General features: G+C 34.9%; 2 protein-coding genes and 1 long non-coding RNA gene across 4 annotated transcripts; all 3 read right to left on the bottom strand.

The window, feature by feature from the left end:
* Nucleotides 1-4,093: 4,093 nt before the first annotated feature.
* LOC149958998 (uncharacterized) lies at nucleotides 4,094-4,484 on the bottom strand. Its single transcript, XR_016478358.1, has 3 exons — nucleotides 4,443-4,484; nucleotides 4,313-4,366; nucleotides 4,094-4,171 (listed from the first exon to the last, which is right to left on the bottom strand). It is a non-coding gene; the product is annotated as an uncharacterized LOC149958998 (long non-coding RNA).
* Nucleotides 4,485-83,363: 78,879 nt separating this feature from the next.
* On the bottom strand, nucleotides 83,364-99,233 carry LOC149958997 (uncharacterized). The gene is made up of 9 exons (XM_090166368.1): nucleotides 98,936-99,233; nucleotides 93,520-95,250; nucleotides 91,901-92,084; nucleotides 90,578-90,838; nucleotides 86,921-87,085; nucleotides 86,527-86,673; nucleotides 86,045-86,169; nucleotides 85,083-85,427; nucleotides 83,364-84,826 (listed from the first exon to the last, which is right to left on the bottom strand). Exons 1-9 carry the CDS (start codon nucleotides 99,131-99,133, stop codon nucleotides 83,642-83,644), a joined length of 4,341 nt encoding a protein of 1,446 aa, XP_090022494.1. The 5' UTR covers nucleotides 99,134-99,233; the 3' UTR covers nucleotides 83,364-83,641.
* A 14,157-nt stretch (nucleotides 99,234-113,390) lies between these two features.
* On the bottom strand, nucleotides 113,391-136,103 carry LOC149958996 (synaptotagmin-12-like). Of its 2 annotated transcripts, none has more exons than XM_090165115.1 (9): nucleotides 135,673-136,103; nucleotides 126,200-126,446; nucleotides 123,735-124,062; nucleotides 122,060-122,210; nucleotides 115,893-116,022; nucleotides 115,100-115,312; nucleotides 114,557-114,701; nucleotides 114,232-114,365; nucleotides 113,391-114,020 (listed from the first exon to the last, which is right to left on the bottom strand). In XM_090165115.1, exons 2-9 carry the CDS (start codon nucleotides 126,386-126,388, stop codon nucleotides 113,850-113,852), a joined length of 1,461 nt encoding a protein of 486 aa, XP_090021241.1. In that variant the 5' UTR covers nucleotides 126,389-126,446; nucleotides 135,673-136,103; the 3' UTR covers nucleotides 113,391-113,849. The 2 variants fall into 2 exon arrangements, with proteins under 2 accessions (XP_090021241.1, XP_090021242.1); XM_090165116.1 differs by having other exon boundaries at nucleotides 114,557-114,677.
* Nucleotides 136,104-144,179: the final 8,076 nt, after the last annotated feature.

Raw genomic sequence — 144,179 nt, 5'->3', positions numbered from 1 at the left:
TCCCGTAAAATAAATACACGCTTTATTTATTCTTATTCTGACAAATTTGTTCCGGCTCCACGAATTTGGCGAAGAAAATTATTCAAGCTTCATTTCTTTACTCAAGAGCAATATAAAACCGGGGTAGTGCGGCAGTTTAACCAAAGGCAATTAAGATGAGAAGTAGAACCATGGATTAAAAAGCCATTTCACGAGAAACCTTGCCAGGGGAAAAAATCTCGACTTAATCTGAGCTAAGCCTTTGCCAGGGAAACTGGTAATGCTTTCTATTTAATATTTCTCCTACTTCTTTCTTGTTCAAAATTAATTAGGGTTTCTTATTTCATATAACACTTCAGATTATAAATATGTAGGGTGGGCCACGACTTCAAAATATCTCCAAAACATCGTTACCATTATCACCAAGGTTTTAGAATTCCAGGAATAACAAAATTTGAAATTCGTCGTAAAAGAGCCGTGTTGTACGAATTTGCATACACGATTTACGCACTGCAGATGCCATAAAAACAATTTGTAGGCCTACATTTTAGAGGCACATTCACAAGATAGGTGACCCACTTTGGAAATCGGTGTTTGTATTCGCAAATATGCAAAACGAAAGAAGTAACACCGTTTATATTAACTGTCTCGAATGTAGCGTGAACTTTTTTTCAAGAATCATATTTGTAAGAAATGTACTGATTTTACCTTAAGTTTGTTTACTTTATCATTATCACAAACATGTTTCACCAAATTTCCGAAATTTGATAAAGATATTTAACAAAACATTTTGCATTAGTGTAAAATGATATAATAATCAGAATATTATAAACTTTATTTTTATACAAATAACTTTTTTCTGATTTTGTACATATTTAATAAGAATTTCCCAAAAGTCTAACTTATGCTTGATAAAATATAAATTTATAAAATATAGTTGAAAACCATGTTCTATAAAAAAAACACTCAGCTTAAAAACCCTAATGTAAAATTCATGGCTTGAATGTTCGAATAAACAAACTAGACCAAAAGAAAAAAGTCATATTGTTAAATGCTAATTTAATGCCCTGCTGTCTAGCGTATTCGTTTGGTGCCATATTGGAAAATGGACGCCAAAAGAACTCGCTTTACCATTTTACATATAATGGCAAAAATAGATCCGTTAGACTTAGAAACTTGGTTGTTTTAATTGGACAAACTAATAGTGTAGTTTATTTTCCGGAAAACGTTCTGGAAAAATAAAATATTGAAACACAAATTACTTTTTAAGGTTTTATCGATATAAAATGTCTAATATCAGTAAAAATACTACAAAACATTAATAGTGTTACATTGTTTATCAGTTTAAACTAGTGTAGAGGTTTAGTTTTACTTTTAGATTCGAAAAAATGAGGCGAAAATGCAGCTTTATTTAAATTTGCAAACAATATTAGACTAATCATGGAATGAAAACTTTTTTATTTGTTTCGGGAAAATACGGAACATTTTCCGACTTACAACACTACAAACTACTAATTATGTAGAAAGTTAGCTTTTTGAAAAAATGAATACGTTATTTTGGAAATGATAAGTGAGAACTTGATTTGGTTATCTTGGATCGTAATGTTAAATTTATTGAGCGCGCTTCAATATTCATTTCAGCGAAATCACCTGTGCAACCAAATCCATTATAGTCAGGAAGCTAATGAGAGCCAATCGGTTAATGGGATTTTTGAACATAAATATTTAAAATAAACTTCAATAACAACATTCAGCCTTGTCTTCTCATTTTAAAATGCAAATTTTATTTAGTTTTAATTGCTGTCTCCATAGAGTGTATTCGCCTGACGACGACGCCGGTTAGTGCGCCGAAACGGCCGTAGCGTTTTAATAAACAAAACTCTTTTACTGTGCAATAGTGGTTTTTATTCATTTCTTTAAAATTTTAAATGTACAGGACAGTTCCACAATATTTGATTTATTTGAGTGTAAAGTAAGGATTTATTTATTTCCAGCAAAGAGTGTAAACATTAAAAAAACCTTTTATTACCTAAGTGAATTAACATGTTCAGTTATCCAACAATTTTCACCAAAATAACTAATTTATTATTGCACTTTAGATAGGTTTATTAATATAATTCATAATTTAGTAGCAATTAGAGAGTAGTTTATTGAAAAAAAAAACAATGGAGAAAAGTTTTCTTTTTTTAATCAAAAGTAAATTATTGGTGGAAAGTGATTAAGTTAACAAAACGTTGAAATAAATTCCGTTTGATGTTGAAGGTGAAAAAGATAAAGGTTTACCATTCGTTAGTGAAACATGATAATAAAACTATAAAGTGGGCAATATACCAAAGAGAGACTATCGCCAAAATATTCAGAAATTTTCAATCTTCCCATAGTAGAAATACATATATAAATATAGATATAATAAAATCATTTAAAAATAAAATATAAACTTTCTCCGACGTCCCCATAAAATGTTAGATTAAATTTAAGGCGCATTTTATGAATATTGGATACCCGGGAACCCTTATAGACACGATTTTTAATAATCCCGAGATTATAAATACATGTAGTGGTACAAAAAACCGGACCCTGAAGTATTGTTATCCTATATGAAGGGAGTTTCATAAAAACAGAGACAGTTTTAAGAAAAAAATCCTAAAACATTTAAAACGGAATTAATTAAAAATAAGCCTACAGTGCACGAATTTGAAAAAAAAAGGGGGTGATATATGAGATAAAATGTATATGCGAAGAAAAGTATATAGGGCAAACGGAAAGACAGGTTATACAAGTTGGCCCAGCCGTTATATAAGATCCACATCGCATGTGTTAAGCAAGTCCAAAACACTATATTTAAATTTTTATATAGCGAAGGGGAAAAAAGTATCGTGTAAAACGCTTACAGATCCATTTAGTACCATACTTATATTATGTTACTAATGATTGTATGTTTCAAAGCGTTACTTATTATCATCCTTATGGATATTGTAACTTTTTATTGTTCGTTAAACACACGGCTTACAGTTTCATTTAGTGTCGTAAATATGTAAATTGGTACTTATGATTGTATGTACATGAAACACACCACTCACAGCTTCATTTAGTGGAATATTTATGGATATTGTTACTTATGATTGTACGTTACAGAGCTTCATTTAGTGTCATATTGTCACTTATAGGTTATTTTCGAGGCGTGATTAATAAGTTTAAGTACATAGATAAGATATTATAAAGAAAACTTCACTTCGCGACGCCCTACATCCATCTCTCAGGCTGTAAAAACTGTTCTATGCTAGAAGTTCTAACGCGTTTTAAGGGTTGCGTCGCCTTGAGCGATCAACGTTCGGTTTGCAAGTAGAGAGGCCAATGATCGAAATCCGCTGGATGTAGTTTTAAAAAAATTTAAATTCACTCGGCGTTAGCGCCATCTCTAAAGCTGTCACGGCACAAGACTACTACTACTACTACATACATCGATGTGGAACTTAAAACTAAGAAATGAGAAAAGAAGGGGGATCTAAAAAATGAATAAGCTGTACGTATAAATGAAAAAAAAACCTCTGAAATAGATTGGAATTCAACAAAGATTTAAGTTCCGAACGGGAGGACATGTTTTAAAGATGGAAATCAAATCTAACGGTAATTAAGGAATTGATAAACAATGATGGGTGGTTATTTAAAAAAAATTAAACTATTGACACCAGAAGTAACATTGTGTAATCTTGAAGAAGCAGTCTTTTTTTAAACCTTTAAAAATTTGAAAAGGACCAGGGGAAAAAACTTAAAATAATGCTTAACATTTTAGTTTAGGATAAGGTTTATCGTCTCTATATTTTTGCATCAAATTTCACCGAAACGACATGTGATTAAATTTTTCTCGAAGCAATCCAAAGCATTTGAACCGTCGCATATTCTTAGTGCCTAAACGGCTTCTGCCGCTGGGGAAAATTTAATATTTTAAAGCAAAAACAACATCTTTTTCCTCCCAAGTACATATAAGTTTGCTTAAGTACGCTTTCTCTAACACTCACGAAACTTTATTTACGAGGCTCCGTGAAGTGGATCTGCGCCTTTAGCATCAGCCTAAATAGATTAAGTAACTATATGTGATATTTAAGTCAGTTAATAATAACGGACATTATTATACAACTTTAAGGTATTTCTTCAATATTCAAATGAGGTCTTTTTTGTTAAATTTCATTAACTCAATATTGAAATATGTTTTTTAACTAACAAAAAGTGTTCAGTGTTAGGCCGGAATATCCAATAAACAAAAAAGCGCAACCCAATTAATAAATACCAATAAACATTGATATCATTAAGCGTTAAAAATTCCTCTACTCACGGTTGAAGTGTGCATCTTTCTATACTGTTATTGTTTTGGCTTCGGAGGCTCCCACTGATTTTAAAATTCGTTTTAAAAGAAACAATTTAGTTGGGGCGAAACACAACATATACCAATAGTATATGCATACACTTTGAATGCTTAAGAGTCCATTGCTATATCGACTATACAAACCACGCCCGTTTCGATCATAATTATCAGGGCCACCATAGTCTTCCTTCGGCATTCCAAGTAAATACACATAGAAACTCCTGATGTTACAGATTGAAATATGGTTTGTTAATAAGAATATATAGAATATTTAACACATTTTACATAAATAAATAAAGTAGTACAGGAAGTGATACGGTTTACACATCCGCGGTCTGGTGGGAAATTCGCGCTCATTGCAAAGTGCCTCAATCCTTCGAAAGTACGTGTTTAATTTTATTGACCTAGATAATAGAACGTATCTTTTAAGAATTATATTTCCTAATTGTGATATCTTTACAATTAAACTCTAAGGATTGGCGTTTCGTTGTTCGCTATAAGGTCACAGCTGCTAATGTTCCTTCTCCGCCAGTTTAAATCTTCCCCAATAAACGCTGTCGAAAGTTTCGTTGCCCCTTTCCTGCTTTTTCGAACCTATCTAAGGTCGCACTTACAAATTTCCTTTCTCTGTCGGTTTAACGCCGTGCCAAAATCTGTCGAAGCCTAAAGCTGGTTTTCTACTGGCGCGCAACGACGCTTTTCTCAACTTTTTACGCGCGTAAAGAAAATAACATTATGACGCGCGCTAGTGGAAAACAAGCTTAAAGGTGGATGCACACATAGCCTTCGCGCGCGAAATTTCGCAGGCCAATTGCGTCGCGTTGCGTTACTTATATAGAATGGAAGTCATGGCGCATGGGCGCGTGTGCGAAAATTCGCAGGTGAATCTCTTTGGTTTGGGCCTTTATACTATCGGGTCCGACGCGCGCAATGCTATTGGAATGCCAGTATTTACACGGAAATTAAAAGTGGGGCTCTAATCACGATATTCGGGAACCTCAACACTAGAATTGGTTTTTACAATGGGACCAGAATGGAAAATTAACGACGAGTCGCGGAGACATTAACTAGGCGATCAAAACGAAGAATTAGTTTGCAGAATAGATCAGTTTTTTGCATGATAAATTGTACGTTGCTTTTTCCATTAAAAATTTAAAAGTCAAACATTTTAGACACCTATGACTAAGGCAACCTTTTAAAACCTAACCAAAAGATATTCACTACGAATGTTGCGTAAAGAGATTTTAATATTTGCGGGGTCTTACTGTCATATTATTTTCAGAATTTTGTACCGCAACATTTACTTATTCAGATTTGATTAAATTATGCTACTAAATTATTTAGTTGAATTCATTTATTCCGTTTAATTTATTTAATGTAATTTGTCAATATTGTGGATACATTTCTATTAACGCATTGTATTTTGTTAAAGTTGGATTACAGGTAAACTCTTGAACTACTTTTCCTTACAATCAACTAGCTGGTGCCCCAGTTAGTCAAAAATAAAACTATAAATATTGTGGTGTAACTTAGGTTTTCGGGGCCGTCCGCGTCTGTAGTATCTACTTGTGTACACTATGTAGCAGTATTAAGTTCAGCCGGTAAGGAAACTACCTTTTTTTATTAAAATATACTAACGATTAAACCTGCTGTAAATTATTACCATACGAAAATTGCAAAATACACTAAGAAATTTCTAGATTTATTTCCTTATGCTTTGCTAAGTAACATATCGTTAGTAATAACCTGTCGTAGTAACTCTGCTGGCCCGTTGTTTGGTGAGCAACAAATTTAGTTATTTTTAATTTATGGTCATTTGGTATAGTGTTGCCTACAATTGTTTTTAATGTCACGAGTCCTACTTTAGCTCAAAAGTGTTTATTAAATGAGGAAGTCAGATTCGGTCAATTTTTTTTCAACTTCAGTAATTGTCAATAGAAAGCGTGTTAGGGAGGTATGATATTATAAATCTATTTGTAATCGGACTTTTTACTCGATTTTTACAGATTCTTCTAGTAATTGCCAATCACTTTTATTTGCTAAGCGAAATTTTCCGCAAAATTTCAGCTAACCAATTTTTTGCGGATTTCGTGTTCCTCTTAATTTTGCAGTTTTGAAAAGTTTCCCGGTTGTCAGGCTCTAGCACCCTAAAACAGTTCTTCTCCTGTAGATGCTAGTGCACAAACTTAAAAGAGTCTATTATCTTTAAAATCGCACATTTTAAACGTGTTATTTCACAACCACCAGGCTGAACTTTTTTCTAAAATTATATCATTTTCCACCTTAAGAAATGCATATTTATATTAAAGTACATATAAATATGTGTACTTAAGCTCAGTGAGATAGTTTGGTCTTTATCTAAGTAATTCAAAGTGTGGAATTACCCATACATGGTTGATTAAATACTGACGTTCCATATTAAATATTTGGATGATTTCGGTAATCGGTGTTGACCTACTCTAAATATTAGTTAGTTTTGGTTTTAATAGGCTTCGTTCATAAATAATCTAATTTTTGATAGTTCTAAAATACAGAATAATTGGGCAAACAATTTTCGATTTTACTGCTTAATTGGAAGTGTCAAAACTAATTAAACTGCCAATATGAAAGCTAGAAAACAAGGCTTGATACTGTTGATAAAATGTTTTTTAACCATTTAAATTGCAAATCAAATGTATCTTATTTTTTCAAGTAAATTGGCGTGGTACCCCTGACCTTTTAAAATCAGAAAAATCATCTATTTATGTTACTGTTATAGCATCTTTTCATGCTGTGAATATCATTATAATTCTTAATACGTAACTGCGCGTTTTCTCAATTTCTTGAAGCGTAGGTAACATATAGTAATAAAGAATAAATTTTACCAACACTGTACGCTATTTTTTAGCTCAAAATTACATTATCAGTTCTCAAATCTACCCTATTATCAAACAGTTTTAAACAATTTCGTCTCTAACGACTGAAATAGATTCGAAATATAGATATTAAAACTTTTAAAACTTTGGAAGAAATAAATCCGAATATTTTTTCCACTATCCAAGCTGAAAGTAATATCCTAAAGGTTTTACCTTGTTGAGTTTTTAAGTTATCAAAATTTAAAGGAACATTTTTTAGACGTTAAGCGGGTAATGAGGTGACCTTAAAATGTCTTGTGGTGCAAATTTAGGAAGATTTCATATATTTCCTTCGTTGGAGTTCGCAAAAGAAAAAAATGCGAAGGGAAACTGCGCTAGTAATGGCTGATAAGGAACAATTGATTTTGGCGAGGCGAACCGCGCGTGCCGTTTGACGCAGTCAACAATTTTTATTGAGATCAGCGATAAAACACTGGCTCTTTGTCATTCTCAGAACCGTAGCTGCTCATATGTTAAAACCTGGCAAATTAAATTATGGAGAAAACCGAATTCCTTTGTCTTCGTTGAAAAGACGAGTTAATTTATCTAATTTTTATAATTTTCATATTCTGTAACATTCTATTGCAGAAGATACTCAGTAACTTATATATACTTGCTTAGTCGTTTGTAAATCTGAACTTAACTTTACATTACATGCTTTACAGACTCAGTTGCAGGTTAAAGTCTACCTGCATCCAAAAATTAAAATGTAATATTTTATTAGATTATGTATAGTTGTCAACACTTTCAAAATTTCATATTAAAATATTAATTATTTTATAAGTTATTCCAAATAGAAAATGTGAATTTTAGCAGACAAACTTCCGCTTTCAATTGACCGAAAACATGAAATCCTGAATGTATGACGTAGAAGAAGCCAAACAAAATATATTTTACTCAAACCGCCAAATTGGCTAGATTATGATTACGTATGGCAAACTTTGGCTACACCCTAGAAATTAAAAAGCCAAATTTCCAGGACAAGTTATGTCGCGTTGTACGATGAAAACACACTAAACATTAAAAAATAGAGGGCTCTGATTACCGTATCATGGTTTTAAATACCAGTGGATGAAACTATCTTTACCCCATCTGTATGAAAGAAACATTTCTACCAGGGAATAATTATTTAACGGTTGGCGCTGCTGTAGTCTAAATGAGTACATTAGCGACACGAATTATATCTTATTTACATTCGAGCCCGCCAAATTAATTAGCATTTGTGACGTCAGTTATGCTATAAATTAAGTCACGCGCACTTTTAAAAACGGAATTAATTTCTATAGAAGGTGCTATAAGGAGATGCACCGAGAAAATAGGAGACAGTGCAGGTAGACTTTAAGAAAGGTAAAATATCTAGTACATTTGGCGGGGGAAAAAAACACGATTTCCCGGTAAATTATTGTAGCTGCAGTAAAGTACGCACTGTTCATTCCCATTCGACCGAAATCCCATTCGACCGAATCCCATTCGACCGAAAGAATTTTAAAATGTAGCCCAATTGGCGGGGTGGTTTGGTATTTTATTTATAAGGTATGTACTATCGAAGATCCATGTTTAGGTTAGGTTAGGTTAAGTTAGGTTAGGTTAGGTTAGAGTTGGTTAAGTTTACTATTTCAGTTTTGGTTCAGTTACTTTTCTTGACTAGGTTAAGATAAAAAATATAATTCATGCTCATTCCATGCTCCATTGCAAACGACTTCAGTAACTAAATTGAAAACATAGCAAAAGCCAATTTATATAGCAGCGTTCGGTCGAATGGACACATAAAAGCGTTCGGTCGAATGGGACACATAAAAACCGCACGTTTCGCGGAATTCGGTTGAATGGGACACCTCAAAAACCGCCTTCGGTCGAATGGGATTTCGGTCGAATGGGACTAAAGCGTATCAACATCAATTATAAGACTCCACACACAGAACGACTAAAAAAACTTGAAAAGGAGCTACCGGAAGTAAAATAATTAAAGGGAAATTAACACATTACGGTTTAATATTTGAAGTAATATGTATATGCCTTAGATCTGCGGTTACAATGATACTACGAATGTTCGCTTACAATTTAAGTCGTTTTATATCTCAAATATTAAAAGTTAATGCAAGATCTACAGATATTTAAGTCATTTCAAAAATATTTTAAACAAATTGAGATTTGCTCAATTATAGTATTTCCCAGAAACCTTTAACATTTATACATTAATGGAACTTGCCATGTAAGACACTTTCAGTAGTAAAGTTTCCATAATAACTTAATTACGCTTCAAAAACATTCCGTACTACAAAGAGTCATTCATTTTAAAATTAATATACATTTTGCACTGTATTTTTAATCAATCAGCACAACTCATTAAGGAAGAAAAACTTTATCTAACAGCCTAATTATTTTCCAAAATAAAATGTACAGCTTAAAAATGTTAAAAACCCTTTGTTTTCCTTGATTAGTCGTTGAGTTTGATTCAGAATTGGCAAATAAGACAAATTATTTTAAACTAAAGCCATGAAATTTGAGTTAAGCTTGCACTTATTTAATCATAAAGCTTAATATTTAACTTATATTTTGGTTAAAGCCTGTTCATTTAAATTAATTCATTGATCAATTGTTGTTAAATATAAATTCTTTTAAGTAAGCAGTTGGAAATTAATTTTCAAATAAATTAATTAACCTAAATGAATAATTTTAAACGTACACAAAACAGACTATTTTTTTTTTATTTATAAAAAAATTCATTTGCAAAATACATATGTATGTATACTAATCCTGTATAGAATAATGTTTTTGAATTATGGTCCAGTTAGCGTACCTTTGAAAAGTACAAAGTATCCACAAGGACGGCGACCCTTTAAGGAATGGAGGCCAATTACATTTTTATAGGTACTGCTCGATGATGGTTTGATTATTTGGGAATTTTTAGCGTCCTACGAAAAATCTCGAAGTGCTATTCAACTACTTGACCCAATAGCAGGGTTGGCACAATTTTGCCAAGGGTGGAAAAACCGGGTTTTTTTCTATGACAAAACCGGGTGGAAAAAACTAGATTTTTCCATGGTTTTTTCCACCTCTAGTGGCAAAATTCAATAAAAAATAAATAATAAAAGCAGTATATTCTTCTAGTTAGAAGAAACCACCTATGGACTGTGAGAAGGATGATAAAATACGCGAAAAAGTAGATTAGTCCATAATTAAAAGGGATAATATAGCTAAATCCTAAACAAATTTGAAGAAATTTAAAAACTTACTAATAACTCGTGCCAATAGGTCTTCGAGCACAAAACGCGAAACTCGGATCAAATAGATCTTCGAGTAATAAAATAAATTAAAATTAAATAAAATAGCCAGAAATTCCAACGGTAGACCGGTTTCGTTCTATTTGGAACTCATCAGTACCGTGCGGGAAATCTGGCTGGCGACTGTCAAATCTAAAGGAGAAACTAAGCCTAAACATTAAAAATTTCAAAACGCGTTGCATATAGCAACGGAAAGCCGAAAAGGGGGGAGTGTGGTGGAGAATAGAATATACGATAAGTTAAGTTGGAATTTCTGGCTATTTTATTTAATTTTAATTTATTTTATTACTCGAAGATCTATTTGATCCGAGTTTCGCGTTTTTTTCTCGAAGACCTATTGGTTCGAGTTATTAGTAAGTTTTTTAATTTCTTCAAATTTGTTTAGGATTTAGCTATATTATCCCTTTTAATTATGGACTAATCTACTTTTTCGCGTATTTTATCATCCTTCTCACAGTCCATAGGTGGTTTCTTCTAACTTAACTTATCGTATATTCTATTCTCCACCACACTCCCCCCTTTTCGGCTTTCCGTTGCTATATGCAACGCGTTTTGAAATTTTTAAAGTTTAGGCTTAGTTTCTCCTTTAGATTTGACAGTCGCCAGCCAGATTTCCCGCACGGTACTGATGAGTTCCAAATAGAACGAAACCGGTCTACCGTTGGAATTTCTGGCTATTTTATTTAATTTTAATTTATTTTATTACTCAAAGATCTATTTGATCCGAGTTTCGCGTTTTTCTCTCGAAGACCTATTGGTACGAGTTATTAGTAAGTTTTTTAATTTCTTCAAATTTGTTTAGGATTTAGCTATATTATCCCTTTTAATTATGGACTAATCTACTTTTTCGCGTATTTTATCATCAGTATATTCTTCTATTCTATTCACTCTACTTCTGAACTTTTTTCATCTCTCCTATTTGCAATGACCAAATTAGTCACTTCATAGATATATCAATGATTAATTTAGCATGAAAAGACAGGTTTTTGCCGGATTTTTGCCGGATTTTTGCCAACTCTGCCCAATAGATAAGTTTCCTTTACTAAAAACAATCGATTTAAGACCCAAAATCTCAAAAACATTCTTCCAATAATAAAAACTGGTTTAATTATTAAAACCTCATTATAGACCCTAAGTCTCTAAAAATTTAAATAATTTGCTAACTTAATGCATTTACAAAGTTTTCTTGATACGACCGTGCTTTCAATTATAGTGGATAAGCCTAGTTTTCCACGGGATCACGTCTCATCGTTTACTTTCAGTACACGACGAATTTCAAGATTCGACGACGGAGATCATGACGTCAAACAAGACGACGCGTATAGATTAGGAACTCGCCTCGAAACACGGTTAGGTAAAACCCAAGTATGTATATTTTTGATCGTATCAAGAATGCCAATATTCAGACGATTTGCTGCCACTGTGGTCAAATTTATCCCCGAAACGAAAGGAGGAAGGAAGACGTAGGATTTAGGAAAGCAATGAGACACGGGCCTGATTTGATTTGTTTTTAGACAGGGTTGCCACACGTCAGCGAAAACAGGGAAAAGTCAGGGAATTTAAGAATGGACCTAAAAAGTCAGGGAAATGTCAGGGAATTTTTAGAATTTGTAAAAAGTCAGGGAAATGTCAGGGAATTTTTAGAATTTGTAAAAAGTCAGGGAAATGTCAGGGAATTTTTAGAATTTGTAAAAAGTCAGGGAAATGTCAGGGAATTTTTAGAATTTGTAAAAAGTCAGGGAAAAGTCAGGTAATTAAATTTTATCTTGGCACTTTTTTAAGGTATTTCTACTCTAGATCTATGACAAAATCTATGATTATCATTTATTTCCTTGAAAGTTTGGCTAATTTTTTCAACATTGCAATAACTTTTTTACTGAAATATAAGCTCATTAATATTTATTAACTTCTGATAAAAGAAAATTATAAATTAAAAATTTGGCCTTAAAATGTCAGGGAAAATCTCTTAAAATGGTCAGGGAAAACTGGGAATAGTCAGGGAATTTGTATCTCAAAATGTCGTGACAACCCTGTTAGAGGAAAGTGCTTATTCTTCGAGTCATTCTCTCTAAGTATAAATAATTACATTCTTCTGTCTACCCACGAGGGCGTATGTTATACGCTATTTGAGGCACAAGACCGGTAGGGTAGAGAAACCTCCAGGCATTCAGAAATAACCTAAACTAGACACAAAAACAGTGAAATCTGCTTCCAACATGTTTCTTGGCTAAATCTTGATTCATAAATGTCATAGCAATAAGTGGACGTGTAGTAAGTCATGCTATAACCCTCTGGACCTTATTTACTAGACCACATTAATCATTTATTATGTTACATGTTATATTTTTAGTATAACTAATCCGACTTTAGACGATATTATCACTGATGAATACCTAATAATCTAGGTATGATACTTGTAGCTATTATAAAAACTAATAACTATAAAGTTATTAGCTTTAGGAAGAATTTTTTTTCCTATATGCTGCTAAAATGCTTAATATTGACAACTCCTTAGAACCGCGTTGAGTTTGGAGGTGGTGACTTCGGTATTAGTCTAGCTGGGTAGCATTATTATTAATAGTAGTAGAACGTATTTAGGTTTGCTCATTACTAGTGATATTTTAAAGGGAGATTTATTAACTAGAATATATGAAAACTCAATTGGACAGCAAAGTAAATTTATGCTTTTTTCCAGTTAAAAGTGTTAAAAAAAATAAAATAGATGTAAAGATGAAAACGTGGGGATTTCGTCAAACGTCAAATAATCCAGAATTTATATCGACACGAGATATTGAGCAAGTATTCTTTTTCACGCGTAGGCTAGAAACATTCGAAGCTCTGGGAAGTCTAAGGTGTTAGAATTCCGGAAGAGACGCTCTAGTGAAAATGAAATTGCTTTTCCAATCGCTCCAGTTTCTCTTCTTGTATTATATTTTCTTAATCGAATCCGATGCGAAGGAAACAGGTGCCCGAGATGGAAAGATTACTTGGATCCCCTTCTCGATTTGAGCAGAGCGCAATTTTCTTCTGAGTCCCGAGATGACATATGGTGGGAAATGTTACGGATAAATACCTGTAGTGATAATTTATTTAATTCAGTACGCTTTGGTAAATTGATATAGTTTCGAGACTATTTCGTTTTGCCGTCTACATACCAACGTTCTTGTGGGAATTGATGTTTGGAAAACCGCTTTAAGCTAAAAACATTTCGGTTATTTATGATATAAGATAAAAAAATACCCTTTTACATCTTACAGCCGTTTCGCCAGAGAGTTTAAATATATTACAACATAGTTTTGAAAAATATGTTAGAGCAGCAAGCAACATTTTGAATGCCGCTGTAATAATTGATGAAATCGTTTTGACGGCGAATTAAGGTTTCTAAACGTTTTTTGAATTTCATCTTTTGACACTTTGACACGCCCGCTTTCTAAAATTAAATTTCCTTAAGATAAAATGAACTTATTTGTACGTTACATCTTCAGATTTACTTGTTTAAAAGAAGTCTCCGTAATGACGCTACAATCCAGGCGAAGCGAGATTCTTCGAGCTAGACACGTATCTTTTTGCTTAACAGTCTCTTCAAATGAAAGGGAAATTTCTTATCCAAACCTCGAGCTCTAGACATAAGTAACCAGCTAGCATGTATTTTTGCATTTGCTAAGTTTTCCTTAATGACAATTATAGCGGAATCATAATCCACCAGAATAACGAGCTAAGAAAAGAATTATGTGAACTTAAATAATGCATTCATTTTGGTACAAAACTGTTCTCACAGCTCATTTTTAAAGAATTTTCATGAAGTTTAACATTATGAAACGAAATTAGAAAAGATTAAAGTCGTAGAAACTAATTGCGCATTCCGAGTTAGGAAGAACGAAAGCTTTACAATTAGGAATTTGGTATTTCATTGTTACCAAAAGCGACATAAGAGCCAAAAGTGTGTCAGAACCGTATAATGTTTAATGAGAGCTTGTCGCGAAGTAAAATGAGGGAGTGGAAGAGGGGGTTGAAAATACGTCATCAAAATTTGAAATTTCCTCCACTTCAGCGCCGCCGAGTGGGGCGTTTTAGAACGTATGTCTACGGGTGAGAAAATCGAAGAGATAAAATCGCGCCAGACCATAGACTAAATATAAAGTTGCTAGTACTATTCCAACTAGTAGGTTATGAAGTCTATAGTGAGACTAGCTCTCAGTAAATATTTAAACGGGCGCAAAGGTAGAGATGACAACACGTTTGGGTCTTATGTCACTTTTGTTGTTACCTTTGGCTATTCAAACGCAGGAAAGGCTGGTAAATTTTTTTAGGTTTCTGAAATATTCTTATTTCTACCTATGATATTATAATGCCTCAAGTCATAAACCTTTTTAAATTGAACTCCATTTTATTAATAAAAATATGATAAAAAGTTTGTTCCTATTATATTTTCAAAGGCCAATACTGTCTGTATCTATAAATATGCAAATATAGAAAAAAGGCTTTCGCAAACTAATATCACCTTGGTCTCGGTAAATATCCGGAGGGACTTAACTTAAAGCTTTACAATCCCGATATATCAAATCTTTTATTGAGAAAAGCATTCTCCTTGACTAATGAAATTAAAATATTTATTTTTGGCGAAATCAAAACTTTTTTATTCTGAGAAGCATATCGCATTAAATATTTCAAACTTGTTTGTATTTTTTGATAATTGGAAAATTGATTTATTTACGTAAGTTGTACGATTTAAGAAAAACGTCAGCAGATAAAATATAGAGAAAAACTAAACCAACTCAATATTCAATAGTTTATTTATTTGACAATCTACTTGTTACATATACTTTTAATTTATTATTTAAGTGGGGCTAATTCAGCTTGCAATCACCAATTCCGTAGAAAACTGAATTCTACTTTATGGTCAGCTTTTTCTTCACATTTCTTTTCGGGTTCAAGCGATTTGTAAGTTTTTAAATTTGTTCAATTTTTTTAGGGTTTAGCTTTTTTATCCCTTTTCATAATGGACTAATCTACTTATTCGCTAATCTTATCATCCTTTGCAATGCAGTCCATAGGTGGTTCCTTTTAACGTTACATTTTGTATATACTATTCTCCACCACTCTCTTCTATTCGGCTTTCCGTTGCTACGCAACTCGTTTTGAAATTTTAAAGGGTTTAGGCTTAGTTTCGCTTTTCAGTTTAATAGTCGCAAGCCAAATTCCCCGCACGGTACTGACGAGTCCCGAATAAGACGAAACCGGTCTACCGTTGGAATTTCTGGCTAATTTAGTTTTTCCCTCGAAGATCTATTTGGTCCGAGTTTCGCGTCTTTTTGTTAGCTCGAAGACCTATCGGTACGAGCTATTTGTAAGTCTTTAAATTTCTTCAAATTTGTTTAGGGTTTAGCTTTTTTATCCCTTTTCATAATGGACTTATCTACATATTCGATAATCTTATCATCCTTTAGAATGAGTCTATTTGGTCGGATTTTTCCATGATTTTAGATAAAAGTTCGAAAACATCACAAAATTTCACAGAGCACCAAAATTATAAATATATTTCAACGTAAAGAGACAATAATATATTATATATACTGATTTAGCACTCCAAGAACATTCGAAGGACTTGAATCCTTTGAGAACTTTGGTTGTAGACGTTGATCGAAGATTTTTTAACGATTTCGAGTCAAAAGAAGATATTTTGTCTTTCGCGATACACTTTGGTCACAGTTGATAACCAGCAAGCACTGATAGTAACTTTTTAATTTATTGGATTTCACAAGGCATATAAATAACGATTCTGCATCTGTAAAACGCGTAGCTAACTGTATTGTTATAGTTTGACTATCACTAGGTGGTTTTTTTCACCTGTTCTGGGTTTTTTGAGCAGGTTAAAAAGGGTAGCCATATGACGTCATTTTACTTCAATATGTCTTGACGAAAAAAACGAGTTGGAGTAAGAAGGGAGTAGTTAAAGGTTAAAGGTTATTTACAAAAAGCTTGTCTCATGTGAAGAGGTCTAAACGAGTCATGTTTTCGTTTAAGCAGACGAGAAAGCTAGATTACTCTCTCTACACCTCCTTTCGAGGATGAGTAAAAAGTGTAACCTTAGAGCTCTGGTACAAGTGAACAAAATTCGGGACAGGGTAAATCTTACCCCGAGAATAGGCAAATAAAACGTTTTAGGGTAAAAAGTTTACACTTTTTGTACTCGGACAAGCGGAAAAAAACCACCTACTACGTATGGATGTAGGAAACATGGAATTCGGAAAATCCCGATTTTGGTTTCCACGGAGAGCCTTTGCGGGAACACGTTCTAAGCCGTTTTCATGACGTCCACTTTCAACCTTGACACGGGTTTAGCCCGAAAAAAAACCACTGTTCAGAATTTTGATACTAGCTTCGATCTCTGCAAAATCTATTGGGCTCTGATGTCCGGTTTTCTTTGTGCAGAAAGACCAAAAATCGATTCGAGTTTCGCGTTTAAAACGGCTCTAGCTCATCGCAATGTAGTCGAAAGGTTGAAAAAAATATTGTTACCGAAAACCCCTTTATAGTGTATTCCGAGAAGTTTTTGGGAAATTCCGTTAAGGAACGGATCAAAACGAAACGTTTTCGTTCAATAAACAACCCCACATTTCCAACTAAAAAAAACCTCATCATAGCAAGTGTTCATGCTTTTTCATTCTTAGAAAATTCTGATTTTCTGAGTTCTTAAGAAAAAACGTCTTAACTCTAACATTTAATGTAGCACGGATTTCCAAATTCAGTTTACACCGAACACGAATTTACTACATCCATGAAAACGTAGTGTATATTCAAATTATTTATACTAAGGGAAAATGTAAAAACGATTTTGAGTGTTGCTCCCAAAACCTTTCCTGCCCGAAAAGTAAGCTTCTCACAAAAAGACACGAATCAGTCTGGCATCTCGTTGGTTTCCTAAAACTGTCGTCTTCCGACACGTTTGAAACACACGACGGTTTCGGATGGTCTCAAAATCGTCATTCTCCCCAAGTAATAATAAATCCCTTCTTGTTGCACGAAAGTGTGATAAAAAACAACAGTTCTTTGATAAAAATATAATACAGCTTCCCAAAATTAATCTCTTGCCGAGAAATCTTTTTTTGTTGAGTTAGAGAAATTGAAACACTCCAATGGCGCACAGAACAGTCTTTGTTTACAGATGGACCTGTGTGGGAAGTAAGATGAAAAAGAAGTTGCCAAAACCTTTCCAAAATTGATATTTTAGCGTTTTATTCATTCGCAAAGCGCTCTTCTTAAAAAAAGAGGGGCTTAAATGAAAAGTGCTTCAGCCTTTTTTCGGTTGTCCGGAAATTAATTTTAGGCGATTACTGGGGGGATTTACGTAAATTCTCGGTATTGAAAATAATTACTATTGGAATTCTTTTGGGTATCCTCATCGGTATTCTGTTACGGTTCACGTACTGTGAAATGTGATTAGTGCAGTAAGTGGTACAGTTGCCATTAATATTTTTTGCTGGTCGCAAAAGTTTCAACGGCCATTCGTTTTGCCATGGCAACTAAAAATTTTTTTCACAACTCAAATTTAAACTTTCTGTACGTAAAACAGCATGCCAAAATCACAGTTTGTTCAAAAAATTAAAATATTAAAATTTAAGCAAACATTTGGGTAAAAACGATAAAACTGGATAAAATCGATAAAATACCGACCGTGATTTTCCCATTCTATTTTACGTAGATAAATTTGAGTTGTGAAAAACATTTTTGCCATGGCAAAACGAATGGCCATTGAAACGTTTCCCTTTAGGAGCTTTCAAAGTAGATGAAGGTCTACTTAAACCCCGAGTTTGAATAAAATCGTTGAGAAACACCTCCGGATGTCTACTTTTTAGTATCTCATTGATTTTCTTAAACGTCACTCTTGTGACGTCTTTAATTCCTAAATGATTTATGTTAAACATTGATATAAATGTGTAATCGTTTGACTGAAGATAAAATTGATTTCTTTATTGGAACCCGAATTAAAATATACACCTCAAAAATTGCGATATTAATTAATAATAACAAAAATCAGCTATGCTAAAACCCTAGGCCCCACTTTAGACCCAAGTCATTTTTAATGCCATATTTAGGTAGCCGGGTTATACTGCGTAGAACAACTCTGTGAGAGATGGGGTCTTAGCTAAAAGGTTGTGATTTCGTTATTTAGACAGAAGCCTAGTATCCAGAGAAATTATATTTCAATTTAGATCCGTACTATTTAAAGTTTTGTAAAGTATTTTATATAAACTTAAAAATGGTACGGTTAAGCCATCTTTTTTGGCGCCTAAATTATATAGTTCTTTCATAATCTCCGTATTGTTTTCACCATTACGATGTTTTTCTGTTCAAATCATTTTTAGTTTACTGTCTTAACGATGGAGATATAAATGTTTAAAAGTTGAAGCTTTTGAAGCGCAAAGGTTCTTATTCGCTTCGGGTCGGACATTTTATAATTGATCGTAAGAAGGGAATACAGCACGAGGCTGTGGAAGATTTTACACCATCTTGTGTCAGACTGCAGAACGAATGATTCCTAATTGGATTTATATATTCCTCGCGGGGATATGGAAACTGGTTTGCAAGAGTGGTAAAAGATTTTGGTTAAATAAAATTGAGATTGATTAAGCACAGATACATAAACACCTATAGAAGCTTTACAAGGTTAAATATTAAATCCTAAATAAAATTGTTAAAGCAACAGTCGGCTCTATCATTGCCACCTGTATTATGATAAGACCCTTGTTATTAGAGATGGCAATGAATCTATCTAACGACTTTACTGGAGATCGTGGTGCCATCTATTAATGGAAAAGGAAGCGAAATTAAAAATGGTGAAACGATAACGTCGTCAGAGTACTATTGTAGAGTATTATAATTAGACAACTTATACTCTGTTTTGTGGACTTATCCAATATAAAATATATTTTTAAAAATTACTATAATTTAAATTATCGTTTAATTTAGGAACGTGTCAAATGCCAGCGAGGGGTACATTTATGTCCCGCCTTTTGGGTCAAAATGTAGCGTAAGCATCTTGTTTTGATTTTGACGCTAGCGACATCTGTTGAAAATGGGCTACTTCACGTCCAGCTGACACTTGCTTTAAATGTTAAATAATTGAAGAATGATCTGGGACAAATAATAAATACGAAACCAATTACTTTTGGCGTAACTCCGAGTCCTAATTCCCCTCATGCTCGAAGAGTAATATCCTTACCCTAAAAAATTAGTATAGAAACGGTATTTTGAAAGGTAGGACGGTGACGTTTTTTCTTTCCCCTCTCAGGCCGGTCGAAAATTCTATTAAGATACCCGAGGATTCTCGCAACATGATCAATCTCTCTAACGAGGAGTCTACCCGAGGTGGTAATCACCGATTTGGTTGAAACTAGGGACAATATACAGACTGTGTTGTCAAAACATTTTCGGTTGCCATAGAAAAACTAATGCCCATTGCAACTTTTCCCTTGGTGAAATTTCATGTTACCATAAGGTCTACATACCCACCTAGTTTCAACAAAATCGGTGATTATCACTTCGGGTAGTCTCCTCGTAAGTATAAATAAATATATTTTTATACAAACTTTATTACGAGGGAGGAAATTAGTATCGCTCGTTATAAGGATTAATATCTGGTGAAACTTTTAATGATATAATTCCCGGATACTGAGTTTGCCCCGGGCTTTTTCATTTTGCTCCACGAAAGCGGACGGCGTAACGCATCTATAGAGCGAGAAAGAGAGGCTGAGACTATTTTTACGATCACCAATCATTAGAAGTTTTTAAATCGCCTAACAACTTTGTGGAACCGATAACGACTCTCTGACTTAGAGCCTGGGATAAGCGCGGCCCTGGTATCCAATTCGGGGTCAAATCAGGCTGTTTTACCAGGGCACAAGAGTTTTTAGAGTAAGAGATCCAATTAAGCATTTGTTTAAAATCTTGTTGCAAAGCATAAACAATTTACTGAGTTTTACAGAATTGAATTTGGCAAACTAACGGTGTTACCTATCCTTCCCCCAAGTGTCTTATATGCCTGCTTGAAGTGTCTGTTTATCAAATTACCTACTCATATTTTCCCAATTCGGGCAAATAACGTCAGCTGCGAATTGGTGAAAAGTTATGTCTTTAACCATCTTATCCCTTTCAAAGCAACAGCGTATATCTGAACAGAGAACCCAATACAATATTTAAGAACTAAACCTTAAAATTAAACAACGGAATTGAAATCGATTGCCATTTTCAAGGGTAAAACCGAAAATATTTCACTGTATTATAATTCATTTACAGATAAATAGAAACCCAAAATTATTTAACTTACCAATAATTTTCGTTATATGTTTATACTTGGTATGTCAAATTTTAGGGGGTGTTCTTTTGGTCCTAATGAGTCAAGAGTGTCCGATGAATATGGGTCCTAAAATGCTTTGTCTCAGAGTTTTAGGCCCACAAAAACCGGGCCCCAAAACAACGAAATAACCAGTAATTTTAGGTTCGGTATTCTGCTTTGAACTCAGTTGCTTCCATTTATTAAACAAAATAGCAAAAGCCAAAAGTTCATTATTGAACTAGCAGTTCTAATGTGCTAAATCCTGCAATTATTTCAAAGAATCGAGTTTTATCGACTCTGTTAAACATGGTCAGAAAATTTGGAAATAAGCAACTTGTAAGAGGCGAATGACATTTCAAATTTTTTCCCTGATGGATGCTGGGATAGTGCTTCTTATTTTGGATAGCACAAAAGCGAAATACAAGTGTTCAGGAATTGTCTACTGACTTTGTCGCAGAATAGTTCAGGATTGTAGCGTCATTGAATTATGAGAGCACAATGGTTAAAATAAAACGACTTTATTTACATTTAAAAGCTTAGTCAATAATCAACATTTCTCGAAAAGGTCAGACATACAACTGGTAGATTCTGTATTTTCATTACAAGGAAAACTTCAGTCACAGCATGACAAAAGTCTAATCTCTTATTAAGGTTCATAAAAAATATAATATTTACCAAAATATTAGACCTAAGTTTAACTCAATTTATATACATTTTTTTTATCCTTATCCTTTTTTTTTAAATCGATCAAACGAAAGTTGCGACAGACTTCGTCAAAACGCCGAAACAACTACCTCCATAAATATAATGGATACCGCAGGACTGGTGGCGGGAACTAAAAAGCTACACGAAATGGTTAAACTGTACTAAATATACTAAAGTATAATAAATTCATTTACTGAACAACAAAATAAAAATAATGAACTAAATATAATATAAACAACAATATTTTTGAAAAAATCGCATTTTTTTTGTGGCAGGAACTTAATGTAAATAGTAATATTTTGGAAATTGTACCATTTTTGTGGCAGGAACTAAATTTAATTGGTAATATTTTGGAAGTTAAATTTCATTTTAGAATTGTTTTTGTTTCCAGGGGTCTGAGACCTTCAATTTCTAGAGGTGTCTTAAATTACATAGTATATATTTGTACTTCTGAGATAATATCGACTTTTCAGAGGTTTAAAATAATTTATTTCATATTGCTTGTTAGTTCCTGCCACAAAAAAATGCTACCTTTTCCAAAATATTATTATTTAAATTTAGTTCCTGCCACAAAAAATAGCACCTTTTCAGAAATATTGTTATTTATATTTAGTTCCTTCTTTTTATTTTGTTGTTGAGTAAATGCATTTATTATACTTTAGTATTAGTAGAGCCTAACCATTTCGTGTAGCCATTAGTTATTTGCTTCTGCCAACAGTCTTGGCTCCCATTTTTTAGAAATGTAATATTAATACATTAAACGATTTTATAGTGGACATGCTGGTTATTTCTTAGATACTAAGCAATTTAGAGAATAAGGTTAATATTTGAAATATGTAACAGAGAAGTATTATTACAGTTTATTGAATCATGTAAAGCAAATGAAACTACAGTAAATACCACTTTCCATAAAAAAGTGTTTAAAATTACTTTACCGTAAATACTTAATTAACGGTTCAATCAGTGGACGATTTACCAAGAGGCTTAACTGACTCGAAACGCTGACATATAAAGGTAAGGAAGGTAATTATCCCAAACTTATGGGCGAAGGTGGAAACTAATCCGCAACTGCTGTTTGATTAAAAATTGTTTCGTAAAAACCAAATTAATGGATTGATAGTTTTTATTTAAGTGGTTTGACTGGGAATTGAATGCATAATGGATGTGAAATCTACGATTTGATTGGAAATTGAATGCATTATGAATGCGAAATCTACGGTTTGTTTGTAAATTTAATTCATAATGAATGGGAAATCTACGATTTGATTGGAAATTGAATGCATAATGAATGGGAAATTACGGTCTGATTGGAAATTGAATGCATAATGTGAAATCTACGGTTTGATTGGAAATTGAATGCATAATGAATGGGAAATCTATGGTTTGATTGGAAATTGAATGCGTAATGAATGGGAAATAACGGGCTGATTGGAAATTGAATGCATAATGTGAAATCTACGGTTTGATTGGAAATTGAATGCATAATGAATGGGAAATCTACGGTCTGATTGGAAATTGAATGCTTAATGTGAAATCTACGGTTTGATTGGAAATTGAATACGTTTTAAATGTGAAATCTATGGTTTGATTGGAAATTGAATACGTTTTAAATGTGAAATCTACGATTTGATTGGAAATTGAATGCATAATGAATGGGAAATTACGGTCTGATTGGAAATTGAATGCATAATGTGAAATCTACGGTTTGATTGGAAATTGAATGCATAATGAATGGGAAATCTATGGTTTGATTGGAAATTGAATGCGTAATGAATGGGAAATAACGGTCTGATTGGAAATTGAATGCATAATGTGAAATCTACGGTTTGATTGGAAATTGAATGCATAATGAATGGGAAATCTACGGTCTGATTGGAAATTGAATGCTTAATGTGAAATCTACGGTTTGATTGGAAATTGAATACGTTTTAAATGTGAAATCTATGGTTTGATTGGAAATGGAATACGTTTTAAATGTGAAATCTACGGTTTGATTGGAAATGTTGTGCAATACAAATAAAAAATTAAATGTCTCTATACATTTCATTTTAAGGGCTGATTGGAAAATTTTGGTTTAAGAAATTTAAAATATACGGTTTGACTACAAAACATTTTACCGGTGAATGTAAAATTGGATATACCACAAATGTAATATTAAACATTTCTTAACCGTTACTTTTACTGCAAATTCCATTTTAAATCAATTGTCATGTCACCGTTAAATAAACTTTTAAACTACTGTTAGTTTCACACTCTTTACGCAATAATATAAATCTCATTGTTACCGTATTATTTACTATAATATAGCTTTAAATTTTAATGATCAATTTGACATTTAAACGGACAGTGAAATTAACAGTAATTTCTTAGAGTGTGGTCTAAGAAACAAATAATTTCTAACTGAAAACTATTGTTAGCATTCGCAAGAACCATTTCACGGATTCAACACTAAAAAGTACCATTCGGTGTCTTCAAGAGTAAAATTACAATTCCGTTTCCTTAGCACTCGTATTTCACGCTTGTGCGCTTTCCAAAATAAAAAAACACTATCCCAGCATCCATCGGGGAAAATACTTTGAATTGGCTTTCGCCTCGTACAAGTTGCTTAGTACCATAATTTCTAACAGTGTCGATTGAACTCGTTTCTTCGAAATAACTGAACTTGCCATTAATAAAATCATTGTAGGATTAATTACACTTCTGCTATATGTAGATCAATAATTACCTTTAGGAATTTTCTATTGGGCTCATCGCTTCACCATTAATAAACAATTGAATAATAAATGGGAACAATTGGGTTCAACGCAAAATACCGAACTTCACATAACTAGCTATTTCGATGTTTTGGGGCCCAGTTCATGGGACAGTTTTGACTCGTTAGGACCGAAAGAACACGTCCTAAAATTGATGACCCTGTAGATGTATTTTTCGAATTACCTAATGCCAGGCCCAAAATTCTAGTTAGGGAAACATTTTTATTTGTATACGAATTGGGTTGGAAACATGGTAAGGCAACTAATATTTATATAAAAAAAATTGTGTTTATATGAGATAAGAAAAGATAACGCATTATTTCATTGAATTTCAGTGCGACGTGGCTTAACTAAGTTTAAATACTACTTACGGAGAACCGACTTTATTTCGAAGAATGTATTTATTAATTTTTAGGAAGAATGACTTGGTTAAGACGATCTTTGAGCATCATGCTCTTGTTTTTCCCTAGCACTAGAAATAGAGAAAAAGAGCATACTCTTCGATTATAAGAGGAACGCATTAGGAACAATGCTTAAAATCGACTTAACATAGTCATTTTACCTTGTCATGACTTTCGTTGGGCCCCCACGAAGTCCAAAAGGAAGGTCTATAACGAATGTGCGAAGGAAAAAGTTTTTTAGGTACTTTCGTAGTACGCCATGCCATGATGACTGTTCACAAGCCCTACGTAGTCCAAAGGTAATTTCTTTACGGTATGTGCTGGAGCAAAATACAGGGTCTTTTTTTTTGCTCGGAAAAGTGTTTTTTTTCAAAAACTATTTATAGTACCGATTTCAAATTTGGAAGGTCAATTCTCTATACCGGGGGACATCAGTTTGAGAAATTTGAGCGTTTTCGGTAATGTTTTTCACCAATTTTGAAAAATTATTTTTCGACCACTAGGTGCGAGATAAAAAATTTCTATTATAAAGTTGTAGGCCGTCATCGAAAACCCTTAAAAATTGTTCACTCGACGAAAAACAATTTATGTATCAGTGAAAATTCGAGCTTGAAAAATTTACAAGTTGGTGAAGCCAAATTACGATAATTGAAACCGAATTACCTAATCCAGTTGAAACTTTGGTTAAAAAAACGACCGGATTTAAAAAACACGAGGCTATAGGTCAATCCTAAACATGCATTGGGTATTTAAAGGAAAACTTTGGGAGATTATTATCAGTGTTTGATAATATTTCGAACAATGCCTCGTTATTCAGTAGCTGAGCGTACCGAGATAGTTGCCATTTACTATGGAGAAGCAGCGCAAAACCTTAGAAGAGTGACTGAAATCTTCGCAGAAAGACATCCAAATGGAGCACCATCTGTAAATACAGTAAGACGAGCAATTCACCATTTCAATCAATTTGGTAACTTGCAACCTAGGTTTCGCGGATTGGGTCAACCGGATTTAGACTTCGAGAACAATGTACTCGCGTACTTTGTGGCATATCCTCGTCACAGTTGCGCTAACGCCGCTGCTGATTTGGGTTGTTCTGCAAATCGTGTGTGGAAAATTCTTCGTAAGAATCGCTATCACCCATACAGAGCTACGCTCCACCAAGGACTAATTGACGGAGACCATCAAAGACGTTATGAATTTAGCAACTGGTTACTAAATGCTGTCCAAGAAGATAGACAATTTTTGCGCCATGTTTTGTTCTCCGACGAAGCGTCATTTTCTAGAGATGGGCCCTTTAATCATCAAAACAGCCATCTTTGGTCTGACATCAACCCACATTGGGGTTTTGAATATCATCACCAGGTTCAATATGAACGGGTCAATGTTTGGGTTGGACTTGTTGGAAACCGTTTGATTGGTCCCTTTTTCCTGCCGACGAACCTCAACGGCCAAAGGTATTTACATTTTCTACAGAACGAACTGAGTGACGCAATCGACGACCTTCCATTGGCTGAAAGACGTCAGTTGTGGTTTCAGCAAGATGGCGCCCCTCCGCATTTTTCCCGGCAAGTAACTGAGCACCTCAACAACGAGTTTCCTGAAAGGTGGATAGGGAGAAATGGTCCAGTGCATTGGCCAGCAAGGTCACCTGACCTAACACCGCTGGATTATTTTCTCTGGGGATTCGTTAAAGCAAAGGTATACGCCACGCCCATTGAAACTAGGGAGGAACTCATTAGACGAATAATCAGTGCTTGCCGAGACGTCACACCAGAAATGGTAGAGAAAGCGTTTGAGAACTTAATTGTCCGCGCACAAACCTGTGTTGCAGCCAATGGTGATATTATAGAAAATGTTTTGTAAAAATTTATGTGAATAAAATATCTGCATTTAAAAACCAAACGTGTAAATTTTTTCAAGTGTGAAAACTCTACTACGTTTGTATTAGACTTGTTCCCTTTTCAATTATCGTTTCAAACAATCGTAATTTGGCTTCACCAACTTGTAAATTTTTCAAGCTCGAATTTTCACTGATAAATAAGTTGTTTTTCATCGAGTGAACAATTTTTAAGGGTTTTCGATGACGGCCTACAACTTTATAATAGAAATTTTTTATCTCGAACCTAGTGGTCGAAAAATAATTTTTCAAAATTGGTGAAAAACATTACCGAAAACGCTCAAATTTCTCAAACTGATGTCCCCCGGTATAGAAAATTGACCTTCCAAATTTGAAATCGGTACTATAAATAGTTTTTGAAAAAAAAACACTTTTCCGAGCAAAAAAAAAGACCCTGTATATCTCAAGTTCTTCTGTGGTAAGAAGTGTGGCCCTAAATGGGTTAAAGTGTGCAATAACTGGTGGCTTTACCGGGGAGTCAGGGTCCGGCTCTTGTAACCCATAAGGGCGGTGGCGCACTGGGAGATGTTAGCTCTGATCAAATGGTCCTATCTCCACCTCCGACCTCGGTCAGGTTTGGGCTGGATGCTGAGCTTCGGCTCAGGCTAACGGAGAGGGTCCGTGCAAACCGGCCGCCTCGGCGGATTGCGTAGCCTGCTGTGGGGCGGCGGGCCTCCGTATGAGGGCACGGCGGTCCTGTTTCCCGGTCTTTTGGAGCCACACCGGGTTCTCCGGTGCCAGCTGTGCCAGGTTACTTGGGCTGTTGTGTGCTCGTCGTTCCCTTTTAGGAGCTCTCTCGAAAGGGCTTGACTCTTTACCTCCGTAGGTAGGGTGTCGGCTGGAGTTGCTACAGCATCCACTCTTTATCCCACTTCTGTGTGCGAAGTGGGAATTGGTCCACCTATTGCTGCACCTTCTGCTGGGTTGAGTGGCTTGCGTCAAAGGTGCGACCATCAGTAGTAGGGTACTACTACCCATGCTGGATTTGTCATCTGTCCGGGCCAGGTGGACGCTGGCGTAGGGCACTATGATGATAGGCCTCCGGTGGTATGGCCTCTGTTACTAGGTTCTCCGGGCTATATATTCTGACACACTGTGATAAGAAGTGGCATGATGACTTTTCACAACCCCTACGTAGTCCAAATGTAATTTCTTTACGAAATGTGCAGGAAAAAAATATTTCTTAAGTTCTTCTGTGGTAAGAAGTGGTATGATAACTGTTTACAAGCTCTACGTAGTTCAAATAAATTGATCTATAATGAATGTGCCAAAAAAAAACATTTTTCTTGGATAATTCTGCGGTAGGCAGTTGCAAAATGACTTTCGTCAAGGCCCAACGTAGTCAAAAAAAGTTTCTGAGAAAGGGGCGATACCAATCTCTCATGACTGTGAAAACGAAAACGAAATAAAACACAAGCGTTTTAAGAAAAGGGGGATAAAGATCCACGTTTATTCAAAGGCTGAATTTCAATCTCTGCGTGCAATATAAAAACTTCTCGTGGGAAATCAACTGATTCCGAAATAAACTCCAACTTCTCATTTTATTGAAAAGGACCTTCTTTTAAATAAGCTTTTCAAATCCAATGCTTATTCTCATTCTCGTCGAAATCTTTCTTTTTTTTTCCTGTGGAAGAAGCGGAACTACTTCCCAAAGAAAAGGCTTTGCCAAATTAATTTCGGCAAATGACTTTTGGTTTAATATTTTTCTTTTTAAAATAGAAATAGTTCTTTATTGTATTATTTTTTTCGCTCAGTTTCACTCACCAGCTAAAATTTAAATCCAGATTGTTTTGACATTTAAAATTTCAGTACCTTAAAAGAGAGTCGTATTTTAAAAACCAAACTATGATTCAATAATACCTTTTTCAGGCTAGGTTGATATATCCTGGTTTATTTTTCATATACATTTCAGTATAATGTAGGAAATTAAACTCGGTTTCATTTTTGAATTTATAGAAAGATGTTTTGTTTTTAAGAAGGACTCACTATACAGGGTGTTTTAATTTGATCGTCTCAAGGTCCCAGGCATTTTGCTAAAAAACTATATTTACTAGAAATCGGGAAGGCCCGTGTTATTTGTAAATTTGGAATTATTATTTTTTTAACGCTAGGTGGTTGATGGAAATTGTCAATAAAAAAGTTGGAGAGGGATTTTGCTGAAATTAACAAATAATAAAATCCTGAAAATTTCACATTTCTAGGTAATTAAGTTTTTGAGCAAAATTCCTTAGGTTATCAAATTGAAATACCCTGTATATAAAACGACGTTCACACTTTGCTTTGTTATCGATTCTCATCAATTCGAAACATTTCGAAGGAATTGTGTGAACCCGGGTAAATCGTTTTAAACCGATTCAACTCGTTTTCTAGCACTTAGGTGGTAACGTAGCTAATGTGAAACCAAAAATACTACTGGTCAGAGAAGGCCTTGTGGAAAGGTTATTTCTTATAGCTTGCAGATTTTTGATAACTTATGCAGGGTGGCGAAGTGGTTGACACTTTCACCTCGCAAAAAGAGGAGCCCGGGTTCGTTCCCAGCGGTTTTCTGTGGCAGTGCGAGCCACCACCCTCTGATCAAAGCAAATCTGGTTACCAAATCTGAACCTCTTCACTCGTCTGCTTTTAAGTTGAAAAATCAATTGCTCAGTTAATATGATACGATACAGATTTTACAAAATAAAATATGTTGTTTTATGATTAAATATCAAAAGCATTTATTTCTGATTAAAGAAACCTTTTTTTAAAAACCTTACCTCTCGTAAAGCTTTTTAAACATTTACTTTATCATGTAATATGGAACTGACTATAAATTTGCTAAAATGTTTTTTTTTTATTTATTTATTCAGATTACTGTAAACTAGTCAACTGTTATCTGAAAGGTTTAAAAAAGCGTTACTCTGTTTTTGATACGGTAAAAAAAAGTTGGTTTTATCTTACAAAATAAGAGATTTTGGGTGGGTCAAAATGTGGCTTTTAACCTGGAGGGAAAGAGTTCAATGGTGTTTACGTGTGCTTATGAGACTATATGTTTAATCGCAATTGGTAGTACGTGCATATTAAAAACTTTCTAAATAGAAAATTTGTAAGGCTTTAAATGTCGCGATCTCTACACAGCTTTTTATAATTATGTAAATATTACACTGAACAACAAAAAAATTTTTTGGAATGTTTCCTAACCCAATTGAACTATTTCTGACTATTTTGGGGTCAAGAAAAACGAATATGGCAATTAATTTTTATTATCTACCGTTTCCAAGATACATAATACATAGACATTAATACATAATACATAGATATTAATACATAATACATAGACATTAATACATAATACATAGACATTAATACATAATACATAGACATTAATACATAATACATAGACATTAATACATAATACATAGACATTAATACATAAAACATAGACATTAATACATAATACATAGACATTAATACATAATACATAGACATTAATACATAATACATAGACATTAATACATAATACATAGACATTAATACATAATACATAGACATTAATACATAATACTTAGACATTAATACATAATTCATAGACATTAATATATTATGGGCTGTTTCAAATGTTTCGAAGTAAAATAAAAATCGGTATGAAACGAAGCAGCCGCACGCAAGGGGAAATAGGTCAGTAGTGGAGCATTCGACTGCATATAAAGGGTTCCTTAGCTCTTAACTGAAATCCCCCTTGCTGGTTTCGCTTACTTTTAACAATCTTGATTAAAGTAATTAAATCAATTCACTGAACATTAAAGAAAATGTTTCGGGCTCAAAATTAGCTGCTATTAATGTATTTTTGTCTGCTGAACACGAATTAGACAAAAAAATGTTGGTTAGCTCTAGTTTTTGAGATACAGTCATAATGACTGTTCAAGTCATTATAATATAATTATCATATTCGTGTTCAGCAGACAAAAATACATTAATATCAGCTAATTTTGAGCCCGAAACATTTTCTTTGTTGTTCAGTGTTATCAATGAAAGAGTTCAGAACTTTTCCATTTGACGTTAAATTTGTTCTAGCCTTTCATCCTAAATATATCAAGCACTGCTCAATTTTGAGAAATCTGGCTTTAAAGAGAAATAGTAATTAGTCAGTTGAGCGATGTTTCATTTAAACATGTTGGAATTATCTCATGGACTCAAAATTGTGTTTTTAAAAGTTACCTCAATTCAACTTTCGGGAAAATTAAGTTTAAATTTTAAACATGTATATACGGATATGGAAACCATAGCTTATATTTAGAAATCTACTTTATCGAAGAATTTAAAATTTTCATGTCACATTGCACGCGCGAGGGGTCATTGTATGATGGAAAATTCAATCACCTCGAACCATGTCTTCAAGGTCATTCAATATTTATCTCGAGAGCCGTTAGGTTTATAGGGTTGATTCCAAATAAAAACGTGTGTTCCAACACATTTTATGCCCAGTAAGCTTCGAACCGAAAACCAGGTGGTCGATAAATCTATAAAAACAATCAGTTGAAATAATAATTAGCTAAAGACTACTTAGGCTACGGTTTTGAAATTTTCAACCTAGTATATGGTTAGTCCTATCTGTGTACATAATTTCCTTTCGCAATTCCTATAAATTACTTGACCTGGCAGATTAATTGATCGATCCAAGCGTTTTTCTCAAAAACGACGTGACGGAAAATTGGGCATTTTTGTGCGATTTAGAAAATTCATATTTTCACCGGTAGGTTGCAGACAACAAGTGTCAAAGAGAAACTTGAAGAGCATATTGAAAACAGTAAAGAATACAATTGGTTCGGTCAAAAAACGGTTATTTTACCCCAGTTTTGAGGACTTGAAAGAAGACAAGTTAGCCATAGGAGGCAATAGCTTCTTTTGAAACCAAAATAAGCAAATCAAAAAAAATGTACGTTTGTTGGAATCGAAGCTTCAGCTTTTCGATTAAAAAAAGTTTAAAGTTTATTGTTTAAACTTTACAAAATTGGTTCAAAGATATCGCCGTCCTTTGCGGTACATATTTAGGTACGGTGAAGCATATTTCTAAACGAGCTTTGTATCATTTCTGGCGTTACAAGACGAAAAGCTTCGAGCATTCTCTCCCGGAATCTTCGATGGTCGAAACGAGTGTACGGTAAACGTAGTCTTTAATAAAGCCCCACAATAAGAAGTCCAGCGGTGTTAAGTCCGGAGATCTAGCATGCCAACGCACAGGTCCCTTCCTCCCAATCCATCTATTTGGAAATTTATTGTTGAGGTAGTTCACAACGTCTCGGTGCTGTTGAGCAAAGGAAAGTCACCCAATTCATCGGCTACATCGTTTTGCAGAAAGCCAGGTAATTGAGTCAATTGGGTCGAGGAGGAAGGAAAAATGGACCAACATTACTATATCCTACGAGACCTGCCCGTACATTGACTCGGAATTGTTCTTGATGTTGATTAGGAAATCCCCAATGGGGGTTCACGTCATTCTACATATGGGTGTTCTGGTGGTTGTATGGCCCATCTCTCGCTAACGAGCACTCAGCGGACACTAGTAGATGACACAGAAAATCCTGGTCGCCATCTGAGATGATAGTGAACCAATTTCAATACTCGTCCCCATCGCGTAGTGCTTATTGGAGGGTCGCTCGGTAAGGATGGTATCAATGACAGTTGAGAACTACCCAGATGTAGTTCTTTGATATGCCAATGTCGATGCTCACATTTCTGGTACTTCATAGGGGATAAGCATTGAAGTACGCCAAGACCACATCTTCCATGTAGATGTTGTTTCGACCTTGTCCACGGAACCTCAGTTTGAGGTTACCGGTATTATTTAAGAAGTTAATCACTCGGAGAATAGTGGTACGATTAGAACGACTGTTAGGATACTGATTTCAAAACAACTGACTTACTAAATGGGTGTTCCGATTCCCTATACCATGATAAAGTTCAGGCATATGGACACGCGGTTGTAAAGAATAACGAGGCATACATAATTTGATGAAGTAACTTCGAAGAATGGTTTTATTAGGCAGTGGTATCACTTTAAATACTTAATGGCTAACCAACCTTTGTACGTTTAACAAAAAACATATGCCAAGGTCTTTATTTTATTAAATAAATTTTAAAAGTTTGTTTATCGAAAAAACGAAGCTTTAATTCCATAAAGAGCCAATTTTTGTTATTTGCTTATTTTGGTTTCAAAATAAGCTACTCCCTCCTACGGCCAAGTTGTCCTCTTTCAAGGCCTTAAAGCAAGTGCAGGCTCGACGTCAAGAAGCTCTTTTTTCAACAGATGTCGCTATGCGATAATTATAGCTACCCCCACGTGGATTGGATCGTTTTTAAATTGGTCAATAACATACTTTACAGCAATTATAAGCAATATTTTTACATGGGATATATAATTTACGTTAATGTCCTCAAAATAGTGTATAAGTTATTTAAATATAATACTCTACAATGGCTCTCTGGCGACTTTATCATTTGGTTATTTTGTATTTAACTTCCTTGGCCATTAATAGATGGCACCACGCTCTCCATTAAAGTCGCTTTTTTCCGAATAATCGGATAGATTCATTGTCATCTCTAATAACAGGGGCCTTTCCATAATACAGGTGGCAATGATAGAGCCGACAGTTGCTTTAAAACTCGGGGGGGAAATAATCGTATTTTTACGGAACCAATTTTATTAATTTTTTTTCAATATGCTCTTCTCATTGACACTTTTGGTCAGCGACCTACCGGTGAAAAAATACATTTTCTAAATCGCACCAAAATACTTTTATTTTTAATTTAAAAATTCAATTGACTACTATGCGTTGTATATACCCTGAAAAACGCTTGGATCGATCAATTTAAAAGACCCTGTATTGAGTTTCAGATTTAGAGTGGACGCCAAAATTCCATTAAAATGTTTTCGAGAGAGCCCTAATTATTTTTTTTTAAATATGTTTGAGATAAATGTAATTAAAAATCATATTTCCGTTTTAAACACTTTTCCACCGGGTTCCTCGTTAGAGGACGTTTTATATCGTCTACCTTAAATTGTTATCCAGTTTTGTATCTTATGAATTCAAGCAATAAATTAAATAAAACTCTAATAATCAATAAGAAAAAACTATACCCTTTAATAAACTACGTTACCAAACATAAGTTCAAGAACTTTTCTGTTTTTAAATGAATAAATATTCATATTATAATCGGAATTAAAATAGTTTAAATTTAAAGCCTTAATTTGGAAACAGTAGAAAAACATCCATTAAAATTAATAAAATATTTTTAGTTTATTAACAAGATCTTTTGCGATTTCAGATGCATAGATAACCAAAAATGAGTTGTAACATACACAAGCGATTGTGCTATTAGTGTTGGTGTTTAAAATATAAATTAAGCTAGACTTGTACAGAGAAGATGATAAATAAAAATAACCTTCTGGTAATACTGAAATTCATTGCAGTGCACGCGAGGGGCAGGTCACTTCCATTTTGGGTGCGTCTTAATCATAGTAAAATTATTAAATCAGGGTAATCGTGATTAAATCGGGGTAATCAAGATTAAAAAATCTAATCAAGATTAGAAAATCTAATCACGATTTAAACGAGATTTAATCATTCTAATCATGATCTAATCTTTTTAATTAGATTTAATCATTGTAATTAGATTTAATCATTGTAATTAGATTTAATCATTTTAATTAGATTTAATCATTTTAATCACGATTTAATCATTTTAATCACGATTTAATCATTTTAATCACGATTTAATCATTTTAATCACGATTTAATCATTTTAATCACGATTTAATCATTTTAATCACGATTTAATTAATATAATCGGTCGAATCGAGAATTTATCATTAAAATCAAAACTAATGTACGATTTAACCATACTCATCACGATATAATTTTTTTATCAGGATTTAATCATTATAAACAGGTTCAATCATTTTAATCAGATTTAATCATTTAATCATGATTAAATCAGATTTAAACATTCTAATCCTGATTAAACGTGATTTTATCAACTTAATCGTGATTAAATTGAATTAAACAAAATAATCACGATTAAATCGGATTTAATCTTTTGAGGGGTGCGTCGTTCATCAAGGAAGTGACCTGCCCCTCGTGTGCACGTCATTTACATTCAAAAGAACTCATTAGGAACGCGGGAATTTTTATAAAAAGGAATGATGGGTTATTTTTTTATTTTTCATCACGTAGATCTGACATCAACCGACACGGATAACGCTATTAATAGTAGCAAATTTGGATATTGTGGTATTGCTAGTCCCTTTGGGTGTAAGTAGTCCGAGTTTGTTGTAATTCGAGCAGTTCAAATCCCGAAGTAACGTTGTTCTATCATCGTAAAACTTCATCCTTGGACCAGTGACCACGTAGGCACACCCTCATTTGGAGTCTGGCCTGCCTAAGCTCCGGACGTGACACGCTGGCTTCTTTTGAGGCGCTCTACAGGCTCACTTGGCATCCATCGGATCGATTACGTCCACCATGTTTATACGGAATTCTCTTTAAAATTGTTCTTTCGAAAATAAAGGCTATTCATCAACTTAAGTGTGCTTCAGCTGTGTGTTCACCGTGACGTTATACAATCTTTTCAACGAAGAACGTGATCTAGATAATGTTTTGCCAACAGCTTTTGAGAATATCTCTCCTCACCCTTACTTCATTTGCCCTTCGCAAAACGGATGAGTGGAAATTGGTTTTCGTAAATAACGAATGGATTTTGGTATCGATCGTTTAGAGCTTGTAGTTTTGATCGTAAAATCCTTCCATTCGCCTAAAAATAAATAATACTTTACATCTGTCTGTTTTTAGTATTGGTTTTAGCTTTTCAGAAAACATTTGGAACTCATCCTTTCTACTAGGAATGTTTATCCGCGTTAAGAAACTACTGGATCAATCAATGGCGGAAATTGTAGAGAAAAAATATTGTAATCGATTCAAAATAGTTGTATCTCAAATTACTCATGATTCCAAAAGTAAAAGGACGTAAATTGTACCTAAAACTGAATTTCATTAAACCAATTTAAGATCATATCGAAACCAGAAAAGATTTCACGATACCTAATTAATATTTATTTAGCTTATTATGAATGAAATATTGTTATATTTTCCATTGGATGCTCCGTGCCACAATTTGCGTCGAATAATAAGAGCAGAAACATTTTCTATTGGATTCAAGAAGTAAATCAATTTCCCAAATTAATTTATTATATCTCCTTTCAATAACTTATATAGTTAATTTAAAGGACTGTTGAGTGGGATAACTACGTTATTTCAATGTAATTTGATTTTCCAACTATACCAATGAAATTTACAATGTAAACCTACAATACCGCCCTCTTTAGGTTGAGTGGGTGAGCTACTGACGAGCGAATGAATAACGTTCGTTGCCACCTCCGTTTACAACTATTATATTGACGTGGCACTTTATAAAAGGAAAATCATAAAGTACATGGCGCCATCTAACAAAATTTAAAGTTACGAAACTAGGTACGAAACGGGATTTTGTAGCGGTCATAAGTGCGCGAAGTGGGGAATGGTCGTCTCATTGCTGCTCATTTCAGAAGGGTGGATGACTCGCGTCTAAGGTGTGACTGTCAGCAGTAGGATTCTCTCGCGGTACTTGGCTTTTGTTCATCCTCCGACTGTGGACGCTTGCGCGGGGCATTATGATGATATGGGATGATACGATATCCTAGCTGCAGCGGTATATCAATTTCTGACTCAATATAATAATTTGCAAAGAAAACATTCAGCCTGCCTATAAACAACCTTTGACATTCTGGCCAACATAAAAAATTATATATTAAAGTCATTACGAAAACCTAAATTGGACGTATTTTCTTATAGAAAAATCTGTGAAAGAAAAAACGTGATTTTATTCTACCATTCTATGTTACTTGTGTGCTACTAAAATCAATACGTAGTATATTAAATATTTTACGAATTATTGGGAATATGAGATTTGAAGTATCAGACGTGATATAACTATTTGTTATAGAAGATCTACGGGAAATAAATTTAACGATTTTAGATTTTGTGCAAAATTTCAAGTGAATTTGGTATATCCTTTTCTTTGGGTAAAAGGCTTAAATATATCCATTTAACTGTAAATTTAACGACATGAACGCGATGGAAAGAAGTTAACATATGTTTATCAAAAACTAAAATATTGACATTATTAAACGTAAAATTATAGAAACTAGTTTTACTTAATTATTTATAAATTAAATAAATGGCTTATGTGTAAGAAAAATATTTTATTTTTATTTCACAATTTAAATCAAAATTATATAAAATAACAAACACTTTATAAAATGAATATCAATATAAATTTTAATTAATTGAATTAGAACGTCGAATATAAGGAGTTCCGTTCATTTAAAGATCAGAAAGTTCAGATCCAAAAGGTGTGATTAAAACCAATTTTGATCCAATTTATTTGGATCAAATTCAAATCAAATTCGAATAAGTAAAAGCAGGACTTTTTAGATAGCACACCTGAAACCAAATTTATATCAAATTGGACCCTAAAACGACTCCCTTCGCAGTTAGCTTTTATTATTATCTTTCTCTAGATAGGAAATCGACTTTTGGAAATCGATCCCAACCACGAAACAACAATTGCGATACAGCTGGGATCGAGGCCCTTGGATGGAATTATACACTTACATTGTTAGATGGAGCCACTGAAACGTATAAATTCTAGAACAGCTAAGACGGGATATCAGGTTAACCGTCTAGCGGAATTTACGGCCGCTTTTCGGTTCTATTTAAACGTGTTTTAGCGCCCGTAATATAAATCCTGTTAAATATATTACTTAATTTCAAAATAAAAATAAATAAATTTATCATAGTTATTATACTAAAGACTTCTTAAAGTGAAAACGTAATTATAATTAGATTGAAGGTTAAAATATTTTTGGTCCATGGTTCGTTATAATAAAAGATTTTATATTAAATATATAGAAGATTTACACATGGAGTTTTGTATAAAAAAAACTTCAATCAATTATTGACTATAAAAAATGGGGTAGCGTGCTTAATTAATTGGGAAAAAAAAGGAAAAAAAAATGATGATGATTTGTAAAAAGGCTCCCCCTACACAGAAATTGTTGCAATAACATTAATAAATTTACGTTAGTTGAAAAAGAGCCATGAGCTCGAAAGCTACTGACCTTTAAATTAAAGTTATTTTTGTATACAAAACTCCAAGTGTAAATCTTTTATATTTTTAAAATAAAATATTTTATAAATAGATTAATAATAATAATTATTATTATTATAATTATAATTTATTTTTCATAAATTTGATAAATAATCAATTAAAAAATTTAAATATTATAATTAATTAAAAGGTTTTTATGTTTATAAGCAATATCCAGACCAACAAGAGAGGGGGGGGGGATACGGTACAAAATACCAGGGCCCCGTGCAGCCTAGAGCCCCATGCAGCCTAGGTGCCCCATGCCGCCTAGTGGCCCGGGTTTGAAAAAACGAATTATACTTCTTCCGGGTTACTATAACTACCAATAGAATTAATGGCTCTATTTTTTAGTCCCGGGCCAGCTCTCGTCGTCCCTAGAAAAATCTACCTGGCCTAAATTCCATTTCGAGGGTTAAGAGTGGGTTACTGTCCAAAAGTAAAACTTATTTTTAATAGTAAATTGAATTAGATATGAGAATTTTACACCTACTGCAAAATTTAATTCATCGCAAACACTGCTAGGTGAGGTATCACTTACATTACCTTAATAAATAATGTTTATTTAAATAAAAAACTGAAATGAATCAAATTTAAAAGTGGCGTTTACACTGTTTTGTATACTACTATAAATTGGTTAATGAGATTATTCATAATAATTCAAAGAATTAACGGCCTGACTGTCACTTTGAAATTTAACGTATCGGATGCCAATATTCAGATAAATATTTCTTGGGCTTTGATAAAAAAAGCTAAAAATATTAATTCGAAATTTTCATTGACGGCTTAAAGGGAATATAACCTGCAAAGCAATCTTTATGCAAGACCCCTTCAATTTTTTAAATTACCCTGTACAGGGGCGCCAAACATTTCTAAAGCCAAAGGAAAGAGCGGCTAGAGCTGCAAACGTTGGTGTTCCACACCAAATACCTGAGGTTATATTCCCTTTAAGTAAAATCGTAAAATTACTTTTGTGAAGTGAGTAGATGGATACGAGCCACTCACCATTTTTTTCCCAGCCAGAAACTTAAATTCCTTTTAGAAATAATAGGATTATATTTTTAAGTTTATAGGATTGTAAAGGATACACCATTTTATTATACAGAGTGTCTTTTTAGCTCAAAAACTACTAACGAATTTTTTTGGGTATTATGTTGTGAATGGGAACGCTTAAAATTTAAATTTTGTCCTATAGCGGACAAACATATATATATATATAAGGGATGCAACGGTTCCACTTTTTTGGACTATCTCGGTTCCGGATCCGGTTCCGATTCCTAAATTTTTGCTTTATCGGTTCCGGTTCCGGTTCTTAAAATTTTAATTTAACGTTTCCGGTTCTCAAAATTAAGAACCGATCGGTTCCGGTTCCTAAACGGTCCTATACGGTTCCAGTGTGTTTAGTATTAATTAAAGTTAAATACACAAGCAATTCAAATGAAGTTAAAGATAAATAAAATCCACCACATTTATTTATTTAGAATATAAAATTTGTTTTTGATCAATTATATTTTAAAAATAGTAGCTTTCTCAGTGACGTAGCTATGGGTTCGGGGTCCCCCGCGAAACTATTTTTGGGGTCCCTTATAATCATTAAGGCCGAGTCGCGATTATCGCCATCTAGAGTTAGGGCTAACATGTATCGCCTTCTACAATTAGCGTCTGGAGCATTAAAAACAAAGGTTCTGGTAGAACTCGGAAGTCTGGAGTTCAGACTCCCAAGTCCGACCAGAATCACGATCTAAATGACTTAATGTATAATAATTAAAAAAATTATTGCTACTATTCTCTCGTAGGGAACTCATGTAAGCGCGTTATTTGTTTATTCAATAAAGTAAGGTAAAAATGAAATCTTCTGTTTGAAAATTCTCACGGATTGATCATTTCAAGATGGAGGGGGGGGGGAAATGATGTACTTTCAAGTTTTTTGGGAGACATTGCTTTCCGCTCCTCATTTCAGGGGCGTAGGAACGTTTTAAAAGTTGGAGGGGGCAAAGAGAAATGAAACGGGGGTCTAGGAGCTTAGCCCCCGATGTAGAGTGAGTAATCGGTCGCGAATGTCATTAAGGCATTAACAGTAACAACAGTTATCATGCGAAGTGAATTTAAGTCTTTAGAGTCGTTTATGAATTTAAGATACACAAATCCACAATAATAAAATTAGAATGGTTTTGGATTTTTAAAGGAGTGTAGCTTCACCGAATGCATGTGTTACTATTTGACTAATATGTAAATTGGCGGGAAAAGACAAAGTTGAGCTTCTATAAGCTTTATATGCTTTTAAATTGAGAATTTATTTTTTATTATTACGCAGGAATTATTCTAATTAGAAGTTTCATTTAAATCAAGGAATACCTCTGCGTATTGTTCCATACCAGAGTGACTGAGAAAAATCATATCACCTCGGGCAGGAATCGAACCTACGACCTTTGGTTACCGTCCCAACGCCACTACCATTGGATGTCCGAGGCCTGATTATTCGTGGCCTCGGTAGTCCAATGGTAGTGGCGTTGGGACGGTAACCCAAAGGCCGTAGATTCGATTCCTGCCCGAGGTGATATGATTTTTCTCAGTCACTCTGGTATGGAACAATACGCAGAGGTATTCCTTGATTTAAATAGAGAAATTGAGCTTTTGAAAATTTCAACTGACCAAAAAGTTGAAGGGGCAATAACATTAGTTGCCCCTCAAAGCAAAATTCAAGGGAGGGGCATTGCCCCCCTGGTTCCTACGCCCCTGCCTCATTTCATTGAAAAATATGAAGACGGGATTTCTATGACTCGTTTTGATTTCGGTTGAGTATATCGTTCTAAATGAAGTCCATATTATTTCGTTCAATAAGCATTGTCATTTGTGAAATGTATGTAAATCCATAAGTTGACATTTTAGATTTTCTAGACAAAAACTACCTAAGCCAGCGATTATATTATGCAAACGAATTAGCCTTACCTTAAAAACTTTAGATTCAGAAACACAACTTAGTTCTTAATTTACAAGGTTTAACGATCTGCTTTAAAACAAGTGTCTCGATACTTTTCAAACTTCAGTATGTTACTTTCATTATGTACGTTGTTTGGATATTTATGCGATGGTTATTGTGGCTGTATTTATAAAGTTTGGGGCGCGCCTGTTGAAACATAAAGAAATATTTCAAGCAAGTAAAACATTAACTTGAGCTGACAACAGTCCCATAGGCAATTTGGGGGCCCTTGGTGGAAGCCCCCCCCCCACATTGCGGAGTCTTCCGGGGCTTTATTTACGCTACTGGCTTTTCTGCTGTTTCTCCTTTAAGTCGGTCGCGAAGGGGATCAACAATTATGCTTGCCCATTGCCCCACTAAATAAATGCACACTAGTAGCAGTAGATATTGTGGTCTTTGCTACATTTGTGAAATTGTGTCGAGTTTTCCGACTGAAGAAAATAAAGCAAACATTTGGAGGACGAGCCCATTTTCAATTGAGAATACGTAAGGGTGTGACAGTTGACAGTTACGTAGACACCCACATAGAGTTATCTGAGATAGGATAAAGATGAGCTTATATACTTTTTAAGAAACGTTTACTGGGCGCCGCCATTATCGTGCAGACAACCAACGAGCCAGCCTTCTTCCGCAGAAATTTCAACCCCCCAAAACCGGTTTTTCCATAACCCTCCCCGAAGACTGTAAGGTAATGGCGGTCGATTGGGAAGGCGCGTTTAAGAGTCTATATGAAAAACTAATAGTAAATTAGGAAGTTTAACTACTAAATTTCAACATGCGCTAAATGTTGATAAATTAAGTTATAGAACCGTTTAAAAACCGTTTAAAACAATGAAAAACTCGGTTCCGGTTCCGGTTTCGGTTACCATTTTTTTACAAATATCGGTTCCGGTTCCGGATACGGTTATAAAATTTTTATATTATCGGTTCCGCTTTCGGTTTCGGTTCCTAGAATTTACTCGGTTCTTCTCGGTTCCGGTTCCGGTTATCCGTTGCATCTCTAATATTATATATATATATATATATATATATTTATATATGTTTGTCCGCTATAGTAATCTACAGTTTTCAACTTACAAGGAGACGACCCGAGGTGTAACGCACCGATTTTGTTCAAACTCGGGGGTTGGGTAGACCTTCGTGTAACTTGAAAAACCCTAAAGCGAATTTATTCAATTGGCAACCGTTTTCCCATGGCAACCAAAAAATATTTTTGACAAAACAAAAGTGAAATTTTCCCATGGAAAAACACACACATAACGATATATATATATATATATATATATATATATATATATATATATATATATATATATATATATAACGCCGAAAACTAAACTTTATATTATAAAGGATGACAAAATTAGCGAATAAGTAGATTAGTGCATTATGAAAAGGGATAAAAAAGCTTAACCCTCAACAAATTTGAAGAAATTTAAAAACTTACTAATAGCTAGTACCGATAGGTCTTCGAGCAAACAAGCCTAAGCATTACAAATTTCAAAACAAGTTGCGTAGCAACGGAAAGCCGAATAGGGGGAGGGTGGTAAGTTTCAGCCTAAAACCGCGGAAATGGATTCAAAAAATTAAGAACATTTTATTTATTCGGATGCGACTATTAGTTATGACCGAAAGGGTTTAGGAGACGACGATTATTGAGGTTTTCATAAATATCGTTAAGCATAGAGTATGCTACAGGTACAAATGCCCTTGAAGTTTATTACTCGAATAATTCCCCATCATTTTTGATATCACCTAGACTTCCTCAAAATTAGGACCACCACCAGCACCATATGGGTCGAAAACGCCTCTAGCTTTCTGTTCAGCTTGCAATTTCTTGTACCATGCTTTTGATTTTCTATGTAGTCATGGTTCATACCAGGCCTTTGGAAGCGGGCTCTGGTAAAGTTTTTAAGAGAGCTATCGCTAGGTAACTTCAAGATGTTACACGATTTTAGCGTTGAAAATGCCGCTGGGCTACGAACATAAACAGCTATTGCCAAACGGTACTTGATCATAGACCATTAATTTCCTTTGAAATCATTAAGTGTAAATTTAATAATTATAACAAATTATCTTTTACTGATAATTGTTTTGTTTCTTTAAAATACACCAAAAGCTACGTCGCGTATTTCCTAATTTATAAAAATCAAATTTCGCGCTACAAAATTTAAATTTTCTGCTAAACTGTCGCCATCTAACGAGCACATTTGGAACCTTTAGGCCACTAAAAATTAAATAAACAAATTGATTTACTGATCTATTTGTCCCCAACTGTGCGCTAGACTTTTTATCCCCAAATAAAGTTAAAAGCGAGCACATCGTTGGTTTTAAAGCGACGAGCAGGAGATACAATCATTCAATCTAAGCTAGGATGAAGTAGCTTGGTGTGGTAAGGGAGGCGCTTGCGGGAAATTAAATTATTAACTTTTGATCCATCAAAGGTGAATCGTCGTTATAAAATTTTATCATAATCAAATTCATATCGATTTATGTAATAGGCAACTAGTGTTACATAAAATGTACTTACGATTATTATATGGATCATTAAAATCGTCTTCTGGTTCGTTATACCAAATTTGTCTGAGTGTTGTAACCGATGTATCTTCCCCAGTTACAACCTAGTTCAATTGTTCCCTAACCACGTTAGTGCGTTAGAGTGAGAGAGCATTACAATTTAAAAAGCACTAAAGAAGTTCCAATCATTATTTATTTGAGGTGATTTAGGTAGATGTAGCAATATCAATAATCAAAACATTAGAAAGTAACATTTCTTCAATTAAGTACAATAATAATTTAAGATGAAAGAGTAAAAAAACACAAAACATCATACCCCTAGTTACCATTGTGCAGCAGATATAGCACAGCACTAATATTAAGTAATAATTACTAACTTCCTGCGTAAGAGTGAAGAATGGCGAGGTTATGACAAGTCAAAAACACACTAACTCTTTCTAACATATAATAATTTAACCTATCATTACAAAATACACTTATATTTACAACTTAATAATAATATACTACCTAATCAACCTACTCCAACAGCATCATCACTCTCAATCTCCCTCAATCCTAGCTAACCTCCCTTTATATACAGCCACTATGGGCACACAGCCAAAACGAGTAAAAAAGATAATTTAACGACGTCATGAGAGACGTGTTCTAAGTGACGTCTACCCAAAACATGCCGTCCATGACGTCACTAACGTCAACTGCTAAGCTCGGTTCATTTTAAGCCTATGCCAATAAGTAATAAGTAGGAACATTAAAAGAATAATAGATAAATAAGAATGTGTATAAAGAGATTGTTCTGGTCTCATAGGATATAGGAATGTCAAGCTGTCAATGGTAAGGAACAATAAGAACCTTCCCATTTGCTTAGGCCTAGGCTGATGGAAACTAGGGTGAAAATCCCGGCGGCTACATTGTTATTGATACTTGAATATGGACACTCTTTTATGACGTCATTCAGCATAATACAAAGTTCCGAAGTGTTGCTAATTTACTTCACCAACTCTATCATTTCATCATTTTGATTTTCAAACAAAGTAATTTAATATTTTCTTATTTGATTTCAAGGTATGAAACTTCCTTCGCAAGATTGTTTCCACCGTTAATTATGTTTGATATCCTAATTTTAGCTTTTCTTGGACTCAAAAATGAAATAGCATTTTTTTACCTTTCCTCAGTAATAAGTAGTTTAATTGATTAACGAGTACCGGGAAGTTCAGGCCATATTATATTACTCTAATCAATATAAAAGTGTCACCAGAGAAATGGGCTTAGAGTAATTTGGCGTAATAAGAAATAGTTCGGCTTCAGTAAATCCCTCGCAAAAACGAAAACATCCACCTACAGAAATCTTGTCAAAAAATTCCAATAACTGGGCAAAATTATCCTATAAAACGTTGTATGACCAATGTTTTCTTGAGTAAGCACACTTGAAGTTATCACAGGCTCTATATAATCTCTTTCATTACCGATTACCTGAAGACTGGCTCTAAAACCGATAAATATAATTACAATGCGTATTGGATTTATGTAACAGTTCAATTGGCTCCATAAGGAATCTTTACCCAAATATTCATTATTGGATCGTGGCTTTGGGTTTGGAGGAAATAAATAATGATCTTTACGCGTAATATAAAGTAACTCTATTTGAAAATGTCGGGTCACGAATGGCTTTCGAGTCCAGTTCGCCACTGAAGTCGATTGCTTATTTAATTTTGGCTTCAAATATGCAAAAGGCCTCGGAAGTCGCAATTGACGCCATCAAAACGATAGATAAATAGGTGAACTTGAAGAGCAGACGACAACAAACTACAGTTGTAAGAACGGGGGGTTGCGCGGGGTTAAAACTCCTAAAGAAGCGAGACGGGCGCAAGGAGGGGAAATTCTTCTCATACACGTCACCGAAAACGGTCCCCGAGATCTTACTATAGGGAATACGGTAGGATAACCATCCTTAGTTTGAGGTATTTAATTCTGCTCAAACTAAAAGGACTTGTTAGGATTTATCAGAAATATATAGGATAAATTTAAAAATTAAGCCAGACGGTGATATTAGATCAGCGCGTGTTAAACGAGTAAAAGCTCTTTGTGCTTAAATAAATAAGTTAGAAAAGAGTTTTTGAAATTAATTTAAAATGTAACTATCTAACGTTATTTATATTAATAATGTTTTTAGAAATTTAAATGCTTGAAATTCCTTACTATACTTTAAATTCAACAGTGAAAATAATTTGAATTTAGGTGTGCTAATTTTAAAGGGTCATAGCTGCATCGTTTGATTTTTGAGAGTGAGGCTACAGAATCACGTGTTATGGACGCAGGGAGTTGTACCCAAGTCACGTGGTTGAAGGATAGGATATACTAGAAATAAAGAACGAATTATTCAAATGATTCTGTGGAGTTTATAATTTCATTGTAAAGTGATTAACCAGGGCAGATAAATGCATTTGTGTGAGGTTTTTGGAGTATAGGGCCGTTATAAGGCATTGTGTATATGCACTTAATGCAGAGCAGTGGCGCACCACACCGGTGCGATTGCCAAGCAGCAAGAGGAGCTTGGTTAGATCATAGCTTGTTTGCAAGTTATCTGTAAACCGGTCAAAGGGGTTTTGCCCCCAAATTTCGGTTTTCCCTTTTCTTAAACACTCGAGGTTAACGGTAATAGTGAGTGTATGGAGCTGTTGGCTCCCGTTGCTTAAAGGGCTTGCTATCACTCTACCTACGACGTATAACCCACCCACCTGAGTTAATGATATTACCCTTAACTCGATGACTTGGGCCTAGGGTAGTGCCTTGGGTATTATCCTAGCTGTTTGTTCTTATTTTATAAATTTTATTTTTTTTTGTCTTATAATTAAATCCTGCTACCTCCACTGATTGCTCGATCTGTTTCCAAACCTCAGTTGCAGAGGGAATCGAGATCAATAGAAATACATTTTGAAAAATCCTTTTACAGGCAAAAACTTACACTAGATGGGGCTTATACGGACATGAGATATCCGTGAGACAGTTATCGGTATTCTTTCGGTATCTACTCTATGACAAGAGTAGACGACGAACAAACACTGCATCAAACTAAAGGTTGGATAAACTGCAAAGCTTATGATGTAGAGTTGCGGAATTTTACCGTATTTACACTAGGAATTCTGGTGGCCGAGACCAATCCATTCCAAAGAGCCTTCGAGTTTTCTAGGGCTAACTCAACCTGTCTATATTGATGTGTCGAGCCGAAGAAGAGCCTCAACAAAATAACAATAAAGCTTTGATTCAAAGCCTTTGAGCCCACGTCGAGGCACTCGAAAATGCTCAAAAGTTTTCGTTGAAACTGAGAGCACTTAGAAATGGACTTGTTTTTTTAATCCGAGTAAGGCTATTTATTTTCATCGTTTCAATATCTATACCTACTCTGGAAAATAAACACGATAAAAAAGCGTACTTAAAACTATGAAGCAGTCTATACTTTTCGCGCAGGATATCTTTATCGTGACTTCCCATCGAACCATTGTAATTAATATTACAATATCTTATTCTAAAAATATAATTGCTGATTTTATAAAATGTCTTAACGCTTGCCCAACTTGTTCGAATGTTGCCCTGGAATAGTTCAGCCAATGCCTAATAATGAGTTCATAAACTCTTTAGTGGGAGAGAAAACAGATCCACAGCTGAAAGGGGGAGGCAACATTTCAACAAGATGGCCAAGGTTATTTTATAAAAAGAACTTTTGTATGCTTTGTAAAGTTTGTGTTTCTTAGGCTTCAAATTATTTGCTTCAATTTTGACATTGTTGTAACTTGTTAGCGTAGTTTTTAGCTTCATTTATCATGCTTATTCATCATTTAAACGTTGTCTTATTTACGTAAAAAAAAGCTATTCAGTCTAAGCCGATCCTACCCTAGGTTAATCAACCTGCTGTAAATTCGCCATCTATAGATTCGTTGCAGAACCAGAGTTTAGAAGACGATAAATTATAGTTCAGCAATATATAAGCGATGATGCGATGTCTGCGGCTGTCACGCGCTAATCTCTATGACAGGGTGGGATCAGCTAATTAAATGATTTATGTATGCAAGCTTTTCAAACAATGAAATGAAGGAAACATTCGAATTAAAACCGTTGAAAGCAGAAATATTCATTCTGACTAAAGCCGTTTGATTTAAAATACAAGTATACGGATTTAAAGATAAATATCAAGATTTGGAACGTTACACCGAAGAAGAGAGTTTTTTTTAAATAATAATAATAATAATCAGCTAGGCTAATACCCAAGGCACCAACTTAGGCCTAAGTCATCAAGCGACTTTTGAAGCCTTTTAATTCAGGTGGCCAGGTTACAATGCGTAAGAAGGTGATGGCAAACCTAGCATGCCACGTGAGCCAACAGCTCCCTACACTAACTATTACCGTTAAACTCAAATGAAAGGGAAACCGAAGAGCTCGGAGGAAAACCCCTTAAGCCAGTGGGGAAAGAAATAGTTGTTCCAAGTTTTCACCCAGTGCCACAAGCTGGGATCGAACCCGGCTTCTCTTGCTGCGAGGTGAAAGTGCTAACCACTCCGCCACCCCAACGATTAGTTGCGATATGTGTGATCTCTAAAAAAAAACTTAACTATAGCTCGTAGCGCAAAATTTAAAAAATAAAAAGACATACCAGGAATTTGAAAATAGAAGAGGGCTATTTATGATTATATATAGATCAACGCAGAGGCCATCGCGAGAGGTTCCTCAAGTGCTGGATTTTTGTCTACTAAGCACATGATTTGCCACACAAGGCGTTTGTTTAGCAGTCGAAAGTCCAGCAATTAAATGTACTTCTCACGCTGATCAATCACTGTCGGACCCGATCCTCATTCGTGCGTAATTTGAAACATCCGTGAGTCGTGGCCAACTATTTCGGCGTACTTGTACTTATCCAAGGGCCGTATCAACTTTCAAAAGTCCAATCCAAGACGCTTCTTTCCTTTCACTGAGAAAATATTCCATCATACATAATGGCTGTCACAGTGATTGGGAACTCTCCCAAACCAAATAACGTCAACACATTGCCTAATGCTGTCCACCATTCTTTCGGTATTTTTCCTGGAGCACTAGCTCCACCTTTATGGGATTCACCTCCTATAACAGTTTCCCGTTACCCACCACCTAATTTCTTCCCATCATTACAACTCTTCACCAAGAACTAGGCGTCAACATGAGTTACCAGCCTTGCGCGAACTGTCAACAACCGACCGCGCAATCATTTGACTAACCACTCGTTGCGGGTGACTTAACATTTCAGGAATGTATTGACTTTTGAAAAAAAAAAGAATAAGGAGCTGCAAAATCCAAGGAAAAAGTCTCCAGTAGCGTGACCGTTTCGTTGTGTCAATAACGAAAAAATATTTATATTTAACTTCAATTTTAAAGGTACACTGAAATAAAATCTAAATTTTAGTAACCTTCTAATTTTATAATTCCATTAAAGTTCCTTTTGTCGGGTACGGAATTAAGTTAGATATTAGGTTAAATTTGATATACATATGATTTTAGAACTTTGTCATATCGCCAGATGGCGCTATCTCTTGCGTATTCTAAAAGATCGATAACTGTGATCGATAGAAGTCTCCCCACACTTTAGCTCGAGTAATCTTAAGGTGTAACCATGTTTTCAATTAAATCGTACGTTTATTCAACATGCATCGTGGTAAATAATAACACAGGCTAGAGTTTTTTATACCAGGGATATGTTTGTTAAATTCTACTTACCAACTGAGTAACGCTTTCACTTCTCCCAATGAGCAGGAAATATTATTTGAAAAAATGATGATCAATCGTATTTATATTTGACTGCTATAATTTTTGAAACAAATAGAGTTAAATTTCTATCGGCAATCATTGATTTCAAAAAGTATGAAAGGTGACGACCATTTTCTAAAATGGCGACAATCCAAAATAAAAATTTTCTTGCAACATACTGTAGCGGTTATTACAGCACAACAACCACGATAAAAAAAATTTCAGTTGGAAATTTGGCACAATTGATTCATAAAATAATAACTGATACAATCCGGTTGAGGATTTAAATTTTAAGAATTGTTAATTTATTAGAAATGTACCTATAACAATATCTATAAATATAAAATTAAAGTATAATTTTTTTCTTTAGCAATTTTACCGATTTTTTTATATTTTGTAAATTTTTAATAAACTATTCCTATAAACTTTGTTTTACGGGCAAGCATTGCCTTGGAAAATAACCTACAGTCTTGCTTACCTAGCAATTATTGTAGTTGCGGATTTGGCAATTTTCTCCCATGGTTACTGAAATCATCTAACAAAGTGGTTTCTTCATATTGAGTAGGAAGCTAGGTAGATACAAGCTCAAAACCTGATTAGTTTATTCGCAAACGTTTCTGCAACAGAACATTGCATATAGTGAAATAACGATATCTCAATTTTTTATTATTACTCCAATTATTAAATACTTTTATTTTAAAAATATTCTATTGGCGTAGGTTACCTAACGGGTGGGTAGTTGGAAAACAGCAATTTAGATGATACATTTCTTACTGTATTATCTATATTGTATATTTAATAACCACTATGCTAGTAGTGTGACGTTCATAGTCTGTGAAAAACTGAGACTATATTCCACCTACTCTTTAAAAGAGAAGATTGAGGACTTCGATTTTGGTCCTGGCTTGATCGAGCATCCCGTGTCTTTAATATTCAACTAGGCTAATAGCCAATGCACCGCCTTAGTTTCACGGGAAGTAGTTGGCGAAAATGTTGAAGTAGGAATCTAAAGTCCAATAGGTGCAACCATAAGTGCATAATATTAATACATAAGTGTGGCACTTCCTATTCTTCACATGCAAAGTTTTACTAAGAACTATTCACAAGACAGACTGCATTAAGGGCTTCGTCGCCGTTTTGCGTCCGCTTGCTAACGCGTCACAGGTAGCCTTTGCCATCACCTCGCTAGGGGGAGATTTTCTTCTTGTGATGACGTCACTCCGTTACTTGCTCTCAGTAAAATATTCCCCATAGTGAAAAACTTATGGAACAATATTATAGACTTATAGTGCACCTATTGTGACAGCATTCGTCTGCCACTCCAGTTTATCTCATGGAAGACCCGGCATTTGCGGTAGCTATTTTCCAAATTTCTCCATCGTGAATTCTTTTACCTTCGTCGCCAATATCCGGTGTCATCTCTGTGGATATCATTTAATAAAAGTGAAACGTTGCGAATGTTTAGCTATGGCGTTTGACCCTAGATGGCGTAAGAGCCCCCACAGATTTGCGCTGTATTAAATAAAATACTAGCAGAATTGTTTTAGAGTTAAATATTAAATTGAATAAGATAAATTTTCTAGTCCACTTGCAAACTGGTACCAGTGGGCATAATAATATAATGATAGACAGATTTAAAAAATAATGTAAGTATTTACAAATAATACCCATCACGTCGGTTAACTGTCCAGTAATAGAAAATATAAATCGAAACGTAAAAAAAACTAAATAAATCCATTCTGTGCCTGATGGAAACTATAAAGTATAACTTAGCAGTTTGAGAAACATGACGCACGCGGAAAGATAGATTTTACCGATGTGACCGACGCGCAAACAAGCATTTAAAGAGACGCTTCAACTAGAGAGGTGAAAAGAGTGATTCCATAGCTCTGGCTTATGTAAGCTGGTACAGGGTTGGAAAAAGCCGGCTTTTTTGATAAAATCCAGACCAGTGGTTTTAATTGGCTATAACCGTTTTTTATCGGTTATAACCGGCTAAAATATAAACAGTACCTTTTACTTATGTAAGTAGAAATTGTCTGCAGTTATTGTCGTAAATAAGAAACTAAACAAATAAAGCGAAATAACTATATAAAATAACTGAATTCTTTTGATTTCCTCGGGAAATTCCCCCTAGTTTTTGTGACAGAAGCGAGGCAGCGAACTTTCGAACTTTAAACCGACCGAAAAACTGGCCAAAGTAAACCGGTTTCTAAATATGAAACAAAAAATAAACTAAATTTCTAAATAAAAACTATTAATTTACTAAAATATTAATATTGTAATTTTTCATTAAAAAAGCCAAAAAAATCCGGATTTTTTCAAGTGGCTATACCCGGTTTTAACCAGGTGGCTAAAACCGGTATGGCTGGTTATATGCCAACCCTGAGCTGGTAGTGTAAGGGATACGGGAAAATTAAGTTGTTTAATCAGAAAATAAAAAGGTTTCTTAAAAATCATCCTTCAGTTATGTCGATGATAAATCCGAATTAGGCTGAAATCGGGTGAAAATTGAAGATGTGCATCAAGAACAAACACGGACTTTACTATAAGGGACGGTTTTACATAAAAATGGCCAGTCTGACTTGGAAAGGAGTAGTGGACAAACATGTTGGGACTCTTGGAAGTTTGGGGTAGTAGATATTGAAGTCGATAAAACGAGTGAAATAATGAACTTATGGTATCTTACGGTGTCAGAATGACGTAAAACGGTGGTCCCCAACAAAGAGACGGAAAGTGGGCGGGATGAGGTTTCCAAGTTCGCTCTACGTATTCATACTAACCACAATGACGCTCTTGGATAAAAGGTAGCCCTTCACAAAACAAAGGTAGAAGCAGACGACTCCCCTAAAATTGTCTGCTATAAGCGGGGGCGGCACTTTTAATATCATCTCCTAGACTCCTAACTAATTTATCTTAAAATCCAAACATCTAAAAGTTCATGTTTATCTAGCTGACAGACTATTTGAGGAGAATAGGCCGATAAAAATATTATCCTACGAGGAGACTTCCCATCAGTACTTCCCTCGCGTAAACCTGCGAAAAAGAGGATTTCTCTGATTGGTCGTAATATACGGCCAACTTCGACGATTTTTTTTGCAGTCTAATGAATTCGCAATTCGCAAATCGGCAAGTTTGGAGCGATGGATTCTTCAAAAAAAAGGTTGGTTAATGTTTTTGATAAATGTAAATTAAATAACATTTAAATATAACAGCACACAGATCCTCCAATTCCAATTAGACGATTAATTTTATATTTTTAACTTACAATTTACGTGTTCATCATAAGAAACGTTCGCGTACGGCCACGATTCTTGCTAAGGCTTATGTTTCCCACCAAAATACTGCAGCAGACGAAATTGGTTTTTAACGTTTTTTATAGTTTTGATATCTGTACATAGATGGCGCTGCTGTTGAACATACGTCACAGACTTACTTCCCCTTTCCGAAATCATCTAGTAGTGAGGAAAAGAGAACAACTTAGGCGAAATATTTTTATTGGCCTATTGCGTGCTTATACTCTGGGTTTTTTATATACAAATATTCTAACATTTTTCACTAAGGTTAACAATTTAAAAACAAAAAGAGTTTTTCGTTATCGTCTAAATTATATATATAAATATTATATTGTTAAGGCTTAGGCAAAAAATTGGTCTGATTCGGGTTACGCTTTTCACCACGAAATATTATCGGGTTGGGTTGGGTCGGCCTTTCAACACCACCTGACCCGACAGGGCTGAAAACGAACCCAACTCGATAACATTTTGGGTTGGAAATCATAACTCTAACCTGACCGGAAACCCGATGACAAGCCTGAATCCCATTTTGATTTGTAGGTAGTTTTATCACTGTACTTAAAATAAATCTTCAACCGTTAAGAATTAAAATGGTCAATAGTGCGTCAATCGATAAATCATATCTGACAACTCAATAGGCCACTTTTGATTTAGATGACATGGGTCCGGAACTTTGGCAATGCCCATATTTGTGATTTATTGGCTAATCAATCGACAGAAATTATCCCCACTCTTCCTGTCCTTATATTCATGTACCCGATAGGGACCTTAAAATGTGTACAGTACCTGTGAAGTCTTAGACGAGTGAATAATAACACAATATCTTGAGCTAGCTTTGAAGCAACTTTATACTTTTATTATCTGCAACATCATCTATATATCACGTGACAGTACCCATGTTCTTTTTTGCACCATGGCCCTTTTAACTTCTCGCCGATGTCATGACTCTCCAACCGATGGACTTGATGAAGGCTAAATGATATATCAATCGATTGGGAATTTCATGGCCTCGAAATCCCAATGTTTCGGTCGTGGGCTTAGAAGTACAGCAGCGTCAGTTTTTAGTTCCACATCGAGATATATATATATATATATATCGAAGTGGGACTATTGCTATGGATGGATTGTCGTTAAGTGTTGTAGTTTGTTAGGCGTGGAAAAGCGACGACACGGTAGATGGAGCTGCGAAAAATAATTTTTTGTATAATTTATAATATTGGCGGCGGTGTGACTCGAACCCAGAACTGGCCGCGTTATCACTAATACCGACGAATTTACCAACCGAGCCATGCCCCTCCGTTCAAAACTCACTCGGAACTTCTAGTAGCTTTTAGCGACGCGGGGAGATTGGTCTAGTTAAGTTGTCGCAATTCTCGTTCCTTTTTCCGCGTTATTTTACGTATATTTACGGCGTTTTAGGGTCAAGTTAACCTCAAACTTCGCCTCCCCCCGCCCCCAACCCAGTGGAATTTCACGCAGGGTGACACGGGCGTGGCGGGAAGTTTGAATTACAGTGTGGGGCTACACAACTTTTCCCGATGACCAGTTTAAGGTCTGTCAGGTAAACAGGGGGCACAATTTCGACCCCCCTTATCGAAACCGTGTATGGTCAGAAGTAATAAATAAGTGTGGCACTTTCTTATCGAATCCGTGTGTGGTCAGAAGTAACAAATAAGTGTGGCCTTTTCTTATCGAATCCGTGTGTGGTCAGAAGTAACAAATAAGTGTGGCACTTTCTTATCGAAACCGTGTATGGTCAGACGTAATAAGTAAGTGTGGCACTTTCTTATCGAAACCGTGTATGGTCAGAAGTAATAAGTAAGTGTGGCACTTTCTTATCGAAACCGTGTATGGTCAGAAGTAATAAGTAAGTGTGGCACTTTCTTATCGAAACCGTGTATGGTCAGAAGTAATAAGTAAGTGTGGCACTTTCTTATCGAAACTGTGTATGGTCAGAAGTAACAAATAAGTGTGGCACTTTCTTATCGAAACCGTGTATGGTCAGAAGTAATAAATAAGTGGGGCACTTTCTTATCGAAGTCGTTTATGTGTGGCACAAAATAATATTATCGCCTTCTTGGCGAACTTGTATAGTTTGTATAGTTGGTCCAGAGATTTGGTCTCATTCGATAGAACTCTTTGACGCGCACGCAGTGCCGTTAATTTCCGCCCCCTCCGAACAACCCCCTTAAAGGGAAAGTGACCGAAAAAAACAAGTTGGTCTCATTCTATAGAGCTCTTTGACGCGCACGTAGTGCCGTTAATTTCCGCCCCCTCCGACCAACCCCCTTAAAGGGAGAGTGATCGAAAAAAACAATTTGGTCTCATAGAACAATAAAAGTAAAAGATAGGAATCGTCTACGCTCGCGTCTACTTGAAAGAGTGAGACCAAAAAATCCAAAGCAGTCGAACTAAGGGTGTGTTGCAAAAGTCTGCTTTGCTAGAATAAAACATGTTAAATTCAATGGGCTAGCACTTTGGCTAGGGCTTTGGCAACAGGCCCTTAAGCTAAAAAGTATGCGACCATGGGGACAGAATCTCCGTCTTGCCATATTCTTAGTACATAAATACATTCTTGCAATAATATGATTTATGCAGTTGTTAATAATCCATATTAAATATCTGCTCTAAGAAAATACTAAGTTAATCACCGACATAATATAAAATCACATGGCCTGAACAGCTTTTGTATTGGTTTGCCCACCCGGGTATCCTGAGGGTGGGAGGCGCCCAAGTTTTAATTCTTCAACTTAGGATGGAATTTTATATATCTAACGATAGCAAATCACATGGCCTCAACAGCTTTTGTATTGGTTTGCCCACCCGGGTATCCTGAGGGTGGGCGGTGGCCACTCTTTAACATAGGATGGTAAATTATATATCAAATGATAGGAAATCACATGGCCTCAACAGCTTTTCTATTGGTTTGCCACCCGGGTATCCTGAGGGTGGGCGGTGGCCACTCTTTAACATAGGGTGGTAAATTATTTATCAAATGATAGGAAATCACATGGCCTCAACAGCTTTTAAATTGTTTGGCCACCTGGGTATCCTGAGGGTGGGCGGCACCCACTCTAAATTTAAATATCAAACGATAAGAAATCACGTAGCCTCAACAGTTTTTGTATTAGATTGCCTACCTGTGTCTACTATGGGTGTATGTGTTTGCCCACTCGCATACACTGATGTGGAACTAATATTACGGCCTGGGCCGACTTGTTATTAGTTATCTGTATAACTCCATTATTATGTAATTCCTTTATGAAAAATTTTGAATTACTTGCCCTCAGTTCTGCCCCCAAAAAACCTAAATGTTTTTTCCGATTTTATGACGATACCATTTGTGTTTGGCCCCATAGCTTAGCTTGTCTTTCTGAATTCCACAATCATTTAAACTCAATCAATCCAGCCATTCAATTTACCATAGAAACTGAACAAGACAGCAAACTGCCCTTCCTTGACATTCTTATACATAACAACCAGGCCACTCTCCGATTTGAAACATCAGTTTATCGTTAGAGGTGGAAACTCGCATACCAAAAAGGTACCATTACCCACCCGCAATATCAAAAAACCCGTTAAAAATACCCACCCGACCCGTCAAAAAATACCTTACCCAAACCCGACTGGGTATACCCGCTAAAACAACACCCAGCAGCGGGTTACCTCTTGGGTACCCACGAGTAATTTTTTCTATGTTATTGTATAGAGTAGTTCTACACCCCCCCCCCCCCACGCGATTAATGTAATTTTTACAAATTGGTGACTATGAACAAAAGCTATTTAATAATAGGTCGTTGCATAGGTAAGTATGACAAAGAACTTTATCAGTAAGTGAAAGTCCGTCGGAGATAATTGGAGGATTCGGAACCAGAAAGTCACCACCGTTTTTCTCTTTGTGGAATTATATACAAGACTAAAGATGTCTATGTCTCAAATTCTAAAATAGGTACCGATTTAACCAGCGCAGAGTTAGCCACATATCAATATATAGTCGTTGGCGATACAGATTATCAAAACACAATAGCGTTTGGAGAATAGGAAGTCCCATACTGCCATACTTATTTATTATGTTATTTATGATCGTTGTATATTGGAAACCAACGAAATAAGAAATGTAAACAATTTTATGAAATTAATTTATTTTTAAACCTTTGGGTAATTAGCGATGTTTTTATGTACACATGTTAAATCGGACAATGTCGAGCCGTTGAGCTCGGTTCGTCTAGGGTTCAAAGTGTTTCCAGTACACGAAAATGTTCTCTCATCAGTGGCCTCAGAAGCTGGAATGGCTAAAACCCATGAAGCCACCTTTCTTAAGCCCAATTCACACTATACAATTAATTGGGCCACTTAATTGAAACCAACTAATTGTAAGCAAGAAAATTGTACAGTGTGAACAGAAAAATTGTAACCATTGTTCCAACTTTTTCTGTTCACACTGTACAATTTTCTTGCTTACAATTTGTTGGTTTCAATTAAGTGGCCCAATTAATTGTATAGTGTGAACTGGGCTTCAGTTTCGGGAATTGTATCGATTTCTTCCAAAATTCCAGGAGATCAAAGTCTGTACCATCTACAAAAAAAGGAAATTTTAGATTTACCGAATGTACACGGTAAATCATTGTTATTCTCAAACCGGATCGTGGTAATGAATGTCCAATGTACCTAGTAAGCTCGTCAACTTCTTCTTCGGGATCTTCGAATTTTTCCAGTACAGATCGTGACAATTTTTTGGGTGAACCATCCTCCACGTCTTCTTTCGTAAGCATTACCTCACCAACGTCTTTAGTAGTTGTTTCCATTAAATGACTTAGATGCTTTTTGGCTCGCTCCCGTCTGTCGTCGCTGGTAAATTGTAGTTTTTTATATCTAACAAAGAAATAATTTTCTTACTAACATATGTATTATGAGGACCTAAGACATTGGATTTTAACTGTAAATATCATAACGTCAAAATATATGTTTTAAAGATGACCTTGGGTGCAACATACACGCAGAATAGTAGATGTCATCTAATTCGCGGTACTTTTCGAACCAAACCTGAACTTATCTCTTAAAATTTGTCATCAAGGTTGAATCTGTGTCTTTGGGAACCAATTCTTCTCATAACACCTCGTACCAAATCGCTTCAATATTAATTGTCGGACTTTTCTCGGCGCTCAATTTCTCCGAACAGGTTCGAAAGGGACTTAGAAGTTTAATTAATTCATCAACCAGATTATCATTGATATCGGTAATTCTTTGTAGTTGGTTCATTTTCAATAGAGTTTCCTTTACCGGTTGCGAATTTTTCTGAGAAGACTCGAGCGTAATTAACTTGCTGTTCCAGCGGGTAGTGAGGTTTTGTTTCAAGGTATAAGGAAGCTTGGAATTTAAACCCGATTTATTAAAATAGGTAACTAGTGACTTTAGACTGTCGATAGTACTTTTAATAGTTGGAAACTTTTCAGCGAGTAACTTATCCTTAAATGAATGTTCCAGGACCAAATTAAGTTTGTGGCATTGACAGGGTAAACGTCGTGGGAAAACACTGATCATATTTGAACCACCGTCGGTGACTGCTACGGATTGACTCATTACTTCAGACACGTCATCCGACGGAAAATAACTTTGCAAAATCTTCGTACATTGAGCTCTAATATTAACCATTGTTTTTTTTTCTCATCAGGAAACTCTTCCACTGCTAGAAGATTGTTATTAACCGAAAAATCGTTACCAATAAAGTTACTATTTAATGATAAAAAATGGCGTTGTTTATATTTTTCAGTCCACATGTCCGTTGTAAACGCAAATCTCGGGTAAGATAGCAGCCCCTCTAACGATTCCACGAGTTGACTCTTAATACCCTTAACCACATCACAAAGATGTTTCTCCTTTAAAGTCTTATGATGTTGCAAAACGTCTTTTATGTCTATGGTTCCATAGTGAGCCCCAAAATTCGTAAAAGCCTGCGCAATACGTCGAAATACTTTTACTTGGACACTGTATAATGGTCGTAAGTCTTCCGCCCACCCGATCAGAATGGTCTTATTCAACTCATCAACGGCACTTTCCGATACGGATTTCTGCGGTACATCAATTCCGATTGCACGGGTTGAATTGGACTCGGCTATAGCTGTAGCGCGATTTTTTCCGCATGAATCTAAATGGTTCAACAAGGAATCCGTGCCATTCTTTTTCTCCCACGATAAAATATTCAAACACGTCTTACACTGAACGTAGCTTGTTTCTTTTCCATCGACGGAAATAATTAGGAAGCTTCGCCAAACTAGAGATTTTCCACTTACGTTAGAATGAAACGAAACGCGATTAGTTACGGAGTTATGCCTGATTAATTCCCTAAGTCCCTTCTTGGCCCAATTGAAAACGTCCAAAGAACTAGCTGTAGCCATAAATAATAACAAGCGATAATAAATATATTATATAATCAGTCTTGTACCGTACATATAGAATCAAGTGTCCTCGCACAGCGATAAACTGCTGGAAATAATATTAAGTTTCTCGCTCGTACGTGACTTAACATTAAAAAAGCAATCCTAAAAATATTAAAACATGACTGCAAAAATTCAATACGTTTTAATTTAGGAAAAAAATTGTAGATCAAATATCGGGTTTCGACGGGCACCCGCGATACCCACCCACCCTACCCGTACCCGCAATACAAATTGGTCTAAAAAAACCCGTAATACCTACCCTAAATTTTTCCTACCCACCCACACCCACCCGCGAACGGGTGGGTTTTTTTTGGGGGTACCCAGTATTCGGACTACGGGTTCCCACTTCTATTTATCGTAAGCCTTGCAATGCCTTATCTTATTTAAACGCGAAATCATGCATCCATCCTTCCCAAAAAATAAGTGCTCTATCAACATTAATTAACCGCGCGTTCACCATTTCCTCCAATTCCTCCTTCCTCTCCTCCGAATTAAAATTGGTTAAATCCACAGCTTTAAATCATTATTTTTCAGAATCCCAAATAGATCACATAATAATAAAAATATCAAAGAAATTCTCTAATACCGTCAGTTTCCACACAACTCTAGCTCCTGTAGTTTCAGAACGTAAAAAATCTTTCATCCCAACATGTATCCCCTTTTATCCTGGCTTCACTCCAAAAATAGCCAAAAATCTTAAATCAGTAGGTCTCGATCCTATTTATCTCCCACCACCCAAATTGTCAGCAAGGCCATCATTTACAAAATCTCCTGTGAATGTGGTGATTATTACATTGGGCAATTCCGTCGCCCATTTCATCAAAGGCTTAAAGAACACCAAAATATAAACAACCCGTACAATAATTATCCCCTTAGCGAACACCTTCGTGTTTTTGGCCATAATGCTTGGTGGGACTCAATAGACATACTAGCTAGTAGAAGGAAAGTGAGGTCGACACTCCGAACCCGGGTTCGGGTTTGGGTTCGGGATCGAAATCCGGGATTTAAGGGATGAAATGGGGGTAAAATCATCGAAAAGTCAATGTATTTAGGGTATTTCTCGCGACGATTTGTTTTCCCGTATATCAACATATTATGTCCAGGCCAACTTGTTCATTTATCTACGCTTATCTCGAAAGATACTTGAACGTATATCTTATCAAGTTTTATCGTACGGAATAAGTTGAAATGATGTAAAAATTGATAACCTAGGCGACGCGTGCGCAGATTACCCCGGGGGACGCGGTTAATTTGAATTGAAGTGTTTTGACGTCATGGAATATTCGTTGTTAAAGTAGAATGGAAATATTTTTAAACTTCATTTTAATATCATTGTAGTATGCTTGACACTTGAACCAATCTCACGAGTATTTCTTAAAACGAATATCTCGATCGCGTTTTATCGTACGAAATAAGTAGAAATTATGTAAGTTGTATGATACTTGATAACCTAGGCAGGAAGATAGCGCGCGCGTGCGTGGATTACCTGGGAGGCGCGGATTGCCCGGGCGCGTGGTTAATTTGAATTTAAAACATGGATTCCCTCTCCGAAATAATTCATGTACCCAAAATTGGACCGCAAGTTTTTTTCTTTTAGGGGAATCTCTATGGGAGTTTAACATTACAATAATGCTAATAGGTCCAGTTTGGGGTACTTTTGGTCCGAAATGGGGTACATAGGGCCGAAAATGGTGACTTTGGTCGTTTTAAGGGTACTTTTGTTCTATTTTGGTCCATTTTTGGGTACATCAGAAAAGCAGTTGGAAAAACGAAGAGCCTTATTTTTTTTCCCACCCATCTCCAAACTCCAAATATTTATTGCTTTAATTTATTTATCGCTTCCGTAGGTATAAAATAAGATAAAAACCACTTACCTATATTTTAATTACGGTAAATTAAAAATACTTAATTAGTGTACTAAGTTACGTTTAAAAGAACCTTTTGTAACAATTCCAATATGTAAATATAGGTATAAGGATTGAAAAAATACTTAAAGTGGTTTTACTGATAAACTCTAAAGGAATTTAACTTTAAAGGGTATCTTAGATTATTGTTTTTAATTTTATTCAAGTTGAAAACGTATTAAGAGTCCTTCAAAGTACTATAAAAGGATTTTATTTACGAACTTAATTCATATTTTCTTCAAACTTTCAATTCGCTTTTATTACTATTTAAATACGGTAAAATATAATTCTTATACATAAATATAGTCAGAAAGATACTATAAAACACTAAAATTAAAATTAAATTAAATTTGTGTGGATAAGATTTGTAAATATCATTTTGAAACTAATAACTTTCACGCTTTATTTAAGTCAAGCCAATAAAAACAATTACCTATATTTTAAATACGGTAAAATATAAATACATTTCCGATATGTAAATAGGTAGAATAACACTATGAAAAGTTCCTTTTTCTTCTTTTAATACGACAACACACAACTCTGATACGCAAATATATAAAGAAAATATAAAAAAAAATTACTCAACGTTCGATACGTTAAAATACATTTCCGATACACAAATATAGATAAAGAAATACTATAAAATGTAAAAAGGTAGAAAAATACTACACATTAACCATTATGAATTTAAGCTTACAACATCCTTCACGTATAGAGCATAACATATATGTTCAGAGTTAACTTGTTTCCTCGTTATCTTTATCGCATGTGTTTTAAATAGCGTATGGAATAAGTTAAGAATGTACTGAAATGGTGTATGTTTAAACCTCGTAGAATAAAGAGTAAAACATATGTTCAGAGTCGGCTTGATTACTAAAGCGAATAACACAGAGACGTTTCCGGTGTAGTCACGTAGGAAGAAAAATACTACAACACTCTCTATATTCTACATTCAACACGTTAAAATATACTTCCGAAATGCCAATAAAGGTAGTAAAATACTACAAAATCTCTATACTTTACCTTCAATACGTTAAATTACATTCCAATATGTAAATATAGGAGGAAAAATACTACAAAAGCCTCTTTTCTTGGCGTTCAATATGTTAAAATAGATTTCTGAAATGCAAATGTAGGTAGTAAATACTACAAAATCTCTATACTCTACCTTCAATACGTTAAATTACATTCCAATATGTAAATATAGGTAGTAAATACTACAAAAGCCTCTTTTCTTGGCGTTCAATATGTTAAAATAGATTTCTGAAATGCAAATATAGGTAGTAAATACTACAAAAGCCTCTTTTCTTGGCGTTCAATATGTTAAAATAGATTTCTGAAATGCAAATATAGGTAGTAATTACTACAATTTAAAAAAAGTTGGTAAAAAGAATATCATTTTAACTTATTTAATTGTGTTTTTTACCCAACCAAGCATTTATTTGAATAAAAGTGGTATTTATTTAAATAACCAATAGTTAAATAAAAATTGTTAAATGTTTAAATAATCGAAAGTGAACAAGCCTATTTTTTAAATAAAACAAACAGACTTTAGAGTTGATAAGATTTGTAAATATCATTTGAAACTAATAATTTTCACGCTTTATTTAAGTCAAGCAATTACATTTTTAAAAATGAAAGAAGTTAAACAATATAAAAATTTGTAAATATTGTAAATATTTTTAGGTAATAAAGAAATTAAGAAATGTTTTAATTAAAATATCTTTCATTTTCTACTACATTTTTAAAAATGAAAGAAGTTTAACAATATAATTATTCTAATATAATTTCAAAATCAGGTATTATTTAAAGTACAAATGCATAATTTAGTGAAGCAATTCTTATTTAAATACTTTTATTTAATTAATTTGTGTATCTGAAATGTATTTATTGAAAAATAAGTGGGTTTTACTATTTATCACGGTTTTTTATATATATATATATATTGGAATTGTTACAAAAGGTTCTTTTAAACGTAACTTAGTACATTAATTTATTTTGGAAGTTCAAAACGTATTAAGAGCCCTTCAGAGTACTATAAAAGGATTTCATTTACAAACTAAATTAATATTTTCTTCAAACTTTCAATTCGTTATAATTCGAATTTAAATAAAAACATCATGGATTATAGGTGCGTAATCTACTATTAGACCGAACGGATTAAAAAATACTTAAAGTAAGTGGTTTTACTGATAAACTAAAGGAATTTAACTTTAAAGGGTATCTTAGATTATTGTTTTTAATATTATTCAAATTCAAAACGTATAAAGAGTCCTTCAAAGTAATTTAAAAGAATTTTATTTACGAACTAAATCCATATTTTAGAAGTTAGTTTGTATGAAATACTTACTAATACCTGAAAAATGGACTTTAGAGTTGATAAGATTTGTAAATATCATTTGAAACTAATAATTTTCACGCTTTATTTAAGTCAAGCAATTACATTTTTAAAAATGAAAGAAGTTAAACAATATAAAAATTTGTAAATATTGTAAATATTTTTAGGTAATAAAGAAATTAAGAAATGTTTTAATTAAAATATCTTTCATTTTCTACTACATTTTTTAAAAATGAAAGAAGTTTAACAATATAATTATTCTAATATAATTTCAAAATCAGGTATTATTTAAAGTACAAATGCATAATTTAGTGAAGCAATTCTTATTTAAATACTTTTATTTAATTAATTTGTGTATCTGAAATGTATTAATTGAAAAATAAGTGGGTTTTACTATTTATCACGGTTTTTTATGTATATACATATATATTGGAATTGTTACAAAAGGTTCTTTTAAACGTAACTTAGTACATTAATTTATTTTGGAAGTTCAAAACGTATTAAGAGCCCTTCAGAGTACTATAAAAGGATTTCATTTACAAACTAAATTAATATTTTCTTCAAACTTTCAATTCGTTATAATTCGAATTTAAATGAAAACATCATGGATTATAGGTGCGTAATCTACTATTAGACCGAACTAATTAAAAAAAATACTTAAAGTAAGTGGTTTTACTGATAAACTCTAAAGGAATTTTGGAATTTTCTAGAATAGCAAAGTAAAACTAAAACGTAAACCAAGTTTAAAACGAAACTAATAACTGGGAGAAAGGTTGAAGTAAGTAATTTTTTTGATTTTTCGTTTTTTAATTTTTGAGTTCCCTATATTATTATAAACTAAATAAAATATAATTTATGAAAATTTGTGATAAAAGATCTGCTCCTTCGTGTTTTACATATATTTAAAAACTCGAGATTTTAATGAATTGTTTTCAAAGCATGAAAAATATAGCAGATCCTTTGATTTTAATTGTAGTTAGTAGTTACTTAAAAAAAAAGTCGCTAGCTGACTTGGAGCTGGTGTAGTTGAATTTTAAAAATGTGTATTTTAAATTTTGTTTGTTAAAGTTTTTTTGAAAAAGTTTAGTATTATAGTTTAAATTTATTAAATAAAATAAAATATAAATTATACATTTGGTTTAGTATTTTACTATTGCAAGTAAAATTAATAGTAATTTCAATTACTTTTTTAGTTTTTTTTTTGACAAATATGCAAACTATTTAGTTATTTCAAAAACAAATACGTCGAATTATTTGGTATTCGAAATACTATTGGTTAGTTTTTATATCTTTAATTTTATTTTTCAGAACAATTTCTCTTTGTCTAGCTTCTTCTAACTTTAATTTAGATGGCCTTAAAGCCAAGTATTTAACAAATTTTGTAACCAAGTAGATGGAGCTTTAAACAATTTTTCTGTCATGTAGTCAAGGAAATGTTCAAATATACGTGTATTTGGTCATTTTGATGGTCAAATAGCCCAGTATGGAACTGCGAGATGATAGTCAGACATTGAGACGCGGGTGGCGCCCGTGCCCCAGCGTCCGCGCCCTCGCCCTGATGGTGCCCCGAGCCTCCGTCGACGTCTGAAATGTGAAATGGGGCACCGACGGGGCTGGCGCGGACTTTAAATAAAAGTATTTAAATAAGAATTGCTTCACTAAATTATGCATTTGTACTTTAAATAATACCTGATTTTGAAATTATATTAGAATAATTATATTGTTAAACTTCTTTCATTTTTAAAAATGTAGTAGAAAATGAAAGATATTTTAATTAAAACATTTCTTAATTTCTTTATTACCTAAAAATATTTACAATATTTACAAATTTTTATATTGTTTAACTTCTTTCATTTTTAAAAATGTAATTGCTTGACTTAAATAAAGCGTGAAAATTATTAGTTTCAAATGATATTTACAAATCTTATCAACTCTAAAGTCCATTTTTCAGGTATTAGTAAGTATTTCATACAAACTAACTTTTAAAATATGGATTTAGTTCGTAAATAAAATTCTTTTAAATTACTTTGAAGGACTCTTTATACGTTTTGAATTTGAATAATATTAAAAACAATAATCTAAGATACCCTTTAAAGTTAAATTCCTTTAGTTTATCAGTAAAACCACTTACTTTAAGTATTTTTTAATCCGTTCGGTCTAATAGTAGATTACGCACCTATAATCCATGATGTTTTCATTTAAATTCGAATTATAACGAATTGAAAGTTTGAAGAAAATATTAATTTAGTTTGTAAATGAAATCCTTTTATAGTACTCTGAAGGGCTCTTAATACGTTTTGAACTTCCAAAATAAATTAATGTACTAAGTTACGTTTAAAAGAACCTTTTGTAACAATTCCAATGTATACAGGGTCTTTTTTTTTGCTCGGAAAAGTGTTTTTTTTCAAAAACTATTTATAGTACCGATTTCAAATTTGGAAGGTCAATTCTCTATACCGGGGGACATCAGTTTGAGAAATTTGAGCGTTTTCGGTAATGTTTTTCACCAATTTTGAAAAATTATTTTTCGACCACTAGGTGCGAGATAAAAAATTTCTATTATAAAGTTGTAGGCCGTCATCGAAAACCCTTAAAAATTGTTCACTCGACGAAAAACAACTTATTTATCAGTGAAAATTCGAGCTTGAAAAATTTACAAGTTGGTGAAGCCAAATTACGATTGTTTTAAACGATAATTGAAAAGGGAACAAGTCTAATACAAACGTAGTAGAGTTTTCACACTTGAAAAAATGTACACGTTTGGTTTTTAAATGCAGATATTTTATTCACATAAATTTTTACAAAACATTTTCAATAATATCACCATTGGCTGCAACACAGGTTTGTGCGCGGACAATTAAGTTCTCAAACGCTTTCTCTACCATTTCTGGTGTGACGTCTCGGCAAGCACTGATTATTCGTCTAATGAGTTCCTCCCTAGTTTCAATGGGCGTGGCGTATACCTTTGCTTTAACGAATCCCCAGAGAAAATAATCCAGCGGTGTTAGGTCAGGTGACCTTGCTGGCCAATGCACTGGACCATTTCTCCCTATCCACCTTTCAGGAAACTCGTTGTTGAGGTGCTCAGTTACTTGCCGGGAAAAATGCGGAGGGGCGCCATCTTGCTGAAACCACAACTGACGTCTTTCAGCCAATGGAAGGTCGTCGATTGCGTCACTCAGTTCGTTCTGTAGAAAATGTAAATACCTTTGGCCGTTGAGGTTCGTCGGCAGGAAAAAGGGACCAATCAAACGGTTTCCAACAAGTCCAACCCAAACATTGACCCGTTCAAATTGAACCTGGTGATGATATTCAAAACCCCAATGTGGGTTGATGTCAGACCAAAGATGGCTGTTTTGATGATTAAAGGGCCCATCTCTAGAAGATGACGCTTCGTCGGAGAACAAAACATGGCGCAAAAATTGTCTATCTTCTTGGACAGCATTTAGTAACCAGTTGCTAAATTCATAACGTCTTTGATGGTCTCCGTCAATTAGTCCTTGGTGGAGCGTAGCTCTGTATGGGTGATAGCGATTCTTACGAAGAATTTTCCACACACGATTTGCAGAACAACCCAAATCAGCAGCGGCGTTAGCGCAACTGTGACGAGGATATGCCACAAAGTACGCGAGTACATTGTTCTCGAAGTCTAAATCCGGTTGACCCAATCCGCGAAACCTAGGTTGCAAGTTACCAAATTGATTGAAATCGTGAATTGCTCGTCTTACTGTATTTACAGATGGTGCTCCATTTGGATGTCTTCCTGCGAAGATTTCAGTCACTCTTCTAAGGTTTTGCGCTGCTTCTCCATAGTAAATGGCAACTATCTCGGTACGCTCAGCTACTGAATAACGAGGCATTGTTCGAAATATTATCAAACACTGATAATAATCTCCCAAAGTTTTCCTTTAAATACCCAATGCATGTTTAGGATTGACCTATAGCCTCGTGTTTTTTAAATCCGGTCGTTTTTTTAACCAAAGTTTCAACTGGATTAGGTAATTCGGTTTCAATTATCGTTTCAAACAATCGTAATTTGGCTTCACCAACTTGTAAATTTTTCAAGCTCGAATTTTCACTGATAAATAAATTGTTTTTCGTCGAGTGAACAATTTTTAAGGGTTTTCGATGACGGCCTACAACTTTATAATAGAAATTTTTTATCTCGCACCTAGTGGTCGAAAAATAATTTTTCAAAATTGGTGAAAAACATTACCGAAAACGCTCAAATTTCTCAAACTGATGTCCCCCGGTATAGAGAATTGACCTTCCAAATTTGAAATCGGTACTATAAATAGTTTTTGAAAAAAAACACTTTTCCGAGCAAAAAAAAAAGACCCTGTATGTATATATATAAAAAACCGTGATAAATAGTAAAACCCACTTATTTTTCAATTAATACATTTCAGATACACAAATTAATTAAATAAAAGTATTTAAATAAGAATTGCTTCACTAAATTATGCATTTGTACTTTAAATAATACCTGATTTTGAAATTATATTAGAATAATTATATTGTTAAACTTCTTTCATTTTTAAAAATGTAGTATAAAATGAAAGATATTATAATTAAAACATTTCTTAATTTCTTTATTACCTAAAAATATTTACAATATTTACAAATTTTTATATTGTTTAACTTCTTTCATTTTTAAAAATGTAATTGCTTGACTTAAATAAAGCGTGAAAATTATTAGTTTCAAATGATATTTACAAATCTTATCAACTCTAAAGTCCATTTTTCAGGTATTAGTAAGTATTTCATACAAACTAACTTTTAAAATATGGATTTAGTTCGTAAATAAAATTCTTTTAAATTACTTTGAAGGACTCTTTATACGTTTTGAATTTGAATAATATTAAAAACAATAATCTAAGATACCCTTTAAAGTTAAATTCCTTTAGTTTATCAGTAAAACCACTTACTTTAAGTATTTTTTTAATCCGTTCGGTCTAATAGTAGATTACGCACCTATAATCCATGATGTTTTCATTTAAATTCGAATTATAACGAATTGAAAGTTTGAAGAAAATATTAATTTAGTTTGTAAATGAAATCCTTTTATAGTACTCTGAAGGGCTCTTAATACGTTTTGAACTTACAAAATAAATTAATGTACTAAGTTACGTTTAAAAGAACCTTTTGTAACAATTCCAATATATATGTATATATATAAAAAACCGTGATAAATAGTAAAACCCACTTATTTTTCAATTAATACATTTCAGATACACAAATTAATTAAATAAAAGTATTTAAATAAGAATTGCTTCACTAAATTATGCATTTGTACTTTAAATAATACCTGATTTTGAAATTATATTAGAATAATTATATTGTTGAACTTCTTTCATTTTTAAAAATGTAGTATAAAATGAAAGATATTATAATTAAAACATTTCTTAATTTCTTTATTACCTAAAAATATTTACAATATTTACAAATTTTTATATTGTTTAACTTCTTTCATTTTTAAAAATGTAATTGCTTGACTTAAATAAAGCGTGAAAATTATTAGTTTCAAATGATATTTACAAATCTTATCAACTCTAAAGTCCATTTTTCAGGTATTAGTAAGTATTTCATACAAACTAACTTTTAAAATATGGATTTAGTTCGTAAATAAAATTCTTTTAAATTACTTTGAAGGACTCTTTATACGTTTTGAATTTGAATAATATTAAAAACAATAATCTAAGATACCCTTTAAAGTTAAATTCCTTTAGTTTATCAGTAAAACCACTTACTTTAAGTATTTTTTAATCCGTTCGGTCTAATAGTAGATTACGCACCTATAATCCATGATGTTTTCATTTAAATTCGAATTATAACGAATTGAAAGTTTGAAGAAAATATTAATTTAGTTTGTAAATGAAATCCTTTTATAGTACTCTGAAGGGCTCTTAATACGTTTTGAACTTCCAAAATAAATTAATGTACTAAGTTACGTTTAAAAGAACCTTTTGTAACAATTCCAATATATATATATATATATAAAAAACCGTGATAAATAGTAAAACCCAATTATTTTTCAATAAATACATTTCAGATACACAAATTAATTAAATAAAAGTATTTAAATAAGAATTGCTTCACTAAATTATGCATTTGTACTTTAAATAATACCTGATTTTGAAATTATATTAGAATAATTATATTGTTAAACTTCTTTCATTTTTAAAAATGTAGTAGAAAATGAAAGATATTTTAATTAAAACATTTCTTAATTTCTTTATTACCTAAAAATATTTACAATATTTACAAATTTTTATATTGTTTAACTTCTTTCATTTTTAAAAATGTAATTGCTTGACTTAAATAAAGCGTGAAAATTATTAGTTTCAAATGATATTTACAAATCTTATCAACTCTAAAGTCTGTTTGTTTTATTTAAAAAATAGGCTTGTTCACTTTCGATTATTTAAACATTTAACAATTTTTATTTAACTATTGGTTATTTAAATAAATACCACTTTTATTCAAATAAATGCTTGGTTGGGTAAAAAACACAATTAAATAAGTTAAAATGATATTCTTTTTACCAACGTTTTTTAAATTGTAGTAATTACTACCTATATTTGCATTTCAGAAATCTATTTTAACATATTGAACGCCAAGAAAAGAGGCTTTTGTAGTATTTACTACCTATATTTGCATTTCAGAAATCTATTTTAACATATTGAACGCCAAGAAAAGAGGCTTTTGTAGTATTTACTACCTATATTTACATATTGGAATGTAATTTAACGTATTGAAGGTAGAGTATAGAGATTTTGCAGTATTTACTACCTACATTTGCATTTCAGAAATCTATTTTAACATATTGAACGCCAAGAAAAGAGGCTTTTGTAGTATTTTTCCTCCTATATTTACATATTGGAATGTAATTTAACGTATTGAAGGTAAAGTATAGAGATTTTGTAGTATTTTACTACCTATATTGGCATTTCGGAATAATATTTTAACGTGTTGAATGTAGAGTATAGAGAGTGTTGTAGTATTTTTCTTCCTACGTGACTACACCGGAAACGTCTCTGTGTTATTCGCTTTAGTAATCAAGCCGACTCTGAACATATGTTTTACTCTTTATTCTACGAGGTTTAAACATACACCATTTCAGTACATTCTTAACTTATTCCATACGCTATTTAAAACACATGCGATAAAGATAACGAGGAAACAAGTTAACTCTGAACATATATGTTATGCTCTATACGTGAAGGATGTTGTAAGCTTAAATTCATAATGGTTAATGTGTAGTATTTTTCTACCTTTTTACATTTTATAGTATTTCTTTATCTATATTTGTGTATCGGAAATGTATTTTAACGTATCGAACGTAGAGTAAATTTTTTTTTATATTTTCTTTATATATTTGCGTATCAGAGTTGTGTGTTGTCGTATTAAAAGAAGAAAAAGGAACTTTTCATAGTGTTATTCTACCTATTTACATATCGGAAATGTATTTATATTTTACCGTATTTAAAATATAGGTAATTGTTTTTATTGGCTTGACTTAAATAAAGCGTGAAAGTTATTAGTTTCAAAATGATATTTACAAATCTTATCCACACAAATTTAATTTAATTTTAATTTTAGTGTTTTATACACTCTTAAAACAGTTGGGTTAAAATCGACCCAAAATGGGTTATTTTTGTAACCCAACGCTGGGTCAGTATTTACCCTACCCTTTTCTGGGTTATTTAAATTTCAACCCAGAAATGGTTAGAACTTGCAACCCAAAGTTGGGTTGTTACGTTTTAACCCACAGTTGGGTTACAAGAATAACATAAACTGGGTTATTTTTCGCAACACAAAACTGTGTTAATATCTAAAACAACCCATTTTGGGTTGCAATAATAACCCAATTTGGGCTCTTTTTTAAACTGAAACAACCCATTTTTGGTTGCAATAAAAACCCATTTTGGGCTCTTTTTTAAACTGAAACACCCCATTTTTGGTTGCAATAATAACCCAATTTGGGCTCTTTTTTAAACTGAAACACCCCATTTTTGGTTGCAATAATAACCCAATTTGGGCTCTTTTTTAAACTGAAACACCCCATTTTTAGTTGCAATTATAACCCATTTTCGGCTTTTATTTACCCAAACCACCCATTATTGGTTACAATTATAGTCCTATTTGAGGTCTTTTTAAAATTTTAATCCATAACTGGGTTAATATCCCATCAATAACAGCCCAATTTTGGTTGCCTTACAAAACAAAACTCTGAAGGAATCCATATTTGGGTTACAAAGGGACACAAATATAGTTGGTTTCCAGACTATATATAAAATAGTCATAATTCTGGACCTGTATTTACTTACATTTAGCTTAAAAATACACTCATTTAGTTTATATATACCGAAACTTCGTAACATTCTTAGTAAAAGAATCAAAACTATCTCTGATTCACCTAAAAGAATCCTTTCTAGCCTAAGCAGGTATAACCTAGCCCGTTCATCTACCCTTTGTGAATACAATCAATAAATACCAAACTCAATCACTTAAGAAATTTTTTTATTTTCAAAATGTTGTTGTAAATAGTTAAATTATGACATTATTGTATTTTAAAAATTATATTGTTCTTTGGTTTTTTTAAGTTAAAATTTTAACTCAACAGAACTATTATGTTACAAATTTTTAAGATACCTGCATTTTACCACAACTGTCAGCAAAATACTAATATTAAACTGTGGTAAAACCAATTAAAAATTGTTTATTACAAAACTTAAAAAACATATAAACCATATGAAAAGGAATTTGACTTAAAACTGCTTTTTTCTTCACAAATTATAAAAAGTTCAGCCTCGCTATATAAAAGTATATTATCTTAAAAAATAACAATGAAAGACTAGATTTAAAAGTTCAGTGAAATTAGGATTAAAAAAATGTAACTATAATTACGAAAAATTTTAACAAGTTGTTCAACTTATGTGAAAAATATAATTATTACACATTTTGGCTGAATACATCTTAGATTCACGAAAGTTCAGTCTCACAAATTTAGTAATTTTCGTTAATTTAATTACTTGAAAGTTAAATCTCAAAAATAAACTGATGTTCACAATGGGCAACAAGTACCAAAACCTCAGTTACTTTTACAAAGGAAATAAACCAAAAATCCTAATTTTTGAGAGCAAGATTTGACTAATTATTTTAAAAATAGCAACAATGAGTCTGAATTAGGTCAGAAATAGAGGTATGATATAGAAATTATTTTTCAAAAACATTTATAAAAGTGTTAGTGTGGGAAATATCCATAAAAGTACCAAAACCTCAGTTACTTTTACAAGGGAAAGTAACCAAACATTCTCATTTTTAAGAGCAGGATTTAACTAATTATTTTATAAATAGCAACAATGAGTCTGAAATAGGTCAGAAATAGAGCTATGGTACTGAGTTGATTTAAAAAACAATTATAAAAGTGTTAGTGTGGGCAATAACCATAAAAGTACCAAAACCTCAGTTACTTTTACAATAGAAAGTAACCAAAAATCCTAATTTTTAAGAGCAGGATTTAACTAATAATTTTACAAATAGTAAAAATAAGTTTGAAATAGGTCAGAAATATCGGTATGATAAAAATATGATTTTTCAAAAACATTTATAGAAGTGCTAGTCTGTGAAAGTTTCATAAATGTTTCGTATCACTCGTTGTATAACAAGGGATGAAGACCAAAAATCCTCATATTTAAGAGCAGGATTTAACTAATTATTTTATAAATAGCAACAATGAGACTGAAACCATACCTCTATTTCTGACCTATCTCAGACTCATTGTGGCTATTAAATAAATTATTAGATAAATCCTGCTCTTAAAAATGACAATTTTTGATTTCTTACCCTTGTTGAAAGTAACAGAGGTTTTGGTACTTTTATGGATATTGTCCACATTAACACTTTTATAATTTTTTAAAAAATAAATTCAGTACCATACCTCTATTTCTGACCTATTTCAGACTCATTGTGGGTATTTATAAAATAATTAGTCAAATCCTGCTTATAAAAAGGAGGTTTTTGGTCTTCCTCCCTTGTTAAATCAACGGGATTTACGAAACATTTATGACACTTTCACAGACTAGCACTTTTATGGATATTTCTGACAATAAAACTTTTATAAATTTTTAAAAATCAATTCAGTACCATACTATGGTACTGATTTGATTTTTAAAAAATTATAAAAGTGTTAGCGTGGGAATTACCCATAAAATGTGTTTCATGATTCGGGCAGTTTCATCGCAAAGAGGCCATTAACCAACTGAAATATTACAATCAGATTATTTTTCTATTAAGCTATGTAGTAGAAATTACATCTTTGAATGTTCCCACTTAAAAGGTACAACTGGTAAAATGACTTGGAGTTAGTAATATATTTTAAATTCGGTTATGCGAAAGTGAATTTTTTTTTCACTAAACTTCATATTCTAAGAGACCTATTCAATTTGAAAATTAATTTATATATACAAAGTATCAGGTTTAATAGATAAAAATTTTGATACGTATGAGTAAATAAATTAAAGAGACTTAAACGGTTTTAAATTCACAATATTTTTATTTATAAATATATTACTAACTCTTCAGGGATTTTTACAAGTCTGACGATATAATGGTAAAACTTTGGGACGAAAAACATTTGTGAGCTTAATAGTTAGAAGTTTTACCATTATATCGTCAGACTTGTAAAAATCCCTGAAGAAGGTGGAAGAGTTCCTCCGAAACGTTGGATGTTATAAATAAATATATTGTGAATTTAAAACTGTTTAAGTCTCTTTTAATTAAGTTTTTTCTCTTTACTTCTATGAGTAATTAGATTGGATATAAATCTCTTTGTGTTTGACCACTTGGGCAGTTTATCGCAAAGAGGTTATAAACAAAGAGATATTGTATGAAATATTTTTGTATTTACCAAGTAGTGTTTTTTGTTCGATATAGTGTACTTTACAGCGTACTTCCAACTTTCTTCAAAACCATCAGATATTCAGCCCCGTTCGCTATTGAGCTTACAAAAATTAAATTTTTCCCAATGGTTGGATAATATATTTCATCTATGATTTTTAAGTTAATTTGGTTATGGTAGATTATCATATTCAATAATTTTAAGAAGACACATCTAATTCCACGATCTAGGCGCATTTGGTATATGTAATAGTTTACTTAAACATATATTATAGAACGCAATCTGCTTTTGCAATTGTGCAAAGGTCTATTTATTATTATTATTACTTTTGGTTATTCTGGCAACACTTAAGCCTAACACTTTGAAGCATGCATGTTTAGGCTTATTGGGGAAATAACCTTGAATGGACCTGTTCATGGATGACTTTTACCCTAAATATTTATTATGAAGATGCTGCACAATAAAGTCGTTAAACTAATTATCTTCACCGTATAATTGAAAAGGTAAAAAGAATAAAATCAACATTCACTCACTCGAAAAAACGCTGCTTACGCGCGAAAAATATGGCGTCGCGCGACTTACTGACGCATCGTTACGATAGTGACGTCATAATTAATTTTCCCGCGAATTTTGTAACTCAATTTTGGGTTGTAAGAACATGTGACCCAAAATTGGTTAATAACAACCCAGAATGGGTTTAAAAAATAACCAAAATTTTGGGTTAGACATTTCGACCCAGTTTTTTGACCCAGAACAAAATGTAAGAAAAACCATAACCCAAAACTAGTCAATTTTAGCCATTTTTGGGTTAAAACTAAAACAACCCAAAATATTTAACCCAACTGTTTTAAGAGTGTAGTATCTTTCTGACTATATTTGTGTATAAGAATTATATTTTACCGTATTTAAATAGTAATAAAAGCGAATTGAAAGTTTGAAGAAAATATGAATTAAGTTCGTAAATAAAATCCTTTTATAGTACTTTGAAGGACTCTTAATACGTTTTCAACTTGAATAAAATTAAAAACAATAATCTAAGATACCCTTTAAAGTTAAATTCCTTTAGAGTTTATCAGTAAAACCACTTTAAGTATTTTTTCAATCCTTATACCTATATTTACATATTGGAATTGTTACAAAAGGTTCTTTTAAACGTAACTTAGTACACTAATTAAGTATTTTTAATTTACCGTAATTAAAATATAGGTAAGTGGTTTTTATCTTATTTTATACCTACGGAAGCGATAAATAAATTAAAGCAATAAATTTTTGGAGTTTGGAGATGGGTGGGAAAAAAAAATAAGGCTCTTCGTTTTTCCAACTGCTTTTCTGATGTACCCAAAAATGGACCAAAATAGAACAAAAGTACCCTTAAAACGACCAAAGTCACCATTTTCGGCCCTATGTACCCCATTTCGGACCAAAAGTACCCCAAACTGGACCTATTAGCTTTATTGTAATGTTAAACTCCCATAGAGATTCCCCTAAAAGAAAAAAACTTGCGGTCCAATTTTGGGTACATGAATTATTTCGGAGAGGGAATCCATGTTTTAAATTCAAATTAACCGCGCGCCCGGGCAATCCGCGCCTCCCAGGTAATCCACGCACGCGCGCGCTATCTTCCTGCCTAGGTTATCAAGTATCATACAACTTACATAATTTCTACTTATTTCGTACGATAAAACGCGATCGAGATATTCGTTTTAAGAAATACTCGTGAGATTGGTTCAAGTGTCAAGCATACTACAATGATATTAAAATGAAGTTTAAAAATATTTCCATTCTACTTTAACAACGAATATTCCATGACGTCAAAACACTTCAATTCAAATTAACCGCGTCCCCCGGGGTAATCTGCGCACGCGTCGCCTAGGTTATCAATTTTTACATCATTTCAACTTATTCCGTACGATAAAACTTGATAAGATATACGTTCAAGTATCTTTCGAGATAAGCGTAGATAAATGAACAAGTTGGCCTGGACATAATATGTTGATATACGGGAAAACAAATCGTCGCGAGAAATACCCTAAATACATTGACTTTTCGATGATTTTACCCCCATTTCATCCCTTAAATCCCGGATTTCGATCCCGAACCCAAACCCGAACCCGGGTTCGGAGTGTCGACCTCACTTTCCTTCTACTCTAGCTCAACCAAAATTACATAAAACTCATTTTAATGTACGCGAATCCATCGAGATTTAAAAAAATAAATCTGCGCAATTTTTAAACCGTGACGATGGTCCCTTTAACTTATCCACGTTTTCTCCACTTTTTAAATGTTTTTATGGTCCTCACCCTCTCCCACACAACAAACCAATTCCTCCTCTCGCAGAATCCCCCATTCCGACAATAGTAGCCTCGCGCGCGAACGAGGATATCGAGCCCGTTGCTCCTATAACCCTTCGACGGTCGACTCGCCTTCGGGAAAAAACGCTCGCGGCTATAGAACAGTAGCCACTATATGTATAAAGCGCATCAATATTTTGTCGTCCCAAATTTTTACCATTATACTGTCAGACTTGTAAAAATCCCTGAAGAAGGAGGAGGAACAGTTCCTCCGAAACGTTGGATTTTTTAAATAAATAAATTGTGAATTTTAAAACCGTTTTAAGTCTCTTTTCATTTAGTTTTTCACAATGTGCTTCTCTTCACTTCTGTATATAACTCGTGAAACCTAATATTTTAGCGATCAGGGTGCAAAATCCCGGCCAGCTAGGGCAGATCAAGTTGCGAGTGTAAATACGGCTACTGCATTTTTCACTTTGCCAGTTGGTGTTAGAAATTTTCTATCGCAACCAAAGTCTCACGCCGCATATCCTTTTATTATTACTAATACCTCGGAATGTTATTAAATTTCATTTTGCACGTATTGGCCGTGTCCGAAGGTAAAGTAGTCTTACTCGCCACTCATATCAGTTATGTATAGGGTGATTGAAATAGTGTTTATAATTACGGCTGGACAGGGTGAATAATAAAGCGTTGTTATTAACTTTTCTTTGAGGTAAAATTTCACTTGGATTTTAAATATACATGGTGGTTGAAAAAACGCTCATTTTCCACCCAATTCCTTTTAGGTTATAAAAGTGTGTTAACTAAATTTATGTACAAGGCGATTGAAGATTTACTCAAATTTAAATTCCTTTATTAATATTTCTCAAAAACTATTTATAATAGAACACTGAAATTTTCAGGATTTACGTTTTACGTAAAGAAAATATAATTTTTTTTACCGATAGGTGCTAGTTGAAAAGTTTCAACAAGACACTTGTAAAATACACTCGAAAAGCTAATAGTAACGTTGGTCATAAAGGGTCAATTGTCGCTAAGGTATGAGGTTTTGAAAAAAAAACAAGTTGTTAGTTGGAGGCAATAACTATTTTTTTCAGAAAGCTGTTCTTAAGAATGTTTTCCTCAATTGAATTTTTTCAAACAATCAATGTTTTTCATTTCTAAGCTTGAATTAATTTAATAGTTGTAACAAATAAATAATGTTTAAAATTAAAAACTAATCACAAAACTTGTTCAATTATTCCGCCGTCATGGTAAGAAATCTTCTTTGGATCGTATCGGGAGTAACCCATGTCAATTATATTTGTAATTGCTTTCAAAATGTATATTGTTTGAATATTCAATTCGGCACAAAATAATACGTAAGATCCGATAGTATGGTTGGTACTAGCCAAATCGTTGATATACCTTTTCAACATATAGTGAAATTTCGAAAAAAAAAACTTTTTTAGCGTACTTTTGGTCTCATTCGACTCGGCGTCCAAACATACTACAGAAACGATACCCAGCTTGACCCGATTGTTAAAGTTAACATTTGGGGATTTTGTTTTCATATTAGAGAAAAAACCACGTGATTCAGTACAAATTCGGCTATAACTCGGAAACAGTTCATCCTACGGCACAATTCGGTGAGAGCCTCCATTTGCCCCCCCAAACTGTATTGGCCACCCCGCATCGCTGCGGACTCATCGGATCCTCAAAGTAGACACCAAACGAGAATTTTTAGGCCATATTGCAAGTTGGGACGAATTTTGCCGATGGAGAGCCCTTTTTGGTAAATTGGAACAATAGCCCCGCCACTCCCTTTGCCCCCCTTTCTAGACCCCCCTTATAGTACTTTTTAAGGAGATTCCTATGGTGCAAAATAATTTCCCCGCAAAGCATTATTTTAAAAGGTAATTAAAAGTTTCCCAAAGACTATACATTGGCGGCTGACGGCGCGGCGGCGCGCACTCGATTACTCGAGCGCTGGGTGGCCGGACCGGTACCCCCCCCCCCCCAGCCCCGTTCTTATAATCATCATGGGTGCATATATAAACCCCAGGGCAGTAGCTAGAGAAAATGACGTAATTTTGGCGCCCCCTAATATAATAATATGGAACAATTTCGGCGCCCCTATATCCAATTGCGCCCAGTCCTAGCTACGGCCCTGATAAACTACATAAAATATATCTACTTAAGTATTAATTCCCTAAAAATAATGTTTCGCATTAAAAACAAAAACTTTTAACCGCAATTTATTATTTAGAAAGATATGATAAATGTAACATTGTTACTTTCCATCAATTTTTACCACGGAAAATACGACATATTTCGAGATTTTGTACGTGTAAACTAAAAGTAACACTGGACTCGTAATCGAAGTATTGGCGCCATAGCTGCACGCCCGTGTTGGACTCGGGCTCGTCTCAAATTTTTACAGAAATGTGTTAAGCTCGTGTTAAGCTTTATTTTTTTCTGTGGACTCACCTCAGTCTCATTTGATTTACATTTTTTCGCTCGTCTCGTCTCGCGCTCAATTTTCTTAAGTTAATGAATTTGGACTCATCTCGGGCTCTTCTCACCTAAACAATTCGTTTTGGACTCGTCTCGTACTAGGTCTCTGAATAAATATTAGAAGGCTCACTCGTTTTGAGTCCGCGGCTCAACACAAATTTAGCTATACTTTACTTATAGAAAACCATACTTTTTTCTCTAGAGATAAAAATTATATTTTTATTAAAAAGAAAACGGTAGAAAGCAGAGCCAATCTGAGGACCGTGGCGAAAGTTACTCGCGAGCCCTTTAGTTAAAATGGAAGCTGGAGGGGGGGGAGGGCTAACATGATTTGGCACCCCCACGCCTTGTACACATTGTCCAAGTTATCCCCCTTGAGCCTTTTTAATCCTTCTGATTTTAACCCACCCCCCTGTTGTCTCTTTGATGGGCCCCTATCAGTCCTTCGTGGGCGATTTACAGCACTACCCCGGGGATTTTGCCCCCTCCTCCACGGTCTTGAGGAGTTCACAAGATTTTTAGTGACAAATAAATTATAAGCTTTAAGTCATTGTCTTGTGCCCTACGGAATTTTAACCATTGCTATAGTATAGTATCCTCCAATCCAGGGACGGCGATCCCGTGGGGGCTCCGGGGCCAGTGTCCCCAAAGAGAAAAAAGTAGGCGCAGCCGCGCAGAGCCCCCACTGAAAAATATTTGTTCGGAAAGCCCCAAGACCAATTTTAAATTATTGTTTTTAATTTATTAAAATGTATTTATTTGCTGTTACTAAAGAAGGGTACATAAAAATAAATAAGCATAAGTTTTAGTCCTATAAAATGTTTAACCCAAAATATATCCGTCGCGTACACAGCTTTATCAAAATATTTTAATTATCCGAAGACAACGACTTTGAATTAATTATAAATGAATTCAAATATCAGAAAAACACTTTTATAGAAATATTAATATTACCTATTTTAGTTTGATGTAAATAAATTTAATATGAAAAAAAAATCCCCCACCATAATTTTTGCGATCGCCGCCGCTGCTCCAATCGCTTTTGGTTCCCCTTAATTTGTGTACCCTGGTTTATGTAATAAATAGCAATACTTAATCCGATCAGTGGCGGCGCCAGGAATTTTCGCGAGGGTAGGCAAACCAAATAAATGGGCCCCCGATCCGGGACCCCCTTTTCTCAACGAAATGCTTCAATAAAATAAAGTAGTGATGTACATGACGAACAAAAAAGTTCTAACAACAGTAAAACGAGTCCAAATATAACAGAACTGGCTTTATTTACTAGGAGATATATCAAAAATTTATAATTACATTATCGACAATTGTTTCATTGTTATTTGAGTAAATTCGGGTTTAGAAAACGGGAACCAAATGCACTTTACTGCTCCGGCCGGGCTTCTCAGCTAGTTGAGTAAATTAGGGTTTTGAAAACGGGAACAAAATGCACTTTACTTTAAATATGCATATTAAATATTTTTTTAAATTGCAAACGTTTAATAGTGCAGAATATCATATCTTGTAATATTAACATATATTTGATTTCTTTGATTAGTTTAAGATGTAATTATGATAAAACGTTTTTGTACACAATATTTTTATTTTCTCCGTTTGGAGTAAGTATGTACAGGTTATTTGCAGCTCCAACTCTTGAGCACGCCACATAAAGCATGGGTTTCCCGCAGTTTTAAGTGACTGTCCTAGCGCTTTATTAATTGTCATTGCGAAGCTAAGATTGATTGGAAATTGCAGGCGTTTAAAATCAAATGGCATATCGGTTGGTATTATGGGTATGCGTGGAATGAATACGGCCCGGGCAAAGGTGTCTGCGTCAGGGGCGTAGGAACGTTCTAGAAGTTGGAGGGGGCAAAGATACACGAAAAGGGGTCTGGAGAATGGTTTTTAATTTTTAATGGAGTGTAGCTTCTCCAAATGCATGTGTACTTGTTACTACTATGTAAATTGGCGGGAAAAGACTGAAATTTAAACACAGTTGAGGTTCTATAAACTGTATATGCTTTTAAAATGATAATTTGAGCCTATTGAAGATTTCAACTGACCAAAGGTTGGAGGGGGCAATAACAATAGTAGCCCCTCCCAGCAAAATTCTAGGGAGGGGCATTGCCCCCCCCTGCCCCTCCCGGTTCCTACGCCCCTGGTCTGCGTGACACAGATAGAGAGGGGAGGGGTGGGCTGAGAAAAGAGAACGAACGCAAGCGAAAAGGGTCGAAGGTCATGCCATGCAGCAGCTAAGTGTGTCTCTTAATACCCGCATCTCTTGACAGCGTGAGGTCAGGGGTTTCGGTCTTGCGGTCACCGGTTATTGGTCCCGTGGTCAAAAACTACGAAGGTTAGCAATCTCAAGACGCCCCTAAAACCTGACGGCAGGGGCCACAATACCACTGGCCAAATTTCGTGGGAATCGGACAATTATCTTGGGCGTGCATAGAAGGTAACAAACCAATATATATATATATATATATATATACAAACATCAGATTTTATTTATATAGATTTTATCTCTTGGGACAATTTTGAGACCCTTTCTAGATCAATTTGAGGCCCCTTATAGGGTGATTTTGGGGCCCCTCAAAAATTTAAGGTAGGCAGTGGCCTACCTGGCCTACCCCCTAGCGCCGCCACTGAATCCGATCATATGAAAACTGCCATGTCTAACACTTCTCCTACAAATTAAGAGACTAACTAAATCTACTTTATGCGTTATAACATAAAATAACATTTGCCACTAACATTATAAGGTTAAAATATAGAAAGTACAGTTGTAGAGTTTGCTTAGAAAAATAAATGCACCTCCAAAAACCACAGGCCTCTGCTGCCGCTAAGGTTACAAAATAAACACGGCGAAAGCGTACATAATTTTGACCGTCGAATGAACGAAAGCTCGGAACAATCGTGAAATGCGCGGTTAAAAACGAACTTTTCAAAAATAAACGTGGGTCACGTGGGTGCAAAGGTCCCATGACTCGCATCATCGACTTAACAGCCAATAGAATTCGGTTCACTCAATTATTTTTCAGGGGTGGACTTCTATTGAAGAGTTCGTCCTCCGAACGAATATTTAAGGACTCGGTCTCAAACTCACAAATTGGCTCAAAATTGAGACGAGCCCGTGCAGCTATGATTGGCGCCTCACGGCGCCGCGCACTCACTTCGCTCGAGCGCCACCCCAGCCCCATTCTTGCTAATCAAGCTGTACCATCTATAACGCGACCTAGAGGACAGTACCTAGTGCGAATTAAACAAGGGAGAGCGAATGAGAGATGAATCGATCCCACACGAAGGAGTTTTCCCTCCTCCTGGATGCATATATTAACCCCACCTACGGATATTGTTTCCAGTGATATCGTACCTAGTATCTAGCGAATTGAATTCGCCGTAAAAAAAAAAAACATTTTCGGTTTGGACACTTTTTAAAAATTTAGTAATGTCTTGCCGTTAAATGTAATTCGTCATCAGTCCTACCTTATCCAACACGTACAAAAATCTCGTATTTCCCGAGAAAATCTCAAAATATGTCGTATTTTCCGAGGTAAAAATTGCTGGCAAGTAACAATTTTATATTGATCATATCTTTTTAAATAATAAATAGCGGTTAAAACTTTTTGGATTACTGTAATCCTTGACAAATAATACACCTTAAAAATAATCAAAAACCAGAAGTACCTATTGTTAAAAATAGCCTTAGAATCGTCCGAACTTGAGGAACTACGCGAAGAGCCGGTATCGGACATGGTTAGCGGAAAATGAATACGGTTTGTGAAATTCTTTCCTATCTGTATAGTAGCCCACCGTCATTTTAATCCTTTAATAAAAGCTTTGTTTCGGGCACTGTCATTTTAATCCTTAGACCCCACGTCTACTACAGAAGCATATTTCGCGTATATTGTGGTCCTACTGGCGCCATTACCACTCCCAACAAATAAAGAAACGCTGATTTTCGAAAGGGCAGAAACGGCGTGACGGAGCTCTCTTTTGCCGCGGAGTGAATTCTACGCCCCGAACCGTTCGGTTCGTACATGTACATCTTTAAAATTAGTATAACTTTAAAATTAATTATTTGCGGCTAATAATTTTTGCACCATTAGGTTCCCCGTAATAAGTACGTTGGTAAGGTGCAACTAAAAAGTGGAAAACATGTGGCGAGGCTAATGTTCCAAATAGCCCCCCTTTTGGGCCTCTTTTACCCGTACTAATTGTTTTTCTGAGACTTGCACTGTGAAACATTACTTTTCATTGAAATACTTAAATATTTATTAATCTTCACCTATATACGCTTCTTTTGTAGTCTTATCTACAACAGATTTTTAAGTCTAAGGTTTGAAAGCAAAATTATATCGATACAACAACTCAACGTTTCAGTCTAAACATATTTGAATAGAAATTCTTAGAATAATTCCTAAAGTTTTAAACTTTAATTCTTTTTATTCGGACGACCTTAAGAATCATTTTGCACGTGAAAATATGGCGCCATTTTAGGATATATAAAACTGTAAATAAGCCAACTAAACCTCAATGTATTAATCGCGTTAAGACTTTAAATCGGTTAATTGAACAAGGACAACAATAAACTGAGCTATAGTAATGCTGCACATATGAAATCGATATTTATTCATAGAACTTTTATGATATATAGAACAAAAATGAAAAATAACAGCAGCAAATTTTAGTTACAACAAATAACTTTAATATTTTAAATGCGATTTCCAATTTTAGTTAACTCCCAAAAGCTTCGACCGGAATTTTAAAATACCGGTACATAAAACTTCTCTAGTTTATAATATAAAAGCAATAAGGAGTAAAAACAGAAAAGCATTTAAAATGTTAAAATTTATATAAATTAAATACAACAAAAAGAAGTGGTCATTCGTTTTCAGCAATTTTCAGCATAAACTTTTCAATGATTCTCAAGGAACTGTTGGTTCCAGACGCGCTGATCAAACAAAATCGTCCGATTTCTCGGATGTTCACGTCGACGATTCCGTTTATGGCCAACAGTGTATCCTTCAACATTTCGTAGCCGTTGTACTGGTAGTAGTTTCTTAGGAAGTCCTTTTCGATTTTAATGGGCTCCATTTCATTGTCGTGAGTACGGTAGTAATCTAGTCCATTGTGTTCTAGACAAAGAGCAACGAGGTTTCCGCTAACGGCCACACTGTGGTAGGCACTCATAGCTTTCTTGCCTAGGAACTTCTGTTTTCTGATTGGACACAAGGCGAAATTGTTGGACCGTTTTGTCACAAAGCGCAGAGACGTGCAATGCTTCAGAAATGCTAAAATAAGTTCCATCGCTTTGGGATGGCTTCTATACTTCCTGGACCCGATGCACTGAAGATAAACGTCCGTGAAATAGTCCAAGCTAGATTTGTAGGTGTTAGGGACCACGCTTTGATCGCCGAAATCCACAGTTTCCACCGAATGAGCCCAGTGCAACAGAACCCTAAGAGCTCCAATGACTTCCCCCAAATCAACGGGAAGGTTGTTTCGGGCGGAATTGCGCGTTTTGACGAAATTAACGCATTTCTGAATGATTTCGACTGGTAGTGGACGTAGACGGGTACGTTGCATGGTTGTTTCCAATTTAGTTTGAAGTTTGACGATAAAAGGATTAGTTGCAGGGTCGCCGGTATGAATGGATGACAAACGTCTGATGGCGACGAGGTACTTCCAACAAATCCAAGGAAAACTCAAGAAACTAGAATTCGCGTTGTGGTAGGCAGCAACGTACCAGGCCGATGCTTTTTGAAGAACGTCTTCAGTGAGATCGTTAAGATTTCCGTTCTGCTTACGGAATTCTTCGTGAAACTCATCTTCGAAAGTTTTCCACAGATGACGAATCGAGAGAGAAACAATTTCTTCAATGTCCATAAGTTCTTTTCGCTCGGCTCGATGGTGAAGACCAACTAGGGCCTTGCCACAAGCTTGATATTCGTCTTCAATGCCATAAGTGTTCAAGAGCAGCGCAAACAGTTTCTTATACTTGGCGCAAGATTTTTCAGCTTCGTCTTTGTATTTTTCCCAACCGGGTCGGATCAAATTGGGATCAATCTGAAAATTTACATTTCTTATTCATTTCAGTTTTTCTTTATGTTAGCTTGGTGTACATTATGTACTCAGGTTAACAGATAAAAGGTAAAAAAACCACACTGTCTGCCTGCTCTCGCTATATCTGCGTATAAGCGGATTTTATAAAGAAGCTGTAATTCATAGCTTCATATATTCTGTTAACCTGCTTACAATCTTAGTGTATTATACCAACTTCCAAATGACACCAAAAGCTTCTCTAAAATAAAGGTGAACCTACTTCAGTTTTATCTCTTGTAGCCACAGACATTCGGTTTTCTTCTTCGTAATCTTTGCATATCCTGTAGAGTTTTCCCAAGACCCGTCGAGACCTGTAAGTGTTGGCTAGGCTGCCCTTCTCCATGAAATCGGGGTACATTTTAGGTTTCTCCTCCTTTTCCATTTGCACTTTCTGGCCATTCTTGGCGAAATCCACAGCCAAGCAGAATTTCCAAGCAAGCGTAGAACACAGCTGATGGCTCAGTCCACAGTTCACGTCGTCAGCTCGTGCTAAATGCGCGTTGCCAATAACACCAACTTGGTCGTACATAATGTAATGGCACAGAAATTCAAGCATGTCAGCTACCTGGAAAAGTAAAAACATATTAAACGAAGTCTCTATCAATGTTTGAAGTCATTGTACATAAGCATAAGTTTAAAATAGAGATTTCCGTAATCTTCTCTTCACGGAAAATATTTCAACAAAGCTATTCGCAAACAGAATCCTTAGCAGGATTTGTGCCCGTTTTGCATCAGCTACTACAAGTGGATTATTTTATTTATCTGATGACGTCACTCCGTGAATACCTCTTAGTTAAATCTAAGTAATTGAAATAATATTCTAGAATTATGTTCTGACTAGTGATTTTTTTACATTATTAAGTTCTTAAAAAGAAGGTGTTTTATTTATTCTTTGGGAAAAGGACTAGGCTGGAACGATCCATGTGCATCATGACCATTTTCCACGGCAAGTGAGGGTAAAGAAAAAATGAGCTGACGTGGGCTGCCAACTGGAAGACATCAGTTGCAGAGAACCAATGAGATACCTGGCTCAGTTGTTTGAATCCAAAATCGTCCCAACTTAGTCATTCTCCCCATGAATCCGCTCTTGTTTCTCCTTTGAATCATTTTGACTAACATACTTAACCAAATAACTTGTTCAAACGATTGGTTTTCAAAAATGGATTGTCCTAAAATGCTTACAGTGACAGGTCCAAAATGTGGTTTTTCTGGTGGAATGGGAAAATGACTGGCAGGAATGTTTCCTCCCTTGAAGAACAGCTCCTTCTTCCACAAGACAGTGTACTCGTCTCCATCCAAATCTGATCCTAATCACGTCAATTGCAAAAGCTTAAATTTATCAAATTAAACGAAATCACACGTATGCTTGAAAAAAAAAACTAATCAGGGTCTAGCAGTCAACATTTTCCCCCAAATAAGAGGCACGCGCCTAAGAACTTTAGAAATCGAGCTAAATATCTTAGGCCTAAAATCGATCACTTATGTTTCCCACTTGTTCATTATTTCTTTTAAAATTTTTCTGGTGCGGATGCCGTGGCGATACACAAGGTGCTACTCTAAATCTTAATTGGGACCAGTAGTTTATTTGTCCAAGATGCAGGGTAATATTAATAGCTACTGCTGTAAAATTTCCTAACTTTTAAAAATAAATGTTTTGAACTGACCGCCCATTTCGTTGGGATGAGGTCTTGGTCCTTTTTGAGGAAACACAACGCAATCCACGATGTGGTGTAGCTCGTCTACGTCGACCGCCGTAAACATTCGGACATCGCCGAGTTGAAGGCAAGGATTCTTTGTTATTATAACTTTACCTACAGAGTGTAAAAGTTTGTTAATAACAGTGAAAGTTAATCAGGGCCCTTTGATTAACTAGCGTGAGGAACTATTCGAGTGGCGAACTACAATTCAAGATTTTGCTTACAAATCCTTCGTACCGATTTACAGGTATTTTGTAAAAACCTGTACTACGCCGCAGTAAGAAGTAGTTCGCTTCATTTTGAGGTTTTAATAAAGCCAAACTAATCTTCTACAAAGAAATTAACAGTGACAGATAATTACCCGTTAAAACGATTGTTTCACGATTGGTTTCGAATCCTTCAATTTCTGTTGTGTACTGAACGAACACTTGGCCGTACTCGAGGTTGCCGGTCTCGTCCATCACCCCGAACATGTTCCTTCCTTTGTCCGGTTCAATGTGCAGACGAGCTTTCCTTTTCATTCCATCTACCGTACGGAATAGTGTTCATCAGTCGGATATGATAAGCTTTTGATAAAGAGTATCCAAGAACCGGATTTAAAATGAAGACGTGCTCAAACAATGTTAAGACTTACCATGAAGGCAGCAGGGAAAAGGAACGAGAGAAAATAAGAGTAAAGAACAGGTCTGTTTCCTTAAACCTTTCAACCAGTTTGTTGCTTGCTCGTGATTGTGCCCCATTTTCGTGGTCATAGTTAAGTGTTTAGGTTGGCCATGGCATAAAGACGCTTAAGACATTCACACGATTCCGTCGTGTGTGGTTTTGGTTCTTCAGCGCGGTGAAATAATATGGCGGACGTTTCAAGGCAGGGCTAAGTCACGAAGTATGTTTACGACTCTACGAGCAAGCACTTTGGTGCTAGAAAGTAAATTTGATATCAATCCACAGAAAATTCAAACCATGGCTGCCTCCTTTCGATTTTGCTCTTTTACTATATTTCTAACTAACGAATTTGTAAACGATTTCTTCTATTAAGCTCGATTTCATTAAAAATTATATTTTATAAATGTAACTTACGTTGACAGCTGCATTTGTGAATTCTAATTTAAAAACACGTTTATTGTGCATTAAATAATAATTAAAAATAATAATAAGCTACGCTAATACCCAAGGCACCCCCTTAGGCCTAAGAAATCAAGCGACTTTTAAAGCCATTAATAAATGCGTAGGAGGGTGGTGGCCAGCCCTTCATGCCTTCGAGCCAACAGCCCCCTACACTCACTATTAACGTTTTCATGGAAGGGGAAACCGAAGAGCTAGGGGGAGTGAACTTGCAAACTCAACAAAGAAGAGGTTGTTCCGAGATTTCACCCAGTGCCACAAGCTGAGATCGAACCCAGCTCCTCTTGCTGCGAGGCGAAAGTGCTAACCACTTAGCCACCCCAGCCCCGCATCATTGAGTATTTTATCTTCGAGTTTCTTTTAGCAATAACATCGAGAAGCTTTCTTATCTTGGATGTCATTTCACTACTCTTAATTATACTTTATATGATTGATAAAATTGGCGAAACAGTAGATAAGTCCATAATGAAAAGGGATAATAAAGCTAAACCCTAAATAAATTTGAAGAAATTTAAAAACTTACTAATAGCTCGTACCAATAGGTCTTTGAGCAAACAAAAACGCGAAACTCGGACCAAATAGATCTTCCGAGTGAATAATTAAATTAAATAAAATCCAACGGTAGACCGGTTTCGTCCTATTTGAGACTCGTTAGTACCGTGTGGGAAATCTGGCTTGCGACTATTTAATTTAATTAAATTAAATTAAATTAAATTAAATTTTTCACTCGAAGATCTATTTGGTCCGAGTTTCGCGTGTTTTGTTTGCTCGAAGACCTATCGGTACGAGCTATTAGTAAGTTTTTAAATTTCTTCAAATTTATTTAGGGTTTAGCTTAATTATCCCTTTTCATTATGGACTTATCTACTTATTCGCCAATTTTATCAACCTTTACAATGCAGTCCATAGGTGGTTCCTTTTAACTATACTTTATATGGGTTTGGTGTGGCGGTGAGTACTAAGAATCCGTTTAATTTAAGAGGCGAAGTAACTCTTACTGTAGGTTGTTAATGCCGAGTACGATAATTATCTGAAAGGACAGGTTACTTATAACTGGTCTTCGTGGACAAAACTAATTGCATCCATGTATAAAAAATTGGTTGAAAGGTATATTTACTAAGCGATATACAAGTTTATATAATACATCAGGGGAAGTGTGGGAACGCAATTGCCTGACATTTTATTTTATCGACCAGTACTTTGTTTAATATTTTTTTACACGAATATCACAAGTGGCCCAAAGTTATAACACTTCATACGCGAATTGGTGTGAAGATATTCCGTTTCACCAATGACTTAGTTAATAATACTGAAGCTAGTAACTGATAACTGATTTGTAATAAGCGGGCTGTGGGGTCCCGCGAATCGGTTAGAAACCTCACTTAAAATTTAAATTTCTTAATACAACCGTAAAAGAAATGAATATTGGGCTATTGAGCATATGAAATTTTCTGTCGATTGACCCTTCTAGACCTAATTGTTGAAGAGTTATGGAAGATTCAGCAGCGGTGGCTACAAGGTACATGATCTTAGTACACACAAATTCCTGAGGATTGTGTCAAAACATTTAAACAATGTAGGGGTAATAAGTGATGAGATTGGTTATTTATGCTTATTGTAGTGACCACTGTTTGTTACATTTTTATGTTTCTTGCTAATAGACGGGGTGATTGAGAACCAAATATTTGGCCCAAAATCTACCACGACTCAACCCATAGAATTATAAATTTGGCTTTGTTTTGGTGATAAGTTTTTTTTCTAGATGATAGAAACAGGTGTAATAATGTATAAGAAATATAGCAATTAGATTTTGTACGAAGTTAGGTTGCATCTGGACTTTTGATAACCCATTCAACTTTTAGGATTTAAGTTAGACAACTATATCATAATTTTTGAAAAGGTTAAATTAAAATTGAAAACATCTGAAATTTGGACATTTTAGTCAACTTTTGCTTTAAACATTTCAAAATGGCGCGAGTATGCGCAACTAAAAATTGCTTAGAATAATTCTTCGGTAATTGGTCAGTACTTCTTAAGTTTCGTCTCGGTATCTCATGGAAGTTTTAATAAACTGATTTTTATAATGACAAATTAAGTACGTTGCAATTTAACAAATTTAAAATTACCCTAAAAAAATAAAAATACTTTTTTACTCGTTTGAGTATAAATTTGCAATTATCGAGAAGAACAAAACACTAGTGGATTGCGGATGTTGCTGGCGTGGCGCTTCTTCTTTTGAGGTCCCTTGTTGCAATTTTACCATAAGTCATTTAAAGGGAATATAACCTCAGGTATTTGGTGTGGAACCCAACGTTTGCAGCTCTGACCTTTGGCTTTAAAAATGCTTGGCGCCACTGAACAGGGAAATGAGAAAAATTAAAGGGGGCTTCCATAAAGATCGCTTTGCAGGATATACTCCCTTTAAGTAAAAGTGGGCATTTAATTTTTTTTATTGGTACGTTACTTTTGTGGCCCTGGAGAAGCAAAAGAATTGTAACTAACCACAACGAGTATTTTAAATTTGTGAAATGCAAATAAAATTTATGAATGATCCCACGTACTTTAATCGTCACTTTCAATATTATTTGCATAAAACTTTCACGATATACCTAGCTGAAACTTTTTAAAGGTAATGACCAATTACTGAATAATTTTCTACGCCATTTTCAGCACGCAATTGAGATAATTAGCGTTAAAGTTAGTTGAAATGGCAAAAATTAAGAAGTTTCCAACCTAAATCGTAATATTCAAAAGAGTTAATCAAGTCCAAACACATCCTAACTTCATATAAAAATAAAGTTTATGATATATTTATGATATATCAAAAGATCGTCTAGGATCTTATTTTTTACAAACATTTTAACTGGAAGGCTGAAATATATTTTTAATGATTTACCTATGGCAACTCTGTGCTGCGCTAGAAGAACGCTCCTGAAGAATGGTTCGTCATTGAGGCAAATGCCAACCTGCAGCATTTCTTGGTAATTCAATTTCGGCAAAGCACTGTGGTCTCTTAAATACTTGGCGGCTTGGCTTCCGTCCAAGAGCATTTCGGTCACGCTCTTCAGCATCTCTTGTTGGATCTCCAGAAACACTGCCGCCGGAATACCTTGCTGATCCAAGATGGTAATCAGCTGCCGGTTTAACAGTACAGCCACTGGAAAAGTATATAAAATCGTAAGTTGATTTCACCTGGGAGCAACAAACACAGCACCCCACACATGGAGAACGCAACCCGTCAAAAGTCGTGCATTTCCTTGTGTACAATATACATTGGTTAGACGCTTTAGCACCTGCTGCCGTCGGAAGGGAAAAATTTGGAAATTGTCTTCCCCCTTTCCGTATAACGTTCAGCGTAAAGGCTCGTCCAATGAAATTTGTACACAACACTAAGTTAGCGTGTTTAAAGGCTAGCTGCGTTCTCCTTGCGTTTGTTTCTCCTAGATTTCACACATTATATTGGGAGCCGCGTGGTTTTACTTCTGAAAATAACTATAAAAACACTGCATTTTTTAAATAACCTAATATTATTATTATTATTACATATCAAGGGTGTATTCAGGATTTGATTCCATTGAGTGTTAATTTAAGACCAACACAAGACAGTTACCCGATTACACTTAAATGGCGCTGTACTTTCTTTAATTTATAATTAATTGTTTAACATAGCAACTGGGGTTCACATATAACATTTCGTTCACCCCCGAAAATAATAATATGCATTTCAAAACTGTGGACAATGCAATTTCATGTTTCAAGACAGTAAGCGACACAAAATTTAGCTTTAACCCAGGTTATTCAACCTTTAAGAATAATAGATATGCATGTCCTGCGTACACCTGTCAATAGCGTCCTCTATAACAGATAAATGCACATGAAAAAAGTAAGCAATTTCTGCGTCGATGAATTCCGTCAATAATTTAATAAATTATATACTTTATTAACTTAAAATAAAGATAATTTAAAAAAATTCTTATATCTCTTCTTATGATATTTAACAATTTATTACATTACTTTCCTAGATGACCATTACTTTAAAATAGGAGGGATTCGGTGATCGCAAATCTGACTTGCGGACGCCATCCGAAATTTTCCGTAACCCACCCATTTCTTAAATCCAATAACCATTTCATAGCCCAAAGTGACCTAAATTTGTGGGTATGAACCCTAGAAACGGTAACCTAACTCGAATAAGAGCATACTTATAAACGCAATTTACCTGGCGAACTCTTGCTAACCACTTCTAAGCGTTGACTTTCTTTACAGGGAAATTTCATTTGACTCTGACGGAAAAGAATATCGCGGTTTGTTAAATTGGGATCCAGTGTTAGCATTCCTTTATAACCGGCACAGCGAAATTGAATAGCGCTTGGAACATATTGGAATTGTAAGACATTCGATACCTGAAAAGCAGGAAATACTTTATTTTTATTATAATGAAGTAACTATTAGTAGAGCTGGGCAAGAATGTATTTATTTATACTCAGGGAGAATGAATATGTCGAGACTATCGACGGACACGTTGAGGCCCTAACCCCGTCACGCTAAGGGGGGGGGGGGAGATAAAAGGCGGTTTTATTTATTGCGTCCTCGCAGCAGCGTTAATCGCGTCGAAAAACGAAATTTTTAAGAACCAATGAGTTTGCAGTATTATTTGATTTTATTAAAGCGGAGGAGCATACCGGGGCCCCAACGGGGGGAATTGGAGAAACGCTAAAAATAATCTCGACATATTCATTCTCCCTGAGTAGAAATAAATACATTCTTGATATGGCGGATGTCATTAAGCGATTGAAGCGAAGCTTCCTAATCACCAATTTAATTTAGTCGTAAGAATAGTAAACGTTAAATAAATTAGACGAAGTGGTAGTACCCGGATGGTACGATAGAGGCCATTTTCGGCAGTTATCTTCCTCCTAGTGTATTGAGTCCGATTGGTTGAGGTTCCCTAATCTTACGAACGGGTACTAAATAGCTACCCAATGCGGCATCGCTATACTTCCGAATTTAACAGTTACATAGTTTTATTACCGAAGACTGAACAAAATAAGGGAATTATGTTTAGTAAAAGATAATAATATGATTAAGCTAAGAATTCACCGCAAATCAAAATATTTGACGCTGCCACGATATTTTACGAGACTATATTATACATGTATAATACGGAAAATCATCCGAGTGGTTTTCTTTTTCATCAACCATTCGCCTTAAGATAAAGTTAAAATTCTACCAGCGAGCTTCCCATCGTACTCTTCAGTTCAGTCTGGTATTTGTTCAGTTTATCTTTCACCTGGATTCGTTTTGCAGTGAATTTTATATTTCAACTCTTATCATAAATAAGTTGATAACTGTATTAGTAAAACTTTTGAACAAATACTTAAGACTATTTAAAAAGATCGTGACAAACTTGTTCGTAGCTTTGTTTCGAACATCGTCTAAGGTTAAAAGGAGAGCAATCTTTCCAAAAACTAAATCTATTGTCGTTTTGATAAAATTGTGAATGTTATTAAGTTTTAACCATGATAAAGTAATTTGTTTTGAGAAAACCAATTGGTTAATTTATCGGTTAACTATGTTACGACATTTGGTTTAAGAATGTAGATAATTGATATAGTAACCTGAAATTACTTTTATTTTAGATTATATTTGAGATTAACTCGACCTTTACCATGACAAATTAATTTCAAGGTTTTCAAGTGAATAAAATTATACGTTACCTCTTTTAAAGATTTAAAACGTTAGTTATCAATTGATTCATATTCCCCATTGGTATTAGTTCTTTAAAACCTCATGGTTAATTTTTTCAAACTCGAGTAACGAAATAGTAGCGGTACGTACCTCGGTCATTAGGCTTTCGGAGATCCTTCCGACGCCTTCGGAAAAGATGTACGGTTGCGCGTTGACCGGATTCAAGCCTCCGACGATGTCTGCCTGTGTTTCAATGAGGGACGATTCTAGCGACAGCGCGACGGCGTCTTCGGTGTGCGAGAAACACTGTCCCATTCGCGCCATGAACTTCGAAACGCTTTTAATCTCAGAGAAATTTCCCAACCACGAACGAATGGAATCCGCCGTGTTGCTGTGGTCGTCTCGGGCGTACATGTACACTCCGTGATCCCTCAGCTGCGAATTAGACCAGCCTAGAAACTGGAAGATCCTGTTCCCGACGCAGACACCTCTGTTCATGGGTTCCATAACGATTCTTTTGACGAATTCCTCGTCGATGGCGGCCATATTGTTCAGCTTCCCGTAATCGTCGTCTCTGAAGGACACCCTCAAAGCGAACTCTCCGTTGAACTTTCGGATCACCCGGTTCTCGAAGCTGACCTCTGCTGGAAAAAACACGAAACGCGTCGGAGTGATGACCAGACGCCAAACTTTTTTGGTCCTCGCGGGAAAAAGGTATTTCTTTTCATCGGCGTCAATCTGTTTGCGTACGACGTATTTTACGAAGAGGTTGATTATTGCCGTTCGATATTCGAGGATAAGACCTTCGTCCATGGCCCGAAGAACCTCGACCAATATGTCGTACAAGTAGCTCGAATGGAAATACGACATATCATCCATCAAGGTCAAAAGATTGTAACCGTCGAGTCCAAGATTTTGTAGCTGCAGCACAAAATTTCTTCGCAGAATGGCATTGAGAATGTACGTGCAAGAAAAGGTGTGCAGTTCGAGCGGAGGAATTTCGATCGGTGGCGGGATTGTAAGCCTATCCATCACGACGTAGGCTATCGGGTGTTTATTGGTTTTCGCGAATAATCTCGATAATATTTCCTGAAACTCCATGTAATTAGTTAATTCTATACTAATCATGTTGGACCTTCCAATAACTTCGGTGTGCAAATCCTGAATTTCCGATACGCGTTTCTTGACGTAGGTCTTCGTATCGCCGCTTTTCTCTTCGACGTAGACCATGGCGGTGGGCGGATTGATCAACAGGAAATGGACCACTGTCTTGTCTTTCCTGTCAATCAAAATCTGCCGGATATTCGAGTACTTGAAGGCAAGGAGATATTTCCTTTCGAAAACGAGCTCAACTTGACGAGTGTCGTGGTAGAAATTGGCTTCGACGCTGTGCCGATCCCTGCGATACACCGATTCGAAGCTATAATGCACGATGAATTGCGTCGATCGCACTAGCGTGCCCATCTCGAATCGACTAACGACGACCTTCTCATTCGAAGCTCTTCTCGTGTTCTGGAATGATTCGCTGAGATGAATGACCAACCACGGTATTTGGCGTCTTTCGAGGAGCTGCTTGTTGTGGACGAATTCCGGAACGTTGACGGAATGAGAAGTCGCCTTTCTAAACCATTCCTCGATGAAGAACTCATACGCTTGGTAAGAAGATCTTCTGGAGCACGGCAAATGCTCGTATTTAATAGTTGATTTCACTTGGACGTTGACTACTTCGTCTTGAATGCTGAGCTTGGTCTGGTTAACTTTCCCAATTTTGTTAAAATCGGTTATAATGATTAGGCAGCGACAGAGCAACCGTTTGAGTTCGTCGAAGTTGTCTTGGGAAAAGTAGCTGTCGTATACGCTGAATGAAAATTCTAAATCCATCTGCGGAAAAGTTGAGTGTTAAAAATACCATAATATTTCAAATTCCCATTTTACACTACTGCACGGTATGATTTTTTGTCCAATCTTCTTTTAACGAATTACCCTTAACTAAGCACAAAACTATCTACGACATAACCTAGTGTTGCGTTAAGCTGAAGGAATGAAGGGTACTACGCAACCTTCCACCCTATAAGTCAATCAAGAGCTTTCATATCAGTAAATTCCTTTACCAGGAGACTCACCTAGAAGTTTTCTAACAAAATATGACTATTTGGTTTATAAATATCCTGTAGAAAATTGGATGAAAATCCAAACATTTTCCTCCTATAATTTTGTGATAAATTCCTCAAAACCATCCCGATTTTGCCAAAAATCCTAAATATTGTGGTCGAGAAGTCAGATGTCCGACCCTTGTTCGAAATTGCATATTGAGTTTGATTTTTCGTCGAATGAAGTTTTTTTCTCAGATGTATTACCTTTAGTTTGGTAGGTTCAGCGGAGCACTCTCGAAGTTTGAGCAACAGCGTCGGGAGTCACGAACATTTTTCTTTTCTCGTTTGTACTTTTGAGTTGAGTGTTTCACACTTTCAAGACGACGCAATATATCTGTCTAGCTTACGCGACATGTCGTTATATATTTATAGTGTTTAAATAAAAGTACTGATAATCATAATTATACAACAGAGTTATGAAAACTTAATATTTATCTACCAGCCTACTTTTTAAAAAATGTAAATTCTAAAACGTCCAATTTCAACAGTGAACCGGTTTCACCCTTTTGGGGCTCATCAGTTCTGTGTAGAACTCTGGCTTTTAGTGTAAATACTAGCTTGAATTGAAATACTTGTATGCCTTGTGAAATGGAGACGAATATGATGAAATAAGTATGAGTATACAAAAAAGAAAGTTGGGTGAAACTGAGTTAGATTTTGCGAGTTCTTTAATAGCGTTTTCCTTTTGATTGCTCAAGATTCGCTGTGAATCTATCTCTGTCGTCATAGATCTCACCTCAATCGACTAGATCAAAACCGCAAATGGAACATTCCATGAACATATTCCCGCGCTTTGTTGTTTTTCGTCTGCTAGTAATTTAAATTTTCGCGTCTTGGTCTGCCATTTTGCCAAAAAATCTTAAAGGAACACGCGAAAACTTGCTCCGATCTCAATCTCGATCCGATGATCTGTCGAAATCGGCGGATCGGTTTTGGGCGATCTCGGAGCACCCGAGAGCGCGAATTAATGGAACACGCGAAACTTCATCGGAGCAGATCCGAGCACGCTAATGGAACACAAAATGTTGATCAGAGCGATCTAAAGTGCTCGAGAGCAGTCAAATGGAAAACGCTATTAGTCCCACACTTTCTCACTCCACCTAAAAAAACTCGTCTCCTAAGAGTGGAGATTTCATGTTTCCGTCACTCGCCGAGTGAGCTCGCGGGAAAAGAGTTAGGATAGTCAAGGTCAGCATCTCTTTCGCTTTTATCGATTTTAGAGACTATTAAAAAAGGCGGGAAATTTAAATTTAATTGAATGACTTAACGGGAGAGCGTGGTGCCATCTATTAAGGAAGCTAAAATTTAAAATAGCCAAATGATAACGTCATCAGAGTATCATTATAGAATATTATAATCTGGCAATTTAAACTCTACTAAGAGGACTTTAACCTAAATTATATATCCAAAGTCCTAATAAACCAATGAGATGTTTAATGCCGTGGTTGCTAAATTAGAGTTTCGCGGGCGGGAGGTAAAACGGGCTAGCCCCCACATCTTTTAATACGCCATTGATTGCTAAAGAAAAAGAAGACCAAAGTACTCTTACTATTCCCTTTAAAGTACATATTTTTAGGATCAGACTCAAATTTCCCGCCAAGAATAAGAGTTAAATTGGTGACTTTGATTAATGCCACTCTTACGTCAAGGGTGACAGTGAATCTCTAAAAATCACTAACGATTTTGCCCAAGTCTGACAAAAAGACATTTGCAGTACACACGGGAATACGAAAAAACAGGAATTTTTTATTTCATTCATAACGCCTATTATATTATGGTTTACACGACGTTTGTAATTCTTCGTGCACCCAGGGTTAGTGAAAGGTGGGCAATTCATTAAAATTCGATTGCAAACGAAGATGTACTTTATAGCGTTAACCAGCTAACCGATCTTAAAGACTGTTAATCCTCAACGTACTCCCGACGTTTATATTTTGACATCCACACATCGGTGTCGACCCAAGGCCTTAGACACCAGCACACAATAACTGATTAATCAGGGTGAGATATGTGTAACGGCCACGCCAACAGGGGATACGTGGGGACAAGGGTGGGGACACCCGCGGCGGAAGTATCCCGACCACCCGTTGGGGGAATGGTGGTCGTCCTCACACGGCCATCCAGAAACTCTGCCTCCCAGACGCCCAGGATTACAGGAGCACGCCACTACTCCCGGCTCTCCCGACGTTGTTGTTGAGCTCTCTACTAAAAAGCAATTTTTTTTCTTTAATACCAAAGCATGCTTCTCTAAATTAGAGATCCTAAGCTCAGTTTTTCGAAAATTGTCATTTTTTACGTTTTTTTATAATACCTTATCTATTATTTTTCCGATAGAGATAAAATGTAAATAACAAGCTACGGAATAAGAATACCCTATAGGTGTTCCGCTAATTTGCATTTACACTTTTCATTAACGCGAACCTGAACTAGGTTTCAATGTAAGCGGAAGACTTACGGATTTAAACACATTTACCTACAAACTCAGTTGGTAACCGAAAGAATCATTGATTTCAGAAAAGAATGATAATTATTTTATTTTTAAAAGGGCGCTTGATTTTGCGATTACTCCCCGTGGCTTAACTCCTGCACACGCATTTGAAATATACGTCCATTATACCAGTGTTTTGTCGTTATTATGCAAATATGGCCTTTGGCCACAGCGTCTAAAGACACCGCATTATAAACCATTTACACTTTTTTAAGGAATTTATATTGATAAGAGGTATTCGAGGCCTATTTGGATTGAACTATTTACGTATTTAAGGATTTAGATTAAAAAATGGTTTTAAAAAATGCAGGTAGGTTAAACTTAAAGAATTATTAAAAAAACAGGGAAAAGCAATAAAAATATGATACATAAACAAATAAAAACACCTACACGATGTGTAAAAACCCTCCTAAATATAGACTAAATTGTTAATATTTCACAAGCGTTAGTAATTTATTAAAGAAATAACAACGATGCTTGGATTTATTTATTAATATAAATAATTGGTATAGAAATAATTTTAATACCATAATAATAAAACCGATTTAAATTAAATTAAGCAATATATTTTTACTTAATATAAATATATTAATATGGTTAAAAATCAAGACTATAAGTCCCCTCGTAAAATATTTATCTAGATCCACGCCTGTTACCAGTTTTTAAAATCTTAGGTAATTTACTTTTTAATACTATTACCACCGTGGTATTTTAGTAACATGTAAAGACAATGTCCACTCAAAATGTTAAACTTTAGAAAATTAAATAGTGGTAAGTTCCAAGGCAAAATAATGATTCAACCGGGACATAAAGTTTGAAACACTCGATTCGTTGGTAAGACCTCGCGTTAATACGAATAAAATTTAAACTTAATTTTGATTAGCTTAGCTTTTGGCTTGGTAATTAGAAAATAAAACTTTCTTACTATTTCCGGGCTTATGTCCAAACGAGATAGCTCGGGCGTTTGGAATTTAATACAATCAAATTCCACAATATTACCCGAACTTCCAATGACGTCGTTCTGAAGCTTCAAATATTCCGCGCATTTCTTGTTGAAACGATTTTTCTCTTTGCAATTTTTAGCGACGTCTAACTTTCCGTTCCTGACTCCCAAAAATGCCATGAACTAAGACGAAGGCAATTACGCGATCGAAGTTTATCGTTTCGAAACGAAGATTAAACTAACCAAATTTATATCGAAGATGATACAAACAGGTTGACACGAAATAAGTATAATAAAATGACTTAGTGTGAGCATTTTAATTGGGCCGGTAGTCAATTAAAAATTTAGAGCAGAGTTGATAGAGAATGAGGAAAGATACAGTAAACTTCAAGAACGTCACAATTCAGTGCGGCATTTATATGCTGCAAAAATATCTGAAAGAACAATTCGATAATACACAAAACTGGTGAAGCTAGCTATTCTTTCTATCATCCTTGGCGTTTGCGCTTAAAGTGGGACTAGAAATATGGTATAGTTTTGAAAATGGCCAAAAAAAAAAAACGTTGTAGCTAGGAGAAATAAACACAGCACCCCACACAAGGAGAACGCAACCCGTCAAAAGTCGTGCATTTTCTTATGTATATTTTTCATTGGTTAGACGCCGTTGGAAGGGGAAATTTCGGAAAATATCATCCCCCTCTGCGTAAAACGTTCAGCGTAAAGGTTCGTCCAATGAAATTGGTACACAACACTGCGTTAGCGTGTTTAAAGGCTAGTTGCCTTCTCCTTGTGTTTGTTGCTCGTAGGTGGCAGCTACCGTCGACCCAAAAAGTATTTTTAGTCCTAACGGAGACTTTTTGCGTGGAAGCTTGGCGTCGTGGTCCTCCTTCCCTTTTCAAAAATGAGTATTGGTTGTAGTTAGCGTATTGGTCTAGCCAGGGGTGAAGCCATTGGGGGGGGGGGGGGGAGCCGCCCCCACTAACTTTTTTCAGAGTTGGCAAAATAGGCATTTAAATCTTAAAGTTGGTAAACTTGGAATTTCTATATTTCGGAGTAAAATGATATTTGCTTTTTTATATTCAGAAACTTCTTTTCCTTCAAATACATGTAAATCAATATAATTTAAATTTTCGTACAGTTATGTGTCGCTCCTCCAGATGCATTGGTACCAAAATCCCAAATTGAGCCTTTTTCCAACACTATTCTATCCTGGCTAAATTTTCAACATTGTTTTTTAATTAATTTCCATAGACAAAGTAGTGCAATCTCTAAGCAAGGTAAAATTTAGCCCATTCGATAATAGGCCTACCGCGTACGGCTACTTCGACTACATAAAAGACACACACGATCATACGAGAGACTAAATTCAATGACTTGAAAAGGGCTTAAGACTAGCTATTAAAACAATAGAGTAACGGCGTGACGTTTGTCGAGTTTGTCGACGTCATATAAATAAATAGATAGATAGATAAAAAACTGCCGTCATATTGGCGGCCATAGCTCAAAGCTTCAGAGCGATACTCTATAGAAATATTACTTAATTGAAAGCAGTCGCACGACTGCAGTGTTGCCAGTGTTTTAATATTACATTCCCATTGCTGGAAAGTAAATTTCCCATGAATTCCCACACCGAGAATGCTCTATCCGTCAGAAGTTCGTAACTACTCGGCAAACCGAGCCGCCAAACACTTTTCGCTTACGTTAAAACTGTGTTTACACGAAATATTTTTCGTAATCCATTAGATTTTTTATTTGTATTGAAATAATTTAATCAAAGCCATTTACTACGAGTTTAATTAGACAGTTGATAGTGAAATATATATTCCATGAAGTTGGCAATTTTTAGGCTTTGACTTGGCAAAAATTAATCTCCCCCCCCCCACCTAAGTGCTTCGCTACGCTCCAGGTCTAGCCTGATTAAATATGGGCATGAACTAATAAAAAATATTCACCACCGAAAGGTACTGCTACTCCCTCTTTTCGTTGCTGTCGAAAACTAGTCCTTAACGGGTCACGGTTAGAAATAACTGGTGGCTTTAACGGGGAATTGGAATCCAGCTCTTGTAACCCGTAAGGGCGGTGGCGCACTGGAAATTGTTAGCCGTGATCAAATGGTCCTATCACAAACTTCGGTTAGGTAGGGATTGGAAAGTGGGTTTTGGCTCAAGCTAACGGAGAGGGTCCAGGCGTCTTTGGCACCTCAACGGAATTGGTTAGCGCAGTGGCCTTTGCTTCCACTCCTTTTGGGTTCCTACCGGGGCTCCGGTTCCAGTTGTGTGGGGTTGCACTGGGCTGCAGTGGGCCCGTTCTCTGCCTTTTGGTGGCTTTTTCTGAAGGGCTTGGCTCTCTACCTTAAGGGGCGTCGGTGGGAAATGCTAGAGCATCCACTCTTATTTCTACAGCTGTGCACGAAGTGGGGAAGGTTCGCTTCATTGCTTCGCCTTTTGGAGGGTAGGTGTATTGCGTCAGCTGATGTGACTGTCAGTAGCAGGGTTCTCTCGCTGCCCTTGGCTGAGGACTCTAGCACAGGGCATTCTGGTGAGACTACTGATGTAGTGGGCTTTTTGATTGCTTGGAGCACCGGTTTTTTTATTTCTGACCACATGCTTGGGAAAACTAGGTAGGAAACGTAAAAGCAGATGCTATTAGCGTTTGGTAGCAATTAGCGTAACATTTTTCATGGTACGCAATTTCGCGTATTTGCGGGTTGTGATGAGATAAATTCGAAGTTATAAAAGGTTCATTTTATTTTATTTTTTTGTACCAGATTTAAGTCTTTTTAATAGCTTGCCAGCAGCAGACGTAAGGTCATAGGCGCTACCTTGGAAAAGCGTAGCACCGCAATGACACCTACTCTCGTTTTGATAGTTCTGATTTTCAGTAAACTTCTATAAGAAAAAAGTTTCCCATTGGAAGTTTACCTTACGGCCGTATACTTCCTTATCAATTCCATTGTAAATAGAGTAAATATAAATTGAGTAGCACCATTTATTGTAACTGTCGCCACCTTAAATCGACTAACTCCACCTACAATCCAATCAACGAAGCTTCATTGATCTTTTTAAGTAATAAATTCCGGGCACTTTAGTAGAATTAGGTAACTTTTATTTCGAGTAGAGAGTCAGTTCGAAAATACACATTTCTTTATATCCTCTGCTTGTGTACGACAAAAGTTTATTGAAATATTTTCTTGGCATACCAAGTTTATGAGAAGATATTATCAAGATAGATATTATAAACTAGATCATCTCATACTTTCTAGGGGAAGCTCCTTCGCTTTCGATTTTTCGTGCCACTCTTTGGTACAGGTGATCGCTATTTTACATTTGGTCCTCAAAAAGTTGAAAAATTTGGGTTGCGAAGTATGCAAGGATGGTACCAGATGCGTATACTAAATTACACTAGCATCTAAATGTATTCTTGCTCTTGGTTAAACGACATGCCAATAAAGGTAGCAGATGCAGACTGCCAGATTTTATTTGGAAGTGTAAGAAAATAGTTCCTTTGGTGTGGGTTTATAGGGGAAAGTAAATACCGCCATTTCGTTTAGTGTACTCGCAAAACATAGAAAATAAATAATGATAAATTGCTTCAATCAATGAAAAACTATTTTACCTTTCAAATCTATTTTCGGGAAATAGCTTTGTTTCAGTAACAGACATCTTTCTATGTGTGTGATGACATAGATTTCTTAAATTAACTCAAGACACGTTATCATTTTACACAGCTTCAATCGTTTTCCGAGACCCGTCACCATCACGTCAAATTCATAACCTATAATCTAGGCTTGTCAAGTGCGTCACATCTTCTGGGTGGTTTTTCGGTTTTCTCGGGTTTATTTTGGCCACCTCGCAGTGGCGCCGCCAGGATTTTTTCCCACAAAGGCACTACAATTTGGGGCCCGCTCTTGCCCACTAATTTTTAATATATTTACTTCAAACATATGTAACATAATAAACCTAAGTATGACACTACCTATTTACCTAATGCATTTTTTTAATAATAGTCTGTTTCTCCATTGACAACGTAAATTATTATGTGACTAAAGACTAATAACTCTCGGCGAATTCCTCTTACAAGGAGACATCCCGAAGTGTAACCCACCGATTTTTTTCAAACTCGGGGGATTGGTAGACGTTCATGTATGATGAAAAATCCTAAAAGGAATTTAAAAATGGGCAACCGTTTTGCCATGGCAACGAAAAATGTTTTTGACAATACAAATTATAAAATTTTCCCATTGAAAATAACATGGGATTTTGAACTCAAATTGATCAAAAGTTGATCTTTTTTGATGTTTTAATTGTCAATTTTTATTTATTTTTTCTTTTTTTGGCATTTTCGAAATTTTGAAATTTATTCAAATTATTCACAGGGGGGGGCCCTAGGAATCGGTCAGAATCCCATGTTATTTTCAATGGGAAAATTTCCATTTGTTGTTGTCAAAAACATTTCCCCCGAGTTTGAACAAAATCGGTGGGTTACACTTCGGGATGTCTCCTTGTTAGTCGCCGAGTGATACAGCCAATTAAGGCCTATTAAAAATTGAAATGCTTTCAAAAATGTAAATAACGCTTACTTTGTGTGAAAATATTTATGCATTATTATATCAGGAGATAAAAATAACTATTATAAACATTAAACATTAGCTAGTTATTTCAGAGAGGTTACCCGTAGACCTCTCTACAATGTCGAATGGTTCTCTAACGCCTTACGAGCTAACCATCTAGTTGTACCACTATTGAGTAAAGGCAATATTTCTTGCCCCGCCCCCATATAGGGCAGGCACGAAATAAAAAAAGAAAGTGAGTGAAATAATACACTACATGTCTACATCTCTGCTACTGACGGTTATTTCACAATAGTCATCAAAATATAGCGAAGAGAACTATATACAAGCCTTAAATCTAGTCACAAGATAGCTTGTTGTTTGTTCAGAGCCGTACCTAGTCCAAATGGCGCCCTGGGCCAAAAATCAAAACTGCGCCGCCAGAACCTTAAGTAGAAATTTTTAAATTTTCAATATCTAATTTAAATGAAAATCATCGATTTTAATAATAATAATAATAATAATAATCAGCTAGGCTAATACCCAAGGCACCACCTTAGGCCTAAGTCATCAAGCGACTTTTGAAGCCTTTAATTCAGGTGGCCGGGTTACAATGCGTAGGAGGGTGGTGGCAAGCCCTGCATGCCACACGATCGAGCCAACAGCTCTCTACACTAACTATTACCGTTAACCTCAACACCCCCTAAAATTTTGGCGCCCTGGGCCCCTGCCCCTCTCGCCCTACCCAAGGGACGGTTCTGTGTTTGTTTATTTTTATCTCTGTCGCACCTGTGTGATTTCGTGTTTCGTCTAGCCACGCGCGTAACTCCCCCACAGCGGGAGGAGAAGTGACGGCCGCGTAAGGCACCAGTTGCGTTTTTGCTTACCCCCTGGTCTTATACAGTGGGTATTATCCCTTTTAAATGGAGTAAATATAAACCCATAAAATATGTGCATGCATTAGTTGATAGTCACAAGTTTGAAAATTTTCAGCAATTTCCCTATTAAATCGGCTACGGAAAATGTACCAATATGAAAAATAGGGCCCCCTTTTTTAATAAATTTGGGGCAACCTCTAGTTTTCCACGTAGGCACGTGCCTACTCGTGCCTATTGCTGGCGGCGCCACTGCCACCTCGTTTTTATGGTGTCTCGGGCTATTTATAGGGGTGTCGCTTGCGGGGTTCCGTTATTTTTTCATTTTTAATCTTGTATTTTTGTGCCGGTATTTCGTTTTATTGTAATTTTTTGAAACTTCTACGTGATGATGCTATTTGTGCGACTTATCATTGCTTGTCCGTCCCGTCTTTTTTTGGTTCCTGTTAATTGATTTTATGTCTCGCTGTTCTGCTGGACCCGCGATTCTATTGAATAATTTTGTGCAATCTCAACTATTTAGCATGTATTCATAAACGACTTGGTTTCCTTGTTCTCATTGCGGAATGTAGTTTAAAAGTCTGAACGGTCATTATGGTCGGTCCTCCAAGTGCGTTAAGCCATCCGCCGAGGCTAGGGTCCCTTCATCTTCTTCGCCTTCCACGGATAATGGAGTTGGTGACCTATTCACCGTCATTGCCGACTTAAAGTCCTCCCATCGCTTTATTCGTCGAATCCCTAACGGTGCTCTATCGACCGTTATTAATAACATCGCTAAGGATAACTTGTTGCAGTCTTGGAGGGCTTTATTCCGCTTTCTTCGGCATGTGAAATTCCCTTCGTTTCAGAGTTAAAACCTGTATCCCTTGAAACCCCAGTTAAGCGTAACATCACGGGTTCTCCCTTCCGTTTTGCGCCACTCCTCAGAAAGGCGTAAAGTTCATTCCCACAGAAGAGATATCGGTAAGATCGTTGAAGCTTAGCTCACCGACGGAGACATTTCCGTTGTCGTACGTACGCGTCGTCTGTTCGGAAGACTCTTTCGCACCCACTGATTCCGCTACCGGTGATTTTTATAAGCCAAGTATCCCTCTGGCACTGATCATCAAATTATCATTTTGAAGCCGCCAATTTGACTTATCTTCCTTGTCTTAGCCTTTCGTAATCTAAGGCCTGGGCTGCCGATTTGTCCTTCCCGCCTGGTTGGGCAAGTGGATTGGATTGTCTTACGTCGTTAGTGATTATCATTTCAAGGCCATCACCAACTTCTGCCACCTGATGCTCGCCAGTCTAATACCATTGGATATCTGTCCTTGTGCCCTTAAAAAAAATAAGACGAATTTCGGCCAATCGCTGTGAGCATTACCAGTAGCCGTCTGGTCACCAAATTATGGTGCGCGCACTTAATGCCGACTCTTAGCCCTCAACTTCGCCCAACGGAGCTTAGTTACGGTACTCATGGGGAAGCTGAAGCCGTGGTTCACGCGCCCATCAATATGTTAATCTCCCCCACCAGGACGCTAAAGTCTTACTTAAAATCTCCTTTTTCAATGCTTTTAATATGGGCGGTCGCGTGTTGAATTAAATTTTTAATTTGTACTTATTTCTTCGTCAAAGCAACAAGGCCCCCTCACAGGGACGTACCTTTGGGGGGGGGGGACTGTGGGAGGCTCCCCCCCCAAAGCTTTATAGAGTTGGCAAATCGAGGTGGACTTGGCCAGATGAAAATTTTGAAACATGTTAGTTAACTAAAAAAACTACTAAATCGATGGTAAACGATGTTGCAACAAATCATTTAGAATTTCCCAGCAATTTACTTCCCTAAAGTCATTAACTATGTTTGAGATTTCTATGTAGTTGCTTCTCCTTATGTATAACTTGCAAGACCTAATTTCTATGCTAGGCAGCTAGTGTGTCGGTTCAGCCTTGTGGTAAAAGCTTTTTAAATAGTCATTTTTCCTACAGCACCTATTAAAATTCAAAGGCAGATAGACGCGTGATAGAGAATATCGGTTGTTCGTTATTATTTCAGTGTTAATTTTCTACGTTAAATTTGGCAATCTGTATAAAATTTATAAAAATACCTAGTTTTAAGTTCTATAGATGTTACAGTTTTTTTTACTTAGGGTAAATTAGGTAAGTCGTGAATATTATAAAATTTCACAAGCCAATATTCCTAAAGTTGCGTTGGGTAAAGATAACGTGTGATACAGTGTCGGTTGTTCTTAGGTTAATATTTCAGTAACAAGTGTTTGAATTGTTTATGTTATATTTGCGTATGAATAATTCCAGTTATACAAAGCAGTTCAGTTAAACAACAACTAGTATTCGTCCGGATGAAACGTATCTATTTTTTACTACAGCGGGATACACGACGAGAAAATAGTAAGCGGTTTTGATGGGATTTTTAAATTACTGTAGCATCGTTCAATCTCTTTTTTCTTCTTCGTGTACCTCGCTTTATATATAAAGAGAGTACGCAAAGCTTCACTCACTATAACTAGACGCCGAGCTATAGTGCCGCTTGTAAGAACCTTGGACGCCGAGCCGTTTTCGCCATTGAATTGGGAATAGTACCGCTAGAATGACATAGGCGCGTTCGGTAGTCGTGGTTACGCGAAACAAATTCTGAAATTTCGAGTTGCCGTCAACTCATCATTATACGGGTGGCGCCATCTATAACTTTCAAGGTACATTAGTACTATTAATTCAATTGTATAGTATATAGTTCCCGCCGCTAACAGCGGATGGCGCCACTGATTATAATTTTAATGAAACATTTAAATTGAAATCTACCGCAACAATCCAAACTTAGACAACTTGACAAACTTTGTTTTTTACTTGGCAAATTTCACTTACCTCCCCCCCCCAAACGTACTCTCTTCGGTACGCCCCTGCCCCCTCATATCTTTAATACCCATTGGAGCCAGCACTTTTTGCTTCTTGGTGCGTCCAGTATGAAGTCGGTATTGAATATCTGGCATCTGGAGATTCTTCTTTGGATGTTAGCACGTATGTAGTCCTCAACGACTTTATCTTTCTTCAAGACCTTTTATTTCGACTTAAATTCTAAGTTTTTGTCTAAAGAAGTTTCATCCGATCGTGACAAAGTGCGTCTTCCCGCGGTGCTTCGGTGGAGTCCGGTGCGTGGCATAATGCTCTTCCGTCACCTTCTCTGGGAACCCATCTGACCGAAGACTCCTTTCGCGTAACCGTTGGTATTCATTTGGGTGCCTTCCTATTGGTGTACTCATGACCTCAGCTAAGATGAAGAGTTCAGGTCGTCTTTCTCACCACAGTGCCGTCAACGATATCTTGAAACGTGTATACAGGCCGCCTGGACTGTCCCAGGAAGACGGAAAACGGCTAAATGTTTTGTCTTTGATCAAATTGTCACGTGTACGGATCTTCTCGCTCCTTCTTATTTGGGTTCTTCTTCAACAGCCCCTCCCTTGGCCAATACCCAGGCTTTGGCCGCGAGGGTTAGGAGCTAACACGCGTAGGATCCGTGCCTCGTTCAGTTCAATACCTAATTTAGTGAATCGCGGTAATGCCGCGTCTACAGTGAACCCATTCCCTCCAGGGGCTTCGTTGGATGACTATAAAATAATCTGTATTAATTAACCTGTAAATATTTTCGTCTGAAATAAAAATAGTTCATAAAACGTTCTATATAGCGCCTTCTATTAAGAATTCTTATTTGACACATGTGCATATGTTATAATGAGCTTCTTATAAATTGTGTATATCGATAAGGTTTACCGTACGTTTTCATTAAAGTCAAGTTTCTGACAAGTTTCATGTTCAATGCTTATTCCCGCTTAATCACTTAACCTATATTAAAGCTTAGTTTTCTCCCCCACTTCTTGGTCTCTTTACTTGTTCGCGTTTTTACTACTAACCTATATTATGTCATGGAATTCCTTAAGAAGTTTTTTATTCGATTGAGCTTCGAAAATGAACTTTATCTACCGCGGAAGAAACGGTTTAAGTTACACTTATATCTGGTGTTATTATAGTTCTGACACTTTGGCTGCACTTTCAAGTTACTCATTATGTTTAATAAATGGTAAGGGTAAAGAACAAAAGGTTATCATTTGTTAGTGTCCATACTATGGGAGTGTGTGGTTAACTGTGGAATTATGGTACCAACTGATTTGTTGAAAACCGTTACTGGGAAACGTTTAAGTGCATCTTCAATTCTTTCATCTGAAGAAAGCTTGGCAGGATTTCGTTTCGCTCGCTTTTAACGTTTTGAAATATGCTTACACGATTCCGCTAGTTCAATCGCTTCTGCTATTACCTATGAAAAATTGTCCATAACCGTAGCAAAGTGTTTACTAACAGAGGGGTCTGACATTCGTAAAAATCCTATACACTCTTTAGGAAAATTATTTCAGAAATCTTGAAAACCACTTGAAAATCCCGAATTCTAACAGTTGGCAAGTTTTCTGCAGATCAGCAGCCGAGCTCTGAAGCAGTTTCAAAACAAAATTGGTATTTTGCTTGCTTTGAAATACAAGCAACAGAACAAAATCAAAGTTTTTAGTCTTTTTTCTAAGATTGAAAGCTTTCAAAATAATTATAGAGTAATCCAAAACTGTACTCCCTCTGAAACCAAGATTTCGTGTTGTAGTTAAAAAAAATACCAAATGTCTTCAAAATATCAAACATTTTCTCATTGTTTCATCTTACATTACAAAACATCGCATTACATAACACATACATCAAAGTACATCACATTACATTTCGTCACGTCACGTTGCATTATTTTTATTGCATTATATGATATTAATATATTATGAAAAGCATGTATAAAGAATCATATATTTGTCTTAAACATGTATTTACATATAACTTTAGTGTTATTGATTATAATTGATTTTGAACCCAAACGTCTGACGCCATCTATTGGCAAACATATGGATGAAAACCATTATGAGTTTTTAATCATAGAAAAATTTGTTGAAAAAAAAAGTAATGCCTTATTCTTCATCACAAATATAAATGGTTGTTTCATTAAATTACATAATGGAAATAAATCAATAGACAACGCCATCTGGAATTGAAATCCCTAACCACTTAAGAAATGTTCGCTGAAATTAAAATTAAATTAAAAATAGATATAGTAAGCCTAAGGGAATTTAAAAAATATAGTAAATCCCAGGAAATTAAAATTAAATATTCAAAATAACGGGAAATTGTAAATAAATATAGTAAATCTTGGGAATTTAAAATTAAATATTCAAAATAACGGGAAATTGTAAATAAATATAGTAAATCTTGGGAATTTAAAATTAAATATTCAAAATAACGGGAAATTGGAAAAATTTAGTAAATCTTGGGAATTTAAAATTAAATATTCAAAATAACGGGAAATTGAAAAAATATAGTAAATCTGGGGAATTTAAAATTAAATATTCAAAATAACGGGAAATGGAAAAAAATATACTAAATCTTGGGAATTTAAAAATAAATATCGTAAATCTCGGGAAATTAAAATAAGTGTCTAGAAAAAATTAATTCCTTCCCTATTTATTCATTGTCGCACTTTCTAAAAGTACCGTCGCATCTAGTCGCATTATCGCATTCAAATCAAAATGGTAAGAGTATATAAATGCATTCGGGGACCCGGGACCATCGTTAATCTAGCCCCGAAAAATTAAATAGATTTTCCTTCCTTGATTCGCCTAATATTGTTCGCAAATTAAAATTTCGTGGCATTTTTGCCTCATTTGGTTGAATCCACTAGAAAAACTAAACATCTTAGACTAGGCTAGAATAAAAACCCTTAAAATTAAGAATATGTAATTTTTTTTTATTTTTCCGATTATTTTTTCCGGAAAATTAAAAACTCTACAATTAAATCAAAAGTGGTCACATTTTAAAGGGTTATCAATATTTTATATTTTTAACGTCGCATACGCAAAATTGGTTGTCACAGTGCTTGGCGTTTTTTTCTGATAGACGTTGTCATTTTGTATACAAAATTTTTGATTTTGCCACCAATTAAAATAAATCTGCCACCTTTCACCCTAAGCTCTGGTTTTAAGGAAACCTAACTGGCCACAGGGCCACCTTGTTACGAAAAATTGTTTCTATTGACGTTGCATTCATAAGTTCAGTCATCACGTTGCTCCTCATTAACGACGTTATTCAGTTTTTGTGGACCACCATCCTGCTTCGCATTGTAACCCGGCCACCTGAATTAAAGGCTTTAAAAGTCGCTCGATGACTTAGGCTTAAGGTGGTGCCTTGGGTATTAGCCTAGCTGATTTGTATTATAATTATTATTTTAGATTTAGGGGGACTGACATTAATATAGCCCCTCATTTATTTTACTAATTATCAAACAAACTAACTAGTCGCAGTCAAAACTATTGTAGTTGCATGAGCGAAGGGCAAGACACTCTGTGAACTCGGTGTACACTGCCGTACCTTTGACAGTGCTAAATGGAACTCGCGAACTCTTGAAAAATTGTACCTTTAATAGTGCTAAATGCATGAACTCGGTGTACAGATTATCTGAGACTGTCTTAACCCACGTGCATGAGTTCGTATTGACGTTTCATTTCAGTAAGGTTGATTAAATTTGTTACCCAAAAATGGGAGCTGCAGTTAAGTTACCCCACCAACTTTTCTCGGAAACTAATCTGTGGCATTTAAAATCTCTTGTGTGGCATTTAAAATCTATTGTGTGGCATTTAAAATCTATTGTGTGGCATTTAAAATCTATTGTGTGGCATTTAAAATTATTGTGTGGCATTTAAAATCTAAAGTGTGGCATTTAAAATCTATTGTGTGGCATTTAAAATCTATTGTGTGGCATTTAAAATCTATTGTGTGGCATTTAAAATCTATTGTGTGGCATTTCAAATCTATTGTGTGGCATTTCAAATCTATTGTGTGGCATTTCAAATCTATTGTGTGGCATTTAAAATCTATTGTGTGGCATTTAAAATCTATTGTGTGGCATTTAAAATCTATTGTGTGGCATTTAAAATTATTGTGTGGCATTTAAAATCTAAAGTGTGGCATTTAAAATCTATTGTGTGGCATTTAAAATCTATTGTGTGGCATTTAAAATCTATTGTGTGGCATTTAAAATCTATTGTGTGGCATTTCAAATCTATTGTGTGGCATTTCAAATCTATTGTGTGGCATTTAAAATCTATTGTGTGGCATTTAAAATCTATTGTGTGGCATTTAAAATCTATTGTGTGGCATTTAAAATTATTGTGTGGCATTTAAAATCTAAAGTGTGGCATTTAAAATCTATTGTGTGGCATTTAAAATCTATTGTGTGGCATTTAAAATCTATTGTGTGGCATTTAAAATCTATTGTGTGGCATTTAAAATCTATTGTGTGGCATTTAAAATCTATTATGTGGCATTTCCTCGCGTGGACTTGGGATGGCAAAGAGGGTATTTTGGCATGAACAAAAATATGGAGGCTGTCGTTAATTTAACCTCACGTTTAATTTTAGTTATCTCCTTTATGTTTATGTAGCCTTCTTTACTGAGGTTTTCACATTCAGTCGCATTGTGGTCGCGAACAATTGAAATAAAGTTTAAGGGACGGATAGAGGGGCCAACTTAACCGACCCCTAAAATTGTAAAAACCTTCCCAAAAATCGTTTTAAAACTATCTTTGAGATGAGTATTCTATAAACATCGCATAAGTTACCTTCATAAAACTACTTGATAGCAAGCCAAGTAACTATTTAAAATTCGTGTTTTGTATTTTATTTCAAAATTAAAAACTTCTAGATAATTTTGTGTAAAAATATATGTAGAATAGGTATATAGATTTGTAACTTTTAGTTAAGCTGTGTTTTAACTTACGTTAGTGTTGTACGCATTTATCAGTTGTTTCTGTATTTTGCTAGAGTAATGCCTGTAACCAGATTTGCAAGTGACTAGAAGAAATACACCACTGAATCAACCGTAAATTTTTATTATACCTATAACATCTCATTAGATGTACGTCCATCTCTCTGATATCCTTTATCCAGAACATTTGTGACTTGATATCAATTAACATTAAGGGTTATGATATGCATCTTCCCGCAAATACATTTTTTTACTATTTAATTTAATCTGAATTTTACTTAGCTATTTCGGTTATGATTTATGTTTGATTGCTTATAAAAGATATCCGTATAAAACCAATTATCAGTGCAATTACTTATGGTTGTTTTAATTTACCGGTATAATAGGCCTAATTGTTAAATATATTCAACCAGATTATTTTGTTTCTCAAGTTAACTGACTTTCCAAAGTCGAGCAAATTCTCTGTTCCTTAAAACATAGCTTATCGAGCGAGCTTTAACTACATAGACACTGAATAAAATCATAAATAGCATAATGCCCATAAATATAAACGAGACCGTGCTGCCATGTAGCGGCCGAATAAATCGAGAAGATTCCGCCTAGTGGCCGATGTAAAAACAATTTTCGTTGGTAGCAAAATTGTCTTCTAATAAAAGTCACTATTTCCTTCATTATATTATAAATTGTTATTCACATCATAATTTAACAACGTTTGTACAGCTTAGTTTAAGTACAAAATTCTCGAATCATTCGATACATCTCTTTTGCAAGTAGACATTGACCTTTTTCAAATCGTGTTTTAAAATCTGTCAATAGAGAATGAAATATTTATTTTCTGTACAGTCTTGGTCAATACCAGAGCTCATGTTTTCAAGCGAAACAAGCTTTGAATTTCAAAGGTGACATGGTTATTTTGACGATGTTATACTTATGGGTATTATGTTATTTTTTTAGAAATTATTTATAATTACATTGAATATTATTGGGTGCTACCACGTAGAAATTATATAACACAAATATTTTTAAATTTCATACGACAACACATTTTCTAACGCTAAGCGTAAATATACAAATTAATTTGAAAATAATGTTACAAATATTAAATTACAGGGTGAGCGTAATACAAAGGTAAACCGTCATTAATATTCCCAAATATATAAAAATTGAGACATGACCCATTCATACCAATCAAATATGGTAACATTCATCAGTTTGTGATATCCGTTTCAATTGAAATGTCCTTTTAATTTCTGACATCTGAACACGTAACACGATCAATTGATCATATACAGGTATAAAAGTGCGACATGGTTAATATTTGAATTACTCAAGAGTGTAATGCATAGGTAAAAGTAATTCCCACCAGGTGTTTTAGCCATTATTTAAATTAACAGAGAAACGATACCACACCTTACGCGCTTGCTCGACGAAGTTATTGCGTTTAAACAAGGGGATATTTTCCATTAACGTATATAATAAAATTAAAATTGCGTAGGATAACAATTTGCAGTTATTTTTTAAAATCCATATTGAAATATAACATTTTACAAAATTGTATATAAACTAACAGTAATTGTAAGTTTTCTTATGGAGCATAATTGAGAGTTCCAATGAGAGAGAATGTTTGGAAGAGAGCCGCTTATTTTCTCAAAGGATGCCACATGGCATTCGGTTTTCTCAACGAAGTCATCATTTGATTCCAATGCGACAAAGACTTTCCGGAGCAGTGGGGTCCAACAAAAACGTGGCCAATCGCCGGAGTCTTCCCGTCATGTTGATGTTCTGCCACAGTCAATCGAACTTGAACATTCTATTCAAATAATAAGAGCAAATTAAACTTCTCTTGGTGCCAAAACTTAGAACTCATTCGCTACTGCTACGAATCCAAATTTGTGTTATGCAAATACTAGAAAATCATGCATATTTAAAGCTCAAGTACGAAATTATCATTCAATTAGTTTCTCAAATTTGTATTTATAATTATTGATAATAAATTTTCTTCAAAATAATATTGGACTCACTTGTAAGGCATGAGAAGGTACGGAGAAAATCATGGCCTCGTTAAATATTGGGTTGTTTTCTCCCTTTTTCAAAGATGTCTTCTTTTTACTTATCTTCTTACCATTTTGTAAGAGGTACACTTTTACAAACGCATCTGAAAAGTGTTTAACAGAACATACAAAATTGTTAATTTTATTTTATGAATTGTTATATATATATATATATATATATATATATATATATATATATATATATATATATATATATATATATATATAATAAAATTAATAAAATAAATAAATGCATAAATACTTAAAAACTATTCAGAAAAATTAAATATTTTACCCCCAATGTCTTTGTTGTTGGTCCATTTCAAATTCCTGGCTTTGACCACGACAGCAGTCAGCCTTTCTGCAGTTGGAAGGTAGCTTAACGAAAACATGATATCTCCAAGGTCTGTTATTCGCTGGAAAATCCAAAGACGATACTCCTAGTATCGTTTACACTATCAACACCATATTCTAAAACTAATGTCAGAAAATTTTCTGGTGCGCTCGTTTAAATGTGTGCTAGCTAAAACATATTTAGGATTAATTTTTGCTACTAGGAATGATTATAGTCAAGCTACTTGGTTTCGGCAGGTCAGGAGTGAATAACCAATGAATCAGTGATAATCATTCCTATTAACAACCATGACCGCCGAGAACTGGTCAAAAGTAAAGCAATTTTGGGCCCAATGAAAACCGATAGGACTAGCTGATTATTAATATTTTATATAAACCCGAATTATAGGACAATATATTTGTTTCTAACTCACGCCCAATCAATTTTTATTGTTGCCAATATATTGTACGCTAGTGTTCGATTTTAAAGAAAAATGGCTCATACCTGATTCGAGTCGACGATGGGAAACCAACCAGTGAAAGCTCCAGCGTTGAGGTCAATGTCGCCCAGTTTCACCTCTGACTCTCCGATCACTGTGTGAGTGTATTTGTCCGACGTGTAGACGTAACAGAGAACAGATCGGTTAATAAGTTCTTTGCGATCGACGCCAAATAAAAACCTTTCTTTAAAAACGGGATCATTTGTCTTCCTTTGTAACTGAAATTAAATTGATTAAATAACTAGTTCTTTTTTGAATGATTGTATGTATTTATGGTGAAACATAGCGAAAATTGTGTTTTATGATACGTTTTAATCAATTTTATAGGCGTTTGAAATAAGATAGAACTATTTTGGTTTTTGAAACGCGAAAATCAATATGCACTGTAGGTTTCAATGAGAGCCCATTTTTGGTTAACTATAAAAAGCGATCTTTACTGATTTTACTTCGTGAGAGTCTGCTCTAAGATTTCAATTATTTTCTTTGACTAGGATTTACATAAATTACAGTTTTTTGTAGACCATCAATTATTTTCTATAAAATAATTCATATAGCGGTGTAAATGGTACACTTAAGCGATGCTTTCCTGATAGCTTTCATCGCTTCAAATGATGTTCCAATAATATTATTTTAATTTCCTTTTTATACAGGAATAATTATATTATAATTTAGAATTTAAGGTTTTGGAAGCGTAGAGGTTTTTTTTCGTGCCTGCGGTCCAACATAATTAGTGTTAGACGCCAGTACTAAACATTTGCAAGGTTTCACCATAACGTGAATTTTGTTAAGTAAGCTTACTCTTGTTTGAAGATTGGTTGATTTATCTGGTAGTAAGAAAATTCTGACGTAACTATCTACGACGACATTTGGATCTGGGCCCACTAAATCACGGGCTCTATTAACAATAACTATTAAATCTTCGGTTTCACTGTAAGATAAAAAAAATACACGATTAAGTTAGTTTAAGCTTACCGATATCATAATGAATATCGTGTAAAAAGCCATAAATAATGAACCATTCATTTAATAAAAATCTTAGTATATTCGATTGCTGAAGACTCCCAATAGTTGAAAAGAAAATTTACTTTTGGTCAGACGTTCCGCTGTTAAATGTTCGTTCGTTTTCAATATTGGCTGATGGGCTCACAATTTGCCATCGCCCTACACTCAATATTTTAATAATGATAATCATAATAATAATAAAAATAATAATCAGCTAGGCTTATACACAAGGCACCACCCTAGGCCCAATTCATCTAGCTACTTTTACTGCCTTTAATTCAGTTGGCCGGTATCATTCCAATTACATGGAAAAGAAACAGGGCGTTGCCTTTCCATATCATTTTTGTTGGTTTATCAGTTATTACATACGTATTAACCCAATGGGCATATTATCCAAAACTTCCAAAGAAAATATTACCTAAAGGTCACAGTTGGTTTTTTTAATAAAAGAAACAAATAGGAATTTCTTAAAATCTGTACTGATTACTGAAATATAGAAACGAGAACAGCCTTTGGCTATGCTAAATATGTAACAAGTTACTTAACCATACAGTACAGTCCAAGATAAATGCTCACCGGTTACTAGCATATGAAACTGAGCACAGACTTTGGTAAAGCTAAATCTGTAAGCAATTGTGTAATCATATAGCACAGTCTAAGCTACCACCTATCTTAAGTGTTAATTTATCGTAAAGGAAATATCGAAGAAAACTGAAGAATCAACATAACAAGTTGGCAAGCCAAAATATACCTCTCCTCGGAAGAGTTTCTAATTTTCAATGAGGCATAACGTGTTTCCGTAGTGAATCCCGCCTGATACTACCCCAAATTGAAAAACAGTTATACTACATCTAATGACAAAAAAGAGGGCTCTTTTGGAAAAAGTTTTCCCTAATTCCGAGAAACTGCGAACGCAGTGATAACACTTTGCCCCGAAAATGCGTACGCGTTCGCAGCCCAGGCCCACAGACAGACAAACAGACACGGTGATTGTAAAATCCCTCCTAGGGGACATTCCTCGTAATAAGAATATACCGAGATGACAACATAAAAAGTGGTTGTATTCGTGCTCATTTGAGCACTACTTAGTATTGACAACACATATCAATTTAGCGATCATCTCAACATGGTCATTCTCCCTAATTATAAATAAATACGTTGATTAAAATCTATTTAGGAATAATAACTCATCCGTGGCCTAAAATAGTGGGCAGTTCTGGCAGATTTGGGCAGTTGTAAAACTCATATTTGCAGTTCTAAAATTGGATTTGGGCAATGCTTAAAAATTATAAAAAATTTAGTATATCTGATTACCTCATGGAAGATGTCCCGGTCGACGGGTCTTTCCGGTACATCTCGACAAACGCCACGAATTTTGCTGTACTAAGTTACTTATTTACAGCCCTTTTCTCTCTCATAATTTTGGTTAAATATTCGTCTGCTACAAATTCTGTATTCACCACTTTTTTAGCTCATTAAAACGTTGCCTACGTTATAATAAAGGCCCGTGCGCGGGTGATATTTTTATTTCTTTTCTGGTATTTTACTTCGCCAAATAAATCCGCTAGGTTTGCTCGTAGCTGGACCGTTGCCTAGGAAACGGATCCCCATAGATTGAATGTAACAAATATGGCGATGTACCGGGGACTCTCTGCCGGGGAGTGGACTGCTCGCTGAGCTAGGATGTAATTAACGTTTCAACATCAATAAAGAAATTTAATTACCAAGAAATATGAAAAAAGAAAGGTAATAACTTCTTATATTTCATTTATATAAATTTTTTCAACAACAATAGTTTTACTTATTGGTTATAAATGTATATAAAGCTCAGCCTAACAGTGATCACAGATAAATCTATTCCATATTGACTAGTAGATTTCATTGTCGTGATAACTAACTAATTAATTATTTGTGTTGTAGGTGAAACATAAAAATGGTTGTCTGTTCTGTACTTAACTGTAATGAAAGTGAAAGGCAAAGAAGCAGGAAACGCAAGAGTCAAGGTGAAAATGATAGTTTACATCATATTAGTTTCCACTCATTCCCGAAAGAAGAGATTTCAAAAAGAAAATGGATAGAAGTGATATTTGGTCAAGCTAACGTTGCGGACAATATTAAATTAATCGATGCGCAAGGAGATGCAAAGGTGTGTAGTAAACATTTCAAAGCAGCCGATTTTAGTTCATCTTGCACGAGAAGACGTTTACACCCTAATGCTATACCTAAACAAAATATTAACTGTGGTAATGTCAAAAGCTCCAATATTAACTGTGATAATGTCAAAAGCTCATATATTAACTGTGATGGTGACAAAACCAAAATTATTGACTGTGATAATGGCAAAACCCTAAATATTGATTGTGATAATGGCAAAACCCAAAATATTGACTGTGATAATGGCAAAACCCAAAATATTGACTGTGATAATGGCAAAACCCTAAATATTGACTGTGATAATGGCAAAAAACTAAATATCGACTGTGATAATTTTGAAAGTTCAAATTGGTCCAGAGATCATTCATACTGCAAAAAAAGGAAAGAAAATGAAGAATATGAAATCCCGGCCACACCATCAACTCCAAGAAACATTTTAACGCCTATTGAAAATAACTCTTGCCAAAGACAAAGTGTGATAAGCAGTTGCTTTCACTCTCCTGATAAACAACAATGCAAACCAGTCTTGTCCCCAATTAGTTGCATTCAAGTTGAACCAAGTATTTTAAGAGACAGATTTAAGCGATTCAAGAGAGCTCTTCGTGATGATGACAGTGTTCCAGCCGCAAAGAAACGCCTATTTACATCTACAGACAAGTTACAAACTAGGACAAAAACCAAAGTTCCTAAAGATATTTATGATGTTACAGTTCCTAAAAATCCAAATATTTTTCCTAAAATTCTGAATAGAATTGATCTCATTCAGCCAGTTCCTTCAGAAGTTTTTTCCGATCTCACTTTTCCTAATGAAGATAATCTATCTTTTGCTCAAAAAAATGGATCTATCCGAAATGATGAAGAAGAACCCCAGATTGAAGGCGCACTTTCTTTTACTCTTGGAAATGAATCTAATATACACGAAGAACCTAATGCAAATCAGCTATCCTCTACTTGTGACAAAGAACCTAATAACGAACACAAAGATCATACTGTTAATAAAAGCTGTTGTGGTAATGACAGGAAAGAAACTCGAGATTCATCAACACAGGCGTCTCCTTGTATAAGGAAAAGGGCTTCCAAAAATTCAACTCGTAAACTTAGTAGAAAGGTCTATACATTAAAGAAGAAGATTCAAAAAATGCAAAAAACTATTTCTAACTTAAATGTAACAGTCAAAAAGCTCAAGGCAAAAACCAACAACGTAGAAGTAAAACAAGTAAATAAAATTATGGAAGCTGTTAATACAATGGACGACATAAAAGCAAAGTTTTTAATTGAACAAATTCTAGCATATGGTAAGAAATATAAACCCTACGAAGAATCCACTCTACGAATATGCTGTCTCATATTTAAAAAGTCCCCTGCAGCATATACTTATATGCGGGAACTTGAGATTCTACATCTGCCACACCGTACCACACTCAAAAGATTTATGGGTCATTCAAGTGGTGAAGACGGCATAACAAAACTTTTAAAGCAAAGATTGGCGATGGAATTTTCTAAAGTACAAAATGACAAAGAGCTTATGGGGTATCTAATATTCGATGAAATGTCAATAAGAGCAAAATTACTTTATGACCGAAATTTGGATAAGTTTTTCGGTAAAACAAGTGAAAGTATCCCAAGAGAAGAAAATGATGACCAAAGATTGGCTACACATCTGCTCTGTTTTATCTATCAAGGACTATCAACGAATTTTAAACTACCCGTTGCATATTTTTTTACTGAAATTTGACTGGAGAGAAGTTGCACAAGCTTCTAATTGAAGTCATAAAAGCAGTTGAAGAATGCGGGTTTCGCGTTTTAAGATTAGTTTCTGATAATGCAAAAACAAATACAGCCGTATTCAAAATCTTAGGAAATGGAGTTTTAAAGCATCAAGTCCAACACCCACTCGATCCCGAGCGAATAATGTTTGTTGCATTTGACCAAAGCCACCTTATTAAGAATATTCGTTCACAATTCCTTGCACGATATTTGATTTATATTGGCCATATAATATCGTCAGATTTCTTAATACGAGTATACAACATGCAAAAAGGTAACATCGTGAAGGCTGCCAGAGGTCTCACTCGTAAAGTACTCTTTCCATCCAGTTTCGAAAAAATGAACGTGCTTCGAGCAGTTCAGGTTTTTTCTCAGCCGGTAACTGCTGCACTCTTAACTCTACTTGACCTTAACATGGTGAGCGCCGAAGAACGAGATGATCTAAAAGCAACCATCTTCTTTATGGAGGCTGTCAGAAAATGGTTTGAATTGCATGATATTTGCAACAGAACTCATGGCCATTATAGTCGCAATGACAACAAAGTTCCTTTGGAAAATATCGAAGACTCCAGATTGAACTGGCTTACTGAAGAATTCCTACCCATGATTGACATGATTCAATCCAATGCAACGTTAAAAAGTGAAAGGTTCACTGATGAAACCTATGAAGCACTGACCGTCACCACATATTCGACAATTGGCCTTGTGAAATACTTATTACTGTATGGGTACAAATATGTTTTGACCAGAAAATTGTCTAGCGATGCAGTGGAAGAGGGCTTCAGTCAGCTTAGGAATTCTGGGGGATTCAATGATGTTATGGATGTAAGGTCGTGCACTCTAGGGTTGGAACACGCTCTCAAAATTGGAATACTCAAAGCATCAACATATTCAAATGCGAGCAGAGGGAAACTTGTTGAAGTTGCTTCGTCAGACTCAGGATTTGGAAAAAACCTTGTTTCCAAAGAAGACAAACAAATTTCAATTTGGCTCGATTCCCAGGACTTAAAGAAAACACTATCACCATACTTGTTGCAAATTTTAGATTCAATGGAGAAATTGAAAGGAAATGGTAAGCTACATAGTTTTCTATTTAATGATGACTTTTAATAATAACGATTGTACTCTTTCAGAATATTGTCCTCCAACAATTCCAAATTGTACGGTTGCGATGATTGGGGGGTACATCATCAAAGTTGCAGAGGAACATACCACATGCTACGATTGCATTGACAAACTAATTCAACCAGTATCAAATGCACCAATATTCAAATTAATAAGATCACAAGATAACGGTGGTTTGAAATACCCTAGTAAATTATTAGTTTTGTTATTAGTTGCTGTAACAGAATTTACAAAGTTATCTCTACAAAATCTACCAAAAAACCATATACTAGCCACAGCAGTACAAATAATATTACCTCATTTTTCGAAACCACTTATTTGTAATTGCGGGGATGTAAACCTACCCAAATTACTGTTAGAAAAGTTTTTAAGGCCTTTACTATATAATTACGCAAGAGATGTGAGTGATACATTGCACATTAAGAAACCTTTGAACTACGTACCATTATCAAGAAAGGTACATAAAGTTTAACCGCTACTAATATTGAATCAACAATGTATTTTCCTATTATTTAACAGTGTACATTAAAAACTCTTCAAAAGTTAAAAATTTATTATTTATTTTCCCTCATACACAATAATTTTATTAATGTCCCCAGTTCCCATAAACTTTATGGAAATCCCTAACCATGTCCAACTTTCTGCGCCATCTCTCGTGGTAAAGTAGAAAATAAACAAGACGTCGAGTCTTTAAAAAATACCCCCCTTGTTGGGGAGCGCACACGGGCCTTTATTATAACGTAGGCAACGATTAAAATTATGATTTGGGGCCCTTTGGGGGTTCAGTTTGTATTAGGACAGTTCTAAAAATTCCTTATTGTTGCCCCTGACTCATTCCAGTCTTTGAACTCGTAGGCAAATTGAGGATGTTTTTTTAAAAAAACAAGTGTAAGTAAAAAGATATGAAAAAAACTCACTTGTCATATTCTAATCCTATTTCTATTTCACCACTGTGCTGCGGTGATTCTAAAGCTTCGAGCACTACGGAAGTATCGGAAGACACACTGTCGCAAGACATGGCTCTTTGGAGCCTCTGACCACTTGTATTGATTGGGACTCCGTCCAACGCTGAAATAAATGAACTTGCCGTTACTTATTTGGCAAGGCACCGATATTAATATTATATGATATAAACAATTCCCTCGACAGACTTCCTGTTCTCTGTTTTATTAAAGGCGTCACATTACCAAAGAAACTTAAAGAAAGTTTATATTTCATAACATATGGCTTCGTTATTGGAACGACCAAAACAAAACTAACTCAATATCACTTTTATATAATAAAGGGGATTATTTTGCGAACTTTCTAGAGATAATCCTTAACTGCGATAAGAAATAATAAAATTATCTTAATATTATTAAGACTATCGAGTGTGGTGAAATAATAACTTCATAAAGAGATTTCCAACGAATTAAAATTAAATTCTAATTTTAAGCCTCTTTCACAAAGCTGTACCTGGAAACTATATTTGTATACACTTGGAATGTCTATGTAAGACCACGCTGGCCCTTACGATTCTCGTAGAATGTCTATGTAAGACCACCGCGGCTCTAATGCCTCTTGTAGAATGTACAATTGTCCATATAAGACCAATGAATATTGTCTATGTTAGACCACTGTGGCCCGTATTGATTCTCGTAGAATATCTCAATTTATTAATTCTGAGAATTTCTTAGAGTTATACAGTAACGTGTCGTGGGCTAAGTCAACTTGCGCCTTGTGCCCAAGTAAGACCACGGTGGCTCGTAATGATTATCGTCTATTTAAGACCACTTTGGCTCTAATGATTCTCGTAGAATGGCTATTTAAGACCACCGTCGCCCTTATGATTCTCGTAGAACGTCTATGTAAGACCACGGTGACCCTTTAATTATCGTAGAATGTCTATTTAAGACCACCGTGGCTCTAATACTTCTCGTAGAAAGTCTATGTAAGACGACGGTGGCTATTATAATTATCGTAGAATGTCTATGTAAGACCACGGTGGCCTTTATGAATCTCGTAGAATATCTATTTAAGACCACCGTGGCACCGTGGCCCTAATGATTCTCGTAGAATGTCTATGTAAGACTACCGTAGCCCTTATGATTCTCGTGCAATGTCTATGTAAGACCACGGTGGCCCTTATAATTCTCGTAGAATGTCTATGTAAGACCACGGTGGCTCTTATAATTCACGTAGAATGTCTATGTAAGACCACGGTGGCTCTTATAATTCTCGTAGAATGTCTATGTAAGACCACGGTGGCTCTTATAATTCTCGTAGAATGACTATGTAAGACCACGGTGGTTTTTATGATTCTCGTAGAATATCTATGTAAGGCTACGGTGGCCTTTATGTTTATCGTAGAATATCTATGTAAGGCCATGGTTGTTTTTATGTTTATCGTAGAATGTCTATGTAAGACCACGGTGGCCCTAACGATTATCGAGAAACTGGCGTGGTTTACAGTCGATATTTACTCTTTGCAAAGGGTTTTGATAAAGAAAAGCAAAGTCGTACAACCGATGTAGTTTAAGCCCCTCCCGTTTCTCCAGACGCATTTGCAGCGTTGTGCAAATGGAAATACTTTTCTGTAAGTATTGCACTTACAGACAGATTCTGGGAATGATAGATCAGGGCTTCCTCGTCCCTCACTATCTGCTGATTTCTGTTTTCGAAATGCTTCGGATTGCATGATAGAACTTTTTGAAGGAGGCGGTGGCAAACAGGCTGGTAATGGAACGTTCGCTACTGAAACTGGAGCTGGCTGTGGTGGGCAAATTCCTCCTTGTAACGCAGCCAAAGGCCCTCCGGGATATTGAGCGGATGCCATTTGGAACCTCCGGTTGTCCTCGGCTATCTGGATATTTTTTCCCAGCTGGTCATACCGCTTGTACTGTCCACTTATATCTAAAACTAAATCCGAGTCAGAGGATACCTGCGGAATACCAAATCGGAAGATTAAGTCATTTCCAATTATTTAGAACTATCTACGTTTTGTTCGCGACAAAGAAATGAATAAAATAAATTGTCATACAAGGGCGAGTAATTTTCTGAGTATATTATTGTTCAGTTTAGGAGATAGGGAGAAGTAAAATAATTGACTTCAAACGAGGTTTAAAAGATGAAATAATAATGTCCGCGCCTAGAGCAAAAGCTTTTGCACTCTCGGATATTTATTCTTAGTGGAATCCATGAATTCCGACATATCGTGAAATGGTACTCGAATCTGAGATTTCCAAATTATTGGAAGTTAAGCCATTGATGCTCACATCGATGGGCTTTTATTGTTGCTCGGCCTTTTTGGTAGAACTGAAATGACCCAAACACGTACCGATAAAAGAATGAAACTGTATTTTCCCGTTAACATTTTATACTGTATAGGACTTTTATGTCCGTCTAAGGACTTCGATAATGGCTAAAGGGTCACAAAACTAGGATAATGCTTTACCAAAAGTAGCGGTTAAACGGGTACTTGGTAATAAGGTTATCGTTTGAAAAGGCAGCGAAAGTACTCAAATTTGATAGCTGGAGGGACGCCAAGACCAAAGCATTATGACCGAGCCGCTTAAAAGCTTTCATCCGCTCTTAAACAAATCTGCGCCGTAACAAGAACTCTTATACTTAAATAATAATAGCGGCTCGTTCTGCGATACATCTCCTTACACTTATAGTTCACAAAAAAGTACACTAACTGCAATACGAATAATAACGTTAATTTATTCATTCTATATATGAATAAAAGTCCCCTTTAGGTACAATTAGCCTTTCCATTTAACAAAAACCACCTAGCGGACTACGAGATATAACTGCCAGATTTACGTCTCCAAATTAGACGCTTTGTCTATTAAAATGGCAAATCGCCTGCTCCATCCAGCCTAGACGTCGATTTGGGGATGATAAATCAGGAGAGACTACGTTTTGAAACTATATCCAAATTGGCGGATGTGTTAATGTGTTAATGTGTATGTAGAACATCCCGCCATGCCATGGTAGTACCAATAAATACATGATAATTAGTTTTTTACATTCGATTAATATATCGTAATTCAAATAGGGAGGAAAGTTTTATTTTTTAATGCGTTCAAAGAAAACGATAAAATTATCTTTCGAGATTCGCTTATTTCATATGGGCTGGTAAATTAAATCTGTGACATTATAAGTTCATCAAGGTATTGGTTTTAAGTAGGTATTTTGTCCTAGATGCAGACGGATTATACTCGAAACGCTATCTGTTGCAATTCATGTAAGGCTATATTCACATTTAAAGTCCATACTTTAACATATCGTTACCTATCGGACAAAATAAAAATTAAATGGACGCGGGAAAAATTGAAGCAGGCAATGAAAATTAAGATAAATGTAAAAGTAATAAAGTCAGAGCGACTTTTTTGTTCTAAACAACTTGTCAGTGGCCTTTAAAAAGAAAATTATAATCAGCCAAGGCACCACCATAGGCCCAAGTCATCTAGCGACTTATAATGCCTTAAACACTTGGCCGGGTTACAAATCAACGGGACAGTAACGAAACCAGTTGGTAGTAACAATGGCGTGTAACTCTTATTAGTTAGAATCCGTTCAAAGTGGAATTCCTGGTAATAATATAGCAACTGTCCACTCAATCATTGCCCCTATATTTTGATAAGGCCCTAGTTATTATTGATGGCAATGAATCTTTGACTTTTCTTCGAAAAAACGACTTATGGAAAAGGAAGCTAAAACTCGCCAAAGAACCATTGTAGATAATTATAATTATATTTTACTATAGTGGACATTAACCCAATTTATATATCCCATATAAAATATATCGTTAAGTCATTGTCAAATTTGAAAACGAGCCAATCAACGCGAGGTATATTTTATGTCCCGCTTTTTGGGTAAAAATGTAGCTCAAGTATCACTTTTTGATTTCGACGCTAGCGATATCTGTAGAAGAAAAAGCAACTACACGTTGAGCCAATACTTGCAGCAGTGACAATGTCGAAGGGCGGGGTCTAAAGTCCTGCCCCTTCGACAGGTTGATTCCGTAAATTATATGAGTATTTAGGAAGAAATTGATGGACGTGTTTTGGTACCATGTATCCGTTGGAGCCCCTGTGTTCACTTTTGGTCAGCCGGACGGTTTCTTCCTTTGAGCCCGAGATCCAGGCCTGTATCCAGGTCCATCCTCCCAAGATTCGACAAAGACCCAGAATAATGGCAGTCACGATCACGCTGACGCCAATCAGCGTGATCGCCACCGCCCAATCCCGCATCACTGCCATCTGGTTGATGGGGAAAATGATTGACACTCTTTTAAATACACTCCTCTAGCTGAAGCTCCTGCAAAAAAAGAAATTCAATCATCTTAGACCAAATCCTTTAATTTTATTATAGATTTTTTAATATATTGATAAAGAATTATTGAATTATAAGTATTAAATAATTAATAGTTTATAAGTATTACATAATAATTAATTTGTAAGTATTAAAAAATTATTAATTTATGATTTATAAAAAATAAAGAATTTCTAAGCATTAAATACTTATTAATTAATAAGTTTTAAATAATTATTAAAGTATAAGTAATAAATATATATTAATTTATAATTATTAAATAATTATTAATTTATGAGTATAAAATAGTTATTAATTTATAAGTATTAAATAGTCATTAATTTATAAGTATTAGATAATAATTAATTTATAAGTATTAGATAATTATTAATTTGTAATAAAATAACTAATTAATTATTAATTTGTAATTAAATAACTAATTAGTTATTAATTTGTAATTAAATAACTAAATAAATATTAATTTTTAATTAAATAACTAAATAATTATTAATTTGTAATTAAATAACTAAATAATTATTAATTTGTAATTAAGTAACTAAATAATTTTAAATTTGTAATTAAGTAACTAAATAATTGTTAATTTGTAATAAAATAAAATAAATAATTATTGACTTGTAAATAAATAACTAAATATTTATTGATTTGTACTGAAATATCTAAATAATTAACACATCGGAAAATAAAATTAATTAAATAATTATATAATTAATACATTTTTAATTAATTAGTATGGATACTTTATTAATTTCAATAATAGTGAAAAAGTGCTCTTTCTTCTGGACGTAAGCCACGGTGCCGGATTTACGAGAAGATAATATTTTCCTTAGCACTGCCCGTCATTTCCGGAAAACTTTTAATAGGATTAGATACCCATTTTTCTTAGCCTTAGGAGATTTGGACATCAATCAAGAAGGATTCGGCCAAGAAAAGGAAATAATCCTTTCCTGGCAGTTCAGGCTAATGCACGCCTACGATAGGTGAAGAAATGAGGGTGCAATTTGTTGGAAAAAGATTTTCATTTCGAGTAAATATAAGCAAGAATGAATTATCGTTAACTGAGAATTTGCGGTTTACGAACTATCGTCTCCGCCTAGAAGTAGGGCCACCTAGTGTGCGTTCGGACCCTGGTTAAAAATAAATTACAGGCCCCAAGAGAGCCATTGCTGCTGGAGATTGATATACTTTTTCGGAGTGAAACTTGGAAGAAGTATACCTCTAATCTGGGTCCCTAGGCTACAAGGGCCCCCGTAATTAGTACCGGCTTACCCATCTCTAATCGGGCCTGCCTACAGAAAAAGAGATAATATCTTTCCCCTTTAGCTGTCAAGAGATTAGAGGCATGGATTGTCTTAAGTAACACACGAGGCGAATATTCTTGATATTACGATCTAATAATATTATGATGAAATAGATAAATTTATTAATTAACTATAGAAGTTTGATACATATAATGCAGTTTCAGAGATTCGTGAATAGCTGAAATCCTTTATAGGTAAGTTAGTTACAGGAAAAATTCAAAACAGCAGTTTTCAACATGTGGGAGTTCAATTTTTTTTTACACAATTGGCGGAATTATCTTTGCTTCGTTTCAAACTATGAAATTATTTATAAATCATTCAGTTGGCAGATCTCGTAAACCCTATCACCAATAGAAATTGAAATGAGATTATATATATACGATTGGTAATTTTTTTCATTAAGAATATATTTAGGTTAACACTCAATACAATCTAATACAATCGCAGGTATTACAGTCACATAAGAAATAACTTGCGCTAGAGTTAGCTCGGTAAAATTTCTCTTTAATTTTTTTGAAATATTGTATTTTTACAAATAAGTTTGTAAATAAAAAAAAATTCAAATTAAATGTGTAACCATTTTAAATTATTAATTGGACTTGCAATTCATCACTCATTGCCCTATATAAGTCTAAGGCACGGTAAATAATCAGTTCAGTAGAGCAAATTTCTAAGTATTTATTGTCAGTGTCTTAAAACAGCTTACTAATAAAAGCAGATATATATTTAAGTTAACAGACAGTGTGTGGGCAGAGCCAGGTTCATCTCGTGATTCACTCCTCCAACTTTCCTGGATGGGCATTTTTTAAAATCCAATCTCAGCTCACAAGCAGTTCGTGTTATTTGCAATAATTGTCTCTCACGCTCTTCTAAAGAGCGGTTAAGATAATGTATCGCTCTCTCATGGCCACTCAGAACAAACGTGTTTGGTGATAGGTCATCTATTTTCTTATCTCAATTTTCGAAGTAAAGTGCGTGCTCTTTCATTCAATCAATATCGAATTAAATACAGCTGAAGCTCTCTCACGCTCAGTTCAATACCAATTATTAGATTTTGCCATAAGTGTATACTATACTAGCTTCCTATAAGTTAGAATCTGCCATAGATCTAACCTTAAAAGCGCTTCCCATAAAAAATCAGAACAGGTATACGTGCCTCCCTGCGGCGATTTTTTGCTGTATCGTTTTAGGAAACGGCTATCTCCATGGATACGAGACGAACAGAAACGTGCGAAGTTAGCACGTAGAACTAGCCCTAACAAAGCTTTTTTTTTTAATTTTACACGGGTGGCGATGGGTTTGTTGGCTGGCGAAATCCTTTGTTTGGGGGAAATTAAAACCAAACAACTAATTTTGGAAGAATATTTTATTCATTTCAATATTAACAGACCTTGTTTTGTAAAATATTCGAGTTAGACTTAACGAGTTCGATCCCGACGTTGAAACGAAACGGGATTTCACAGGCAAGCTAATATTTCGATTTTTCACCATCAGATTGCAACTTCGACGTCTTGGGAAGAATCGCTGTCAACGCACAGACTATGTACGATTCTAACTTTTAGGGAGCTAATATATGATTTTGCTCATCTCATCAAACAGCTCATAGAACAAATCAAACTGATTCAATTGACCTTTCCATTAAATAAGTTACGCTTGCTGAACTTGTTTTTATGTAACTCATGTACAACACGTTTAGTTCAGTTTATACCTAAAAACAGAGTGACTCGTTGAATGTTTCCATATATACAGGGATTTTCGTAGTAAAACGGCAGTAGCAACATCAAAACCAGAAGGCCAATGTTAATTTATAGAATGGCCTATTGTTTAAAAAACGATGAAAACAGCAAAAGTGGCGTGGCGAAAACTACGCGGCATAACCTGCTTAAACTGCATGTAAAGTGTAACTAAAGCAAGTACTTTGGCATTTACGACAGCGCCACATGCGGACTTCATCTGAACTAGATTATGCCAAGTCTTACTCATTCTCTAGTGGCAGTTTGCAGTTTTAGACGTTTCTGCAACTTTGTATTTCCCCATCATTTTAAACTAATAATATCATCAATTTAATCAATAAAATATATTTTAGAACTACCAAACTACGTACAAGCGTAAATTTTATAACAAATAAAACATTATTTTTTAATTATTCGCTTGTGTCAGATTCTTGAGATGTTAAGAGTAAAAATTACAACTCCGATCTTCCATCAATTTATCACTTGATGAAGTGCTCATCCCTAAGGTCCGCTCAATTTCAGGACGAAAGAAATACTTCTCTCTTCTGGTCATTTAATCAATCTTAAATTTAGGTTCTCGATCACCTCAGTAGTTAAAAATAGAGCCTCTTCTTCACTTAAATATTACACATTTCTCACTCATTCCGACCCCAAACCCGACGTACCTCTCCAAAATAAGCTACAGGCACTCATCACTGTCGCTGTCTGTCTGTCTGTCTGTCTGTCTGTGTAGCTGGAGAATTTCTGGGAATCATGAAAATGAAGGCTCAAGTTACAGCTACTAATTATCTGTTAACCTGAATAAATTATGTTACCATTACTGGTTTTTATAAATTTAGTAATAATGCTATGATATTGTTAGAATTGACATATTTCAAAAATAGAAACAAGTCACTATTTCGATTTAAGCAAATAATGTTCTAGAAAAGCTGCAGAATCTGGGAAATAACGTCTTTATCTTGTAACTATGGAAACACAACTTGTTGCAGTTCTAATCAATGCAATGCCTTCGCTTTGCGAAGGTCATTTAAAGCCAAATGGTTCTTTTTGTTTACAGTTTACCTTGTTAGTGTATTGGTCGGCCGGAGGAACAAGTTTGCGTATAAGACGAGCGTGCTTAGAATTGTTACGTGAAAGAAAATTGTTATTCATTCACGAACGCAATATATCAATACGGCTGCTGAGAAAAATGTACTTTTGACATTTACAAGAAGTAAAATCGTTTGCGTTCTGTTGGAGCTCTGGGCGTGATATTTTCGCGTGTATTGTTATGTTGATCGAGGTTGGAAATTTAAAATTAAATTATTCGTTCTTTCTTCCTTTTAAGGCTATAATAATAAGCTAAGCCTATACCCAAGGAACCACACACTTGTTACGCCAATCACGGGTGTCCGGGTTTAACTGCGTTAGAAGGTGGTAGCCAGCCCTTCAAGCCAATGGAGCCGACAGTTCCCTACACTTACTATTATCTCAGCAAGTTTTTATGGAAAATAGCAACCGAAGAGCTCGGGGAAACTCCATCTTACTAGCAGATGGTACGGCTCCCAATTTTCACCAAATGCCACAAGCGGGGATTGAGCCCGGCTCCACTTGCCACGAGGCGATTGCGCTAACCACTTCACCACCCCACCTCGCGCAGCTGTTCACTTCTTTTGTTTGCAAGAATTAATTAATTCCCACATAGAAAAAAGGGTTTTGTCCAGACGATGTTTAGCGTTGCTACCCAACGAACAAAAAATGATTGGTCTCGACAATGACATTCTAAATATAAATTTATGTATTCTTGGTAGTAGTTTTAAAGTGTTGACGAATATTCAAGATAAACAATTTAAGCAAGAATTTCCCTTTTTAGAACCAGAAACTAAACCATATATAAAATGTTCCTTTTAAACTTCAGTAACACAAACCTTTGAGATAGAGTAATGGAATAATATTTTAAGAATTGATTTCCGTTACGTTTTCAACAGTTTATGATTCCAATCAATGAAGTTATAATAGAACCGCGGTTATCGATAAATTAAATTTGCATTGATAATTTAAAAAGAAATTATATTTTTATCAAACTTTATAATTTTTATCTAAAAGTTCCAAAGGTAAATTATTTAAAGTCTATTTTAAACTTTTATAAATAATTTTCTACAAAACGATACTTTAAACCCTGATACTGAAATATTTTAAACTTACATGTTTATTGCCTCCAAGAGATAATCGGCTAAAAGGATTGCCACTAAGGGTAAAAGACAACCTTTAAGAAGACACGACGAGCTACAAACACGAACGTCTAATGTTAAAAGCTATTGTGCCGGGCTGCACGCGAGCGCAAGAGCCCAAGTTGCAAAGATCTAATAATTCCGAGAAAAGGTAAGCTGCTATTTAGTAAATACTGCCCAAAAAACATTTCGGGAAAGCGGACTTTAATTCGGCAACAGGTGAATTGACGTCATCGTTACCTAGATACCATCGGAGACGGAGATTTTAGAAACCGGGTCCGAAAATTACGTTTCCTTGACAACCGTCGAATAAAATTGCTAAAACTTCAACTGGAAAACAGAAGTGCCTCGTAAAACCTCCCCGGGGAATTCCGGTTTGAATTCTGTCGTTCTTTTTTCCGGTTTCGCTTTACCAGCTCCGGAGATTTAAAACTTTAATCCCATTACATGTATTTCCCAATCCAATATTTTTGGTGTTAGCTTGGTGAATCTTTTTATTCTGAAATAAAAAAATCCCCCGTTTAAATCTGCAGATTAACGGTTTGTTTATTTTGAGGTTTGTAAATTTTAAATGGCATCAGTGAATCATTAATACCTATTACCTATACCACATCAAGAGCTATTTAAAACTTCGTTTACAGACGGATGGTATTCGCCTAGAAGTTCATTTATTCAATTCCCACCACCCTCCTACGCATTGTAAACCGGGCACCTGAATTAATGGCTTCAAAAGTCGCTTGATGACTTAGGCCTAAGGTGGTGCCTTGGGTATTAGCCTAGCTAGCTAATTGATAATTACGCAAATAGGATATTGTTGGGTAGACTATTATTTGGATAAGTAACATAATTTTTGATTTTTTAGTCTTTAAAACTGAAGCTTTATTTATTAAAATATGAATGTTTGATTTTAAAACTTTTTAAATCCATGGTGTGAGAAAAAATTAGAAAAATTATATCTTTAAAGAAAGTATCTCATGGATGATGTAACACTTTTTAAGTAATAAAAAAATCTATATTATCCATGAGATCCTTTCTTTTAAGACTTTATTTTTATTATTAATGTTTGATTTAGTTGGGCGTCAAAAATTGGGTACATTTCGCAATAGAAAACCGATTTCTTTCCTAAGCCCTTTGAACTTCGAAAACTGGGAACTAAAGATAGTATATTGAAACAATTCAAAAGATCAAATAAAAATCGCTTTAAAATTGAATTACGAACACTATATACTTTTAAAGCCGAACAAATCTAGAAGCTTAAAACGTTATAAGTCTTTGTTACCACTATAATTGGCTGTTATATTTCTGTTGACTGTTACGAATATAATGTGGACGCCATTGAGTTGGGAATAAATAGAGGTACAACTAAATCTGGCTGGCGCGGGACCAATTTCGTTCAATAAGAAGACTTTATCAAATTTATCGTTCTACCGTAGCGGCATATGTCTCTAGTGGTGGCAACTATATTGCAATTGAATTTTTTCGCGAATCTGATGCGAAATTGAAACGTATGATTACTCGTAACAAACAAACCTTTGAAGTTGTTTAAAAATAATTTTATTCTGTCAACACGATCCTTTTTAATTCAAGTTACGGTGAGTTAGCTAATAATTATTTATTTTTAGCCATATAACTTTACAAAATATAGATGGCGCTACCGCCTAATTATAAAGATGAATTTCGTACAGTCTTATCAGAACAGGTCCCGCGTAACCATGGCAACCGAAATCGTAATTGTAATTCTAGCAGTATTATTCCCAATTCAATGGTGGACGCTAAACCAACAGCGAGGAAAATATAAATCCAAGAAAAAAAAAGTTAAAAACTTAAATTTTTGAGATCAGCATCTGTAGAAGACGAACGAACATTTATAAGCTAGTAAAATGGCCACTTTGGTTAAAATATTCAAATCGTTGAATCCCTTGTGCAGCTTTACATCAGAAAAGGGCCTCTGAGAGCGGGATGAGGGTTGAACGCCCCTGACTTCATTTGTCATGGTTTCCCTCTCTTTCGTCGGACTTGTATAATACTCCCTTCGGGAATAAATATGTCATTCGTTCTTCCAGTAAAATTGTTGTGATTACTTTTAAGTGGAACATTTTTGATACACCGTTTCTTTGTTAAAAACAACGAACTTATATTCAAAAATAGTTCGGATAAAATCACACTGATGATTTAGTCCCATACCAAACGATTTTATGTCCGTATCAGTTTGGTTTTTACGATAGACCTATCACTAAAAGTAAATGAACCGAAGTTATCAGACTGCAATACTCCCCATGTTAGAGGCGTTTTCCTTATGAAGTTACATTTTGACCTCGAATTGGAAATTTTGCGCGCTCCTAGGCCGAAAAAAAACCGTTTTGTTTTTATGAAACCATGTTTTATACATAGAAATAGCTCTATACCAACAATTCCGAAGTGCAATTCATCGCTTCAAAAGACGAGGATGGAAATTAGCTTTTATTTGACTCGATTTTCTCATCATTTTCCTAAGGAAAACGCCCTCCGATTCTGAGCGCTATTTCGATAACTTCCGGTTCTTTTGCTTCTGTTATCATTAAATAATTTTTTAAATAATTTGTGTGCTTTGCTGAAATTTAGTAGTCTCAAAGATTGTTTACACTTAAAAAGTTTCGTTAATCAAATTCACAACACTTTCATTGTCTTTCTAAGTGCATAATATAAAAAGGAATATTAATTCTCTAATGTTCCGTTTCAACAGTGTCTTATTTGTTTGGTGAATAAATATAATAAAACCAGTTGACCCACAAAATTTGTCTAGTGTGAACGAAGCTTTATTTGCCAAAATAAAAGTATTTTAATTGTTATATTTTTGAAAAATAATTTGCTCTAGATAGTAATCTTTTTGCTTTTTTAAAAAAATGTTTGAACAATTAAAAATCTGTGAATATATTTTTTAGAACAAGTGTAGTGTTGTTATACATAAATATATTTAAAAGATTTTCAATTGCGCAACAGTGCCATTTTAATATTCACAAGTTGCAACAATGTACAAGCGAATCGTAAAAATATCGTTTATTAAATATTTGAATAAAAATTCTAAATTATTATTGAACTTAATCGAAATTTAATAGGATTTTATTCTGTTGGGAAATAAATTCAGATCAAAAACTAAGAGATCGATTTTTCTTTTATATGTGTCTAGGAAAATCTAATTGAGTGAATAGGAAATTTAAATATTGTGATAATTTTAAAACGTGAAAACGAAGCGCAGAAATTTTCAATGGTTAATTAAGGATTTTATCTCAACGTAATCGCTCTACCCGAGATTTTTTCAAGCATAATCCGACTCTAATTGAAAGAGATTTCGTTAACTTTGTGTTACCATGAGCCATCTCATTTGGTAATTCATAATTTAGTGTTTTACACATAATAAAATTATGTTCTGTAATACCGTTAGTGGATTTCCAAATAATTTTTAGGGTTAAAGATATAAAACAAAGGATTATTACTTATTTAAAAAGTTTTTAAACTTATCCCTTTTTATATATGAAAAAAATTATTATTTAAGAATATTCACGTTATCAGTATCATATATTAATTTAAATTTTACAATTATAATTTAACATTTATATCTATACTACAACTTTCTACAATCATATACGTGTTTTTGACGGATTAATCAGTTATTTTAATAAGTAAGGAACGCATTGCATCGAACACCATAATAGGAATATACTACAGCGCGTAAAGGATACCATATGCTTTTACCATTCATAAAACCATTCCCAAATGAATCATTTCTCGTAAAGAATCGTATATTTTATTTATACAGTCGTAACTATAAAATTGATGTAATTCAAGCCATATTTTACGGTAGGAAGTTGTATAACAAGACGCGTTTGCGTGATGATATATCCGCATACCGGATAAAATTAACACTCGACATAGTTCTCCCATATACGTTAAAGCGCGTACGAACCCCTCGAATGAAAACCCACAAACGTACCTGAAATCGGAGCTCTGCTGGTCAGAATGAAAATCAAAAATGCGAAAATGTCGAAACGACGAAAAGCAGTTTTACGTTCTTCTAGTCATCCTTGGCCATCGTGGATTGATTAATTGTAGCGGAAAATGTGTTCCGTATGGTGTGTCGAGTCCTTTTGGTGAGTGCGCAGGCTACGCCAACGAATCAAAGCACGTTCTATCGACGCGCCAGTGTAAATCTTCGCTTTCCGGTATCAGCTCGTAAAGGTGGGACGATGATTCCGCGATCTGGAATACGCGAATTCGGGGATAGCCTCAACTACGAAAGGAATCGCGTCGCTAATAGCTCTAAAACAGTTCGACAGCCAGGAATAGCATTCTCTGTGTACGGAAACGTAGACATTCTTCAATATAACTGGTCAGTCAAACAACTGTCGACCACGAGGCCCGCGTGAAGGGGGAGGGGAGAGACTACGAAACGTGCCGACTGTTCCTAAGCTAGAAATAAAAACGCATTGAAGCTTAGAGCGGCCGCTAACGCGCAAGCGTCGAATCGCTTGCAATCGATATAAAATGGCTGGCGTCGGTTACGCTTATGGAATTTTTTCTCCCGTTCCCAAAAAGTAGAACATTCGATCTGTTTTAATTCAAAAGAATTTGTCGCGGCACTAGATGTAGTTGGACGAAAATACGTTTCGCTCTCAGGCTCCGTTTGTCCAGCTTCGAACAGGCGCGGCAGCACCGGCCATACTGACTTTCGCCCACTCTTCGAAAAGTCGCGCCTGTTTCCTCTCGACGAGGTATCGATTGAGTTTTAGCTTTTGATCCGACGCGGCCAAGAGCTCGCCTCTTTGAGCTTTCTTAGCGCCGTTCAACGCGATAAGCGTAAAGATTTTAAGAGAGCAGTAAACTTGCAATCCGGTCACTCAATAAATGATTTGATTTTCGTTAAGTATTTTTTTTTTGATTTGTTACCTCCAATTATTGAATATCGAGGTTAGCGGTCAAAGAATAGTGGAACGTGTGCCAAATTGTTTAAAATGTGACATAACCCGCGTTTAGCGGCAAGGCACTCTTTACGCGGAATTCCAGCGAAAGTCCTAATTTTAATCAGTTCCCGAGAGAAATTGGGTCAACGGCGACAGGGAGTTAAGACTAAAAGCTACCTTTGACCTTAAATATCGCGTGGGTTGAATAAAAAAATTGATCGGATCGTCTCGACTATGGAAGCTTTGTTCTCATTCACGGGTTAACAGTTTAGTACGATTAAAATCGATAAAAGATATTTAATGAATTTTGTAAGCGGAAGCTATGTTTAATTTTTAATTTAATAACTAGAATCAACATCCATCTTTTTAAAACAGTTATTAATCGTCAGAACGTATTCTTTTTACGAATTTTATGAAGCTGACTCCGGTGAAATTAATTCTCGTAATTGTAAGTCCAGTAGCGCCATACTTAGTTTACGCTTCGGCGGTTTTCAGCTATTCGGAGTTCCCGCTTGAGGCGGACGTAAACGAAATTAGGCGCGAGACAGGCCGTAAATCACCTAATATTTTATTTAAGACCGTTGGCAAACGAGGTACTAACTCACCGTTATTAAATATATTTTAAACGATTCATGATACAGATAAAACAGACAAATATCTCAATGGGATTTGAAATTACATTATTATTATTTTTAATTGTCTTTTCGAGGGCACTTAACTAAAATTTCAATAATTTGGTGAATTATAATTTAAAAATTAATAATTAACACTTTAATTGAATTATTTAATTATTTCATTTAGAAAATTATTTATTATACTAATTAATTAAATTAATTAATTATTATTCTTTATTACTATGACTAATTAATTATTATTTAATTATTAATAACTAACTATTATTGAATAATACAAATAATAAATATATTATTAAATATATTATTCAATTATTTAAAGTACAATTTAAATATTAAACATACTACTTAATTATTTAATTTATTATTTTATTAATATACTATTTCGTTGATGAAAACTAAAAATTAATTGTTATTAATATTTATAATTGGTATTATCTTAAATGTATCCCGATCAATCAGATTGAAATACATTTCCCCCTGACGGATTAGAAAATATTTTAAATTATATTTGAAATATTAAAATTTAAAAAAATTATAGAGCATTTTTTCACTAATTAATAGGAGTTAATTTAAGGGACACTTTCTAGGCAAATCGATTTAACAAATATTGCCGCTAGATGTGGTTATTGATTTAATTAACGTCAATTATACGCTTGGAGGTTTTGTAATTGTTTTACAATATGATATTAAGCAATCAATTTTTAAAAAGGTTTCGCAGCGGGTGCTTTGTTTATGAATTTTACTTCAATTTAAATAAATTTAATCGTCTAAACTACGATTTAATTAAAACGCAAAACAACAATAGGGCCTAGCGATTCTTAGTGAGCTTTTCTTTCTTGGAAGCCGTAGAGTTTCAACGAAATCGGCTGAAAATGACCGCAGTGATTGGGTATGGGATCTACTAAATCCCTGGACGGCTTCCAACCGACTGTCAAATATTATAACCGTTGCGTTATCTGAACCGATTTAATAGTTACGATAAAACGGATATCAGCTGTTATGGTTCATATGATAAGCATATAGTTTAAACCAGAAATTAATTTGAAAAGGTGTTTCTTCTAAAATAAGCTGCACTTGCTGAACTTGTTTTTATGTAGCTCATTCGTCACGATATATGTAGAAGTTCAGTTCAGGTTTTGTAGTAAATCGTCCACGATACATCACCCTTGACGCAGCAGCAACATCAAAACCAGAAGGCAGATATTACTTTATAGAAAAGCCTATTCTTCTCAAACTGACAGATAAAAATTGAGCGGATTTCAGATGCGTCACAGTTATCGATTTGACATATCCCTCTAAAAAATAAATACTAAACGTAAAAGTCGGATAACTTCTCATCTAACTGAATCTGATCCGTTTCATTAAAGTAGATCAGTTGAAATAGGTTCGTTGTGATAATGAATCAGATACAATTGGAACCAAGAAAAATATGACCTGAATATCCTGACCAATTATTGCAGTAGATATTAGCAAAATTGGTAAAAATTAACGGCAGTTATCGCAGCCGACGTTTTCCCAGATAATGTTGTGTTTCAACCAAAACCAAAATATTTCATCCACAGAATTGTGACCAAGCATTACAAATTTCGTATTTATTTATCCTAAGTAAGAATGACCATATTGAGAATTTTTTTAGCGTTGTTGCGAATCCTCCTTATGCTCCCGATATCTCATTGATTACCTAAACGTCTTCCCACGTGATTTGAAAATTGCATTTTTGTTAAATGGAGTAAATATTACGAGAATTAATGCTTAAAAGGTGCCATTTTCTATAAGATGGCGACGAATTAAATCATTTAAAAATTAGTATCAACTGATGGGTTTTACCAACGAACAAAAAATCGAGTAAACATGACTCCAGGAACGTTTTGATTATTAACTAACTCACTAACTAATTCGTTAACTAATAAAACTATTTCCACCCTTTCTTGTTGAATAGAGGGGGAATGCCTTCTTGAAAACGTTCTTTTTATTACTTTGTCAATAGTAAAAAGGCTTTTGTATAAATGTCTGTTAATAGGTATTGACTAGTGAGTAATAATATTTTGAAAATCGATTAAATTAAGTATGAAATAAAAAATACATATTAAGTATTCGTAATTTGAGCATTATTAATATAGGTCTAAAAAGAACAAAGTTTAGAATAATTTTCAATATAATTTAATATTCCGACAGATGGCAGCTCCGGTAGAAAATGAATGGTTGAAATTGATCGTTATATTATCACATATTCTTGTGATATCAAACGGAGCGAGGATTCCAAATAAAACAGTTGAAGCAAGCCAAATTATTCTTTGAAGTCAAAACATCAATTAGATTTCATTATGACGTCTTCAAGCTCGTAAATTCTTCAGCATAATTCTTGTGATAATTCTTGTGATATCAAACGGAGTGAGGATTCCAAATAAAACAGGTTAAGCAAGCCAAATTATTCTTTGAAGTCAAATCATCAATTATATTTCATTATGACGTCTTCAAGCTCGTAAATTCTTCATAATGTTTCATAATTTTAGCTTTTCTTGGTTAAATTGTTTCATTTTATATGAATCAAGGTCAAGAGTGCGTGGGACGTCTCCCACCGGGTCACCATTTGTGAAACCATATATGACTTAGTCTCTCATAAGTTGACCTCTGTGTAACAGTTCCAAAGGATAACGAAAATAAGAAACGGTGTCACACGGAATATACTATTAGTGGACTGTAAATGAAAGATTCATAATAATAAAGTCGCTATTGAAAAGTTGCCATGGATACCAAAACTCGAGATTTCGAGGAACGTGCTACAATATAGATGGTAAATTAATGTACGCGTGAGAATTAAGCATGTTTTCGAAATCAACTTCCCTTCCTTCCAATTAGAAGTTCCAATTAAAGCAAGGAATACCTCTGCTTATTGTTCCTTACCAGATTGACTGTGAAAAATAATATCACTTCGGGCAGGAATCGAACCTACGACCTTTGGGTTACCGTCCCAACGCCACTACCATTGGACTACCGACGCCACGAGTCCAGGCCTCGGAAATCCAATTTAAGAATGACTTGATCGGGTTCGATTCCTGCCCGAGGTGATATGATTTTTCTCAGTCACTCTGGTAAGGAACAATACGCAGAGGTAGTCCTTGGGTGAAATGAAACTTCTAATTGTATTAATTCCTGCGTAATAATAAAAATATATTCCCTTACTTCCGTTTTTAATCTTTAAAGTTAATGACGCGTTTTTCGTAGCGGAGTTGAAAGTGTTACTTACGTAAATTCCCGTGAACAAGGTTTCTTTAGAGTAGATACCTATAAGTGATTATGCTATTTGGTGAAACTAGCTAAGGCTTAACGGAAAGTGAAATGAATTTACCTTACGCGAGCAGCACTCCCCCAAAAGGGTGCTAAGGTAGAATTTAAATGACAGGATCTGGCATATGAGCTTCCGACACAATTTATCCTTAAATTTAATAGTACTTCTATTTAATATTTGAACTATAATTACAATTGTCATTTCAATCCATAAAACTATTGTTCAGTAAAGATGCTCCCCATAAACTAAAATCCATCTTTAATATGTTGACAACCGTCGAAAACGGATGTAACAGTGGTGGTGAGCGCCACGATTGACTCGGGGTCATCGAGTTGCTCTAAGTTTAAAAAGGCATCATCCACTTCGGAGCAGAAAAGCAACAATGGTAAGAAGCCTGGGTTTGCGTAAATGAGGCTGCAAAAAAGTCCCAGGTGCAAACTTACTGAAGTGCGCAAGATTCAAGTCGTCAGTTTTCGAAAATTAGCGTCATCTGGTTTTCATTTCGAAAGATTCAATCGATCGAATATCACTTACGAGAAGACTACCCGGGGTTATAATCACCGATTTTGTTGAAACTAGGTGGGGATGTAGACCTTATCGTAACATGAAATTTCCCCAAGGGAAAAATTGCAATGGGCATTAGTTTTGCCATGGCAACCGAAAATATTTTAGACAACACAGTATGTATATTTTCTCATTGAAAATAACATGGGAATCTGAGCACTTCTAAGGGTTCCCCCCTGTGAAAAATTTAAAAAAAAATTCAAATTTCAAAACCAAAATAAAATAGATCAAAATTGACAAATGAAATGAATTTTATGATATTTTGATGAATTTTGGTCAATTTGATCAAAATATGTAAAAATTGATCAATTGTTATTTTCAATGGGACAATATACAGACTGTGTTGTCAAAAACATTTTCGGTTGCCATGGCAAAACTAATGCCCATTGAAACTTTTCCCTTGGTGAAATTTCATGTTACCATAATTTCTACATAACCACCTAGGTTCAACAAAATCGGCGATTATCACCTCGGGTAGTCTCCTCGTTAGTCTAGTTCAGCCATTATGGCTAAATAACACAAATTCTAAGACTAAATGACTAACCACCGACTGGCGCAATTAAGCAAATTTTTCCAGGGAAAATTTTGTTTACTACCAATTGTACGTTTCCTAATTAAGGCGGTATTTACTCCGTAATTTTTTTAAATCGTATAATTTGCAGCATTTAAGTACAATAACTACGTGTTACAACATCGCAGAAGATTCTGTTTTAAAGTTATAAATTACAAAAGGATGGTTAAACATATCTATCTATGAATTACCATAAGCGGAATCGTTTAATTTAGCTTAGTTCATCGATCAACTAAGCTAGTATTTCATATTTTCACGAGCAGATGGCGTCGTTAACGTCTTGGAATAAATCGATGTTAATATTACTCGTTTTATAGATTGTCTATAAGCCACGTGCATTGGCCGATCTCATCCGGAGGTATCAAACAAAACTCTCAGCGTTAATGGGATTGTCGAAATTCGATTACCCACTCTCAATTCAAGATGGCGGCCGAGAAATATTTTAAAAGCGCAATATCACCGGTTCTCCTAGTCTGATCAGGGTCTACTATAGATCGATTGAAAGCTCTTGAGATGTTCTTTATTTCATGCGATATATATTTTTTTTGTTATGGGTAGCGGGTTTGTAGACACGCTCTTTTCAACTTTACCCGCTGGATGGACATTTCAAATTTTTATTTAAATTCCCATTTACTCATTAAAAATAATTACTTTTTTGACATTATAACAAAGATTTGTCTTTCATTTAAGCTATTGTTGACAGGAATCGAACTAGTAGGGAAGAATATTTCTTATTAATTACGCGAGATATAATGAAACACCAGTTGATTAGGCACTAAATGAAAATAAGTCAATTTAATGGAATTAAAACATTCAAAAGAAAATTTTTAGAAAACAGTCCTTGCGTTTTAGTACTTATTACGCTTTCGTTGCCATCTTGGAAGATGGTCGACTATTCTTAAAGGCCGAGAACAGATAATCCATTTTCTCGTGCGTGAATTCTGACCCCGGCAAAACTGAACTTGTCGATTTCTTTAGGAGTGACAGCGTGGACAGTTTGACCGACGGCTCAGACCGTTTTTGAATAGAATATACAAAATTTTCATCAATAAAAAAGATAATCTACAATATCCCGGAATTGTCCGAGTGGTCATTCAAGCTGTCATGGCTGTCAATAAAATTGTCAAAGATGTCAATCAGTTGTCACTCGTCAAAATATTAAGTAAAGGATGAGAGCGGTGGAAATTCGCTCCGTTCTCGGTCTTTAAGTCAGTTGAACTCGATAAATTTGTAAGCTATTTTTGTAAGATTTCAAACTGGCAATGCCTAAGGCGTGAAAAAAAGGTCATGCTAAAAGTTCATCGAATCTAAGATTCCACACTTATTTCCATATTTATGAGATGCTAAGCAGGCAAATATCACTCTGAAAATAAATTTACCAGAAAATGGAGTTAATTCGTTCTTGGATAATTTATAACGCTCTTCTCGAAACTGGTCTAGCTAAACATAGGTTCACCTATTAAAAAAAATTACGAAATAGAAATTAAGGTGAGTCAACTTCTATTCGAGGTAAAGCATAGTGCCTAATTGCCACGGAGTTTTCTGTATTGCAATAGCTCTAATGAAAGTAAAATCTACGCAAAAGTAAAAGTTGATTTAATAGTAAGAAAAGTTTATAAAAGGTTCAATACAGAAAAAAAAACACTTAAAGTTTGTATAAATTATCCTCGATGGAGGAGCCAGGCGGGAAAGTGTTCATTACCGCGGCCGAGTTACCCCGTTGCACGCCAATGCCGATACGTTGTGTCAAAAATTCCACAGAACGCGGCTCTCCTGTTACTTCGCGTATTTTCCGGCCAATCGCGAGCACTAAGGCCAAGCCGTCCCGCCCAAAGGAGCCAAGGGTTTCAACCGCCAAAGCACAAAACTGAAATCGATGCTCAAGAGCTGAATACTTTGCCTTTTTCTTCTATTCAGCCTGGGTAGCAGCCCAGAGAGGGGCTGTAGAAGAAGAAGCCAAGTATGAAGGCACCAAAGGGTCGGTGCACGTGAAGTCCCACACTAAAGACTTCCCTCCGGACCACGGGACAAGCGACATCCCGTCAGGACGTTTGCCGTCACTCCGCAGCAAACCCGGATGTTCGAGGATAGAAGGCACACCGGCGGACACGAGGGCGCATTTAACGATATCGTTGACGACGGCATGACGGGTGAGGCGACAAGCGGTTTTACGGCAGCTCGAACCGTGAGTCCCGAGCGAGTCGACATGGGCACCACAATTGCAGTTGTGCGCAACACAAATATATCTTGAAACAACCAATTTTTCGAAAAGCAATTAAATTTAGGTTGAGTTATTGAATTTCGGCTATGCCATTAGATTACCTACCAGCCATGAAAATTTGTTTGGAGTCGCACTATTGGATCAGCTGTTTCCAATTAATTGGAACGTAACAGAATAATTTAAAAATTCGAACCTCGTGACAGTAGTTCCGATCAAATAAATGTTAACATTTTTCACGCACTTTTTCTTAAATTCAAACG

Source organism: Leiobunum rupestre, chromosome 2 (genome assembly GCF_980474605.1).
Source record: "Leiobunum rupestre chromosome 2, qqLeiRupe1.1.hap1, whole genome shotgun sequence".
NCBI classification, from domain to species: Eukaryota; Metazoa; Arthropoda; class Arachnida; order Opiliones; family Sclerosomatidae; genus Leiobunum; species Leiobunum rupestre.
The sequence above is the reverse complement of the archived record's forward strand: the minus strand, read 5'-3'. Positions and strand labels throughout refer to the sequence as shown.

What these genes read in the sequence shown, in the direction of transcription:
- LOC149958997 (XM_090166368.1), bottom strand. Translation starts at nt 99,133, where the DNA reads ATGGCATTTTTGGGAGTCAGGAACGGAAAGTTAGACGTCGCTAAAAAT. An exon ending in TGGACATAAGCCCGGAAATA is followed by an intron (nt 95,251 to 98,935) that starts GTAAGAAAGTTT and finishes ACTTTTCCGCAG; the next exon opens with ATGGATTTAGAATTTTCATT. An exon ending in GCAGCACAGAGTTGCCATAG is followed by an intron (nt 87,086 to 90,577) that starts GTAAATCATTAA and finishes TCCGTACGGTAG; the next exon opens with ATGGAATGAAAAGGAAAGCT.
- LOC149958996 (XM_090165115.1), bottom strand. Translation starts at nt 126,388, where the DNA reads ATGGCAGTGATGCGGGATTGGGCGGTGGCGATCACGCTGATTGGCGTC. An exon ending in ATCATTCCCAGAATCTGTCT is followed by an intron (nt 122,211 to 123,734) that starts GTAAGTGCAATA and finishes CATTTATTTCAG; the next exon opens with CGTTGGACGGAGTCCCAATC. An exon ending in ATAGGATTAGAATATGACAA is followed by an intron (nt 116,023 to 122,059) that starts GTGAGTTTTTTT and finishes TTTATCTTACAG; the next exon opens with TGAAACCGAAGATTTAATAG.